Source organism: Giraffa tippelskirchi, chromosome 1 (assembly GCF_054371585.1).
Source record: "Giraffa tippelskirchi isolate mGirTip1 chromosome 1, T2T-mGirTip1v1.2.pri, whole genome shotgun sequence".
NCBI classification, from domain to species: Eukaryota; Metazoa; Chordata; class Mammalia; order Artiodactyla; family Giraffidae; genus Giraffa; species Giraffa tippelskirchi.
In genome coordinates, this window is record NC_137275.1 from 382,435 (window position 1) to 493,386 (window position 110,952).

General features: G+C 60.1%; 3 protein-coding genes and 1 long non-coding RNA gene across 27 annotated transcripts; 2 read left to right on the forward strand and 2 right to left on the reverse strand.

The window, feature by feature from the left end:
- Nucleotides 1-18,851: 18,851 nt before the first annotated feature.
- GAK (cyclin G associated kinase) lies at nt 18,852-71,834 on the reverse strand. Of its 12 annotated transcripts, none has more exons than XM_081577286.1 (29): nt 71,594-71,834; nt 57,200-57,261; nt 56,317-56,456; nt 55,848-55,956; nt 55,506-55,661; nt 53,225-53,367; nt 50,847-50,972; nt 49,879-49,968; nt 48,582-48,717; nt 48,254-48,366; nt 46,586-46,655; nt 45,024-45,147; nt 38,226-38,275; nt 37,602-37,750; nt 37,147-37,269; nt 36,222-36,355; nt 33,173-33,367; nt 32,730-32,847; nt 32,327-32,406; nt 27,900-28,093; nt 27,323-27,466; nt 26,843-27,235; nt 26,467-26,640; nt 25,797-25,907; nt 24,641-24,757; nt 20,928-21,152; nt 20,333-20,481; nt 19,521-19,697; nt 18,852-19,348 (listed from the first exon to the last, which is right to left on the reverse strand). In XM_081577286.1, the coding sequence occupies exons 5-29, from the start codon at nt 55,648-55,650 to the stop codon at nt 19,247-19,249; spliced, it is 3,582 nt and encodes a 1,193-aa protein (XP_081433412.1). In that variant the 5' UTR covers nt 55,651-55,661; nt 55,848-55,956; nt 56,317-56,456; nt 57,200-57,261; nt 71,594-71,834; the 3' UTR covers nt 18,852-19,246. The 12 variants fall into 12 exon arrangements, with proteins under 12 accessions (XP_081433412.1, XP_081433430.1, XP_081433455.1 ...); XM_081577304.1 differs by having other exon boundaries at nt 56,317-56,530; XM_081577329.1 differs by lacking the exon at nt 55,848-55,956 and having other exon boundaries at nt 71,616-71,834.
- Nucleotides 71,835-71,962: 128 nt separating this feature from the next.
- On the forward strand, nt 71,963-93,651 carry TMEM175 (transmembrane protein 175). 11 transcript variants are annotated; one of them, XM_081577411.1, is made up of 12 exons: nt 71,963-72,307; nt 73,528-73,569; nt 85,158-85,318; nt 85,448-85,486; nt 86,937-87,034; nt 88,044-88,095; nt 88,229-88,264; nt 88,762-88,845; nt 89,106-89,270; nt 90,617-90,695; nt 90,835-90,970; nt 91,963-93,651. In XM_081577411.1, exons 2-12 carry the CDS (start codon nt 73,563-73,565, stop codon nt 92,633-92,635), a joined length of 1,530 nt encoding a protein of 509 aa, XP_081433537.1. In that variant the 5' UTR covers nt 71,963-72,307; nt 73,528-73,562; the 3' UTR covers nt 92,636-93,651. The 11 variants fall into 11 exon arrangements, with proteins under 11 accessions (XP_081433537.1, XP_081433548.1, XP_081433591.1 ...); XM_081577422.1 differs by having other exon boundaries at nt 86,940-87,034; XM_081577465.1 differs by lacking the exon at nt 89,106-89,270.
- Nucleotides 79,623-84,642, forward strand: LOC145541327 (uncharacterized). Its single transcript, XR_014078934.1, has 2 exons — nt 79,623-80,238; nt 81,391-84,642. It is a non-coding gene; the product is annotated as an uncharacterized LOC145541327 (long non-coding RNA).
- DGKQ (diacylglycerol kinase theta) lies at nt 92,956-106,026 on the reverse strand. Of its 3 annotated transcripts, none has more exons than XM_081577394.1 (23): nt 105,631-106,026; nt 103,828-103,907; nt 103,175-103,274; nt 102,737-102,822; nt 102,540-102,665; nt 102,176-102,329; nt 102,029-102,100; nt 101,831-101,931; nt 101,528-101,706; nt 101,349-101,439; nt 101,201-101,255; nt 101,021-101,082; nt 100,636-100,786; nt 100,200-100,238; nt 99,540-99,655; nt 98,046-98,197; nt 97,768-97,916; nt 97,507-97,685; nt 97,209-97,309; nt 96,961-97,107; nt 96,723-96,834; nt 94,458-94,610; nt 92,956-94,237 (listed from the first exon to the last, which is right to left on the reverse strand). In XM_081577394.1, exons 1-23 carry the CDS (start codon nt 105,902-105,904, stop codon nt 94,136-94,138), a joined length of 2,781 nt encoding a protein of 926 aa, XP_081433520.1. In that variant the 5' UTR covers nt 105,905-106,026; the 3' UTR covers nt 92,956-94,135. The 3 variants fall into 3 exon arrangements, with proteins under 3 accessions (XP_081433520.1, XP_081433509.1, XP_081433498.1); XM_081577383.1 differs by having other exon boundaries at nt 101,528-101,748; XM_081577372.1 differs by having other exon boundaries at nt 101,528-101,748; nt 102,029-102,329; nt 105,631-106,019.
- Between the last annotated feature and the right edge of the window lie 4,926 nt (nt 106,027-110,952).

Here is a 110,952-nt window from a genome sequence, read left to right on the forward strand (position 1 = left end):
GACCTAACACATTCCGGACGCAGAACACGCCACGCTGAGCAGAAGGGCAGGACGGGGTCACTTGGGGCAAAAGAGCCGCGCCCTCCCGGTTTAGCCCAAAGAGCACCGACAGCGGGCACATTAACCCGACGACGCCCGCATCTCCTCTGACACATAAATGAGCTCCGGGGTGTTCACCGCTGCTGGGCCCTGGGGGACATCAGCTTCTGCAAATTATACCCTTGAGGACCCCGAGTCCCCGATCTGGGCAGACGCAGCTGGGCTCCTGGCCGCCACACGACCCCGCATCAGTGTCCTCTTCTCTCGGGGAAGGAACGTTGGCTCCCTTAAATCTGGAGGTGTCTTGATGGATCTCGGGAGGGCCCAATGCCTGTCAAGGCCTCCCAGACCTTCTCCTGGTAAGAACAAGTTTGCCAACAGCTCGCACCTCCCTCGACTGCTGGGCCCCGAGAGCATGGTCCCCAGCCGGTCCCACCTGCCCCCCGCAACCCCAGGCCCCTGGCCTCAGGGCAACACCAGCAGAATCAAGGGCCAGGGGCCACGTTTTCTGGGTCTGAAGAGCCTCTGGTGCTCCGTCAGCACACGGAGCGTCCCGGCCCTACGAGCAGAAGCTCCCAGCTCGCCGGGTCCCACACGGGCTGCAGGGAGATGGGATGGGGCCTGAGCCGGGGCCTCCAGGGTCCACTCCAGGGGCTGGGAGTGACTGGGAAGACTCTGCCACCTCAGGGGGAGCCCGGAGGCCCCGTCCCTTCCTCCGTGGCCCGTGGCTGCCCACTTCCCATCAGAGGAATGCCCAGAACCCAGAACCAGCGTGGAGCCGCGGTTCGGGGCCACGGGCCCTGCTGGGACCCAGCAGGGCCAGAGGGCAGATGTGCCAGCCCAGGAGCCCTGCCACATGCCACCTCCTGCCAGCCTGTGGGCAACCTCCGCGCTCCCCCTGCAGCCCAGCAGCCATCCCCTCGCCACCCGCCTGCCCAGGGCAGCCCCGTCCCCACTCGACACGACAGCTCCTCATGGACACCCCCGTGGCTCCCTCCCCTGCAGTAGGGGCTCCGAGGCCCGCACCCAGCTCCCAGATGACCCGTGGTTCCCAGAGAAGTGGGCTCGGAGTCCACCAGACAGGCTGGTGGAGGAACGCCATCAGCAAGGCTGTGGCACCACGGCTCAGAACCAGAGGCCACGCCAGGCACAGGGGGGCATCCACAGAGTCATGGGATGGGCACAGGGCAGGCATCCACAGAGACCCACGCCAGGCACAGGGGAGCATCCACAGGGGCCATGCCGGGCACAGGGTGGGCATCCACAGAGCTATGGGATGGGCACAGGGCGGGCATCCACAGAGGCCCACGCCGGGCACAGGGGGGCAACCACAGAGGCCCACGCCGGGCACAGGGGGGCATCCACAGAGGCCCACGCCGGGCACAGGGGGGCAACCACAGAGGCCCATGCCGGGCACAGGGTGAGCATCCACAGAGGTCCACGCCGGGCACAGGGGGGCATCCACAGAGTCACGGGACAGGCACAGGGTGGGCATCCACTGAGGCCCACACTGGGCACAGGGCAGGCATCCACAGAGGCCCATGCCGGGCACAGGGGGGCAACCACAGAGGCCCACGCCGGGCACAGGGTGAGCATCCACAGAGGTCCACGCCGGGCACAGGGGGGCATCCACAGAGGCCTATACCAAGCACAGGGGAGGCATCCACAGAGGCCCACTCTGGGCACGGGGGGGCATCCACAGAGTCATGGGAGGGCCTGGGCTCACTTGAGGTTTCAGGCCCAGCTGAGCATGAACTGGCCCTCCCTGAGCAGGCCCTGCCCTACCTCGCGGAGGTGCCCAGGTGGGGCGAGACCAGACAACTGAGGGAGTGAGAGGCATGTGCACCCTAGACACATCAGTTCTCCCCCAAACGCTCAGCAGGGGGCTGGAGGGTGGGTCATTCATTGGGCCCAGACAGGTGGAGTCAGACAGATGGGGATAGAACAGGTGGGGACAGACAGGTGGGGGCAGACAGGTGAGGCCAGACAGGTGGGGGCAGGACAGGTGAGGCCAGACAGGTGGGGACAGGACAGGTGGGGTCAGACAGGTGGGGGCAGACAGGTGGGGGCAGGACAGGTGGGGGCAGACAGGTGGGGGCAGGACAGGTGAGGCCAGACAGGTGGGGACAGGACAGGTGGGGTCAGACAGGTGGGGGCAGACAGGTGGGGGCAGGACAGGTGGGGGCAGACAGGTGGGGACAGACAGGTGGGGGCAGGACAGCTGGGGGCAGACAGCTGGGGGCAGGACAGGTGGGGGCAGACAGGTGGGGTCAGACAGGTAGGGTCAGACAGGTGGGGGCAGACAGGTGAGGTCAGACAGGTGAGGACAGGACAGGTGGGGTCAGACAGGTGGGGACAGGACAGGTGGGGGCAGGACAGGTGGGGGCAGACAGGTGGGGGCAGGACAGGTGGGGACAGACAGGTGGGGGCAGGACAGGTGGGGGCAGACAGGTGGGGTCAGACAGGTAGGGTCAGACAGGTGGGGGCAGGACAGGTGGGGGCAGGACAGGTAGGGTCAGACAGGTGGGGTCAGACAGGTGGGGGCAGACAGGTGGGGGCAGGACAGGTGGGGTCAGACAGGTAGGGTCAGACAGGTGGGGGCAGACAGGTGAGGTCAGACAGGTGGGGGCAGACAGCTGGGGGCAGGACAGGTGGGGGCAGACAGGTGGGGGCAGGACAGGTGGGGGCAGACAGGTGGGGGCAGACAGGTGAGGTCAGACAGGTGAGGACAGGACAGGTGGGGTCAGACAGGTGGGGACAGGACAGGTGGGGGCAGGACAGGTGGGGGCAGACAGGTGGGGGCAGGACAGGTGGGGACAGACAGGTGGGGGCAGGACAGGTGGGGGCAGACAGGTGGGGTCAGACAGGTAGGGTCAGACAGGTGGGGGCAGGACAGGTGGGGGCAGACAGGTAGGGTCAGACAGGTGGGGTCAGACAGGTGGGGGCAGACAGGTGGGGGCAGGACAGGTGGGGTCAGACAGGTAGGGTCAGACAGGTGGGGGCAGACAGGTGAGGTCAGACAGGTGGGGGCAGACAGGTGGGGGCAGGACAGGTGGGGGCAGACAGGTGGGGGCAGGACAGGTGGGGGCAGACAGGTGGGGGCAGGACAGGTGGAGGCAGACAGGTGGGGTCAGACAGGTAGGGTCAGACAGGTGGGGGCAGACAGGTGGGGGCAGGACAGGTGGGGGCAGACAGGTAGGGGCAGACAGGTGGGGGCAGGACAGGTGGGGGCAGACAGGTGGTGGCAGACAGGTGGGGGCAGACAGGTGGGGGCAGGACAGGTGGGGGCAGACAGGTGGGGACAGGACAGGTGGAAGGCATGCACCTGTCTGTGGCCCAGCAGATCCCGGGCTGGTTTTTCCCAAGTACCTCAGAGTGGACAAGGCTGGGCAGACGTAGCCGTGTGTCCGGGGTGCTGGGGTGCCCCATCCGTCTGCCTGTCTGTCCGACGCGGGATTCCTGAGTCCTGCCACCGCTGGCCCTGCCAGGCAGTTACCGGGAAACCTCTGCCCAACAAAGACCTTGACTGAGACACGGCCGGGCAGACGGCCTGGCTTAATTAGGCCGCACGGAGTCTTGTCCGCAGCGCTGAGAGCAAGGCCTGCCTAGGGCTCCCTCCAGGCTGTGAGTCCTTCCCTGAGGGCGCGTGTGTGCGCACCTTGGGCCCCGACTCAGTTTCCTGATCTGTTTCTCACTGTCCCTGGACCTGCGTGCCCCTCTACCTCTCTGTCTGTCTGTCCATCCACGCCTGTCTCTCTGTCTCTATCAGTGTCTGTCTGTCTCTCACAGTCTCTCTCTGTCTGTCTCTGTCTGTCCCTCTGTCTGCCTGGCCTGCACTTGCGCTTCCTGCCCTGGTACCTCGGGTCTCCCAGGCTCCGTCTCAGCCCCCCTGTCTTCCGCTCTGAGCCTCTGATCCCCTGGCTCCTGCCCTGCCTGCCCTCCAGCAGCCTGCCCGCGGGGCCTCTCTCCCGCCTCAGTCTGCCCCCCGCCCTGCTTCCCCATGTCTCCGCGGCGGGCCGGGGCACTTCCCTGTCTTTCTGGTCTGTCTCTGACCGTGTCTGCTCGGGGCCAGCCTGCCTCAGCCTCCGGGGCTCTGGTCTGTATCTCTGGAATCAGCCCCTGGTCTCCGTCTGTCTGTCTCTCACCCACACTCACCCTGAGGGAACAAAACCCCGCCTGCCGGGGGAGAGAAGACAAGGTCTTGCCCGGAGCAGCCCTGGGCTGGGGGCGGGGTAATGCCAGGCTGGGGGCGCCCCCAGCTCCCTGGCCCCTCGGCGGCGGCGGCAGGAGGAACTTTGGGCAGCCATGGAACAAAGGCAATGCAGGCTGGCAATTACCCAGCTAATTTCAGCCATGTAGACAGCCAATCAAATATTTCGGTTTTCTTCCAAGCCCACCTCAGGGCCTGAATTAGCCGCCTAATTAATTATCTGAAGCAGCCAGGGACTGGCTGGGTGGAGCCGCCTGTGCCCAGATCACGTCCCGTGACGTAATCATTATAATTAGACTCAACCCGCAGCCCACCCCTGACCACAGAGCATCAGAAATGCGGGCCCGGCCACACCAGACATCTTCCCACATAATTTGAGTCGGGGGGAGATGCAGCCCACCGTGGGGCCCCGGTCCCGGGTACAGGGGCCCTAGGGCCTCCATCCTGCCCCTAGCTCTTAGCACCAAGCCCCGCAGCACCCTGCCTCTGGTGAAAAGCAGCCTGTCACCCCTGCCGAGAGGTGGGCTTGCCCTGCAGCACGTGACCCACACTCGGCTTCGAAAGGCATCCGGTCAGTGTGTGGCCCACGGAGGCTACGTGTGGCCCAAGGTGGGGCTGACCCACGGGAAGACACCTCGGATGGCAGAGTCGGGCGGCTCCTGTCACCGGGGCTCCCACTGCTGGCACTCACCAGGGGAGCCGGGTGCATAGGGCCCGGGGCTGGGCTAACCAAACCGCTCTGTCAGGATGCATCTGTGCCAGTGTGGACTGAAGTCCGTTGCCCTGCCCACCTCCTGGGCCAGGGTCTCAGCTCACTGCGCTGTGCCACCTTCCTCTCATGGCTGTGCTGACAACCTTGAGCCAAGGCACAGGATTCCTTTCAAAAACAGTCGGCAGGGTTGGGGGGGTTCCCTCCCCCAACACACACACGAGAATGCACTGCGTCTGTGGCTATTTGGGGCCTTTTCCCTGACCCCCTGTGCCCAGCCAGCCCTGACCCCCGTGCCCAGCCGGCCCTAACCCCCTGTGCGTGCTCCTGGCCCTTTCCAGGTAACACCGCGATGCCCTTGCCGGATGCCTCAGGTCCAGCTCTGTCCCTAACCCTTACTCTGGCTGCCATGGTCAGCCTGCGGCCTCCTGCACCCCTGCTCACCGGAGGCAGAGTGCCCATGGGTCCCCCAGATCTGACCAGTGAGACTTCCCTGGTGCCCCTTGGGTGGGCTCCACCCAACCACAGCACGTGACATGCACCCTTCCCCACCCCAAAGCCGACCACGGTGACTCGGGGGTGCTGCCTTTAGTCTGGAGGAGCCTGCAGCTGTGCTGCAGGGCTGTGCGGTGGTCTGAGGGCAACCCTGTATGACAACGGCTGCGGGGGGTGCACGGGGTCCCCTCGCCCTACCTCCCAGGGCCTGTTTCATCACGAACTCCATGGCGATGGCTCCGTGTCCTCAGCGGCTCCTCAGAGGGTCGAAGCTCGCATGTGAGTGTGGCCAGGAGTCCTCTGCCTGGGGGAGGATGTGGTCACAGGTCACCCGACGGGGCTGGGGAGGACATGTTCCTCACTCCTGATCAGCTTCCCCAAGATGCAGGTCTGGGGTCTGAGACAGCATCATTCATAGTCCCTGCACACCTGGAGGGACCGGCCCCTGGGAGGGTCTGGGAGGGTCCCTGCAAAGGGGTCTCCTCGAGCTCCTGCGGTTGGCGAAGGTGGCTTTTGGCTGCTACTGCAGGAGGGGGAGGGTGCAGCTCGAAGGAGGCGGCCTGCGTGAAGTGAGGGCAGCCCCAGGGGCGTTTGGAGGTGACTGGCTCAGTGACTACTTGCTGGAGCCCTGGGCCACAGGGGCGGGGATCTATCTAAGGATGGGAAAGGTTAGTGTGTGTGGCACCTGGGGGGAGCGCCTTGGGTCCGATGGAACTTGGGAGACCAGATTCCACCAGGGGAGAGGCCGGCAGTCACTGCCACCTGCCCAGACTCGGGGAGGGGGGGAGGGTGCGGGGCATCCAGCCTTCAAGGAACGAATGAAATGGGGGCGACCACGGCACCCCCGCGTGTGCACAGGTGGGCCTCTCCAGGTAGGTGCAGGTCAGCTGCAGGTCTAGTGGGGAGGGGCTTCTTGTAAAATCAGTAACTGCAGTGCCCCCCCCCTCCTGTGAAGTCTCTCCTGGCAGGGAAACCCAGGTCCCTGGAGATCCACTGTTTTATGACTTTAAATTGTTTTCTTCCCAGATGAAGGAGACCTGTGTTTGCGCGGGTTGGGGAAGAAATGTGGGGGGAGCTGGGGGGGGAATGCCCCCGCCTGCCCCCAAGGCACTGGCGCGCAGGGGCACCTTTGCCGCAAAGCAGATCCTCTTGCAAACTTCTCCCCTGGCTCCCGGGGGAGGGGTTCTCAAGGCCACAGCGCGGCCAAGGCGCTGCTGGAGCTCCCCCAAGGCTCCCACCGCCGCCCGCGAGACTCGGGGCTCCCGCGGCCGCCGCGCCCCTCGGCGTTGCGGGCGGGCGAGTTGCCCGGCTCTGCCAAGCGGCCCTCAGGCGGGAGCGCGCCAGGAGAAAGAAAGAAAGGGACAGAGGACGAAGCAGGGGAAGGGGGGACGCGAGAGGCAGGAGACTCGGAGAAGCAGCAAGAAAGAGGGAGGGCGCGGGCCGTGACCTCGGGGACGCTTCAGCACCGCTTCGGCGGACAGCGCCCGGCGGACCGGGGAGGGGGCATCGTGAGCGAGGAGAGGACATCGGGGGCGAGTGCGCGCCCAGCGGGGCCGGGGAGGGGGCATCGGGGGCGAGAGCGCGCTCAGCCCAGGTCGGGGAGGGGGCATTGGGGGCCGAGTGCGCGCCCAGCGGGGCCAGCGAGGGGGCATCGGGGGCGAGAGCGCGCTCAGCCCAGGTCGGGGAGGGGGCATCGGGGGCGAGTGCGCGCCCAGCCCGGGCCGGGCAGGGGCCCGGTTACCTTCCTGGGGCCGCGGCCGGGGCGCGGGCGGGCGGGCGGGCGGTCAGCAGCAGAGCGCGCTCGGGCCGGCCGGGTCCGCGTGGTGCCCAGGAACTGCGGCGACAGCTGAAGGGCACGGCGAGGAGGGCGCGTCACACGGAGGCGCTCCCCGCCCCCCGCCCGCGTCCTAGCGTGACGAGGAGGGCGGGGCCGCGGCGGCCAGGCGGGCGCCGGGGGGTGGAGGGTCGGGGGGAGGAGCGGAGCCGCGCCCCCCACACACTGCCCCTGGGCCGACCGGGGTCGCGGGCGTCCCAGGGAGCGAGCTCTCAGCCGCGCGCACCACCTCGGCCCTCCCCTGGCAGAGCCCCAGACACTGCCCCCAGCAGCCTCCGTCCGATCCCGTCTGCGTGGGCCCGGGTGGGGGCCGCCCCCCACCCAGCGCGAGCCAGGGACCCGAGCTCTCATCCGCTTCCGCCCGTGCGGAGCACTTGGCGCGCCGGCGGGTCCGTTTGCAGCCCGGTGGGCAAGGCCCTTTCTCGTCTGGGCTCATGGCTGGAGGGGTCGGGGGGCGGGCGCGGGTTGGGGGTCGCGGCCCCGCCCGGCTTCCCACTCTCCACGGGGGCGCAGGAAGCGGTTCTCAGCGCGGCGGGTGACCGCGGTCCCCACCGGGCCGAGTGCCTGAGCGCTGTTCCGGTTTCGACCCCCGCCGGTGGGCGGGAGAAGGGAGGCCCCAGACCCCAGAAAACCCATCCAACCGATGGTGGAGGGCAGCCCGCAGACCGACTCGGACCCATTTGTCTGCGTAACAGGGTCGCAAAGAAAGAGCCATGCCGTTTCACTTTGGCGGGACAGAGGCGGAGCGACCCCCACGCCTGGCAGGGACGAGCGAAGGTCACTGCGGAACGGCCACTCGGCTCCCGCCCGCGCCCCCGCTCCGGGCCTCCGGGATCGCCTCTGCAGCGGAAGCCAGGCTGCGGGGAGAGAGGGGTTGCTGCAAGGTCGGCGCCTGGCCACGGGGCCTGGGCCTGCGGCCGCCGGCTCCAGGGTCAGGTGGCAGCCCGCGGCTCTGCAGCGGCCCGGTCTCCGCTGGTTGGTGGCAGACACCCCTGATGGCTGCTGCATTAACTTTCACTCCCCCCTCCTCAGCTGAGTCATCAGGCCTCGCTGGGCCTGGGGTGATCCTGGAGACCCCCACCCAGCAAAGCCCTCCTCCCGCTGCCCCCCAGGACAGACGGCCTAAACTCGGGAGGACCTGCCTGTTTCCCTCCATCTGCTTGGTGCCTGGGCTCCCAGTGTCCACACGTTGCTGACCACCTCCAGGCCTGAGTGTGGGCATCAGTGGCCGGACAGGGGCCCCCAGCAGGCAGGGGTGAGGATGGGGACAGGGTGGAGAAGGCCAGCACTGCTTTCTGGGAGTGGGCAGGGACACCCCCACTCTGCAGCTACTTTGCTCAGCGAGGACCCTGGTGGCCCTGGGGGAGGCCCACACCCCAGGACGCACAAAGCTGCAGCCTCCTTGGATGCCGGGGCTGTAGGAGCCGGCCCAGAACTGTCCACTCTTCCTGCTGGTATCTCCTGTCACCCGGATCTGGGCAAGGTGGGTGCAGTGGGGCTGCTCGGAAGCGCGAGCCTGGGGACACACAGAGCTCGCACTGGACCTGCCGGAGCCCCTTGTGCTGACCCATACCGGCTGACCCCCAGGAATGTGGGGTGTCCATTTCACCTCTCGCCCCACCCTTCACGCCTTCGGCAGGTCTGGGACAGGTGCTCTGGGGAGGGAGTGGTCACCGGTTTCCAGGTCTTGCGGGTCCAGGCTTAGCCCTCAGGGTCAGTGCAGCCTGGCCCCTGGTGTCCTCAGGCCCTGCGTGTGAACGCTGGAGGGAGATGTGTGCGTCCAGCACGGAGAAGCCCCTTCCCCTGCTGGAGCCTCTGCCCTCCAGCCCCGCCAGCGTGGGCCTGGGGATGACCCACAACTGAGTCCACAGCAGCACCGTGACTGCCGACCCCAGAGCTAATAAGCCACAGAGACACCGGGTGACCTTGGGGCAGCCAGGCTGGGTGTGGGCCTGCTGAGCACCAGGAGAGAAGGGTTAGGGACCCGCGCCCAGCCCACAGACCCAGGACCCCACCAACCCTGTGACCCAGGCCTGGCCCATGTCGGGGACCGAGGACACAGGTCATCTGCCGACCTCACCGTCTGACCCTCCGTCCCTGTCTCTCTCTCCTCCCTCGCCCTTTGGGGTCACCATTCAGAGGTCACACGTGAGGTCCTGACCTATCTGTTGTTACCCCTCTTAGACCCACCACACACTCACAGCTGCCTACTCGGTTCTCACATCTGTCCAGGCCCTGGGCTGGGTGAGGAGGCCTCAGACTCTATACCCTATGGGCAATAGACAAGGTTGGTGACAGTCCCAGCTCAAGGCGCCCGGTGCCCGAGGAGGTCTGGAGGGTGGGGGTCAGCTCCAGGCAGGCAGGGGGCAATGCCCCGTGACCGGGAGGTGACGCAGCTCATGGCCTCTGCCTGGCCTTGGGGCCACACCCCAGCTGGGCACTCGTGGCCCCATGAGAGGACCTGGGCGCCGGTGGCCAGTCCCCAAGCCTACAGCCGGCCCACGAGTCGAGAGCGGAGTGGAAACGTCCACGACAGTGAGAAGGGCTGAGCCGGGGCGCCAGTGCGCGTCAGTGGCTGACGACCAGGAGCAAGTCAGAGCGGGGAGGTGGGCGAAGGGTAGGCCAGGCTGGGCGCGGGGAGCTGGGGGGGGAGGGTTCCCCCCATGGTGTCAGCTTTGGGGCCTGCCAGCAGGACGGGGCAACGCCCTGAGCTCAGGCCTACGAGGGCTCCTGAAACCCCGAAGGCTTGGCACCCCTGACCCACAGTAGGGCTACGCTGAAGGCCAAGACCAGAAGGTGCTGGTTTGAGACGCCCCCTGTAGCCCCCGCGGGGTCACTCCAGATGGCAGAGAGAAAGGTGGCCCCCTGGCTCCAGTGCCCCCAGCCCACCTCCTGGAAGCCCTTTCCTGGTGCCCTTCACGCCCCTGGGGAGGCCTGGCCCCTGCTGGTCCCCTCTGTTCCGGGAGGGGCCAGGATCACTTGAAGTCCTTCTTTGGTCCTGGCAAGAGGTCTGGCCAGGGGGCTGCAGACCCCGCGGGAAGGACACACTGGCTCACCAGAAACTTCAAATGCAAACTGAATAATTCAACACGATGAATAATTCAGTCTCTGGCACCAGCACCAGCCGCGTGGCCATTTTCCGGCTGGATTTCGTCGTTACTTTGAAAGGTAACAGCACGTGAAAAGCAGAAGCCAACCGGACAGGACCCCCGCTGGTGCTGCCTGGAGCTGGGCCAGAGTGCCTCCTCGCTCGGCACTGCGGAGACCCCAAGCGCGCCCGCCCCAGGGTCCCATCTGGCCACTTGGGCTCCAGGGGAGAGCTGGAGGTGCTGGCCGGCCTGGGGCGCCCTACTCGCTCCTTAGGCCCCACCTCCACTTGGGGCGCTGGTACAGGCGGTGCCCAGTTCTGTTGGTGCTGAGATGCACGCTTCCCCACCCCTGCAGAGTCTGCTCCCCACGCTCCAGGGACGGGCGGGCCTTCGGTCACCCCCAGGAACCCCGAGGGCCACCTCCTTGAGGGGCTGGCCCAGGATCCAGACTCAGAGCACAGCTCCTGCGCCCACACTCTGCGCCTGCGCCGCCCCGGACCCCGCGGGCGCTCTCCCTACTCTGCACCCGGCGGGACGCACTGTCCTGCCGACGCCCCCCGCTCGCGCTCACCTCCCGCCCCCAGCCCGCGGCCACCTCCTGCCGGCTGACCACTCCGGGCCTCCTGCCCACCCATGCCCACTGTGGGGGGGCCAGCCCTCTCCTCTTCCTGGTCTCTTGTCAGGGCCCTCAGCACAGGGGTCTGTCTGTGCGGGGCTGTGGGGACCCGGAGCCCGCCTGGAGGGTGGGGAGTGTTAGAAAGAGGGGCCATGACTTCCCGAGATGCCCAGAGCGGGGCCTGGGGGGTGTGCTGGACAGCCACGCGGGCGTGAGGGCCTTGCCACCCACCTTCTCCTCCGGCTGCTGCCTGGAGCGCCTGCCGCCCCCCCCCACGCTCCCAGGTAGAAATAGGGTTCACACAGCCTGAAAATGGAATCCCGCTTCTCTCCAGCTCTGCTGCAGGTGGCAACCAAGGGGGTGCAGGCTGCACGGCAGCACCAGGCGGCCCTGAGTGAGCGCAGGGGCCTCGGTCAGGAGCGGGGGCGCGGGGGTGATGGGGAGGCTGTGCGTCCCCAGGCCTCTGCCCAGCAGGAGCCCCCATCGCCCCCGCGCTGGGGTCAGCTCACCCGAGCCTCCCATCGGGGTCTCTGCGGCCAGAAGGAAGTGACGTCTGGCTGAGGGGCCCACACCCCCCGCTCTGGGCCCCACTCTGTCCAGTGGTCACCCCTCACTGCGTGACCCTCACAGGGTGAGTTCCCCAAGATGCACCAGGAGTCCCTGCTCTGTGAGTGACCCCCACCCATCACTCTGCCGTCCCCAACCCCAGAGGCCTGCTCCGCCTTCCACGGGCCGCTGGGACCAGGCCGGGGAGCCTCCACGGGACACGCCATCAGAGCGTCCGAGGGCCCGAGCTGCCTGTGCCCTGTGCAGGTCAGGCCTGGACTCCCGAGTCGGCCGACAGCAGAGCGGGCCCACCGCAGTGGGCTTCAGGCTCAAGAAATCCTTCCCAGAAGGCAGGCTAATGAGAGGCCACCACGCGGCGCGTCCTCCCGCACCCTGCCCCTCCTGTCCCCCACACTCAGAGCTGAGCAAGGCTCAGCCTGTGGGTCCCGCTGGCTGCCTGCCAGGAGGCCCAGGAGGCGCTGTCTGGGCCCCGGGGGACCCTGTCTGCTCCTTTGGTCCTGGGTCGGGGCCCCTCCTCCTGTGCTCATGTCCAGGGGACCATCCAGCGGAACAGGGCAGAGCCCAGTGGCTGCGCGGCGGCGGCCTGGGGCACTGACACCAAGGGCGTCAGTCAGAGGCACCCTGCACCCCGGAGGGAAGGGGGGCCCGGGGGCCAGGCCAGCCCCTGGACCATGTCCCCCTCCTGCAGGAACCTCAGCGGGGCCGATGGGAGGACGTAGGACGGCGAGCCCTCATCCATCCAGAGTTCAAGCCACCTACTGTCCCGTCACTGCATGCTCCACTGCCGCCCCAGGAGCGGTCCTGGAGGGGGCGGCCGAGGAGGGCAGGCGAGGCCGCGTGATGGGGCAAGCGCCACGCAGTCAGAGCAGTGCAGCCAGAGGGACCCGGGCCGCCAGCTTCCGGCCGAGTGACCCTGCGGCCCCAGATGCGTCGAGGGGAGGTGGGCCTTCCAGGCAGCACACGGCAGGCAGGCGGAGGGTCTGGGGGGTGGGGCGGGGGCTCCATCCCGCCTCCGGGGTTGGGGGGGACGCCCAGCAGGTGTGATCTCCGGGCCTGCTCTGCAGAGCAGATGGGGGGGCCTGGCCCAGCCGGGGGAGACCTCCATCCACCTCACAAGGCGGGAGCCCTCGAGGCCCTGGGACACCCCCTCCCCAGACTCCATCCCTGGTTGTTCAGTCGCTCAGTCCTGCCTGACTCTTTGCGACCCCGTGGACTGCAGCACGCCGGGCCTCACCGTCCTTCACTATCTCCCACAGTTTCCTCAATTCAGGCCCATTGAGTCGGTGATGCCCTCCAACCATCTCATCCTCTGTCGTCCCCTCTCCTCCTGCCCTCAGTCTTTCCCAGCATCAGGGTCTTTTCCAATGAGTCAGCTCTTCGCATCAGGTGGCCAAAGTATCAGGACTTCAGCATCAGTCCTTCCGATGAATATTCAGGGTTGATTTCCTTTAGGATTGATTGGTTTGATCCCCTTGCAGTCCAAGGGACTCGCAAGAGTTTTCTCAAACACCACAGTTCAAAGGCATCAATTCTTCAGCGGAGGTAGTTTCAGGATTCATGTGGGAATTACAGCATCACATGCAGAAAAGGAAAAAATGACAGGAACAGAAGGCATCCCAAACCACAGAGAGGAGACTCCCCGTCCACCACCTTGAGAAGCCCAGGAAGTGACTGAATCAAGTTGACCCCTCCTTCCTGGCCTGGGGGCTAGGCCCTGCCCAACCCAGGGGGGCTGTGGACCAGTCCCAGCCCAGGGCCAGGTGAGCACAGTGAGGGGCAGCACCCCACCAGTGCCCCGCCCTGTGTCCAGGCTCTGCCCCCCACACCCATGTACCCCCCCTTCTGACTCCCGGAGAGCCCCAGCCCAAGTCCCCCCACATCTACCTGCATCCCCACACTCACCCAAAATCAGCATGCCTGCTGGGCTCAACACTGCCTAAGGGGCCCCTCCTGCCCCCTGCCCGCCCTCTTCCTGACATCCCCCAGGGGTGGCCCAGGACTGCGGACTGGAGGCCTGTAAGCTGTGCCCTGGCCTCAGGCTGCTCCTCCCCAGCCTGGCTGGCCTGGGCCTCCCCCCCACCCCCTGTTAGCCCTGACCGTCCATGGAATTCTCCAGGCCAGAATACCTGTGGGGAGCCTTCCCTTCTCCAGGGGATCTTCCCAACCCAGGGATCGAACCCGGGTCTCCCGCATTGCAGGCAGATTTTTTACCACCTGAGCCACGAGGGAAGCCCAAATGCCCCAGGAGCAGTCCCTAAAGGACAAGGTTCTGACCCCAAAGTGGCCCCCAAGTGGGTCTGGGGTCCTGGGGGTCCTGGGCCTGAAACACTGCTCTCAGGGAGGAGGGTGTATGCCAGGGGCCTGAGGGGGAGGGTGTGTGCCAGGGGCCTGAGGGGGAGGGTGTCTGCCAGCGGCCTGAGGGGGAGGGTGTGTGCCAGCGGCCTGAGGGGGAGGGTGTGTGCCAGCGGCCTGAGGGGGAGGGTGTGTGCCAGGGGCTGAGGGGGAGGGTGTGTGCCAGGGGCTGAGGGGGAGGGTGTATGCCAGTGGCCTGAGGGCAGGTGAGTGAAGGTGGGGTGGAGTGGGGGTGGGGTGCGGTGGGGTGGGGTAGGGGTGGAGGTGTGTGGGGTGCGTGTGTGTGGTGTGTGTGTGGTGTGCATGTCTGTGATGTGTGTGTGTGTGTGGTGTGTGTGTGTTGGTGTGTGTATGTGTAGTGTGTGTGATGTGTGGTGTGTGTGGTGTGCCTGTGGTGTGTGTGATGTGTGGTGTGTGTGATGTGTGTGTGTGTGTGGTGTGGTGTGTATGTGTGGTGTGTATGTGTGGTGTGCGTGTCTGTGGTGTGTGGTGTGTGTGTGTGGTATGTGTGTGGTGTGTGTGTGTGTGGTGTGTGTGGTGTGTGTGTGTGGTGTGCATGTCTGATGTGTGTGTGTGCTGTGTGTATGTGTGGTGTGTGTGGTGTGCCTGTGGTGTGTGATGTGTGGTGTGTGTGGTGTGTATGTGTGGTGTGTGTGTGTGTGGTGTGTGGTGTGTGTGTGTGGTATGTGTGTGGTGTGTGTGGTGTGTGTGGGGTGTGTGTGTGTGGTGTGCATGTCTGTGATGTGTGTGTGTGTGGTGTGTGTGTGTGTGGTGTGTGTATGTGTAGTGTGTGTGATGTATGGTGTGTGTGGTGTGCCTGTGGTGTGTGTGATGTGTGGTGTGTGTGGTGTGTGGTGTGCGTGTCTGTGGTGTGTGGTGTGTGTGTGTGGTATGTGTGGTGTGTGGTGTGTGTGGTATGTGTGTGGTGTGTGTGTGTGTGTGGTGTGTGTGTGTGGTGTGTGGTGTGTGTGGTGTGTGTGTGGGGAGTGTGTGTGGTGTGTGTCTGTGGTGTGTCTGTGTGGTGTGTGTGTGGTGTGCATGTCTGTGGTGTGTGTGGTGTGTGTGTGTGGTATGTGTGTGGTGTGTGGTGTGTGTGGTGTGCGTGTCTGTGGTGTGTGGTGTGTGTGTGTGGTATGTGTGTGGTGTGTGTGTGTGTGGTGTGTGGTGTGTGTGTGTGGTGTGTGGTGTGTGTGTGGTGTGTGTGTGGTGTGTGTGTGGTGTGTGTGTGTGGTGTGTGTATGTGGTGTGTGTGGTGTGTGTGTGGTGTGTGTGTGTGTGTGTGTGGGGTGTGTGTGGGGTGTGTGTGGGGTGTGTGTGTGTGGTGTGCATGTCTGTGATGTGTGTGTGTGTGGTGTATGTGTAGTGTGTGTGATGTGTGGTGTGTGTGGTGTGCCTGTGGTGTGTGTGATGTGTGGTGTGTGTGATGTGTGGTGTGTGTGATGTGTGGTGTGTGGTGTGCGTGTCTGTGGTGTGTGTGTGTGTGTGCTGTGTGTGGTGTGTGTGTGTGGTGTGTGTGGTGTGTGTGTGTGGGGTGTGTGTGTGATGTGTGTCTGCGGTGTGTCTGTGTGGTGTGTGTGTGGTGTGCATGTCTGTGGTGTGTGTGGTGTGTGTATGTGTGGTGTGTGTATGTGTGGTGTGTGTGTGTGGTGTATGTGTGGTGTGCGTGTCTGTGGTGTGTGGTGTGTGTGGTGTGTGTGTGGTGTGTGTGTGTGGTATGTGGTGTGTGTGGTGTGTGTGTGTGGTGTATGTGTGTGTGGTGTGTGTGGTGTGTGTGTGTGGTGTATGTGTGTGGTGTGTGTGGTGTGTGTGATGTGTGGTGTGTGTATGTGGTGTGCGTGTCTGTGGTGTGTGGTGTGTGTGTGGTGTGCGTGTCTGTGGTGTGTGTGTGTGGTGTGCGTGTCTGTGGTGTGTGGTGTGTGTGTGGTGTGTGTGGTGTATGTGTGGTGTGTGTGTGTGTGGTGTGTGTGTGGTGTGCATGTCTGTGGTGTGTGTGGTGTGTGTGTGTGGTATGTGGTGTGTGTGTGTGGTGTGTGTGATGTGTGGTGTGTGTATGTGGTGTGCGTGTCTGTGGTGTGTGGTGTGTGTGTGGTGTGTGTGGTGTATGTGTGGTGTGTGTGGTGTGTGTGTGTGTGGTGTGTGTGTGGTGTGCATGTCTGTGGTGTGTGTGGTGTGTGTGTGTGTATGTGGTGTGCGTGTCTGTGGTGTGTGGTGTGTGTATGTGGTGTGCGTGTCTGTGGTGTGTGGTGTGTGTATGTGGTGTGCGTGTCTGTGGTGTGTGGTGTGTGTGTGGTGTGTGTATGTGGTGTGCGTGTCTGTGGTGTGTGGTGTGTGTGTGGTGTGTGTGGTATGTGGTGTGCGTGTCTGTGGTGTGTGGTGTGTGTGGTGTGCGTGTCTGTGGTGTGTGTGTGTGGTGTGCATGTCTGTGGTGTGTGTGTGTGGTGTGCGTGTCTGTGGTGTGTGGTGTGTGTGTGGTGTGTGTGGTGTGTGTGGTGTGTGTGTGTGTGGTGTGTGTGTGGTGTGCATGTCTGTGGTGTGTGTGGTGTGTGTGTGTGGTATGTGGTGTGTGTGTGTGGTGTGTGTGATGTGTGGTGTGTGTATGTGGTGTGCGTGTCTGTGGTGTGTGGTGTGTGTGTGGTGTGTATGGTGTATGTGTGGTGTGTGTGGTGTGTGTGTGTGTGGTGTGTGTGTGGTGTGCATGTCTGTGGTGTGTGTGGTGTGTGTGTGTGGTATGTGGTGTGTGTGGTGTGTGTGGTGTGTGTGTGTGGTGTATGTGTGGTGTGTGTGATGTGTGGTGTGTGTATGTGGTGTGCGTGTCTGTGGTGTGTGGTGTGTGTGTGTGGTGTGCGTGTCTGTGGTGTGTGTGGTGTGTGTGTGTGTTGCTGCGCCCTCTGGGCAGCGAGGCCCCCGTCCCACGGCCGGGCACTGGGCAGGGCCTGTCCCGGCCCCGCAGCCCCAGCGGCGTCGTCACCCAGGCGCAGGGCAGGTGCGGCCGGGATTCCCGCCTCCAAACTCCACCTGGGCGGGGGTGCTTCTCCCAGGCCCGTTCACAGAGCTTGGGGCAGAGTCACCCCACGCGTGCTGGCACAGGGTGACTCCCGAGGGTCTGTGTGGGACCCATGCCCGCCAGGCGGCCTGGGGCTCGGCATGCGGGCAGTGGGCTCAGCCCCAGCTGGGAGGGAAGGGAACGGCCGCGAGCAGGGGCCCACTTCTCTCCGGGGACCCGCAGGGCCCGAGGGGGTCTAACCCTGGGTCCCCCCGAGGCAGAGCCTGGACTCGGGCCAGGGGCAGCAGTTCAGGTCTGAGGCCTCAGGAGGGACCAGGGCAGGCAAGGAAGCCCGCGGAGGCTGGCAGCTGAGCTGGCCGGACCCAGTCTTCCTGGGCTGCTCCACGGGTGCTGGTGAACGTTCACAAGCAAACGAGTCCTTTCCACAAACGGGCGTCTGCCAGGAATCCGACAAGGTCGGGATTCCCGCCTGTCTTCTGTGCTGGAGCCAAGCACGTGGGCCTCCCGCGGCCCCCGCGGGTCCCCAGCCCACACACACGGGGGCGGGCGGTCAGCCGGAGGCGAGGAGAGCCACGCAGCAGGGAGGTGACAAGGGCCCGCCATCGGGGGCTTCCCGCAGAGGATTCACAAGCCCACCTCTTCCAGACTCAGGGCTCAACACCTGCGGGCACTCGGGGAGCAGAGGCCACTGGGGACAGGCCGGGAGGAACGGGCCGCATGGGACGAGGGCCGTTCCCTCGTGACACCCGTCATCCGCATGGTCGGGCGCATGCTGGGTGGGGCCTCTACAGGGTCAGGGTGGCCAGATGAGGGGTCCTGGGGCCACAGAGGCACAGGAGGCCCGTCTCCAGACCCGACCTCTGCAGAGGCGCACCTCCCCCACCCTCTGGGAGCGGGGCTTTGGCTGGCGGTGCAGGCTTAGGGGCAGGGCCGCTCCTTGAGCCTCCGGGGGGCCCACTGCAGGGGACATGCCTGTCCCTGGAGGATGGAGACACTGGGGCTGTCTCCCACCCAGACGCTAACTCAGAGCCGGGGGTGTGCGGGGCGCCCACCAGACCCAGGGGAAGGCGGGTCCTGCAGGGGCTGAGCTGGCGCCCGGAATGCGCGCGTGCACCCTCGGGCCTATTTGGGTCGTTCGCTGTTCTTTAGGAGAGGCCTCAGCCTGTGGAGAGCCAGGTTTACGCCTCCCGCCCACCTGCGGCTGCAGCACCAACCAGGTGGTCAGGCGCCCACCTCAGCGAGGACGGAGGAGCGGCCGGACCCTCGGCCTCCTCTCCTGCCCTCTGCTCAGACCCACGGCCCAGGATGGGTGGGGCGGGGCCCCAGGGGCAGAGGCTGGAGGGTCCTGGGGCCTCAGGAGGGAAAGCAAGAGCCCCTCCTCCTCTGGGCCTCCGGGAGCCACGGGCCCCGCCCTCTGCTGGACCGAGAAGGTCCCGGAGGCTTTGGGTCCGAGTCAGCTGCCCAGACTCCCAGGTGCCCACGAGCGCAGTGCAGGGTGGGTCCTGACGGGGGCGGCGCCCTCCTCAATCTCCCTGGCACCAGAGCCGACTTGGTAACTCATATGTCGGGTGCAGTGCCCGCAGAGTGCGCAGAGCCAGCCCGCAGCGCTCCAGGCGGCAGCTCTGCCAGGGCGCGGCCACGGGTGCCGGGCGGCCAGGAGGGGACGAGCCCTGGGGTGCGGACACTCACAGGAGGCTGGCGCCGTCACCTCCAACCAAAGCCGCATGTCACGCAGCTGCTGACGGCCCCAGGCCCACACCGCCCGGCCTTCCTGCCGCAACTGACCACCCAGCCCGGGGCCCGTGGGGGCCTGGCTTGGCGCTGACGAGGAGCCTGGTGCCGCGGGGCAGGGTCCCTGCACTGCACCTCTGTGGTCAGAACCCTGGTCTGCCAGACAGCAGACAGGCCAGGAGGTGGAGGCAGCTGGAGACAAGGGTCATCAGAAAATAGTTTAATTCTGTACAGTGGTCACCAGGCTGATTCCAGGGGAAGACTCAGACGCTCACAGACAGACTCCGGGGGACAGCAGCGCAGCGCCATCCACCTCGGGGACACGCCACCGGACAGAATGAATCACAGGCCGTGACACGCGTGGGAGGAGCACGGAGCATCACGTTTCCTTTGGGGCCAAGAGAGAAAAGGAGGGAACTCGGAGGCTTTGGAATGCTTTCTCTTCTCCTGCCGGGAGCGGCGTCGGCTCCGACCCTGAGCACACGGGCATGACGCGACGACCAGGTGCAGCTGCGCCAGCCCCGCCAGAGCCCCGGCCACCCCCGAGGTCCGCCCACAGCTGTGGGCTCCAGAGCCACACGCGCAGCCGCGACCGTGGGTTCAGAAGAGCGGCCGGGAGCCCTGGCTCTCGAACTCAGCCCAGGCATCGTTGAGCTCCATGAAGATCATCCGGGCGTACTGCTCGTAGGGCTGCCCCCGGGCCTGTGGCGGGGACGGGGCAGTGAGGCCAGCCTTTCCCTGCACCCGCCCACCCCAACCCAGCACCCACCAGACCCCTGCGCCCACGCCCACCTTGTCTGGGGGACCCCAGCCCGGCACCCATGCCCACCTAATCCAGGGGGACCCCCACCCCGGCGCCCACACCCGCACCCACCTTGTCGGGGTGGACCACCAGCACGGCGCGGCGGTAGTGCTTCTTCACTTGAGCGGGCGTCACCAGGTCGGCCATGCCCACCGGCGTCCAGCGGCTCTCGCCGTCCCACAGTGCCGTGTGCAGCGTGGACAGCAGGGCGCGGATGTTTCTCTCCTTGCCCTCTGTCCACTCCAGTAGCTGCAGGAGAGGAGGTGTTGCTGAGGGTGCGCTGGGCCCCAGCCTCCACCAGCCCCATAGCTGGGGTGAGCATGGAGCCGGGCTCTGACCCCGAGACGCGTGGCCCCGTTTCTGCACTGATCTCCCCCACGCGCCTGGCATGGCCAACACGTCCCCAGGTCTGGACGGACAAGACGTGGACGAGACTGATGTGTGGAACCCAGGGACCCCGTCCTCAGCGGGACATTCACAGACGACCTGTCGTTACCGCCTCCGCCTGTCCCCCGTGCTGGGGCCCCAACGCCCGGCGGGAACGAGAGGCTGGACTCTAGGGGGCCCCTCAGAGGACCCAGCGTCCACGCGGCCCACGGGGACCCCTCGGCCCCCTCCCCAGCCTGTCCTCCCGAGGCCGCCCGAGGACGGGGCGTAAGCACACAGATGTCCGTCACCCTGGGGTCTCTGGGGGTCACGCCCTGACCAGGGTCACACTTGGCTGGTCTCCAGAGGAGCGAGAAGCTTAACGAGCACGAAGCCTCTCGTCCCAGCTTTCAGAAGAGCGGTGAAGGCAGACGGAAGCCCCCACCCTGCAAGCAAGCTGCACAAAGGTCCTCACGTGTGAGCCAGCAGCCGACTGGCTGTGCCCCCTCCCCCAGTACCTTCAGCTTGAGCGGATCCGAGTCCCGGGCCTGGTCCTGCCTCCTCATCTCGGCGATGGTCCGCGGCCCCTTCCTATCGGCCCGCGAGGAGAAGCCCTGGTTGGACAACAGGTCTTCAAAATCGTTCTCGGACACCCTCGGCTTTGGACCTGCAGGCGAGCAGAGGCTTCAGGGGTGCCCAGACGGTCTGCCCGCCGCCTCCGTGCTGTGCAGCGGGCTCAAGGACCCCTCAGACGGAGGGATGGGCAATGTCCAACGGAGCTGCCCGAGCTGCAGGCTCGCCAGTGCGGGCAGAGTTGTGGCAGGTGTTGGGACCACCCCTCCCCGAGGCAAGCGCTGCACTCAGATCTGGGCCGGCCACTGCTGTCTGGCCAGCGAGGCAGAGAAGGCTCCTGGACAGCGTGGCCTGGCCACCTGGAAGTGCCTGCCAGGGCCAGAGGGTCACCAAGACACACGTCTGAAACCATCAATTTCCGTCCCAAGGGGTTCCCGCCGGTGGGAGTCTCTTTAAACGCCCTTCCCCAGGACTGAACTGAGCCGGACAAAACAAGACGTGGCTTCACTGTACGCCCTTCATGGGGAGGGGGGGACTCACCGAAGCTGGGGGCGCGGACACCCCGCTCCTCCCGGCTGCCGATCACACTGAAGCTGGAGGTGTAGTTAGGCCTTGGCTGTACACTGGCTTTGGGGGGTGGCTTGGCCTGGGGGGGCCACGGGGTGCCCTGGGCTGGGGGCCGACCCGTCTGCCAGGAGCCGCTGGCCTTGGGGAGGGGGGCTGCTTTGGGACCGAGGCCCCCAGGAGCAGGTGCGGCAGGCGAGCCTGGGGAGACAGTTTCCGTGGGAGCGTCAGCGATGGCCCAGACGGGCTGCCCTGCAGGTGCCCAGCCCTCGGGGACTGTGTCCCAGGTCGGCAGCCGCGACGGGCAGTGTCAAGCTGGCACCTGGTGGGCTCCCCTCCCTGCGCGCTCACACGCAGGACCCAGTCCAGGAAGCACAAAACCAGTGCCCAGAGCCCCCAGCCCCCGACCGGCACCCGTGGGCATATCGTGTGTCACGTTTATGGTCCTTGGCCACTTCACGTGTGTACAAGTTCACACAAGCAGTGGGGCCAAGATGTCCCTGTTTTCCGACCTGTGACCATCATCTCAAGAACATTCTAGAAGTGGAATCACAGGACAGGAGGCCTTTGCAATGGGCTCTTCTAACTCAGGACATGCCCAGCTGCCCCTTGTTGCCAGAGCCTGGTGGGTAAACGCACCACGGAAGGACTCCGGCACGTTCTATCTGTGGCGACTGCCAGTGGCGGCAGTGTGCGCTGGTGCGGGGACCCCCAAGAAGCCCGCACGTGCCTCTGGGGTGAACAGCAGGGGGTGGGGGCGTGTCCACAAGAAGCCATGCCCGCCAGCTCTGTGCCTGGCGCTGCCCCGGGACACAGGGTGTGGCTGCCATTCTCTCCACTGCTCACTCATCTCCAAGTCGGACGGGTCTGGCTTTGTTTTCGCTGTTGCTGCTCCGACACGTGCGGGAATTGTCACACGTGTGGTTCAGAGCTGTTTTCCCCACTCTAGCCTCTCATCCTGCTGAAAGCCTTCAGCGCAGCAAAAACTTCTGATTAAGTCCAATTTACCCATTTTTCTCTGATGGATCACGGTCCGGGTGACACAGCTTTCTGTTTTCTTCTACAGGCTTTAGACATCTACGGCCGCTTCTGAGCAGTGGTCACTTACTTGCCGTTTAAGGTGTGAAGTTCAGGGCGAGGCCACTTTCCTTACCCAGCGTCTCTATGGTTTTGCACCGCTGTCTTCCAGCTCCTCCATCCTGCCCCGGGACCTGTATGTCTGTCCTGCCCACACCACGCAGGGCTAATTCCAGCAGCTACAGAGTCCGTCAGGGCCTGGTGGGCTGAACCCCCAACTCTCCAATAAATTCTACAGTGAGTCCATCTGAATTCCAGTGGGGACTGAGCTGACCCCTTGACCATTGCTGGAGAGCCTTCCCCTCGCTGGTCTCTGGGCTGCGAGCTAGTCTCCCTGCTCACTGAGGCTTTCCCTGACCTCTTTCCTCATCTGTTTTGTAGCTTCTCAAGTCCTGTGCATGCTTGCTAAGAGCTGCGCGTTTCCCTCTTCCTCCTCTAGTGGCAACTGTAGACAGTGCTGCTCAAAACTGTGTTCCTTGTGGGCGCTGCCAGCGAACAGCAACACCCCTGGTGTCTGTCACTCCCACATCCTGGGACCCTCTTCCACGCACCCTGGGACCTGAAATGCTTTCGCACACAGACAGCACGTCGTCTGCACATGGCCACACTGCCTGTCCCTTCTGCCCTTTCACGCCTGCGTGCAACACCGGGTCAACCCAAGAGCATGCGGTCTTCCGAAACCCAGAGTGAGGCAGGCAGCAGGACTCTGAAGACGCGCCAGCTCATGTCTACAGACTGCGAGCCGCTGGCCTGTCGGGACTGCTCCCCACAGTGGACTGGACTCCGGGGACACCTTTTCTGCACCGTCAGTATGATCTCACGGTTCCCCTCCAGAGCCACGTAACGTGGATCTTGCTCGTGGGTTTGAGGATGTTGAGCTGGCCGTGCCTTCTGGGACAAGCCCTGCCTGGCTGTGGCGAGCTCTCACGCTGGTCTCTGTCTGTCTGTGAGTGATGCTGCTCTGGGGTCTCTGGTTTTCTTCTGCATTGTCTCCATCTGGTTTTGGTATCAGAGCGACACCAGCCTCATAAAATCAACTGCAAAATATTCTCTCTTCTTCCTACTTCCTAGAAAGACCGTGCAGAACTGGTATGCGTTCTTTAAGCATCTGGTAAAATTCTCCAGGGAATCCAGCTGGGTCTAGAGATCTCCTTCATGGGCGGTTTCTGAGCTCACTTTCGTTACGGTTACAGACCCTCTCTACAACCTGCCTCCCCGGCGTGGCCCCCTCACAGCAGGCCCAGGTGTGGGGCTGAGGCCATGAGTCTGTTTTCCTTTGGCGCCTCCAGGCTCTGTGGACAATTTGTGCTAACCTCTCTTTTTAATCCATCTTAGGAGAGATTTGTCAGCTTTACTGATCTTTTCAGAGAACTAACATTTTGATCAACCCATTTTCTCTAGTTTTCTTTTCTTTTTCACTGATTTGGGCTTTTCATCATTTCCTTCCTTCTATTTGCTTTGAGCTTACTTTGCTTTTCTTTACAAACATCTTTAGTTGAGAACTCACAATACCAGCGAGTCATCTCCTCTTTTCCAAACTGCACACTCGACGCTGTGTCTCCCTCCCGGCGTTGCTTTAGCTGCATCCTGCACGTTCAGCTATGTCGTGCTTTCCTTTTCTTTCAGTGTGACGGTTTGATTTCCCTTGAGACTTCCTACATAACCTGTGTTACTCAGACGTGCATCCTTCCATTTTGAAGAGCTTGATTTCTCCGTTATCTCACTGTCATCAATTCCTCGTGCGACTTGGTTAGTCAGGGAATGATATGGTTGGTCTGTGTGGTTTCAGCTCTGTTTAACTTGCTGAGGATCGATCGTGGCCTTTCTTGGTGGCTGCTTGGGTGCCGGAGGACATGTGTCCTGCTGCTGGGCAGCGTCCTGTGAAAGTCCCACAGCTTCACTGGCCTTCCGTCTGACGGCTCCATCTGTGTTGATACAGGGATGCTGAGGTCTCCAGCTAGAATGTGGGTTTGTTTCTCCTTTCAGCTCCATGAGCTTCACGCAGAACTCTTGTTTTCTGAGGGGGTGTGATGGACGTCTGGGGTCACAGTGCTGGGCTGAAGGGGGGGCTCTACCCTGGGAACAGGCACCCCGGATCCTGAGAAGTCCTTTCCACCACAGGCAGCGCCCGAGAGCCTCTGGGTGGCCCTGCCTCAAAGAGCCCAGGACACACCCACAGTTCCCGGAAAGCATCTGGGGATGTCATTTTCACCTACAAGTCCACACGCCTCCCAACTGCCAAGGGATGCAACATGCTCACGGCCTCCAAAGAATCAACGTCCTTGAGGTCTTCTCAGAAAGGACAGGGTCCGGTGGTGAATTCTGCACCCCGGCCCCACCCCGTGGAGCGGGGCAGGCAGGTTCCACCATCCTGGGCTGAGGTAGCCCCCAGGTGGCCCCCACACCCCATGGAGCTGGCACAAGGGGCCAGTCCCCTGCCTGCTTTGGCAACTCCCAGCACTGTCTTGGCAACAAGCTCCTGAGAGGAGGCAGAGGGGCCTCTCCTGGTGTTGCTGGGCCCTGGTGGACCAGGTGAGGCTGCACCTCAGGGGGGTGCAGACCCCCCGGAGAGGCCTGGTGCTCCCACATGCCTCAGGCGGCCGTCAGGTTACCTTGGAGGCTGGAACTGAGGTCACCGAGGTCTGCAAATGGGTCCTGGCTCTGAGACTTGGTCTGGCTGGCTGGAAGGCCAGGGGGGGCCGGCTGGTCTCCAGGAGAGAAGAAGGGCCCTGGAGAAGGGCAGGGGCGTCAGAACCAGCGCACTGGAGTGGACACGGCCTCTGCCCCACCTCACGTGCCTGAAGGCCTCACTCGGTGTAGTCACCACATGTGGGACACGGCCACACACGCAGCGGCAGCTGCCCCCGTGGCTCCGTGTGGGTGCTCACCTGACAGCTCGTGCGGACCATCTGGGCCCGTCCCACCGCCCCTCGGACCCCATCTAGAGGGTGAACGCACTTCCCAGCGCTCTCCGTAACCCCAAGTGCTATCCTGCCCCAGCTCCTGGGCCACTGAGGAGTCACCGTGAGGTCGTTACAAGCGATGGCAGCTCAGAAAGAGCTCTCATTAACCAATTGGAAAAGGGCGCATCTCTGACGCAGAGAAATAAAAAACGTGGAGCAGTTCTCAAAAGAAACATAAGTAATCAGACCCATACAAAACAACACACCACCTCACTCATAATGAAGAAAAGCCACCTGAGACCTGACGGCCTGCCAGGCTGCCAGAGTTCCAGCTGTAAAGGGCTTCCCAGGTGGTGTAGTGATAAAGAACACGCCGGCCAGGGCAGGAGCCCAGAGACCCGGGTTGACCCCTGGGTTGGGACGATCCCTCGGAGGGTACAGCAACCCACTGCAGTATTCTTGCCTGGTGAACCCCATGGACAGAGAAGCCTTGGAAGCTGCAGTCTATGGGGTCACAGACATGACTGAAGCGACTTAGCGTGTGCACACACATCTGCAAAGTCTTGGCCCGCAGATGAACAGAACTGAGAGGGCATGTGTCACGGGCCTCACACACACTGCTGCCTCCAGAGCAACTCAATATGGGGGTCTCCTAGAGGACACACGTGACAAGTGAGAGACCAGACGCCCTCCTGGCCCCAGGAGAGCAGACCAGAACAGCCTGCAGCCTCCTCAGGGCCCTGCAGGAGGCGCTAAGGAACAGTCCGGGTGAAAACTTCAGAACCAGCCACAGGTATGGCAGGGAGGGGCTGGGGCCTGCTCCTGACCCCCTCCTCCTGGGGGAGGGTACAGCTTCTCCACTAACCGTCTGCAGCCAGCGCGGGGGCCGGCGCCTCGGCCCAGGCGTCCCAGGCTCCCAGCAGGTCGGGGTGGCTGGCAGAGGCCATCATCTTGCTGGGCTCGGCGGGCAGGTCCCCTGGGAGGACAGCGGTGCTGAGAGTCCCCGGCGGGGCGGACACACAGCTTCACAGGGGCTCTCGGGGCCCCGGGGACAGGCTGGCCGCGGGGTGACCCCATCCCCTGCTCAGGCGGGCAGGAGGGAACTGGTGCCCCCGACAGCTGCCTGTGTAGGAGGCGGGGACCAGGTGGCTGGGCAGGGGGCCCCCAGGCTCTCTTGGGCACCAAGGCCCCCGCAGGGCTGTGCTCACACGCCTCTGGGCCGCCCTCCGACCCGTTCCCTCGGGGTGAGGACACGGCGTGCGAGCGTGCGGGTCAGCAAGTGGAGACGCTGAGGGCGGTGCTGAGACCAGCATCTGGTTCCTCACCTGAGAGCTTCTCCAGGGGCCTCCTCCCGCTGCAGCTGGCCACACACAGACGCCCCCAAACCTGCCTTCCGCCCCCCTGAACCCAGCAGGGTGCACGGCGTGGACACTAGCCACAGCCCCGGTCCTAGGGAGGGAGGACCTGCAGCCGTGCCCGGGGGCCGCGCCACCCACCCTGCCCGCCCCGAGCCCCAGGTGCAAGGCCGCCCTCACCAAGACGCAGGAAGTCGGTGCCGCGAGCCGGCGGTGGAGCACTGTGGGTGGAGGGGAAGGGCGCGGGCTGGGCGGCTGGGGAGTCCGAGTTGAGGAAGTCGCTGAAGAGGTCAGGCTGCGAACTGGGGACGGCGTCCACGTCGGGCGGCAGCAGGAGTGGGCCGAATGGGTCAGCTGCAGCGAGACGCCGAGCAGGTGGACGTGAGCGCGGGCACCACCACGCACACTCAGCCCACGGCGCCCACTCCAGACGACCCTCCCAGGGCACCTGGGCCCCGAGCGGGGGGGGGGGGGGGGGGACAGTGCTGACCAGTGCCTGCCCCACGACGGCGCGAGATGCCCCAAACGGCAGAGCACTCCCAGCAGCAGCACCTACCGGCCGGGGCGGCGGCCTGGGTGCGAGGGGCAGGGGCCGGGCTGCTGAAGAGCAGGGCTGCGTCCCCGTCGAGCAGGGCCCCCACAGCGCCCTCCGGAGTGGGGCCCGGGGCCCCGAGCAGGCAGCTGAGCAGGTCTGCGTTGCTGGGGGGGCCGCTGTGGGCCTGGGGGGTGGGTGTGGGCCCCGCCTCCGCGTGCAGCCCCAGGAGGTCCACGCCATCCTCCTGCGGTGCGGCAGGGCCTGGCGCGTCCTCGTCGCCTGTGTCCCCGCTCTCAGCAGAGGGCGTCGGGGCTTCCTCGTCTGACAGCTCGCTCACACGGCCGTCCTCGGCCGCGGCAGAGGGGCCCCCCTCGGCCAGGTGACTCTCCGGGCCCGTCGCTGAGTCCCGGTCCTCTGCAAAGAAGATGGCAGGACGGCTGCGGCTCAGCACAAGGGGGCAGCGAGGGGAGCCCCGTGGGGCAGCCAGGCGCGCCGACCCACCCCGCCAGTCCAGCGTGTGCAGGAAGTGGTCGGCGTCCACGCTGCTGTGCGGCGAGTCCGACTCTGGGGGCTCGGCGTCCGCGGGCCCGGCCTCAGCGTCGAACTGTGCGGTGGACCCAGGCTGCCTGGGGAGCTCTGGCTTTCCTGCAGGACGAGGGGGAGTCAGGCCCCGCACTCAGGGCTCCGGGACCAGGCCCAGGGCTGGAACGAGCTTTCACGTCCAGAACCCACAGGACAACCGACACGGGCCCATCGGTGAATGGATACCACTGCTGCCCGATGCTGGGTCACGTGTGTGTGCACATGCATACGCACGCACACACAGGTGTGCACAGAGAAGCGCACACGCTTTTCAGGAATACTCAGCTATACCTCACGTGAAAAATGGAGAAAAAGCCAGCCAAGAACACAGGCAGCTTGTGCTGTGGCCAAGGGAGCGCCAGGGTCAGCACCAGCGTGCTTCCAGCGCTTGCTCAGAAGCACTTGGGAAGGAGGCGCCACGACCCTGCGGTAGTGGGGTCACCAGGATGACCTCTGCGAAGGGCCCTGAAGATGTGCCCGCAACGCAGGATCTCACCAAACTTGGACAGGACGTCCTGCTGCTCCTCCCGGCTGGAGAAGAGGATCTTGGGGTTCAGCCCTCGCGTGCCCGCACCCTCCCAGGGCGGGGCCTCACGGCCGGGCCTGTCTCTGGGCTCCACCTCCACCTCCAGGCTCACTTGGAACAGGTCGGGGTACTTCTCCTGGATGTCGCAAGCATCCAGGTCATACCTGCAGTCGGAGGCCAGAGGCGGGTTAGGAAGGACCACGGGCAGTTCGGGGGTCACCCCAACATCCACCAGGATGCGAACGTGGGGCAGGGCGTGTTCTCCATGGGCACCCCGCCCGCGCCTCAAGCTCTGGACGTGCAAGCCGCCACTGAGCAAAAGGTCAGAGGGGCCTGCGGGGTCTGAGAGCAGCAAGACCCTCCCACACTCTCAGAGCAAGAGCCCCAGCTCCTGTCACCCCTCAGGTCCTGGGGGTTCAAATCAGATCAGGCCCTCACATCATAAAATGGAGGTTCAAATAAAAACAATGCCATCCGTCCTGGCAAAACCCCTAACTGTGAACAGACACCCTCAAACCAAGACCTCTGGGAGCTTCTGCAGAGACAACGACCCAGCCCCGCGAGGCGGGGGGAGCCTGGCCGCGGCGGCCGCCTCGCTGGACAGCCCAGGGTCTGCAGCCCTCTGCCTGCAGGGGACTCGGGTCTGCTTCGCTCCCCCGAGATCACGTGAGGACCGCACTGATACACCCAGGTCCTCAGCTGGGCGGCAGGGGCCCACGGCTCTGGTTCTTCGCTGACCTCGGCGTTCCTCACTGCTCGTGCGTGAGAGACAGTACGACGACAGGAGGAGGAACTGAAGGGAAGGACGGGTCCCCGAGGGCCTGCAGTGTCGCGACTCAACAACACGGGGTGAGCAGGCACGCGCGACCCCACCGTGATGGCCATGTCAGTCCTTCCCATGCCTCACGGTCACGGCCCTCTCTGCGTGCTGGGGGAACCAGGGGCCTCTGCAGGGTGAGGCCAGGCCCACGTAGGTGCAGGCGGAGCGGGGCGCTCAGGCTCCCGGCCCAGAGGCCGCCTCGGGCCTCCTTCCGGTCCTGGCAGGGCACCCAGAAGATGACACAGGTGACAGTCAGCCGTCGGGAGGAGAAGGCGCGGGGACCACAGCGGGGAAGCCCGACAGCGACCGCGGCGAAGGGCCTGGGGAGGGGCCCCCCCACGAGGAGGCCTCTACCAGCTCAGCTCCAGGGCGGCAAGGCCTCAGGGCCCACTCCCAGCAGCAGGCTGGCAGCCACCCACCCCACCTCCCCGCCTGCTCCAGCCCAGAGGCGGCCCCCAGGCCAGGGTCTGCGAAGCCAGTGAGGACACAATGAGGTCTGTGACCAGGGGTGCAGCCCCCAGCGCCCCCAAGGGCCGGGGTCTCAGAGGGCCCAAGCCCCACCCACTGGGCAGGGAACAAACGCGCTGGCTTTCGCCCCGGACTGCCCCTGCCCACTCACATCTGCTCCCCGCCCCCATCACAGGAGGCCCCCGAGGAATCTGAGTCCTTCTGAAAAATGTCCTCTTTCAACAGCCCGCCAGGCACCCACTTGACTTTCTCCTCATTAACCCTGACCCGCAGTGAAGCACAGCTCCCCTGTCCACGCAGAGTAAACCCAGTTTCTCTCCAGACACAAGCAGGACCACACCCCCAGGGGTGGCCACGTCTCGGGCCGTGGAGACCCCACGGGAGGCCCAAGCAGATACAAGGGGTCACAGATGTGACACCACATCTCCCTCACCATGCGACCCCCCACAGCACTGGGGCCTCTTCCCAATCTGGAGCCACTAAGCCTGAGGCTCTGGAGGCAGGGTGACGGTGCCTCAGTGCACATACGAAAGTTCCTGAGATGGCTATCGCAGCGGTCCTCACCACGAGAAGACTCTAACCCTGCGGAGATCTCAGCGGTTCTCACCACGAGAAGACTCTAACCCTGCGGAGATCTCAGCGGTCCTCACCACGAGAAGACTCTAACCCTGCGGAGATCTCAGCGGTCCTCACCACGAGAAGACTCTAACCCTGCGGAGATCTCAGCGGTCCTCACCACGAGAAGACTCTAACCCTGCGGAGATCTCAGCGGTTCTCATCATGAGAAGACTCTACTCTGCGGAGATCTTGGTGGTTCTCATCACGAGGAGTTCTCATCTCGAGAAGACTCTAACTCTGCATGGCTCCCAGCACGTTGCTCATTGCCTTCACAGCCCTAAACTGCTTCCTGGGCAACAAGGGACGCAGCAGCCTGCCCAGGAGCTCACAGGCCGTGTGGACGCCATCCCTCTGAAGCGCCAGGAGCCTCCTGCCCACCTTTAATGAGGGCTTTCTCTTTTCAACTCACACTTCCTTACGTGTCCTGGACATGGCCCCGCAGGTTCACATATGACACAGGTGCTGCAACCATTTCATTGCCTGAAAACATCTCTGACTGGCTCTGACTTTTGAAGGACGATTCCCCCAGACACGGAATTCCAAGTTGGTGATGCCCTCCTCCCGTTAAGTGCTCCAACTCAGCTCCACCGCCCGGGTGCACAGCAGCTGCCAGTCTCCTTACTTTGAAGGCCATCCAGGGAGCACTGGAAAGGTCATCATCAGTTTTCAGCGATTTAACCACATCCCTTCCTTCTAAGAGCTGCTTGCTGTTTCGAGTTTGCTTTTTATTTGGCTGCACCGGACCTTCAGTTGCAGCACAGGGCCTTTAGTTCCCTGACCAGGGATCAAACACAGGCCCCCTGCATTAGGAACTTTGAGTCTTAACCACTGGACCACTAGAGAAGTCCCTGTTTCCAGTTTTTGATTCTATGGTTTGATGTCTTTCAGATCAGTTTCAGAAAATTTCTGGCCAGTGGTCTTTCCAGCACTGTCTCACCTGCATCGTCGTCTCCCTGGGCTCCAACCAAGGCCGCCTGACCTTTCCCCAGCGCTCGACATCCCCACCCCCACCACGTTCCCGTGTCTACTCTGCTACCACGCGTGCGGCGGAACTCTCGGTTCCGGCTGTGACGTTCCGCGGCCCCCGAGTCACAGCCGCCTCCCGTTTACCCGCTCTATGCCTGCAGTGACCCCCGTCTCTATGCCTGCAGTGACCCCCGTCTCTATGCCTGCAGTGACCCCCGTCTCCCCGCGCACGTGAGCCAGGCAGTAAACGCCTGCAGTGACCCCCGTCTCTCTCCCCTGCAGTGACCCCCGTCTCTCTCCCCTGCAGTGACCCCCGTCTCTCTCCCCTGCAGTGACCCCCGTCTCTCTCCCCTGCAGTGACCCCCGTCTCTCTCCCCTGCAGTGACCCCCGTCTCTATGCCTGCAGTGACCCCCGTCTCTATGCCTGCAGTGACCCCCGTCTCTATGCCTGCAGTGACCCCCGTCTCTCCCCTGCAGTGACCCCCGTGTCTATGCATGCAGTGACCCCCGTGTCTATGCCTGCAGTGAGCCCCGTCTCTATGCCTGCAGTGAGCCCCGTCTCTATGCCTGCAGTGAGCCCCGTCTCTATGCCTGCAGTGAGCCCCGTCTCTATGCCTGCAGTGAGCCCCGTCTCTATGCCTGCAGTGACCCCCGTCTCTATGCCTGCAGTGACCCCCGTCTCTATGCCTGCAGTGACCCCCGTCTCTCCCCTGCAGTGACCCCCGTCTCTCCCCTGCAGTGAGCCCCGTCTCTATGCCTGCAGTGACCCCCGTCTCTATGCCTGCAGTGACCCCCGTCTCTATGCCTGCAGTGACCCCCGCTCTATGCCTGCAGTGACCCCCGTCTCTCCCCTGCAGTGAGCCCCGTCTCTCCCCTGCAGTGACCCCCGTCTCTCCCCTGCAGTGAGCCCCGTCTCTCCCCTGCAGTGAGCCCCGTCTCTCCCCTGCAGTGACCCCCGTCTCTCCCCGCACGTGAGCCCCGTCTCTCCCCTGCAGTGACCCCCGTCTCCCGCACGTGAGCCCCGTCTCTCCCCTGCAGTGACCCCCGTCTCTCCCCTGCAGTGAGCCCCGTCGCCCCGCGCACGTGAGCCAGGCGGTAAACGCCGCCCCCAGCTTAGACACAGGTCTTCTACTCCGTCGTCTTCGTCGTCTGGCTTCTGAAGAGACATGTCTGAGGGAGCAAGGCCTACGGGAGCCCTGAGCCACCCCCCTTGAAGGAGAAAAAGCCTGTGACATCCCTCATCTTTGTCTCATTGTCACATAAAACAGAACGCGAGGAGTCACCGTGAAAACACACCAACAGACGGGAACGTGCCTCGAGGCTCTTGAAAGAGCAACACGCGGAAACAAGAGGACCTCCGGCCCACGCTGCTGATGCTGGGGGCCCCCGAGCCATCACCACGAGCAGCCCCCACGTGGCACTTCCTGCAGGAGCCCTCCTGGGCCCCTGCCAGTCTGCACACCACCCACACCGGGGCTGTGTGCCCCCACCCCTCTCATCTCCCCACGGTGTGGCACCAACATACTTGGCAAACCTCACAGTAGCTGCGTTCCGAGGCACGAACCCTGTGTGAAACTGGATCTGAAACATCTTCATGGATGCCATCTGCGGGAGGAAGCACAGGAGGGGCCATCCTCAGGCTGGGTGGGGGCCCCACCAGGCTTCTCACGGGCCCCAGGGTCTGAGAGCCCCAGGCAGGGCTCCAGGTGGCGGGGACACAGAGACGTCCAGGTGGCACCCCTGTTGACAAGCAGCTCCTTGGGCCCACAGGGGAGCCCCAGGCCACTGCCCAGCAGGCCCTTGGGCCTGCACAGAGGGGAGGTTCAGGCTGCCAACCAGCTCTGCCACACAGGCGGGACTGGGGACCTCACTGAACACGAAGGGTCAAGCTCGCCTGTGAGCCCAGGGGCTGCTGGCACCCCCCTTACCTTGGCCTGTAGCCTTCCTCCCAGGGTGGACCTCGCATGATAGATGATAATGAGCACGTCCCCCTGGACCGTTACGCCCAAGGGAATGACCGCTTTGCCATCCTCAATTTTAAAGTCTCTGGAGAACAGAACCGAGACAAGCAGTTCCCCCACATAAGAGAGAGGTGCACATGCTGGCGAAGACCAAAGCACCCGTTTCCTCCTGCCTCGTGATTTTTCTACCAAATTATGTCGGGGGTTGGGCAGGAGGATGCTCCAGGAAATGATGTCCAAGGAGCCACTCAGCACACGGACCTGGAGGAACCCCAAGGGCCTCACCAGCCCTGCCTCCAGCCCCACCACCCCCAGGCCCACCGCCCGGCCGTGAGCCCAGAGCACAGACGCCTCCCACAGCTCCCAGAGCACGAGGCTGCGTACACAGAAAGGCCTGCGCCCGAGCCCACCTCATCTTGTCGTATTCCTGGGACGTGGTGGTCACACGCTCGTCCCCCACGTAGACCTCGCAGAAGGGCCTGCAGCCGCTCCTCTGCTTGCTGAAGAGGGGCACAGGCGTCATGACCACGGCCTTCACGAGGATGGGCTTGCTGTGGGGCGTGACGGGCTCCTCGGCCACCATGTCACACATGTACTCGATGTACCTGGAGGGCAAGAGGCAAGCGGGGTCACGTGTGCACCACACTCGGCCCACAGGGACCATCCACGTGCAGCCCACACACTACGTCACGTGCATGTTCCCCGTCTCTGGAGCCTGTCAGGATATCAACCTTTCTTCAATCACATGTAAGCATTTCACACGAAATTCCCCTCAAAGCGATGTTCTAGTGTCATCTCGTGAATCTGATGTGATTTTCGCTCAGTTCAAAATGTCCACACTTCCCTCAAGACTTCCTCTGTCACGGCTACTCAGAAGTAGGTTTTTTCCCTTGGAAACATCTAGGGTTTCCAAAGCAGTCTTGCTGTCCTGGTTTCTGGATTAACCCCTCAATGGCCTGGGAACCAGTCTCACATGATTTCTATTGTTCTCAACCTGCTGCAGTTTAAGGGCCCAGATTGGCCCTTTCCAAGGGCTCCGAGTGCACGTTTCTGTCGTGGGACATGATGCGGCTCTCAACTGACCTGCCAACTTGCTCGACTGGCCACTGAGACCGTCCGTGTCCTGCTCTGTGGTCTGCCATCTACTCCTGCGGCTCCTTTTGTTGTTTCAACGGCTCCATGGCTCCGCCCCCTCTGAGGCCCCACCCCCTGAGGCCCCACCCTCTCTGTGGTCCGGCCCCCCTCTGTGGCACTGTCCCTCCCTGAGGCTCCGCACCCTCTGCGTGGCACGGCCCCCTCTGAGGCACCAACCCGTGTGGCTCCGCCCCACGTGGCACCACCATCTCTCTGTGGCACCGCCATCTCTGGCCCTGGTCTAACCTGTCTCCCGGGAACAAGCAGGGGCTACGACTGAATTTGAGCCCACAACTGTCACACTCCATGTTACCAGAGCACTCTCACCACTCGTGACAGCTGTGGCGGGGCCGCTGTGTGCCAGGAGACCTGGGCACCTTTCACCAACAGCAAGAAGCCAGGACCCGTGACCTATGTCCACAGCCTGAGTGAGCTTGAAAGCAGACTCAAGACCCAAGGAGTGGACTGCCTCAGAGTTGAGGCTGAGAAGAGCAGGCAGCCTGGGCAGTGAGAGCGGGCAGGTGACATGATCGGGGGTCCCAGCCTCTGAGCCTCTGGGCACGGCCTGCACACACCCCTGCCCACCTCTGTGAGGGCCACGGTGCAGGCCCACAGGCGCCACGAAGCGGCTTCCCAACAACCACCCACCCCCTGGCCCTCAGCTTCTCGTCAGGACCTCCTGGGTCACCTGAGCATGTCCCAGGCCACCCCGCGTGCCCTCAGCGTCACTCTCGGCACCCACACTGGCGCGTGGAGAGCTCCCGTGGTGGCTCTCAGCAGCCCAGGCGCACCTTCTGCTTTGTCCTGAACCCTGCTGTGTCCTCTGGGCGTCTGAGGCTCGAGCTCTTCCGTTAACTTGGGGGAATCCTCAGGACCCCCTCCGTACTCCATCTCTCGCGGGGCCCCGAGGGTACATCTGTTGGATCGTCTGACACGGCCCATTTATGCTCCTCCAGGTCATAGAGCCTCCTGACAGGTTCCCTCCCTGCTCAAGCACGGCCTCCAGCCCCCACTTCATCAGAGTCTTGAACACACGGACCAGTAACCCCACACTTCTCGTCACGGTTCTGAGTCTCGTGTGAAGGCCGCCTCATCTGACTGTCCCCGGGGTGACGTCACGCCCCCTGAGCAGCAGCCTCCCTCGCCAACCTGTCCTTGGGGCGCAGACCCCCGCCTGCGTCTCCTGCGGGCCCCGTCCCTCCTGGGGTTGGCAGCCAGCTGAAGGCTCCAAGACGGCTTCTCCGACAGGTGTGGAGAAGCCGTGCGCTCAAAGCTGGCGCTGCTCTTTCGTTGCTGGGGGCGGAAGGGGGCGGACGCTCTCCACACTCGCATGTCTCCAGGGTAGCAGCCTGGGGTCTCCTAGGGGCCCCGAGGCCAGGCACACACACACCAGCAGCAACATTCTGCTGGCTCTGACCACAGCCCTGAGCAGGGCCCTCACTGCAGGCACAGCTCCGGAGCCCTGGGTATGCCCGCATTACAGGAGGCTGACATGCCGAGAGAGTCAGAAGCCTGCCTGGCAGCCCAGCCCTTGTTCTCTTACCCCTTCTGCACAGTGGATGGGACCCCCACCCCCCCGCCCCTGCAGCCACACAGAAGACACGAGTGTGTGGCCAGCCCTCTCAGGGTGGTGAGGGACAAGGTGCTGCCCCAGGCAGTGAGCTAACAGGGTGGGTCGACGACCAGGAGAGGGGAAAGCACCCCACCCCACCGTCAAGGCTGCGCAGCCATCCCGAGTGAGACCGATACCCACAGCGGCGCCTCACCAGCCTGGATGCTCCCCAGTCTCCCCCGAGGGTCAGGGTCCCAGCTCTCCCTGCTCCAAGGCTCTCCCCACAGAGGAGGGAAGTCTCCCCAGGGACTCCAGGGGCCTAATGACTCCTTGGGCAGAGCACCAGGCTCCCTCTTGCTGAGAGGTTGATGGAAGCGAGGCAAGCTGGCCTGGGTGCAGGCAGTGGCCCCAGAAAGGCGGCGGGTGGGCAAGGGCCAGCTGCAGCCCCAAGAAACCATCTCGTGTAAGTGGTCAGCAAAGATAGCCTGGAAACCCATGTGTCTCACAGACCCTGAGGCAGGGTCACAGCGCAGAGGGGGTGCTGCCCTCGTGTGCAGCCAGAGAGCCCCCAGACGCCACTCCACCTGCGAAACGGAGCCACCAGGCCACGTGCCCCCTGCCCACCGAGCAAGAGGCCCTCGCGCTGGGAAAGCAGGTACCAGGAATGGACAGAGGCGAGCCCCGGCGAAGCAGGAAGTGAAGCCACCCGATTGCACCCGCAGACCTGTGCGCCCCCCCGATGCCGCACCCACACCCCACGGCCGACACCGTACCTCTTGTGGGACGGCCAGATGCCCGGTGGGCAGCGCTTCATGCTGAACATGTACACGGCGGCCTCCGCGGTGCTGAAGAGCCGGCAGAAGCACAAGAAGGAGCACACGGCCACAGCCGACGCCGCCCTCCCGTCCTAGGACAGAGCACGGGGCGTGTGCGGGCGCTGCTCACTCCCCCGGGACGGTCACGGCCTCTGCCTGGGGCCAGGGCTCCTCAGGGGGCTAAGGAAACCCCATCTGAGGCAGGGACGCAGGGCTCCACAGCAGAAGGCCTGAGGCGGCAGACCGCACACTGCTCACCCTCACGGTGCCCACCCAAGCTCAGCGCCCGGCCACCCACAGGCACCGTGAACCCCCATCGTCACTCTTGCCGAACATCACCAACACCAGGATGGCAGTCCTGACCTCCAAGGGCAGGTTCCAGCAGGTGTCCCGCTGGACAAGATGTCCACAAACCCTCAGCCCCAGAAGGAGGTCAGACACAGGGTCCCAGGAGATAGACTGGCCTCCACAAACGGGTGCTGCACAAGGGGACCCACCGTCTTCCACCAAAGAGGCAGGAAGACCCCCGTGAGGACAGTCTTCTGCCAGAAGCCCTGCTGCCAGGGGACCCAGGTGTGGACACAGAAGGTGCCGGGCCTGTGCCCTCCTTCCTCCCCGACAGCGGCTGCTCCCTCCCAGGTCTGCTGCCCTGGGACGACAGGACCCACCCTGGGGCACCAGGCCTGGGCCACGGCCGCAGACCCGAGCAGAGCCACGGCCAGGAGCGGTGGGCGGCTGGCGCTCGGTGTCGCCCGATGGGGCAGCTCAGTGAGGAGCCCCGGGAGGGCCCGCCCAGACACCACCTCGTCTCACCCCCAGCACCACCACCAGGAGCCTGGAGGTCCCCCGCGTCCCGCTTGCCCGGGGAGGCCAGCCCGCTCACCACGCAGTGCACCACGCAGACGTTGCCAGGGTCGCGGCGCAGCCAGGCGTGCATGTTCCTACAGAGGCTGTACAGGCTGCGGAGGCTTGGGGCCCGCCGGGCCACCCAGCCACAGTCGGAGACCTGCAGGGAGGGCGGCTCGCCAGCGGGCTGCAGACACAGGCCTCCCCACACCACCCGATACCCCCCGCCCCAGCGTACAGCGGGACTCAGGAGCCGGGCTCCAGGGGGCGGGACCAAAGCTGTAGAGACTGCTGCATCCGCGCTCAGCCAGTTTCCACACTGTAAAAGGCGTCTACATGCTGAGCGATATGCAGAGGAAACTGTGCGGTCTTGTGTTCCCTCTGGAGGTACCGCGGGCTCACCGACCCTCAGAGATCCTTGAGAAACTGCCCCCCGCCTCCCAGGCAGCATCCAGGGTGGACCCTAAGCATTGGCGCGAGCCGGCTGCTCACCCGGTTGTGGAACTTGGAGGGCCGGTAGGTCCGCGGGGACAGGTTGTAGACTGCGTAGCGGCCTGGGTGCTTCGAGTCCAGGAACAGCCGCACATCCTCAATGTTGTTCTTGATGGCCGACTCCACGCCCTCCGCCGGGAACGACATGACTAAAAGACAGGAGCCTCTGCAGCTCTCCAGCCATGGGCCGGATGGTCAGCCGTGTGAGGCCCCGCTGCTCGCGGCTGCCGGCCCATCAGCACGGTGGTCCTGAGAAGGGGGATCAGAGGCCCCTAGACCCCACCCTGCCGCTCGCCAGATCCCCAGGGACCCCTGGACAGTGCCCCCGAGACCCTCCTGAGACTCAGCCTCTCTACACAGCCTGAAGCACCACAGGGTCTCCAAGCGTCTGGACTTAGTATGTGTGGCCTCGCACACACTTAATATGTGTTCCCTCAGAACCTCAGCCTTCCAGAACGCTGCAGACCGGGGCGGGGGTTGACCGGGGTCCTGGGTTGACACAGGACTGCCAGCCGCAGGGCCTGGAGGCACAGTGGACGCAGGGGCGGACGCCCGAGGCCAGCGCCCGGCACCAGACAGGAGAGAGCCAGAAGACAGCCTCGCAGCTAGAGCTGGCAAACGTACCTGCGATTCTGGACGTGATGTAAGAAATATCCAGATCTCCCTTAGCATAGCTGGAATTAAGAACAAAGGGAACTTGGTTATCACAGAAAATTTCTACGACTAATTCACCAGAGCCGGAACTGAAGCGAGCCCTTGAGAGGTTGCGGGGTTCAGGTGCAGCCTGTCTGCGTGCACGCATGTGCCCGGGCAACTGCACACACGCGGATGTGTGCACGTGTGGAGCGACATCTACCTATGAGGCAAAGGAGAAATTATAAACTGCGAGGGGGAGGCAGGGCCACTACTAAAGGGGGGCGCCGAGAGAGGGTTTGGGAGAGAGATGACGACAGAAATGAAGACAGAGCTTCTGACTCGGTACATCACGTGTGGCTAAACGATTACAAGGTACTGAGTGGCAAGAAACGGTCTAAAGAGACGGAACAAGCATCAGAGCAAGACATGGCAGGGATGCTGGAGTTATCAGACTGGGGCTTTAAACAGCTGGGGTGGGGGGTTCTCTGCCGGCTCAGTGGTGAAGAATGTGCCTGCCAATGCAGGGGACAAGGGTTCAGTCCCTGATCTGGGAAGACCCCACACGCCACAGAGCCACTAAGACCGCGCATCACCACTGCTGAGCCGCTGCTCCGGAAACCGGGGGCCGTGACTGCTGAGCCCACTGACCTAGAGCCCGTGTTCGGAACAGCAGAAGCCCCCGTGAGGAGCAGCCTGCGCACCGCAGCGGGAGGGCAGCCCTCCCCGCCGCAACACAGCAAAGCCCAGGCAGTAAGGAAAACCCAGCAGCTGTAAAACACAAACCACTGGGGCGGATGTGCTGAGGGCGCTAACGGATAAAGCAGGCAGTGTGCAGGTCAGACAGCGAGTGAGCGCAGAGGTGGAAATTCTAAGGGAGAGCCAGAAGGAAACGTGAGGTCGAGGCCCTGAGCAGAAAAGAAGCTGCCTTTGACACTGAGTAGACTGGACGTGGCTGAAGAGGAACCTCTGAGCTAGAGCTATCTCAACAGAATCCCTGAAAGCCCCAAAGCCAAGAGCACAGGCTGAGGACAGCATAGAACATCCAAGGTGTGTGGGCTGAGGTGGTGACATAACGGGAACCCCAAAAGGAGGAGAGAGGGGAGAACAGAAGACACGCCGTACGTTCTAACTGAGAATCTCCCTAGATCAGCGTCAGACACCAAACCACAGACCCGGGAGGCCCAGAGAACACCCAGCAAGACAGACGCCAGAAAAACTACCCGAAGGCATGTCAGTTTCAACTTCCAGAAAAATCAAAGACAAAATCCTGAAAGAAGCTCGGGGCAGGGGACACTTCACCTATGAGGGAGCGGTGTTAAGAATTACACCTGGCTTCACCCCAGAAACCACGCAGCAAGGAATGAAGCCAGGTATTTACAGTGTTGGGAGAAAAACCAGCAGCCAGGACTCTGTACCCGAGACATCGTCTCCTCAAGAACTGAGGAGAGGACATGAACAGTGACGCGGGGACAGGAGGGTGGCAGTAGGGTTTCTGTGGAGTCAGGAACCACATGGTCACCTTGGAAGAAACAGCATGCTATCTGAAAGTGGACCTGGGTCAGCTGGTAACTGCACATGCCAGGGCAACCACTGAAATCAGCCAAGAAAGGACGGATAACTGGTAAGGTGAGAAAGAAGAGAAAATGGGATCATAGAAAAAGCTCAATTAAAACCACAAAAAATAGAAAAAAAATGGAAGACAAAAAAAACCCCCAACAAACTACGAACAAAAAGCAACAAAGACTAGAAAACAGACAGTTGTTGTTCAGTTGCTTAGTCGTGTCCGACTCTTTGCAACCCCACGGACTATAGCACTCCAGGCTTCCCCGTCCTTCATTATCTTGCAGAGCTTGGTCAAACTCATGTCCATTGAGTTGGTGATGCCATCCAACCATCTCATCCTCTGTCATCCCCTTCTTCTCTTGCCTTCACTCTTTCCCAGCATCAGGGTCTTTTCCAATGAGTCAGTTCTTCACATCAGGTGGCCAAAGGATTGGAGTTTCAGCTTCAGCATCAGTCCTTCCAATGAATATTCAGGGTTGATTTCCTTTCGGATGGACTGGTTGGATGTCTTTGCAGTCCAAGGGACTCTCAGAGTCTTCTGCAACACCACACTTCAAAAGCATCAATTCTTTGGCACTCAGCCTTCTTTATGGTCCAGCTCTCACATCCATACATTACTACTGGAAAAATCACAGCTTTGACTAGATGGACCTCTGTGGGCAAAGTACCGTCTCTGCTTTTTAATACACTGTTTGAAGCCAGCTTTTTCACTCTCCTCTTTCACCCTCACCAAGAGGCTCTTCAGTTCCTCTTCACTTTCTGCCATTAGGGTGGTGTCATCTGCATATCTGAGGTTACTGATATTTCTTCTGGCAATCTTGATTCCAGCTTGTGCTTCATCCCTACTAATCCAACCCCAGGCACTGTGGAGACACAGCGGGCTGAGCTCCAGCCCAGCGCAGTGAGCCGGGACCCAGCAAAGTGAGCCATGCGGACATCCTGGTTCCCGACGCGTCTTAGTTGCGTTCGTACTACTCGGGTCTGTTAACATGCAGCGCATTATGCCCAAAAGACAGTGCCATCCCTTCAATTAAAAATACTTCATTGCTGAAAAACGCTAACCGTCGTCCAAGCCCTTCAGCAGGTCTCACAGTAATGTCGAAGGCCACACACTGATCACAGATACAACACACACGATAACGACAAAACATCTGAAGCATTTCAAGAACTATCAAATGGGACGTGGAGACACCCAGCGAGCAGATGCCACTGGGAGAAGGAGCCCCCGGACTAGCGGGCGTGGGGCTGGCACCAGCCTGCCTGGGTGAGACGCGCAGGGAAGTCAGGCTCTCCTGTGCCAAGAAGCCCTTTACACACCAGCGATCCACTACAGCAGCACACACTGTCAGAGGAAGTCACACACACACCCTAACGATGCTGCCTACCTAGGAGCACGCAGCCGAGCCTCCTCTTGTGTTTACTCGTACTGTGTTTGGCTGTTTAGTCACTAAGTCGTGCCCAGCTCTCTGCAACCCCATGGACGATATAGCCCGCCAGGCTCCCCTGCCCGTGGGATTCTCCAGGCAAGAATACCGCAGTGGGTTGCCATGCCCTCCTCCAAGGGATCTTCCCAACCCAGGGACCGAACCTGCGTCTCTCTAGTCTCTGCACTGGCAGGCGGGTTCTTTACCACTAGTGCCCCCTGGGAAGCCATTAACCTTCATGCGCTAAGTTTCTCAGTCATGACTGACTCTGTGACCCCTGGACTGTAGCTCACCAGGCTCCTCCGTCTGTGGGATTTTCCAGGCAAGAATACTGGAGTGGGTTGCCATTTCCCATCTCCGGGGATCTTCCCAACCCAGGGATCAAACCCGGGTCTCCCGCAATTGCAGGTGGGTTCTTAACCAACCGAGTCTCCAGGGAAGCCCATTATAATCCTATGGATAATAGTCATGAGTCACACAGTTGAACGTCTTTACTCCCAATCAACTCCCACATTCTCTTGTTAAACAAATGTGCTCTTTGAAAGAACAGAGAACTTTTAAGTCAGTTAAATTTATTAATCACTTCTCCAAGGCTTGTATGCTTTTCATCACATTTAAGGTCTCTTTCTTACTCTGGTGTTATACAAACGTCCTCCGTATTTTATCAGCTTTTCCTAAGGAACAGCTTTTCATGATCAGATCTGTTAGCAGATCAAATCTACTGTACCTTACTATTAGACAAGATCCAACGTTTTTCTTTTTTGACACATACCCATGATCTCAGCAACATACACTCGTTAATCTGTTATTTCCTTTAGGCTCACAGCTCATGTTTTATACCACCCCTCCCTAAGTACGTGTCATGGGTGAGTCTAAACACATCTAACAACAGATGCTTGAAAAAAATTGGCACAAAATAAGGTTTGTCTCTGTTTTTATTTTTAAAAACATTGCTGGCAATTCTGGGTAGTGTGAATTTTGGGATCAAAATCTGTGGCAACAACGTCAGGATTTTCCTTTTTAAAGCAAAGACTTTGGAGATGAACTGCGGAGCGACATGACCTCTAAAACGTGAACTCCCCCAAACTCGAAGGCGGCCGACTTACCCACTTCAGTCTACTGCTCCGGTCTTCCTCACTGGCGGGGAACTCCCTTTGCAGGTCCGGCCTGGGCACGGCAGTCAGTCTCACTGCCGCACACCCCCGACCCCTGCCTGTACCGTGTGGCCACCAGCAGAGGCAGCCCCTGAAGACCAGCCGTCCCGAAATGGACCGCGAGGTGGGTAACACACCACACCCTCAAGGACCGCTCAGCGTCGTGACAGGTTTACTCCCGATCACACGTGAAGCAGACACGAGCCAGGACAGCTGACGCCCTTGGGTGGGAGAGGGGGTGGCTGCCTCCTGTGCAGGGGGTGAGCAGGAGTCCAGCAAAGTCCCCAGAGGAAGGTCCAGGTGCGTCAGAAACCCAAACGTGCAACCACAGAGCCATCAAAAGCTACATCTCCAATATACTGAAACACTGACAATGTGTCTGCTTTTTCCCCCTGGCTGCGCCGTGCGGCTTGTGGGGTCTGGTTCCCTGAGCAGGGACAGAACCTAGGCCCATGGCAGTGAAAGCATGGAGTCCCGGCCACGGGATGGCCAGGGCAGGCCTGCTCTACCGACAACCCGGGCAGGAAGGGCCTCCACAGCAGAAGACACAGGGCGCAGAGGGACTGTGGACAAACCTGTGCCGAGTGACGCCGGCAGCAGGCGTGGAGAGAGGGCCGGCTACGTTCACTACGTTCACAGTCTATAGCATACGATACAAAAGTCAGCAGGACAGAGAAACACCCATCGCGAAAAAGAGCAAAGGCTGAAGCAGCAGTTCATGCAGACACGTGGCCAGAGGTCTGCATCCCAGGTCCAGAGGCCGCGAGGCTCCAGGGAGGGTGCTTAGTGCTAGGGCAGCTGGCACAGCCTGGCCACTCGCCCCGCTGCCCCTGTGAGGGGCCAGGGCACCAGCACGGGGGGTGGGCAGGTCAGACACACCAAGCTGGGAACTCAGGGTGCCTGGTGGAGGCGGCCGTGAGGACCTGGCGTGTGGGCTCTGGGACGTGTGGACGTGTGGGGCCTGCGCCTAAAACCCCTGAGAAACTGACAAGAGAGCACAGCCGGGCGGGATCAGGGTCAGGACTGCAGGCCCGAAGCCCAGGGCGGGGCCGCACACCCCGAGAAGAGGCCCGCCTGCAGCCCAAGAGCGGAGGGGCCCTGACTGGACTCTGCGCCAGGCCTGGAGGCAGCTCCTGGCGAGCTCAAGCACTGTGGCCACTGTGCTCGTCTGACCCACAGGGCGAAGGCCGTTGCCTGGGGACCATCCGCTCACCTGGGGGTCGAGGCCCAGAGGCCCAGGGTACACGCCCCGCACGCTTGCGACCGGTGGCCGCAGGGATGCCCCCTTCCCCGGCCGGCACCCTGAGCTGGGTCCCCACATCCAGGTCTTGCCCTGTGTGGGGAGCGGCCTCCCTGCTTTCAGAGAGGACCTGAGGTCCCGTCCACCCGGTCCTGGCCCTTCTGTGGGGAGTGCAGTAACAGGCCACAATCCAGGGCCATCACTGTTTCAGGTCTCAGCATGGAGCCCCCAGACAAGTGCACTCACGCCAGTACCTTCAACCAGCTTCACAAGCACCAGGGCATCCTGGGCAGGAGGCGGTTACCCGCCTGGCCCTGGTGCTCAGAGGGGCTGCCAGCAAGGCTGGCCCTACGGGCGTGCACCTCAGCCTCGTGGGAATTTGGTTCCTCTCTCCTCGGCAAGGCCGAGTGGCTTCTCTCAAGTCTGCTGGCTGCTGTCGGTCTGCTGTTCCCACCGGGTCCACTCAAGACCCCACGACAAACCCCACTGGGAGGAACACCAGAGGACGTGCGGCCGTGGGCACCTCGTCAGCGAAGTGCAGGGAGGGCTGCAGGCTGGAGGGCGGCCGCCGCTCGTGAGGTCAGCACAGGCGGCCGATGGGGGCGCCACGCAGTGACCCCCGCCCGCCCACCCACACCCCACCCAGGCCTCTGGTCTGCACAGAGCCCCGGCCCGCAGCGACCGTGCCGTCTCTGGGGAGCCAGGCACCAGACAGAGAGACATGCCTCTGACCTTCCTGCTGGTGATGAGGTGAAGCCCGGGCACCACAAAGGGCCACACCACGCAGGAGTGAGCAGGCACCCTGCCCGGCCCAACCCCCGTGCTGGGTGGACACTGAGCTCCTCTCATCCCATACGGCACGTCAGAGACAAAGCACTGGGGTGCCACAGGGTCCACCAACAGAACACTCACACATGCACGCACACGCCAACTCACACGTGCATGCACACACAGGTGAGCCCCTGCCTGTGTCCCCAGCAGCTGTGGACATACAACAATAACCACGGCACAGACAAGACAGGCCTAAGGCCTGCGTGGCTGTGTGGGGGCTGCACCACCCAGCGGCTCACAGTACAGACCCACAGGCCGCCCCTGCCCCAACGAGGCAGGTACACGTCAGACGGAGCCCGACTCGCCGGCGGCTCCCTGGCCAAAGCCAAGACCTCTTGGAGGACGGCAGGAGCCGGCCGCGTGCATGGCTGCCGTCTCTGCGGACAGGGCCCCCCTCAGGAGAGAGGCGGCCCGAGCCCGCGTATAGGGTCTCGTGCACACGCCCTCCAGCCTGAGGTCACGTGGGGGGCCAGGCTGACGCTGAGCACGCACGCTCCCCCGCCGTAAGTGCGGGGTCTGCACGTCTGGACGCACCCCCCGCAGCGAACCCTCGCGCCTGTGTGGCCTCACTCACCTGGCGACGGACTGGATGACCTTGGAGGACGTGTCCCTGAGGTTGGTGAAGAGCCGCTCGGTGCCGCCGCGCAGCAGGTCCAGGAAGCCGCCGTAGGGCTGCTCGTACTCGGCGACCGCCAGGCCTGTAAGCACAGACAGGCCTGTCCAGCACCCCGGCGCCCACAGCGGCCCGTGTCCCCCACCTGCGACCCACGCCCCGGCACAGCGGTGACTGGTGACCAAGTCCGGTGTCCCCACCTCGTCCAGCACCAGAGGAATATTCAGCCGGGTCCCCTGGGCCCTCCTGCGAGGGCAGAACCTGGGTGCGTCTGCAGGCCAGAGCCTCTGGGTGCGAGGTGGGTCCCATGTCCCAGACATTCACCCAACTCACTCCCAGCGCCAGCTGGGCACCAGCAGGGACCCCGCCTCTGACAAACACTTGCTGGAGCCCAGCGGGGGCGATCAGGCTGATACGCAAGGTACGAACATGCCCAGAGACAGAGGCTGCAGAGGCATGGGGAGGGGAGGGGGCAGGAGCAGGGCTGCGTGCAGCGCAGGAAGGGCCACGGCAGCCCCCGCCCTACTGCTCTGCAGGGCAACAGGCCCCCAGCGGGCACCCTGATGAGGCCGGAGCAGCGGCCCACGAAGGCCCCGAGACCAAGGTCCACAGCTGTACTGCGGTTGTGAAGGCAGAAGTCGGTATGAGAACAGAAAGGAGGATTCACACATGCCGGTGCAAGCGAGGCCTGTGGCCTCTGGATCCGGTGGCAACGCGTGTGTGACACCTATGCCAGCCCTTTCCCAGGCACCCCATATGCATGTGGGGTGTCTGTCTAGGCACCTTGAGGTGGCCCCCCATACTGTGCCCCAGGGAGGCAGCTAAGCCAGAGCCACACTGGTGGACAAGGAGCCAGGACACAGGCCGGCCAGCTGAGGGCATCACCCCCGGAAGGGATGAGCTGCAGGATGACCCCGACAGTGAGGTGGGGACAGCCCTGGAGACACAGGGCAGAGGTGTATCTGGAAACTTCCGGGCCGGCCACACTCAGGGCTGGCTGCACCCACCCCCAGAACGCCAGCTTGGGGTACCCAGAACCCCCAGGCTCACTGGCTGATCAAGAGAAACCCTCTCAGCAAACACGCCCGAGCCGTGAGCCAAGTCCACCGGCCCCCCACCCCCTGCCAGACCCACCTCCCCGCCACCAAGCCCTCCTCATGGTGAGCGGACGCGGCCCCGGTGGCCCCCACGCAGCCGCCCTGCTCGCTCACGCACCTCCTCCGGGGCCACCCCCGGGGTCACTGCGGGCGGGCCTGAAAGCACAGCTGCATCTGACTGGGCAGGGGCCATGCACACCGGAGTCCCCCAGGGGCCTGAGGCGGAGGCAGCCCCACAGGCAGGCCCTTCGGAGCCCCTCGGGCGAGACGCGGGCTCAGAGGACCTAGGCTGCCCCCCCCGGGGGGGGGGACAGCAGGCACCCGGCTTCTGGCCCCCTCGCTGGTCCTAAGCCTCTGGCCAAGGGACGGCCCTGCTGAGTCTCGGGGCGGCTCAGGAACCGTGAACTGGGGCCCGGGGATACTCACCTCCCCCACAGCCGCTGCCTGTGGAGCCGGGAGGGGCCGCGTGCCCGTAGCCTCCATTCTGTTCCAGGAGCTGGAAAGGTGCAAACTCAGGTCAGGCCAGGCGCTGGGGACATGTCACCCGCCCAGGCCACCCTCCTCCCCTTGACTCATTACAGAACCACAAACGACCCTCAGGGTCTCAATGAGTCCTGGACCCGAGGACTGATCCGTGGGGTCACCCAGGCACACGGCTCCGTTCACATCACTAGCAGCAGCCGTGACCCACCCCACCCACCAAGGCCACAGGCCCTGCCGTCAACAGGACCCAGCAGGGGGACCCGTGGAGGCTCAGGCGGGATGACCGGCACGAAGCGCAGCCGCAAAGCACAGCGCATGTCCCGTGGGCTGAGCCCGAGGCCGCACCAGCTGCCGTTGCAACACCTCAACCGCCCTGGAGACCTGAAGCAGCCCTGCGACGGGCCCAGACTGAGCCCACTCGAGGGCCGGCCTCGCGCTCACCCTGCCGGAGCAACTGCAACTCTGCGTCCGCTCTCTATAAGCTACGCAAAGGTTGAAGCTTCTTGTGGAATCTCAAGGGGCATTCTCGCTTTCAAGTTAACACGTCACGTTAGACTCAAGAAACGCCGTATTATGGCCTCTATGGTACGTGATGCACCAGAAGTGGTCAGTGATCAATGGAATGCTCCACGGAGTCTCAAAAATTTAACACCCACAAGGCGGGAGGCACACGTGTCTTAGCTCAACTGTGTCATTTATTCAGAAACTTCATTTTGTTGTTTCATCAGCTTCCCGAAAACACGGGGCATCTCCTGGAGGGACTGCAGGCTCCACGCCACCTCAGAAGCTGCAGGGAACGTGCTCTGAGGCCGCAGGCCCAGGCCCCGGGGAACGCGCGCTGAGGCCGCGGGCCCAGGCCCCGGGGAACGCGCGCTGAGGCCGCGGGCCCAGGCCCCGGGGAACGCGCGCTGAGGCTGCGGGCCCAGGCCGCGGGGAATGTGCGCTGAGGCTGTGGGCCAGGCCACGGCACACAGAGCGCCTCTGGCTCGGGCTCCTTCCCCACGTGCTCCTGCCTATCGATCCAGCCCAGCCTCCCCCTCAGTGCTTTCCTGGTCTCAGAGTCCATCGGGGCCGACGTGCCCACGCTGCCCCGAGGACTGGCTGACTTCTCTCCCCACAAGGCCCCGGGCAGAAGAACCATGCAGGCGGGTTGATGTCTGGCCCTCAGGCCCCAGGTTCTGGAAGCGCTAAGAGCAGCACGTGCTCATGAGCCCCAGCGGAAGCGGCCTGCGTCCTTCCTCGGGTGCGTCCGCCCTCCCTGTGGAGCCGTCCTCCGGGGCACACGCAGGCTGGCTGCCCCTGGATCATGGCCCCAACACCCCCCGAGACTTGGCCCACCCGGGGACCCAGGCTCTCTGGAAAGACCACGAGGCAGCCCAGGCCGACCTCAGCGGCCCTCTCCTCCTTGCCGCTGGCCTCTATGAACCTCACCTGCTCGGAACCTCTGAGCCCTGCCCCGGGCTCTGTCTCCCAGCTCCAGAAACCCCACAGGGTAGCACACTGCCCCTCAGGCGACCCCGGTGGCTCCTCCCTCCGCAAGAGCCAACTGGAGCCAGACCACCTGGCTCTAAAGCAACACAGTGTCATCACGAGCAGCACGTGGAGGCCCACCTCGGTGATGGGTGACTTGGGGTTCACGTTGCGGGCGGCCGCGATCTCCTGGAGCTGGTTCACCAGCTCGGTGACTGATAGCCGCTCCTCCGGGTTGACCTTGAGCATGGCACCTACGGCAGAGGCAGAGCTCATCCTGAGGGCGGCCGGGCTGGGGTCCCGGGCAGGCAGCACCCCTGCTCTGCAGGGCGGTGGGCCCTGGAGGCCCGTGTCTTGCTTACACTACTGATTTTAAAAGCAAGCGGGGAAGGACGACGTGAGGCAAGATCAGCAGGAGCTGCCCCTTGGGCCGCGTGCTCAGGTGGGGGTGTGCTGTGGTGGGACTTACGGATGAGGCCGTGGAACACGGAATAGCGCGTGTCGTCGGCGGGGATCACGTACTTCCCGTTGACGATGCGAAGCTTCGCCCCATCCTCAAACGGGTGCTGCCCGAAGCAGAGCAGGTACAGGATGCAGCCCAGGGCCTGCGGAGACAGGGAGGCCTGCCGGCTCTGACCCGCCCTGCCTTGCCCACTGGCCACGGTCCACACTCGCGGGGCACAGAAACCAGCCAGGTCAGAGGGGCCAACAAAGCCCAGCCCTCTGTTCTCTGATGAGAAGATGCTTTCGAGACACCAAGCTCCCACCCCAGGGTGGGATCTACCACCAAGCGGCCGTGCTGAGGGCAGGCAGCGTGACCTCCTCCGGGCTCGTGCTGAGCGCCAGGGTCGAGTCTGGGGGCTGCCGGCCCCACACCCAAACGCCGGCCCCACACCCAAACGCCAGTGTCCCCTCCCTGCCTCCACCACGGCACCTGCCACAGGAGGACAGAAAACCGAGACTGTCCGGCACGTTGAGGGGAGTGAGGCCCGTGTGGGGCCCAGACCAGGCCAAGCCCTGCCTTCCACCTCGCGCATGCAGTCCTCGGGCTGGGATGGGCTGAGGGTGTCCACTCGGAGGCGACCAGCTCACGCATGTCAACCAGTCTCCACGCACCAACACAGGGATCCCCCCACAGCGGGACCGTCGGTCGTGGGCCTGCTGGGCCTGGACGTGAGCCCTGAGGCGGGGGGTTCAGGGCCCCCGAGTCCTGCTCTCAGGGCACCTCGGATGGGCAGGAGCGGTGTCCCCAAGCCCCAAGCCCTAACGCTGAGCCAAGGGTCACCAGACACCCGCTCAGTCAGGCCCGTGCTCAGCGTACACAGGGACCGCCCTCCATCGACGGGAGGTGTCCTAGAGGACGTGGCCTAACCGCACTCTGAGACCCTGTGAGGCCTCGGGCCCCATCACAGCTCTGGCATCCCCAGCTCAGAGCACAGCTGCAAAGCCACCTGGAAGGCCCAGCACTGGCCCCACAAACTGCGGCTCTGTGAACCCGCGCCTACAGAGGGGCTCTGACCAGGCGTGCAGGGACGACCCGTCTCGGGCCAGGGCTGGGCCACACCGGCATCTGCCCCTCAGCACCCTGCCATCAGCGCCTGTCCACAAACAGTGTCACAAGGGCCGCAGAAGAGGAGAAAAGAACCACCGGAGGAAAGAAAGAGCCAAGGAAGAGGAAGGGAAGCCGAGGGCCGGGCAGCCGCAGCCTCACCCAGGGCCCCAGGGGGCCAGTCAGGCTGCCCAGGCACACGGACCAGCCGCCTTACCCAGATGTCCTGCTTCTCGCCGATTGGGAAGTTTGAGTACAAGTCTACGATTTCCGGCGTCCTGTACATGGGCGTCGTGTTCCTGGTGATCTGAAGAGAGGAGAATGTGTCGGAGGAAAAGGCACAGGCCCGTCAAAGCTGCTGTGGCAACCCTGGGCCGCGGAGCCTGGCGCCTGTCAGGAGGCCTGGCCGGGGCAGTCACACGAGGCTCTGCACAGGGGGTCCTGGAGCGTGCTGAGCATACGGAGCCGGCACCACATACACGAAGAATCGGCAACCACGACTCCAGCACCCAGGAGGCCTCGTGAACCACTCACGGTGAAGGTAGGTGCGTGGCGGGCAGGGGTCGCGAGGCTTTGGGACCCGCTCCAGGTGCTGTGACCCAGAGCCCCAGGGCTCTCTGCCCACCCACCGTCACAGGACGTGTCTGCAGCCCTGAGACGCAGATGGTCCCCAGGGAGAGTGCAGAGCAGCTGCGGGGAACGGGTGCCAGGCCCGTGGCGGGCCTGGCTGCCACCTCGTGCTGCACTCCACCGGTGCGGGCTCCGGGGGCCATGTCTGCAAGCACATGCTCCCAGCAGAAGAGTGCAGTGTGAGTGTGCAGATGGCTGCCCACCCCCCCGGGGGGGGTCTATGCCCACTCAACGCCACCTGCTGTTCACAGCGGCTTGAACTCGCCCCCCAGTCTCCCCTGGGGCTCCTGTGGTCAACTGCCAAATGACCCTGAAGGCAGGTTTTTACGTGATGCTTTAAATCGCCACGTTTGGGATGTTTAAAGAGCCCTGCAGACAGACGGAGGCGATGGTTGCACTGCGACGTGGATGTACTTAGGGTCACTGGACCACTCACTCAAAAACAGTTATGGTGGGAAATTTTACATTGCATACTTTGACATCAAGAAAAAAGCAAGGGAAGAGCTAGCCAGCGCAGGCACGGTCGGCGGAGGTGTCCCAGGCCGCCACACTCACCTCCTCCTCCACCAGGGCCCGGCGCTGGGCGCTCCAGCTGTAATCTGGGTAGTGCGAGATGGTCGTGGCACTGCCAAAGTCGCACAGCTTAATGGTCCCCTGGTTACTAAGCAGTAAGTTTTCAACCTGCAAAGTTCCGGGAGACAGTCTGTGAGGCCCGGGTGCAGGCTTCACTGTGGACAGCAGGGAGCTGGGCCGGCAGGGGCCCAAAGGGCAGGCTGGCCGGGGGGTCTTCTGGGCAAAGGGGACACTCCTTTCTGACCAAAATGGGTGTGCGTACCTTAAAATGGGACATTCAGATAAACAAACAGAAGTTAAAATCCACCACAAATCAAAGATAGCTTAACCTAATAACAAAGAATATACACAATGAGAACCTTTAGAAAGCTTAGAAGATGAAAAAAAATTAACACACTGTTTAAAAGTCACCAAGCACATTAATAACTGAGGAAGAAACCTAACAAAACATTCAGAGACGACCTCTTATCCAGAAACTCAATCAATCAGACTTTAACACACAGGGACCTGGACTCTCCTCCTAACAGGAGGGCACAGACCTGCCCAGAGCTCGGGAGCCAGGCCCACCGCCAGCTCACTTGCCAAGGGGGGCTCGACACCTCCACTGGCTGGAAAGAGTCAGAAGACCAGGATTCCATGACCCAGGTCGGGAGCATCTTTACCAACCCATCAGCCAGGACGTCTCCAGCCTGTCAGCCCCTCTCTCGGAGGAGGGGTCATGGCAACTCCAACCAGAAGCGGACAATCTGAGCCAAACATTTACAGGCCGGCCTCGCCTCACTGCACGTCTCACTCAGGCAGGTTTCTGCCGGCCCCACGGCCACGAGTCTGTAGGCGCCTTTTCCCAACAGCATCTGCTCACTCTGCGTCTCCGTGTCCCCTTCGATAATTCCTGAAACGCTTCAGATGTTTCATCATTAGTGTATGTGTTGTTGAATCTGTAATCAGTGGCCTTCGATGTTACTATGAGACCCACTGAAGGGCGAGGAAGACGGTGAGCGTTTTTCAGCAATAAACTATTTTTAATTGAAGGGATGGACACTGTCTTTTAGGCACAACGCGCTGCATGTTAACAGACCCCAGCAGAAAGGCTAGCGGAAGGCACACACACCACCAGGGCCCGCCAAGCGCAGGCACAGGGACCGAGGTGGGGTGTCCCACGCAGAGACGGCCTCCAGCGCCCAGGGACGAGGGTGTCCTGGGACAGGGGCCACCTCGGCATGGAGCGGGGCCATGGAGGGCCACGCCCAGCGCCCAGGCCCTGCTCATCGAGGCCTCCCGAGACGGAAGAGGCTGAAATCATGACGCCGAGCAAACGGGCGGCGGGGCGACAGGAAACCCACGCTGAAGGGGACGCACAGCTGTGGCAGCCAGGGACGCGCACCCGGGCCTGACCCTCGTGTCCGGGGTTCCCCAGTCCTTCCTGCCTCTCCACAGAGTGCCTCTCAAAGACCCCCATGGACAGACCACAGGGAGCTCGGGAGGGGGTCCCCGCACGGCGCCAGCAGCCATGGACCCAGCACACGGGCGCTGAGCAGTCCGCCCCAGGCCGAGCTCTCTGTCATCCTTCAAGCTTTTCACTTTCCTGAGCCAAAGAGGAGCCCGCCACCTCCCGAGGTTCAGGATGCCCCAAGAAGAAACGGGAAAGCTGGCCACAGGCTGGACGTGCAGGAAGCAAAGAGAGGTTCCTGGGCAGGAAGGGGCATATCTGGGGTCTGCTTTTAGCAAGTCAGATCGGGGAGGGTAGAGGGGGCCTGCCGCCACCCTGAGCCGCGGCCACCGTCGGGGCCCTGGCTTTGCAGATGCCGGATTATTGTTAAAAGGAGGCCACAGACCACAGAAGACATCTGTAGCACGTTCAACTTAAAAAAGACTATTGTAAGAACGTACAAAAACCAACAGACAACAGAAAAAAGGCAAAAGACACCCAGCTAACTGGAGAGTAAGGACTCCTGATGACTATAAACACAGCAAAAACACATCATTCAACAAGAAAACAGAAAATCATGACCACGAAGCCCCCTGCCCCACCAGTGGCGGCACCAGGAGGAAGGGCAGCCTCCCGTGTGTACCACAGGAAGGCGGCAGCCCCGGGGGGAGGCGCGCCTGCCCAGCACCTGGCAGCAGGCGGGCAGGGCTCCTGCCCAGAGCAGCGCAGGGGACGTCACCTCCTCTTGGCTCCACACAGGGGTCCATGCCCACGACCGTTCACACCCTTGCCCGCAGGGGAGACCCCCCCCAGGTGGGGACAGGAGGGGAGCCCGCCTGAGCGCAGGCGGGCTGCTGGGCAGTGGGGCGCCATCGGGGTGCGCCGGCCCGCCGCGCAGTGAGCAGGGCAGGCAGAGCGGGAGGCGGCCCACCTTGAGGTCCCTGTGGATGATGGGCGGCTTCTGTCTGTGCATGTGCTGCACCGCCCTGCACGTCTGGTAGAAAATCTTCAGGACGGTGTCGCACGAGAGCGGACCTTTAGATTCAGCTTTTCTTAAAAATTCCACCAGCTGCCCTAAAAGAGAATCAAATTCACATCACCAGGGAACTGCTGAAGCGAGTGCCCGGGCCTACTGCCCTCCTGCGCCTGCCGTGGTGCCCTGCCCTCTGGCCAGCACTGGAGGCGGCAGCAGCCTCCAGGGGCCCCACGTGGGGTGTGTGATCCAGTCAGGATTACAGAGCCCTGGAGGGGAAGCCTGCCCCCCAGCAGCAGAGGCCTCCAACCACAGAGCCCTCGTGACGTAGCAGCTACAAGTACCACGTCCCCAACCGTGCACGTCCCGGCAAAGACCTCTGGAGAAAGGACCGCTGAGTTTCCTCAGGTGACAGCGGTCTTCTGCTGTTCACCTGAGATCTCAGTGGATACGTCCTCCACGCAGCACAGAAAGGATGGCCAGGCTCTGGGCCCCCACCCCAGGCCTCTACCCAAGGGGTCCCTGCCTCAAGGCACCCCTTCCCGTCTCTGTGGTGCCGGGACCTGAGTCCCGCTGGAACTGGCTGGCGCCCGGAGCCGCTGGCCCTCTCCACAGTGGCGCCCTCGCAACCGCGTGCTGTCTTTGCTGGGCCAGCTTCCCAGAACCCATGAATCACCGGCCTTGGTACCCCGACCCTGCTCTTGCCCGAGATGTCCCAAAGCCTCTTCCGAGAGCCCCGCCTGCACACCCCCATCCAGGGCCCCGGGCTGCCTCCGCTCCCAGAGGTGAGCTCCGCACATTATGGGACCCTTGGTCCCACTCGACGTGGAACCAAAGGGCAGTACCATACAGCCGCAAGGCCCCATGACCAGCACTCTCCCCACCCCCCTGCGACCCCACCCCCGCCCCCAGGAAGCCTTCCGGGGGCACGTGGGAACATGCAGGGTGTGGGCGCAGCAGGCTTGCAGGCAGGAGCCTGCTTCATAAGCTCACACGTGATGCTGTCTTCAGTGAGCAGGCACCTCTTTCCTGCAGGTGAAAGACAGCAATGCCAACCACCAGCTAAGTGAAGAGCCAAGTGCCCGACCTGAGCTGAGCACCCATACCCCACTGTGAGTGCCCAGGAGAGGCGCCCGCTAGCACGGCCAGTCCTGGAGAGGATCCCAAACACCGGCCTCCACGGGAGTCCAGGTGCCCACGCTGCTGGGACAAAAAGCACCATGCACCCCGGGTCCTGTCTTCTCCACCTGGGGTGGGGTCCCAGTCCCCTCCACTCAAGGTGGGGATCCTGTACTCCTGGCTCCTGCTGTGGTCCCCAAGACCCCTCCCTCCCGGCACCAATGCAACCCATCTCTGCTCTTTTTGCAGCATGACTCCCGCACTCACAGCCTCCGCCTTCTTCTTGGGACACTCCTCTGCAGGCCGTGACCCCTCGGGGTGCTTTTCTCCCTCCCTTCTGGGGAGCCACCTGCCTTAGCCTCCCCTGCTCTCCCCTGGCCTCATGGCAGCCCCACGCGTTGCCGGTGATGGATGGACAAGCAGGACGTCTGGGGGCTCCTGCCCTAGCTCTAGGCCCTCTGGCCAGTCCTCCATGCCTGCCGGGCCTCAGAAGTCCTGCCCAGCTCTAAGAGCAGTCTTGCCCACAAGGGGCCATCACAGGGCAGAGGTTCAGTGGGGGGATGAGAGGAGCCCGACCCTCCAGGCAGGGACCCTGCTTCTGCTGCCAACAGAAGCCTCACCTCACCTGGGGAGCCGGGCACCACTGCCCGCCCACTCGCCTGCTCTGCCCCAAGAAGTCGTGAGAAAGCACCGGCTCCCCGCTGCTGTCAGTGGACACAAGTCTTCCTCTCAGAACATAGCAAGTGCGACCGCCTTGAGCTGGTGAGGTCGCAGGCCCACGGCCCCGGCCCCGCCCACCTCCCCGGCCCCACCGGGCCACTTCCGGCCACTTCCCGACCACGGCTGCTTCCTGCTGCCTGATGGCCCCGACCGCGCAGCCGCCCCTTGGCAGCCCCAGCTCTGCTCTCAGCCTGGCACGGGGGTGAAGGGGTGGATGCAGCCACTCAAAGAGCTCCTGCCAGGCACAGAGCCACTCTCCTTGACGACCACCGCACCTCCAGAGAGGAGACCCCAGGAGCCGCCCCGCCCACCGGGTGGCCCAGGGCCACGGGCCCCTCACCTGTGCAGAGCGCCCCTCACACCTGCAGAGCTCCCCTCACCCCTGCAGAGCGCCCCTCACCCCTGCAGAGCTCCGTGAGCAGCAGGAACTCCGCCTGCCCGGTGTCCGACTCCTCCTTTCCTATGGACGCTGCAGAGCAAAACTGGACAATATTTGGGTGGCCTGAGAGTTTTTTCTGCAGGTGTCTCGTTAAAGGAGAATGCATAAGTCTGCGTGCTTAAAAACAAATATATACATAATATTTAGACACTGAAGTCAGAACGCTGACTCCAACCAAGGACAATCTGAGTACATGACCACAAACACAGCACGGGGAGCAGGTGGAAGGCGGCCAGGAGGACAGGAAGACACAAGACACAAGGGAAGGGAAGGTGCTGAAGACCCCCCCCACCGGCCACACACCTGGCCAGGGGCTGGGTGTGGCGCAGGTGAGGCTGAATGAGGCCACAGGAAGCCCAGCGCAGTGAGGACCCTCAGGCCCGGGGGGCTGGCAGGCTCACAGTAGACAGAGCTTCAAGATGGAAGAGAACAGATTCCGACAGCAAAGGGCGAGACCCCAGTTTCAGGGGAACACGCATGGGAGTGGAGAGCCAAGCCGAACAAGCCCGCAGATCCAGGCTCCATGCACGGAAGCCCAGGGCCCCTGCCCTCTGGGAAGGGTGAGGGCACCAGGGGGCTGCTCACAGAACAATACGGAGCCCACGGGAGCCAGGTCTGGTGAGGAGCTGAGGGCAGAACTACTGGCTGGGCGCCAGGGGCCACATCAGGTCACTGGGCAAGCGGCAGGGCAGAGACAGGGAGCTGACCACCCCCAGCTTGAGACCTCTTGGCAGGAATGACGCTGTTGCTCCCAAGGCTACAAATCTCTTACCATCACTCTGAGAGTAAAGAACAAGGAAGAAAACTCCTTCCTACTAGACACGTGCTACGGGCAAGTCCAACGCAGCAAACACGGAGGGCGTCCCTGGGCCGGCGCTGGCCTCCCCGCGGGACCACACGCGCGCTCAGTTCCTGGAAAAGGATACCATGAAACACACTTCCTGGATGATGGCTCTGTTCTTCTCCTCTTCATTGGACAGGAGCCTCTGTGTCGGGAAACAACGCGTGAGGGAAGATTAGGGGCCTCATCCGTCCGCCCTCACCGAGCACACGGTGCGTCTAAGGGTTGCCCGGCCTGACTGTGTGTTCACATCTGACCCACAGAGAACCTGACAGGTTAAAGGGCCTCAGAAATGGTCCTCTGTGATCCAAGGATGTAAGAAGCACTAAAAACAGGAGGCTTCTCACCCAACAGGCTGGAGGAAAATGAGAGATGTGGGTCTACTTTCGGACCACAGAGTCCAAGCGCACGACCCAGCCCAGCCGTACCCCGAGACCATCACTGCCCCTGAGGCCAAGCAGGCCCCGAGCATCTCAGGACAGACCACAGATTGCGCCCAGGACTGCACCCGAGGACCTGGCTCACACACACGCTGTGCACGCGTCACTTTACTCGACTGGCTGTCAAACGCCTGCTATGCGTGGAACCCTTTGGCAGCTCTGACTCCCCTCCCCTGGCCGCCCCAAAGCTGAAACCCACAGCTTTCAAGTCCTCTAAGACTGCAGAAGAAACAAGGGTAACAAATAGACATAGACTATAAAAAAGAAACATAAACTAAAGGGGTGGGGATACATCTCTGGAAACAGTGTCACTTAAGAGATTTATTTCCTTCAAAACACAGGAAAACCCACAAAACCTTTGTCCCCTTTATTACCTTCAATGCATACTCTCTGCCACTTCCCAGATCTTGAGCTTCATACACAAATGCAAACCCTCCTGAAAATTAGAAAAATACATGTCAGTTTTTTTTAGCATTTAGCTTTAAAAACACCTTGACTGAGAAAGGTAGAAACTGGACGGTGGCCAGAAGTCTGTGTTCCACCGTGACGGTGGCCCTGGTTTATGTGACCGCCTTCTACACAACCTGTTCACAGGCAGAGACCAGGGCAGGAAAATCAACACAATCAACGCCAGTTCTCTGGAAACAAGTAAGTGACTCATATCACACACAAACGTGGATGACAGAATTCCTGACAGATCATTAATTCTACGTAAAACAAAATGTTAGCAAATCAAACCCAACAACTATAAAAAAGGATAATACACCACAACTAAGTAAAGTTGGTTTAACCAATATAATTCGATTATTTTCAGTTTGACTTCTTAGTCTTTTCTAGCTTCCTACAGTGGAAAATTTCACCATGAAATTTAAAACTCTCAGCAAACAGGGACAGAAGGACAGTTGCTCAGCCTGATGAAGGCATCTCTAGAAGTCCCTCCGCGAACACCACACTCAGGGTGGGGCCTGACGCTTCCCTCTAAGACCAGCGCAGAGCAGGCAGCAGGCCTGTTCTCACCACTGCCATTCAGTATCATGCTGGAAGCATGGCCAGTGCAATCAGGCAAGAAAAGAAATAAAAGGCATCCAGACTGAAAGGAGACAACAAGCAACACGATTGTCTATGTAGACAAGCTGATACCTACTCTTTCAAGCTACTCTCGGTAATAAATGAGTTCAGGAAGGTTGTGGGATGCAAGAGCAACATACAAAAAAATCAACCATTTGGACAAACCCTATGTTAGGCAAACACTATGATCCATAAATGAAAAGTATGATAGATGGACTTCATCAAAGATGGTTTTCACTGGGTTTTGCAAACACTGTTGCGAGCTTGAAAAGACAAGCCCCTGACTGGGCTTCGCAAATTACACGTCTAGCAAAGGACCTCTACCCAGAAAATATACAGAAAATCCAAAGTTCAGTTCAACAACATTTTAAGGGGCAAAATATACGAAAAGACACTCAACCGAGATAAACAGCTAGCAAGTAACCACATGAAAAAATGTCCTCACCCACCAGGGATATGCATCTTTAAACCAAGGACACTACTGTACTACTATTAGAACATCTGAAAATTTTAAAACCGACCTACCAAACATTGATTGAGGTGTGGAGCAACCACGCGCTTATACACTGCCCACAGGAACACAGAATGGTGTCAGCATTTTGGAAGACAGTTTGGAGAGTTCTTCAAAAGCTAAACATACACCAACTCTACCGCTCTGCCATCACATAACAAGTGTTTACCCAGGAGGAATGCACGTGTCCTCACAAAGACTCGTACATGCATGTTCACGGCAGCCCCAGCGAGAACAACCCGTGTCCGTCAACGGCGAGTGGATGGGGCGGCCATCCTCGCGGGACTGGAGGCACCGCGGCGGACGTGCAGCAGCGGGACGACTGCGAGCCGCCCCGCGAGGAGCGGCGGTCAGGAGAGCGTGCGCGACCCCGTGCACAGGGGGCCCGAGACAGCAGAGCAATCACAGGAACACAGAGCAGGTGGGCAGGGGCCTGGGGGCAAGGAGGAAAACGGTGGAGGTGATGGGTTTGTTCACCACCCTGATCACAGTGACAGCTGTGCAGATACACACACACACACACATAGAACATACTTAGAGTGTTTTGACATATATGCAGAGTTACTCGGTCACTTTTATCTCAACATAGCTGTTAAAAAAATAAATAATAAGTCCATATAAAAAATAGATGAAAGGAAATAAATGAAAATTCAGAAAACAGAAACAGAAAAACAGATGGCTTCACTGGCGAATTCTATCGAACATTTAAGTGAAGAAAGTACAACTTTGCACAAATCTGTGCCAAGAGGAGACAATAGTTCCCAGAGTCCTTTTTGAGTCAGAGAAAACAATAAGCATACAATTACAGATCAAAATCACTCACTAACACAGAAATCAGAAACCATCAGAAAACACTAGGAGTGATTCTGACACAGCAAGGACAGCGCGCTATGGCCGCCCAGGAATGCAAGGCTCACAGTCACTGTGGCACACGCTGTAAACGGGGGGGCAGGTCACCTCGACAGACACCGAGAAACTTTCTGCCCACATGCAAAGTCCAGTCATGATCCTTCAAAACAGTATAACTTGAAAAAATGTTCAGCAAACAGGAATTGAAGGAGAAACTTCTTCAATCTAAGAAATGGCAACCACGAAAAACTAACAGCCAACACAAGACTTAAAGGCCCTCTCAGATCAAGAACAAAGCAAGGATTTCTGCTGTTCTCAGAGCCGTAATACAACATCTTATCAGAGCCAGAAAGCTAGAAAAAGAAAGAATGGAAGAACTGAGACCACTTTTACTTGCAGATGATAAGACTATGAAGCAAACACTCCTACGGACTCCACCAAAAACGTCCAGGAGAGAAGGGCAATCTCAGCAGGGCTACCGGATCCTTGGGACCATCCCCAGGTCTCCGCTGCAGCCAGACCGATACCACCATGCCTCCTCAAAGACACCAAGCCCACGACTGCCCGGGGCCACCCCACTGGCCACAGCCCTGCAGGGGCTGGCCGACTCCCCCTCACCTCACTCCCTTGACTCACCCCCCACCACGTCCCCGACCCCGTTTCTTCTCCCCAGCGTTCTCTGATACCTGACTCTATTTGGATACTTGTTTACTGTCTCTCCCACTAGGCCATGAGCTCAAAGCAGAAATGTCACCCGAGTTGTCTGCATTTCTGTCGCAGGCACCCAGGACAGTGTCTGACACGGTGGGTAACCAGAATTATGTGTTGAGCAAACCAGCAGATCACTACGACAAACCCTCCAGATACACAAACTCTTCAAAACACAGTCACTTATATTTAAAGCACCCCCCACAGCAGGATCACACACTGTCTGCACACAGCACACGCCGAGGAAGCACAAACAAGAGCAGGAGGTCCGTGCGCCTGTTCACAGTGGTGGCCGCCTCTAGAGAGGCAGAAACGCGTCGGGGGCAGGGGTTCAACGGGGCCTTCACAACATCCGTGCGGCTTCACTGTCTAGAAAGGGTCCGCGACCAAAGACGACTCTTTTAAAGTTGGTGGTGGTTTAGTCATTAGGTCATGTCCGACTCTTTCAACCCCATGGGCTGTAGCCCGCCAGGCTCCTCTGTCCATGGGATTCTCCAGGCAAGAACAATGGAGTGCATTGCCATTTCCTTCTCCAGGGGATCTTTTCCACCCAGGAATCGAACCCGGGTCTCCCGCACTGCAGGCAGATTCTTTATCAACTGAGCTACGAAGGAATCCATTTTTAAAGTTAGTATTTATTAATTCTGGCTAGCAGGGACAAAGATGTCCTGTTGTTACTCTTTCTACTTTTCTGAATTAAAAAAATTTTTCCTAACTCAAAACAAATTTCAAAATTTTCAAATTTCAAATTACTGTATAGCTACAGTAATTAAGACCGTGTGGTACTGGTGGAGGGACAGATTGTAGATCAATGGAACAAAAGAGAAAAGCCCTAGAAATAGAACTACACAAATTAGCCCAAGTGATCTCCGACAAAGGTGCAAAAGCAATTTCAGGAGGAAGGTTGGTATTTTCAATTGGACAGCTCCAAGCAAAAGAAAGAACTTCAGTCTAAACCTTACACAATAACTCAGAGCATACAAATGTCAAACCACGAGACAGCACAGGAGAGAATCCTGGAGATGCAGAGCCCAGCAAAGTTTTCAGACCAGACAGCAAAAGCAGGATTCAGGAACGAAAAGCAATAGAACAGACTTCATCAAAGTTAGAGCCTTGGATCCACAACAGACCCTGTTCAGAGGCTGGAAGACAAGTAGCCTGAGAGAAAACACTTGGCAACCACACTAGACAGAGGACTCCTATCCACAACACACAACAGGCTCTCAAAATTCAGCGACGCAAGGCAATCGGAAAAGAGGCAGAGGACAAAAAGAGACGGCTCGCCTGTGCGGACGGGCGGGTGGAAATAAGCAAAGCACGAGCTTTCAGGGAAACGCAGACTGAGGCCCCGATGAGACGTCACCATACACCTGCCAGAATGACCACCAAACACAATGCAGAACGCTGGCAGGGACGCAGAGAAACTGATCCCTTTTTGCAACAGACTCCACTGTGTCCCCAGAGAAGCCACAAGTTGAAGCCCTAACCCCAACGTGGCTCTATCTGGAGACAGGGTGTGCAGGGAGGTGACTAAAGTTCAATGAGGTCAGAAGGTGGGGTCCCGATGCAACAGGACCAGGATCCTCAGAGTAAGGGGAAGCGAGAACAGCCAAGGGGAGAGGCCTCCCTAGGCACCTGCCAGCGCCCTGAGCTCAGGCTCCAGCCCCAGAAGCAGGACAGCGAAGCTGCATTTACACACCCAGCCACAAGCAGATGCCTCCTCCGCCGATGGGCGAGCGTAAACAACACGGAGCTCTAGAAACAGGTTGGCAGCTTTCTAAAAGCAAAACACCACTGCCACGTGACCCAGAACCTGCGCATTTATTCCAGAAAAATGAAAACACAGCCATACAATAACCTGTACGTGAATGTTTACAGCAGCTTTATTTCGAATAATCAAAAAACCTGGAAATAACCCAAATGTCCTTCAGTGGGTGAAAAGTTGAGCAAACTACGGTGTATCCACACCATGGACGGCTCTGCAGAGACAAGAAAGTTAGGACACAGGAACCTGGACGGTGCCCAGAGAAGGTGCCCAGAGAATCATGCGGGGTGAAAGAAGCCAATTCTGAGAGGCTGCACGTGATCCCATTTACATAGAATTCTTCAGAGGACAAAGGACAGAGGGGGGCAGGCCGATGCTCTCCAGGGGCCAAAGGGAGCCCCAAGGGGACGGACACTTCGAATCCTGGCTGTGACCACAACTCCGGTTTTTCCAGACACTGCCACTAGGCAGTGTGCCAAACCTGTCTGCATCTTTTCTTTCAACTCCACGTAAGTCTACAATGACCTCAAAAGGAAACATTAAAAAAAAAAAAAAGAAACACTAGCATATAAAACACACAAAGGGATACCATGCTGGGTGCTGCTAAGACAGTTGTGACTGGGTATGTTCTGGACGAAGCACAAGCTGGAATTATGATTGCTGGGAGAAATATCAATAACCTCAGATATGCAGATGACACCACCCTTATGGCAGAACATGAAGAAGAACTAAAGAGCCTCTTGATGAAGGTGAAAGAGGAGGGTGAAAAAGCTGGCTTAAAGCTCAACATTCAGAAAACTAAGATCATGGCATCCGGTCCCATCATCTCATGGCAAATAAATGGAAAAACAATGGAAACAGCAAAAGACTTTATTTTGGGGGGCTCCAAAATCAATGCAGATGGTGACTGCAACCATGAAATTAAAAGACGCTTCCTCCTTGGAAGAAAAGCTATGACCAACCTAGTTCAGTTCAGTTCAGTTCAGTCGCTCAGTCGTGTCCGACTCTCTGCAACCCCATGAACTGCAGCACGCCAGGCCTCTCTGTCCATCACCAACTCCCGGAGTCTACCCAAACCCATGTTCATCGAGTCGGTGATGCCATCCAACCATCTCATCCTCTGTCGTCCCCTTCTCCTCCCGCCCCCAATCCTACCCAGCATTAGGGTCTTTTCCAATGAGTCAACCCTTCGCATGAGGTGGCCAAAGTATTGGAGTTTCAGCTTCAACATCAGACCTTCCAATGAACAACCAGGATTGATCTCTTTTAGGATGGATTGATTGGATCTCCTTGCAGTCCAAGGGACTCTCAAGAGTCTTCTCCAACACCACAGTTCAAAAGCATCAATTCTGCGGCGCTCAGCTTTCTTCACCGTCCAACTCTCACATCCATACGTGACCATTGGAAAAACCATAGCCTTGACTAGACGGACTTTTGTTGGCAAAGTAATGTCTCTGCTTTTAAACATGCTATCTAGGTTGGCCATAACCTTCCTTCCAAGGAGTAAGCATCTTTTAATTTCATGGCTGCAGTCACCATCAGCAGTGATTCTGGAGCCCAAAAAAATAAAGTCTGACACTGTTTCCACTGTTTCCCCATCTATTTCCCATGGAGTGATGGGACCAGATGCCATGATTTTAGTTTTCTGAACGTTGAGCTTTAAGCCAACTTTTTCACTCTCCTCCTTCACCTTCATCAAGAGGCTCTCTAGTTCTTCTTCACTTTCTACCATAAGGGTGGTGTCATCTCCATATCTGAGGTTATTGATATTTCTCCTGGCAATCTTGATTCCAGCTTGTGTTTCTTCCAGCCCAGCGTTTCTCATGATGTACTCTGCATATAAGTTAAATAAGCAGGGTGACAATATACAGCCTTGACGTACTCCTTTTCCTATTTGGAACCAGTCTGTTGTTCCATGTCCAGTTCTAACTGTTGCTTCCTGACCTGCATACAGGTTTCTCAAGAGACAGGTCAGATGGTCTGGTATTCCCATCTCTTTCAGAATTTCCCAGAGTTTGTTGTGGTCCACACAGTCAAAGGCTTTGGCATAGTCAATAAAGCAGAAATAGATGTTTTTCTGGAACTCTCTTGCTTTTTCGATGATCCAGCGGATATTGGCAATTTGATCTCTGGTTCCTCTGCCTTTTCTAAAACCAGCTTGAACATCTGGAAGTTCACGGTTCATGTATTGCTGAAGCCTGGCTTGGAGAATTTTGAGCATTACTGTACTAGCATGTGAGATGAGTGCAATTGTGTGGTAGTTTGAGCATTCTTTGGCATTGCCTTTCTTTGGGATTGGAACGAAAACTGACCTTTTCCAGTCCTGTGGCCACTGCTGAGTTTTCCAAATTTTCTGGCATATCGAGTGCAGCACTTTCACAGCATCACCTTTGAGGATTTGAAATAGCTCAACTGGAATTCCATCACCTCCACTAGCTTTGTTCATAGTGATGCTTCCCAAGGCCCACTTGACTTCACATTCCAGGATGTCTGGCTCTAGGTGAGTGAAGCGAGGAGGCTGCGACGGCTTGGCACAGAAGCGTGGCCGAGAGGGGCTAGGCTGGGCCGGGGGCCAGGGCGGCGGCCGAGAGGGGCTAGGCTGGGCCAGGGGCCGGGGCCGGGGGCGGCGGCCGACAGGGGCTAGGCCGGGCAGGGGGCCGGGGGCCGGGGGCCGGGAGCCGGGGGTGGCAACCGAGAGGGGCTAGGCCGGGCCGGGGGCCGGGGGCGGCGGCCGACAGGGGCTAGGCCGGGCAGGGGGCCGGGGGGCAGCGGCTGACAGGGCCTAGGCTGGGCCGGGGGCCGGGAGCTGGGGGCGGCGGCCGAGAGGGCCTAGGCCGGGCCAGGGGCCGGGGGCAGCGGCCGACAGGGCCTAGGCCGGGCGGGGTCGGGAGCTGGGGGCGGCGGCCGACGGGGGCTAGGCCGGGCCGGGGGCTGGGGCCGGCGGAGGTGGCAGCGGCAAGAGGAATTACCCAAGGCCCAAGGCAAGAGAAACCCAAGTAAGACGGTAAGTGTTGCGAGAGGGCATCAGAGGGCAGATACACTAAAACTAAAACTACAGAAAACTAGCTAATCTGATCACACGGACCACAGCCTTGTCTATCTCAATGAAACTAAGCCATGCCATGTGGGGCCACCCAAGATGGAGGGGTCATGGTGGAGAGGTCTGACAGATTGTGGTCCACTGGAGAAGGGCATGGCAAACCACTTCAGTATTCTTGCCTTGAGAACCCCATGAACAGTATGAAAAGGCAAAAGGATAGGACACTGAAAGATGAACTCCCCAGGTCAGTAGGTGCCCAATATGCTAATGGAGATCAGTGGAGAAATAACTCCAGAAAGAATGATGGGATGGAGCCAAAGCAAAAACAGTACCCAACTGTGGATGTGACTGGTGATAGACGCAAAGTCCGATGCTGTAAAGAGCAATATTGCATAGGAACCTGGAATGTTAGGTCCATGAATCAAGGCAAACTGGAAGTGGTCAAACAGGAGATGGCAAGAGTGAACGCTGACATTCTAGGAATCAGCGAACTAAGATGGACTGGAATGGGTGAATTTAACTCAGATGACCATTATATCTACTACTGTGGGCAAGAATCCCTTAGAAGAAATGGAGTAGCCATCATGGTCAACAGAAGAGTCCGAAATGCAGTACTTGGATGCAATCTCAAAAACGACAGAATGATCTCTGTTCGTTTCCAAGGCAAACCATTCAATATCACGGTAATCCAAGTCTATGCCCTGACCAGTAACACCGAAGAAGCTGAAGTTGAACGGTTCTATGAAGACCTACAAGACCTTCTAGAACTAACACCCCAAAAAGATGTCCTTTTCATTATAGGGGACTGGAATGCAAAAGTAGGAAGTCAAGAAACACCTGGTGTAACAGGCAAGTTTGGCCTTGGAGTACAGAATGAAGCAGGGCAAAGGCTAATAGAGTTTTGCCACGAGAACGCACTGGTAATAGCAAACACCCTATTCCAACAACACAAGAGAAGACTCTACACGTGGACATCACCAGATGGTCAACACCGAAATCAGATTGATTATATTCTTTGCAGCCAAAGATGGAGAAGCTCTATACAGTCAGCAAAAACAAGACCGGGAGCAGACTGTGGCTCAGATCATGAACTGCTTATTGCCAAATTCAGACTTAAATTGAAGAAAGTACGGAAAACCACTAGACCATTCAGGTATGACCTAGATCAAATCCATTATGAGTATACCATGGAAGTGACAAATAGATTTAAGGGACTAGACCTGATAGACAGAGTGCCTGATGAACTATGGCCAGAGGTTCGTGACATTGTACAGGAGACAGGGATCAAGAAAATCCCCATGGAAAAGAAATGCAAAAAAGCAAAATGGCTGTCTGAGGAGACCTTACAGATAGCTGGGAAGAGAAGAGAAGCAAAAAGCAAAGGAGAAAAGGAAAGATATTCTCATCTGAATGCAGAGTTCCAAAGAATAGCAAGGAGAGATAAGAAAGCCTTCCTCAGCGATCAGTGCAAACAAATAGAGGAAAACAACAGATTGGGAAAGACCAACCTAGACAGCTTATTAAAAAGCAGAGACATTACTTTGCTGACAAAGGTCCATCTAGTCAAAGCTATGGTTTTTCCAGTAGTCATGTATGGATGTGAGAGTTGGACTATAAAGAAAGGTGAGCGCCGAAGAATTGATGCTTTTGAACTGTGGTGTTGGAGAAGACTCTTGAGAGTCCCTTGGACTGCAAGGAGTTCCAACCAGTCAATCCTGAAGGAAATCAGTCCTGAATATTCACTGGAAGGACTGATGCTGAAGCTGAAGCTCCGGTACTCTGGCCACCTGATGTAAAGAACTGCCTCACTGGGAAAGACTCTGATGCTGGGAAAGATTGAAGGCAGAGGAGAAGGGGACGACCGAGGATGAGATGGTTGGATGGCATCACTGACTCAGTGGACGTGCGTTTGAGTAAACTCCGGGAGTTGGTGATGGACAGGGAGGCCTGGCGTGCTGCAGTCCATGGGGTCACAGAGAGTCGGACACGAATGAGAGACTGAACCGATGTTCTGGAATAGGAAATGGCTTACCTTCTCTTCCCCACACATGTGTGTCTCTGTGTATGTGTGTTATATAAAAACCGGACTTGGATCTAAAACAGATACTCCCAAGTCTATCCATGAGCAGTCATGAAACTCTCATTACACCATAGTTAGAAAAAAAAAGTCCCACAACTCCTGCCCCCCCAAAAAAATTGAAAAAAGATTTTAACAAACATTTCACACACAAAAAAGATACACAAGTGGCTAATGGGTGAAAAAGTGTTTGACATAGTACCATGGAGAAGATGCAGATCCAGCCACTGCACGCCCTCGAAAACGGGCATAACCAGGACAGTCTCACCCTGGGGAGGCCGTGGGGCAGGGGGTGGCAAAGCCCCGGTGGAGACGGTTTGGCTGTTTCATGTAAAGTCAACCCTCCATCCGACTAGAAGCCCACGATCCACTCCTGGGGATTTTACCCACAAGAAAGGGAAATGCATGCACGTGCACACACACGGTCAAAAACGTCCTTGGGCGCTTTCCTGGTAACAGTCCCAGACGGGAAAACACGCCAAGGCCCAGAGCAGGAGAGGGCTGGCAAACTGCAGCGGGAGAGGGAACCGAGCTTCAGAACCACGAAGCCGCCGAGAGCGCCCCCAGCCGTCACGGCCCACACCGAGAGGACCGCAGCCACCAGCACCAGCTGGTCTGCGGTGGCCGCTGGCCTCCTCCATCTACTGGAGCCTCAGGCTCCCCTGCCGCTGGGTATCCCGCCGTCTACGCCAACCGTCTTGCTGTATCTCACTGTTTGCTGAGCCCAGGATAGGTGAGGCGCGAGCAGGGAAGCTGGAAGAAAACTCAAGGGGCCGAGGAACAGAGACATGTTCACTCTCTCCGGGCTGGCCCCAGTGCAGACGCAAGGGCTTTTCAGGTGGCGGTTATAGGGGTTTGCAGACCAAAGGCGGCCCGTGGCCAAACGGGGACCATCGTGATGCGTGTGCACGCTGCCGTAAGCGATCCCGGCTGCTGTCTAACCACGCGTTTACAAAACGGGGGGCGAGAGGCTGACCCCATCATCCTGGCTAAGTTGCTCCTTCCCTAACCTGCTAAAACGAGGAGGGTGGGGGCGGCTGAGTCCGGCAGGGCCTCCGAGGCGGCAGGTGACCATCCCCCCACAGTGCAGGGTCACAGACAGGCCAGGTGAGGGGGGCCCGCTGGCGGGACAGCAAGCCCCAGGCCGGGTGGCACCGCAGAGTGGGAAGCAGGTCAGCGACCTTGACACGCTTTCTCTCAGCACTGCTGCTGAGAAGCACACTTCCACGGAGCAGAATTCCAGGAGCCCCCCTACACATACGCTCACCACCCTCCTGCAGGGACAGGCACGCTCACGCAGACGGCGGGGACCCTGGCCGGGACCAGGCCCAGACAGCAGGAAGAGGCGAGTGCCTCCGTGCGGAGTCCCGCCCAGGGTGACCTCCCCCGGCCCGCTCCAGGCACCCGCAGACATGCTGGAGAAGGACCGCAGGCCTCGCAGTGCATCGGCCTCTGCACTGGGCTCCCAGCTGGCCCCCAGCGATCCCGCGCCAGCAGCTGCTTTTACCAGGATTCCCTCTGGACACCACTCCCTGCAGGACACACCTCAGACGGACCCACACCTTCCCTCGCACCAAAGCCTCCCGTGGGCTCCCGCCTGACTCCACCATCACCTCTGGTGGCCTGGCAAGCTCCCAACAGCCCTGAGCTCAGCACCCGCACTATGACCACCCCCACGTAGCCAGGATGCCACAAAAGCTGCTGTGGGGGTTACTACTGTTTTATGCTGGGCACCATCGCCACGATTAAAGGCTGATCTTAAAACCGCCAACATGCCAGGGGTAGGGCCAGTGGAGAGGTACACGAGACGGGGGCCACCGCATCCTGACGGCCACAAGCGGCCGCCCGAGCCCGAGGACCTGCGGTGGAGACCTGGCTGTGCGTGTCTGCGGTGTCCAGACAGGGAACAGCCACTTGGAACCCTCCCCGGCAGAGAAGAGTCCCCACACTCAGGCCTCCAGGTCCAGGGTCAAGGGCAAAGACACAGGGATGACGAGACCCCAACGTCCAAGAGAGAAGACAGCCAGAACTACAAGACCAGCGAGCCGTGGGGCTCAGGGCTCAGCCACGCTGTGTGGAAAGGGGGGTCCAGAGGGGCCTCCACAGCCCAACGGCCCCCGACAAGCCCCTCGAAGGCACCACAAGGCGGGGCCCTGCAGAGCAGGGCCCAGCCCTCTCCCCCAGCGTGCCCACCTCAGTCCACCTCGCACCCCACCCCCGCGCCCTCCTGCAGTCAGGACAGCCCCGCAGGGGGAGCAGGAACCGCCGCGAGCTGTGGAGCAGCAGCAGAGTCTCAGGAGCGGACCCAGCCCGGGAGCCGGCGTGCATGTGCCCTCACACCTCCTCGGGCAGCATCACCCACAGGGAACACGAACTCTTAAGCAGCGACCACATTAAGTTCATCCAAGACCACGCCCAGCACACACGTGCCCAAGCAAACACGTGCTGGCTGACAGGAGCTCATGGGACATCTGACCATACAGACTACACGACGGCTGCACAGCCTTGCTTGTTTCCTGAAAGCGCCCGTGTCCACCCCACAGAAGCGAGTCCACACAGCGGACCAGCCCCGCAGAGCTGACAGCCCTCGAGATCTAGCTCCTCAGCAGCAGCGGTCCATCGCTCTCGGCCTTTCTGGTGGAAGGAGGCGTGAGCACACAGCACCCAAAGCAAGAGAACACACAGGATGCTCCCCCAAGTCACTCAGCCGGCGCCTCTGACGTCGTGGGGTTCCCAGCAGTCTACTTTCGTGTCAGTCGCTCAGCCGTGTCCGACCCTTTGCGACCTCGTGGACTATCATAGCCCCCCAGGCTCCTCTGTCCACGGAATTCCCCAAGCAAGAGTACTGCAGTGGACTGCCATTCCCTTCTCCAGGGCATCTTCCTGACCCAGGGATCAAACCTGGGTCTCCTGCACTGCGGGCAGATTCTTTACCGTCTGAGCCACCAGGGAGGCCCGTTTGTTCTTAAAAAGTGAAAATTTAGAACAAACTCTGAAAAGCTATCTAGCGCCACAGTTCTACCCAACAACCCATTTCAGGCTATAAATTGCAAAAAGCTATGAAAACCAATGCTTTCTTCCTAAATCATTTGAGCAAAACCTGATGAGAAACCCGGCTGGGGCAACCCTGACGTGAACTGATACGAGGCTATTTGGAGACCTCATCACCCCACAGTGGGAACACTTACTTCATCACAGGTGTATTAAATATTAGGACATTTGATGATGCAACTGTTTCCCAACTCTCAGGGCTGGATCCCAGGACCTACGGGCTACACTCTACCTTTGTAAAACCTGAAAAACTGCAATTGTCCACGTAGGCACCCAAGAGTTTTGAATTGAACCTTCCTCATATTTATAGAAGACAGCCTGAAGCCCACAGCCTGCGTCCTAAGGTTGCTATTTTATGTGAAGGACTTCATACAGGTTTCCTCCTGTCCCAGTTCAGAAACAGCTTCACGAGCTTCAGAAGCCCTGGGCTACCACTTCAGTTTAAGTGCAGGAAATCCACGGCTCCTGACCTGCTGGGAGAACGAAGGGAACAGGTGCTGCACAGCCAGGGCGCCCGCTTTCCCTGTTCTTCATCTGGGGGTCAAGCCAGCGGCAGGAGCTTCCTCTCTCCCAGCCCCACCCCCCAGCCCCCGCCCCTCCTCCGCCGGCCCTGCAGCTGAGCCCACTGTCCGTCCGCCAGGGGACCCCTGCACTTTGTTGGCCTCTGGTCATCAGAGCCCGAGTCTTACCTGAACTCCCACAAGGTGGGAACCATGGACTGCGCCCTGTGAATTGCTTCAAGAAGCAAAACGCCTGCCTGGTATTTTCTGAATAAATGAACTGTTTGGGGGGGTGGGGGACACTTCTCATTACTAGATACACTGGCCTCTACGTCGGAAAGAAAAGCCTGAGGTTTTTTCACCCAGTCACACCCAAAATCTGTTTCTGACAGTGCAGAAAAAGTGTGTGGTGGTGCTCCGGCCTTAGCACCACCACCAGAACAGTCAGCACTCCCCAGCTCCAACTGAGCACAGGTGGCAGCAAGGGTGTGAAATCAGGGGGGTACGTCCGGCTTCAGCACCGGCCCGAAAGCCACACGTTCATCTGATAAGTGCCACGGCTAGGGGAATCTGCCGGGCCAGGCAAAGGAGCAAAATCTGGCCGAGGAAGCAGGACTGCGCCAACATGGGTGATAAACTCTGCGTGAAGTAAAGAGGACATTCAGGAAGCCAGAGAGGGCACGCGGAAGTACCAAAGGCGGCCCTGCCCGGCCTGCCAAGCAAGGTCCGCAGCGGACACACCTGTTGGCTCGTCCTGCGGAAACTCGCCTGGGGTCTCAGACGGAGGTCGGGGAGAGGGACGCTCAGGGGTCAAGAGGCAGCGCGGCTAGCGAACACCGCACAGTCTGTCCCCGCACCCGAGAAGGCCAGGGCTACGGCCACCCACGCCCGAGCTCCCGCCAGCCAGGGGGCCGGCCCGGCGTCCGCTGACCCACCGTGGCCCTCGGAGCGAGAGAGGGGCCACGGCTTCGCCTGCCTCCGCCGCACCGCCCGCCTGCAGACTCCAGCCTCCAGCCGCATGGGGTCCCTCCCGCCGGGCTAGCCTCCGCCCGCGCCGAGGGTCGGCCCACACCCGCCGGCAGGACTGCCACGGCCCGGCCTGACCCCGAGCCTCCGACACGGAAGTGCCCGGCCCGCTGCCGGCCTCCTCCCCCGCAGTCGCCGCCCGACCGGCCGCGGCCGCCCTCCGCCGGCCTCACCTTCGGCCAGGACCCGACGCACCCGCAGCCGCAGTTCGCCCATCTCCACCGTCTGCCCCACGAAGTCCGTCTGGTCGCGGCCGGCCGCGCCCCCCAAGGAGCCCGGGCCCGCCAAGAAGTCGAGAGCGGACTGCAGCAGCGACATGGCGGCGGCCCGCGGCGGGCGCCGGCCCGAGGGCTCGGGGTCCGCGCGCGTCCGGGTCCGCACGGCAACCGCTGCTCGCGAGCCGCACCAGCTTCCGCCCGACGCCGCGACGCAGGCGCGGGGGGCGCGACCCGCCCGGAAGAGCGCCGGCGCCGCACTTCCGCCGCGCCGGGGCCGCGCGTGCGCGGCGCCGCGGCCTCGAGGGACTTCCGGGTCGCGCGCCTGCGGGCCTCGGGCGGACTTCCGGGTCGCGCGCCTGCTGGTTGCGGCGGCCGCCCCTTGGAGGTCTCGCCCCCGGCCTGGCGCCCAACCGTCCCCGCGTGGCCGTTTCCGCGGAAGCTGGCACTCGGGAGCTCCCGGGGCCTGGCTGCGCGGCGGGAGCAGCGGGCTGTGTGCGCGGAGCGCCAGGGCGCTGGCAATGTCCGTCTTTTTGAGTTGGTTCCCACTAAAGAACTGAAAAGCTCAATTTTAGAAACCAAGATTGGTAGCTTCTGTAGAAAAAAGTCAGATCTGGCGGCATTGGACGCAGACTCCCGGGTGTCACCCACCACCTAGAGCTGCCCCCGCAGGTAAGACAGCACCGCTCGCCTGGACCCTGGGCCGCTTCCTGGTCCCGGCGCGGGGCCTTGGAGCTGGATCCCCAGACAGCATCGTTACCCGCCCGCAGCTTCACAGAGATCTGTCTCCAGACAGGCTAGCGTGTGTTATCCTTGTAATAAAGCAGGTTAGTTCGTAGAGGGCTTTACTGCTTGCCACATCCTTTGATAAGTGCTCCCCTTAGTGACCCTGGAGCATCTCGGAGAAGTCCCACCCCTCCCCCCGCTTTTGGGGTGACAAAACATGACCGCAGGGGCATTACACGGCCAGGTGTCCGGGGTCTGGGTATAGGTGGTGATGCATCTTGAAGTCCAGTGTCATTATATGGCCAGGTGGCCGGGGTCTGGATACAGTTAGTGATACAGCTTGAAGTCCACACAAGTCACACGGCTTCTCCAGCCAGTGTTCGTCTCCTAAATGGAATACAAGGGTTGGGGGCTCAGGAAGGAGTCAGGCTGTGTTTGGGTGTCCCTAGCATACAGGTGGCTGGAGAAGGAAATGACAACCCACTCCAGTGTTCTTGCCTGGAGAATCCCAGAGACAGAGGAGCCTGGTGGGCTGTCGTCTATGGGGTCGCAGAGTCCAACACGACTGAAGCGATTTAGCAGGGGCAGCAGCAGAAGATCGGTGGCAGTTGAAGAGATCCCTGAGGGGACACAGTAGTTAGAAAGAGGATGCAGTCCTCAGAGGGGAGGAACAGCCAAGGAAGCAGGAATAAAACTAAGAGCATTGTGTCCCAGGGCCGCAGGAAGATGGGGGTGGGGGGGAGGGTAATTAGAAGTGACACATAGGGTGTAAAAGTAGGGAAAAGAGTGAAAGTTGTATGTTGGACTTAGCAACAATGAGATCTTTGGTGACTGCCAAGAATAACATTGTTTCATTAGAAAGCTCCCTTTAACCTAAGGGTAGGAGTAGAGAAAGGAAGAGGAGGGTAAGTGGAGGTAACTCAGTGCCTTGGTGTGGAGAGTGAAGCTGGAGTGATGGTGGGGACTGGGGCAGCCTCCAGCTGGCGAGCAGGGCCAGGAGAGACCGGGCGGGTGCACAGTGGTCCCCTGGAAGGTGGGAGCATAGGGAAGCATTTGCTTTGGAGGCGGGAAAATCACTTCTCCCTGTAAAAGGAAAGGGAGGAAGGTGTAGTAACTTTATATGTTTGTTGGAATTAAACTGAAAGAATTCTCTAATGACTTCACAGCGAATAAGGAGAAGAAAACATCTACTGAATTTGAGATGGGAGGTAAGACAGCTAAGATGGAAGCAGTGCGAAAAAGATCTAAAGTAGCTTTTGTGGGAAACCTAGTGAAGAACACAGGAGAGCGTGATGGTGCCCAGGGTGTGTCTGAGCTCAGAGGATGTGGGCTGTGCTGGTGGGACCTACCTCCAGGTGCAGAGTTCTAGATAGTGTGACTCCCTTGGGGACGAGAGTTTATCAGACTTTGTATTTCATGTTGATGGAGCACTTTTTATACTGATGCTGCTTGAGGAGCTGCAGTAGCACCATCTTAATGCAGTTCCGTGTCTCTGGACCACACTCCCTCCTAGACTTGTAGCCCTGTGTTCTGAGGTGGCTCACCTCACCTATGCACGTCTAAGACCGTGTGCATAGTCTTTGTCACCAAACCTGTCTCTGTGGTAGATTTCATAACAAAGACTACAGTCAGAAGTTAAAAAGATTTAATAATGATGAATGGGTAAATTCATCAAAAGATGTAACAATCCTAAACGGTTCTGTCTCTGATAATAAAACTTCAAAGTACATGAAGCAAGAACTAATAGTTCTGCAAGGAGAGATGGAACAAACCCACAGTTGTAGTTGGAAATTTCAATACTACTTTCTCAGATAATGACAGAACAAATACCCAGAAAATGACCACAGATGTGGCAGAGTTGAGTGACACCATCAGTCAATTGGACTTAATGGGCATTTGTAGAATACACATTGTCAAATATATAAGCAACATTTAGCAAGATGTATCATGTTCTGGGCAAATATGTTCCCTGACCACTATGGAATTAAGCTAGAAATCAATAGCATATATCTGGAAAATCATCCAAACATTTAAAAACCTATGGACTCACTTTTAAATTACCCATAGATTAAAGGAGAAATCAAAAGGGAAATTAAAATTTTACACTGAATGAAAAAAATGAAAATGCAGCATTTCAAACGTTGTCTCAAATCATTCACCTTAATAAATAGAAAAATAAGAGCGGATGAGACTCGAGCGGATGAGACTCTTCAGTACAAACGGGCAATGATGAATGTCAGGAATGGAGGGGCTCACGGGGGCGGGGGCGGGGGCGGGGGCTCTGAGACATAAATAAGATGAGCGACTTCTGGCCAGGCTGAGCAAGGGGAAAACGATTCACAATATCATGAATGAAGGTGGGGATGTCATTGCTAAAAGGGTAATCAAAGAACATGAACAACTTTCTGCCAATAAATTCAATCACTCGCACTAGGGAACAAATTCCTCGGAAGACCGTGCTGAAACTCACTCCATCCAGAAGAAACAGGAAACCAATGTAGCCCTATAACTAGTAAAGCATTGAATTTGTACTTAAAAACTTTTCCTCAAAGAAAACTCCATGCCTAGATGGCTTTCCTGGGAATTCCACCAAACTAAAGAAATATTACCAATTCTATAAAGGTTCTTTAAACTGAAGGAAATGTTTGCCAGCTCATTCTATAAGGATAGCATTATTCTAATGCCAAAATTTGACACAGACATTGCAACAAAAGAAAATTGCAGACCAATATTCTCATAACAGAAACAAAAATTCTTATAAAACATGTTTCGGCAAACTGAATCCAATGTTATATAAAAAGGGTAATACAACGTGACCAAATGAAGTTCCTCTTAGGGACGCAAAGTTGGCTTAGGGTTCAAAACTGGATCAGTGCAACTTACAGTATTACAGTGGAAAAGGAGACCAAACGGGTCATCTCAAGATTTAGGGGCTTCTTTCCAGCTATAATGGTAAGGAATCTCTCTGCAATGCGGGAGACCCTGGTTTGATCCCCTGGCAAGCTACAGTCCATGGGGTTGCAAAGAGTTGGACACAACTAAGCAACCAACACACAAGACATAGGAAAGCATTTGCTGGGGACCCCCTGCTGACCCAGTGGTTGAGACTCACGCTGTCACTGCAGGGGTGCGGGTTCAATCCCACGTGCTATGTGGCCAAAAAATTTTTTTAAAAACAAAAAGCATTTGACAAAATTCAGCATCCATTCCTGATTAAAAAAAAAAAAATACTGTCAGCAAGCTAGGAATAAAATGAAGCTTTCTCAGCATGATAAGGACATCTGTGAAATACCTATAGCTGACATAATGGAACGATGAAAGACTGAATTTTTTTCCCTCCAAGATCGGGAACAAGTATTCTATATTATACCAGAAATTCTAGCCAATGTAATGAGGCAAGAAATTAAAAGCTTCCAGGTTGGAAAGGAATAAGTAAGATTGTTTATTTGAAGATAACATGATAGTCCGTGTCAGACTTTCCCCACCTTGGCTACGAACACTGTGGGCCAGATAACTCCTTATCAGGGCTGGGGAGTGATGTCTCCAGTGCACATGGGGCCTTTGCCAGCACCTCTATCTCGGCCCCCAGATACCAGTAACATACCGCTTGTCACAACCAAAAATGTCTCCAGGCATTGCAAGTGTCCCTTAAGAGGAAAATTGCCCTCAGTTGAGAATTGCTACTCTAGGTGAAAAAAAATCCATGGAAACTGCAAAAAAAGCTACTAGAACTAATGGTTTTAGCGAGCTATAGAATACAAGGTTAGTAAACAAACAAACAAAAAAATTCTATTTCCAAATAGCTAGCAACAAATACTGGAAATTGAAATTAGAAAAAAACACTATAATAGTGTCAACAGATACTAAATTTTGAAGATAATCTGTAATAGATATGCAAGATTTATAACTGAAAACTAGGCAGCTTTGCTCAGAGAACCCTTAATAAGTGGAAAGATACACAGTATTCATTCATTTAGAAAATTCAGTATTGTTAGGACATCTAATCAATCTATACATTCAATGTCATTCCAGTTAAAATCCTATCATACGTTTTTAATTGACACATGATTTTAAAATTCATTTGGAATGGCAGGGGAGCTAGAATAGCCAAAGCAAGTTTGAACAGGACAAATTTTTATGACTTACACTATGTAACTTCAGTTCTTACTATAAAAGTACAGTAATCTAAATAGGTGGTGTTGGTATAAAAATACATAAGTAGATAAGTGGACCCACAAGTATAAATATGGTCAGTTGATTTTGAACAAAGGTAATTAATTGGAGAAACGATAGTCTTTTCAACAAATGATGCTGGAAAAATTGGATATCCATATGTTTAAAAAAAGACTGTTAATCCATACCTTGCATCATATATGGAAAAAAAAAATGTAAAACTTCTAGAAAGCCACTTGTGAGAGTTTCTAATATGACACCAAAGAACAATCCATAAAAAAGTAGATGAACAACAAAAACAAAGAATATCAGAGTAGATAAACAGAACTTCACCAAACTTGGGAACTTCAAAATATATGTTGTAGATGTGCTTCAGCAGGTGAATGGATGAATTGGTACATGGATAAAATAGAGTATTATGCAGGGATAAAAAGAAATGACATCGTACAGGAGACAGGGAGCAAGACCATCCCCAAGAAAAAGAAATGCAAAAAAGCAAAATGGCTGTCTGAGGAGGCCTTACAAATAGCTGTGAAAAGAAAAGAAGCAAAAAGCAAAGGAGGAAAGGAAAGATATATCCATTTCAATGCAGAGCTCCAAACAATAGTAGGGAGAGAGAAGAAAGCCTTCCTCAGTGATCAGTGCAAAGAAATATAGGAAAATAATAGAATGGGAGAGACTAAAGATCTTTTCAAGAAAATTAGAGATACCAAGGGAACATTTCATCCAAAGATGGGCTCAATAAAGGACAGAAATGGTATGATAATAGAATGGGAAAGACTAGAAATGTTTTCAAGAAAATTAGAGATACCAAGGGAACATTTCATCCAAAGATGAGCTCAATAAAGGACAGAAACAGTATGGACCTAACAGAAGCAGAAGATATTAAGACGAGGTGGCAAGAATACACAGAAGAACTGTACAAAAAGATCTTCACAACCCAGATAATCACAATGGTGTGATCACTCACCTAGAGCCAGACATGCTGGAATGTGAAGTCCACTGGGCCTTAGGAAGCATCGCTACAAACAAAGCTAGTGGAGGTGATGGAATTCCAGTTGAGCAGTTTCAAATCCTAAAAGATGATGCTGTGAAAGCACTGCACTCAATATGCCAGCAAATTTGGAAAACTCAGCAGTGGCCACGGGACTGGAAAAGGTCAGTTTTCATTCCAATCCCAAAGAAAGGCAATGCCAAAGAATGCTCAGAGTACCACACAATTGCACTCATCTCACATGCTAGCAAAGTAATGCTCAAAATTCTTGAAGCCAGGCTTCAGCAATATGTGAACTGTGAACTTCCAGATGTTCAAGCTGGTTTTAGAAAAGACAGAGGAACCAGAGATCAAATTGCCAACATCCACTGGATCATCAAAAAAGCAAGAGAGTTCCAGAGAAACATCTATTTCTGCTTTATTGACTATGCCAAACCCTTTGACTGTGTAGATCACAATAAACTGTGGAAAATTCTGAATACCAGACCACCTGACCTACGTCTTGAGACATCTGTGTGCAGGTCAGGAAGCAACAGTTAGAACTGGACATGGAACAACAGACTGGTTCCAAATAGGAAAAAGAGTACGTCAAGGCTGTATATTGTCGCCCTGCTTATTTATCTTATATGCAGAGTACATCATGAGAAACGCTGGGCTGGATGAAGCACAGGCTGGAATCAAGATTGCCGGGAGAAATATCAATAACCTCAGATATGCAGATGACACCACCCTTAGGGCAGAAAGTGAAGAAGAACTAAAGAGCCTCTTGATGAAAGTGAAAGAGGAGAGTGAAAAAGTTGGCTTAAAGCTCAACATTCAGAAAACTAAGATCATGGCATCTGGTCCGATCACTTCATGGCAAATAGATGGGGAAAAAGTGGAAACAGTGGCTGACTTTATTTTTTGGGACTCCAAAATCACTGGAGACGGTGATTGCAGCCATGAAATTAAAAGACGCTTACTCCTTGGAAGGAAAGTTGTGACCAACCTAGACAGCATATTGAAAAGCAGAGACATTACTTTGCCAACAAAGGTCCGCCTAGTCAAGGCTATGGTTTTTCCAGTAGTCAAGCATGGATGTGAGAGTTGGACTGTAAAGAAAGCTGAGCGCCAAAGAATTGATGCTTTTGAACTATGGTGTTGGAGAAGACTCTTGAGAGCCCCTTGGACTGCAAGGAGATCCAACCAGTCCATCCTAAAGGAAATCAGTCCTGGGTGTTCATTGGAAGGATTGATGTTGAAGCTGAAACTCCAATACTTTGGCCACCTGATGCGAAGAGCTGACTGATTTGAAAAGACCCCGATGCTGGGCAGGAGGATAAGGGGACAACAGAGGATGAGATGGTTGGATGACATCACCAAGTCAATGGACATGAGTTTGCATGAGTTGGTGATGGACAGGGATGCCGGAGTCCCGCTCCAGCTGGTCCAGGAGTCCCCAAGGGATGAACAGCGTCAGCGAAAGGAAAAGAGACAGAGAGTTTTTTTGTTGGCCTAAAGACCACACTCTTTATTGCTTTAGTCTCTATTTATATAGCATATGATCTTCTACGTAATGATTCTTACAATATTTTTCCATTTAGATCAACATCCCCTGATTCTAAGATGTGTTAAAAGTTTTTTCCTAGTCTATTGTCACATTTTGGTTACATGTTTACCCCGAAACCTATTTTTATTTTACTAAAACATAATCTATAAATCATATTATTCCATCTGTTTATTTTGTACAGCCTGCTACTACAGTGAGTACAGCGTCTTGCTTCAATGACTAAAAACTATAGTGATGGCTAAGGGCAAAGTTTTTCATAGTACAGCCATTGTCAGTGGTGGCTTGTTTACCATCTACCCACATACCACAAGACTATTTCTGGCAAGGGGAAATCTTTTGCAGTTACCTAGAAACTATTTACAATACAATTTATATATATCTTTTCTGTTTGTGCTTAGATTTTGAGGGGAAAAGGCAATTGGCTTAGTTTCTGTAACTTTCCCTGATACATGACCCAAGTTTTCCAGTCATCAATAACAATCTCCTCATGAGGCCAGGTCACAATAGGCTTAGGGCTTGTTTCCCAAATGATCATGGCCTTATTCCCTGGCTGAGTGTTAGGGACCCACCAGTCAGGGGCCTCAGTAGGTTTAATCATTTTTGGAATGTTTCTCTGGGGCAAGGGATCATTTTTCTTTTTATTGAACTCTCAAGATCTCATCATGGAAGCCCCTACAACTCCAGCCATCAAAGAATGACACAGAGTTAGCCACAACAAAAGCATGGAAACAGGAAGGAGGGAAGGTCCCGATCCTGGAGAGAAACCCTTTGCAGTCTCTTCTTGATTGGTGCCGTGACTTTGTCACCCGGCAGTAGATCCAGAACGGCTCCCAACACAGGGAGGCCTGGCGTGCTGCAGTCCATGGGGTCGCAAAGAGTTGGACACAACTGAGTGAACTGAACTGAAAAAGAAATGAGCCAGAAGCCACTAAAAAGACAAAGAGAACCTCAGAAGCACATCACCAGGTGAAAGGAGCTACTCTGAAAACGCCACGTGCTGCTGGATTCCAGCTCCATGACATTCTGGAAAAGGCAAGACTGGAAACAAGTGAAAACATCAGTGGTTGCCAGGGGTTTGGTGTGTGGAGGGATGAATCGAGGCAGCACAGGGGTCTTAGGACTGTGAAGCCACTCCGCGTGATACTGTGACAGTGAGCACAGGTGTGTACTTGTCAACACCCTTAAAGCTACAATACAGCGATGTGTCCATGTTGGCTCATCACCTGGTTCGCGCTAATGTAAGACATTAATGATGGGGCGAGTGGGGGAGGAGCTGGTGAGTGAGCGTTCTCTGCGCTCTCCCCTCAGTTAGTCTGCAGACTCACCAGGGCTTCGAAACGCAGTCTGTTGACGTGAATGTATACGTGCCTCCGTGCTCAGCCGTGTCTGACTCTGTGACCCTCTGGGCTACAGCCCAGCAGGCGCCTCTGTCCACTGGTTTCCCAGGCAGGGATAGTGGAGTGGGCTGCCATTTCCTTCTCCAGAGGATCTTCCTGACCCTGGGATCGAACCTGAATCTCTTGTGTCTCCTGCACTGGCAGGCAGATTCTTTACCACTGAGACACTTGGGAAGCTGCAAATACACATGTACACGTGTATACACACATACACACAGAGAGGGAGAGAATGAAAAGACAGCCCACACTGGGAGAGAATGTCTGACAATGCGCTTGTATATGGAATATAATGTATATACATGGAGAAAAGTGCCTAAGCCCTGCACAATCTCCACAGTAATCTCCACACTCCCGAAGGGGCTGGAGTGCTCTTTGTGACTTGGTCCTGGCAGGTGTACCTCTCAGTCTGAGGAAGTGGAAATCCCAGCAGTGGAATTACTGGATCCCTTATTAATTCTCATGGCATCTGGTCCCATCGCTTCATGGCAGATAGATGGGGAAAAAGTAGAAGCAGTGACAGATTTTGTTTTCTTGGGCTCCAAAATCACTGCAGACGGTGACTGCAGCCATGAAATTAAACGATGTTCGCTCCTTGGAAGAAAAGCTATGACAAAACTAGACAGCATATTACAAAGCAGACAACTCACTCCAATATTCTTATCTGAGAAATCCCATGGACAGAGGAGGCTGGCATGATACCTAAATATACATTGTAAGCATTAAAAAAAAAAAGCAGAGACATCACTTGACCAACAAAGGTCCATATTGTCAAAGCTAGAAATGACAACCCACCCCAGTATTTTTGCCTGGAAAATCCCATGGACAGAGGAGCCTGGTAGGCTACAGTCCATGGGGTCACAAAGAGTCAGACATGACTGAGCAACTTCACTTTCACTTTCTTTCATGGTTTTTCCAGTAGTCATCTATGGATGTGAGAGTTGGACCATAAAGAAAGCTGGACACTGAAAAATTGATGCTTTTGAACTGGGGTGCTGGAGAAGACTCTTGAGAGTCCCTTGGACTGCCAAGGAGATCAAACCAGTCCGTCCTAAAGGAGATCAGTCCTGAATATTCATTGGAAGAACTGATGCTGAAGCTGAAGCTCCAATACTTTGGCCACCTGATACAAAGAATCAATTACTGGAAAAGATCCTGACATTGGGAAAGATTGAGGGCAAGAGGAGAAGGGGGTGACAGAGGAGGAGATGGTTGGATGGCATCACTGACTCAGTGGACGTGAGTTTGAACAAACTCAGGGAATTAGTGATGGACGGGAGACTGGCGTGCTGCGGTCCATGAGGCTGCAGAGTCAGACACGACTTGGTGACTGAACAACAGCAATGTTAATTCTCTGTTTAAAATTTTGAGGAACCTCTGTACTATATTCCACAGCAGCTATACTGTTTATATTCCGGCCAACAGTGTGCTAAGCTTCTGTGTTCTCCATGTTCTCACTAAAAGTTGCTGCTGTCCTTCATTTATTTGTGTGATAGCCCTCCTGGAGGGTGAATGGCTCGTGGTTTTGATTTGCTTTTCCCAGTACAACCAAATGATGTTGAACATCTTTTGATGTGTTTATTGGCTATGGAATATCTTCTTTGGAGAAATGTCTTTTCACATCCTTGGCCCACTTTTTGAATTGGGCTGTCTTTTTCCTGCTAAGTTTCAAGAGTTCTATTTATATTTTGGATGCTAGACTCTTACCAGATATATAATATGCAAATATGTTCTCCCATTCTTTGGGTTGTCTTTTTCTTAATAGTGTCCTTTAAACACAAAAGTCACAATTTTGATGAACTCCAATTTATTTTTGTTGTTGCTTGTGCTTTTGGTGTTAAATTTAAGAATTCTTTGCAGAATGTGAGGCCATGCAGATTTTCTCCGATGTCTTAGCTCTTACATTTAGGCATTCGATCCAATTTTTACTAATTTTTGTATGTGGCAGAGGTAATACCCAAATTCATTCCTTTGTGTGTGGATATCCAGTTGTCTCATCTATATTTGTTGAAAATATTATTCTTTCCCCGTTGAATGGTCTTGACACACTTATTGCAAGTCAGTGGAGTGTGAACATGATGGTTCGCCTCCGAAGTCTCAGTTCTCGTGCGTTGATCTGTATGTCTGTCTTTAAGCTGGCGCTGCACTAACTTGATCACCATAGCTTTGCATTGAGTTCTGAAATTGAGAAGTGCCAGTCCTCAGGTGTCTTCTTCTCAAGATTGGTTTGGCTGCTCATTAAATAGCCAAAGGTTCCTTACATTTCCATACGAATTTTTGGGTCAGCTTGTAAATTTCTACGTAGAAGGCAGATGGAATTTTGAGAGGGATTGCGTTGAATCTGTAGGTAAATTTGGGAAGTATTGCCATCTTAACAATGTTAAGTTCTCTAATCCATGAACAGAGGATGTCTTTCCATTTATTGGGGTCGTCTTTAATCTCAACCATGTTTTATACTCATTTTAAAAAATTTATTCCTAAGTTTTTTGACACTATTATAAATATCATTGCTTTCTTAAATGTATTGTAGGGTTGGTTTTGCCAGTGGATAGAAATGCAGTTGTTTTATACATTGATCTTGTTTCCTGCAACCATGCCGAACTCATTTATTCTAATGGCTTCCTTGTGTGGGTTCCTTAGGGTTTTATTTTTACAGAATTACACTGTCTGCAGAGAGAGATGGTTTTGCCTCTTTTTGTGTGCCTTCTAGCTTGTTCTCCTTGCACAGTTGCCATGGCTGGAAGTCCCAGCACAACATCGGGAGCAGACGCCTTTGTCTTGCCACTGGTCTGAGACGGGAACATTTCTCAGGGTTTTCACCACTCAGTGTGATGTTTGCCCTTTATCAAATTGATGAAATTTCCTTCCATTCCTGTTTTGTTGAATAGTTTTTATCATGAAGAAGTGTTAGATTTTGTCAAATGCTTTTTTTGCATTTATTAAGATGATGGTTTTTGTCTTTTTTCTATTGATATGGTCTGTTACAGTAATTGATTTTTTAATTTTAAACCAGCCTTACATGCCTAGAATGAATCCTACGTGGCATGATTTGTTAACATTTTGTTGAGAATTTCTGTTTCTATATTTGATCTTTACTGATTTTTTGAATAAAATTTAATTGAAAAAAACTTAAACATACAAAAAGTATAGAGAACTATGTGATGGACGTCTGATTCCCAGAGTTAACCCTAAAGACTACAGCGCCTTCTGTCGTGTTTGTCAGACGCCCTTCCCTCCCACCTTCCCTGCTCCCGTCTCCCTCCCTTCTGTGAAGGAAAAGGATTGGGTTTAGTGCCGGCCCCTCCCGCTGATCACAGGTGAAAACTCTGGACAAAATATCAGAAGAAAACGTGCACAGAAGGCAGCAGGTTGAAAGGGGGTCAGAACCCGCAGAGCGACACAGGCCTGGGTCTCCGATTGCGCCCAGGCCTCCTCCTCTGGCGTTGACCCCAGGCCAGCTCCAGCTGTGGGTCAGGCAGCGAGGGCCGAGGGCCGCTGTAGCCCATTTTTCTGCCTGTAGCAACTATGAACGGGGCCCCGAAAAGCAGGAGACCGTGAGGGAGAGGCAAAGAGCGAGAACCATCCAAATGGTCTGGTAAAGAGCAAAGCTGGAGGACTCGAGCAGACATCAGGACTCACGTGAGGCTGGCATGAAGGCGGTGCGACGCGGCAAAGGACAGGCACCTCATCCTCAGGACAGGATGGGTGCTCCCAGAGACACCCTACGAATGTGTCTGTTAGTTTTTGACCAAGGTGCCTGTGAAGGCAGTTCAGTGGAGAAGGGACAGTCTTTTAAACAAGAAGTGTTGGAATAATCAGACATCCATCTGCAGGAAAGGGAAACTTGACATGCAAACATACTTTGCATGTTATATAAAAACTCAGAATTGATCATAGGCCAAAAGTCAAACCTCGAACTTTAAAGCTTCTAGAGGAAAACAGAAAATCTTTGTGATCTTGGGTTCAGCAAAGCATTGTTAGATATGACACCAAAAAAATAATGCATAAAAGAAAAAGTGGCAAGTTCAAGTTCATCAAAATTTAAAACTTATATTCTTCTAGGGACTTCCCTGATGGATAGCAATCCTCCTTGCAGTGCAAGGGAGGCAGGTTCAATCCCTGGTTTTGGATGATGCAATGAAGACTCGAGGTAGTCAAATAAATAAATAAATATTTTAAAAAGGAAACTTACATCCTCCTGAAGATTGGTAAGAGGAGGAAAGGCAAGTCACAGACTTGAAGAAAACGCCTGCAAATTACACATCTAACAAAGGACTTCTAACCACAATGTGGAAGGAACTGTCAAAATTCAACATGGATACAAATACCCCCCAAAAAAGTGAACTGAAGATTCTCGCAGGCACTTTGCCACAAAAGGCATACAGGTAAAAAGTAGGCATGTGAGAACACTCAGCCGGTCAATATAAAGTGCAGGTTGAACCGCAGTAAAATAGCATGTCTGTCAGCACAGCTAAGATTGAAAAGTCGTCAAGTTTATAAAGAGCCTCCAAACCGAGAGGGGAGCAGCTGCAGCTTGCTCACTGCTGGTGGGCGTGCAAACCTGCAGCTACCCTGGTAAACGGTTCAGCAGTTTCCTGTGAAGTGGACTTAGCGGAGGACCCAGCAGACCCCTCTGAGCACCCGCCTCAGGAACACCGCGCTGGCTCAGACCCGTGCTTCTTTCAGGCCCCACCATGTCTGGGCCCCAGACCCCGGAGCCGACCCTTGATGGGCAGGGAGACGCCTCCGCAGGCTTGCCAGACGAGGAAGAGGCCGACGGGATCCAGCACTCGCATCGCATGCTCAGCTTCAGCGACGCGCTGCTGTCCATCATCGCCACCGTGATGGTCTGCGGGGGGCCCGGGCCGCTGAGGGGTGGGAGGGGGGACCCAGGCCGGCCCGAGTGCCGACGCGGGCACCCAGGGAGCAGTCGGTGCCCAGGGAGTGTCCCTGGACCTGCATTGTGTCTGTTCTAGATCCTGCCTGTGACCCATACAGAGATCTCCCCGGAGCAGGTACTTGGGGACAGTCTGCAGCGTTGGCGTGCAGGCGGGGGCCTGGGAGGCTCAGTCCACGGGCTCAAGGCCGGGCTCTGCTTGGGCCACCTGGCTGGGGGCCTGGGGCCAGGCTGTCGCCATGTCACCCCCAGAGCCCGCCCGCCCCATCCTGGCTTGTGAAGGAAGGCGGTGCCCTCGGGCTGAGCCTTGAGGGGAGCTGAGAAGGGCAGAGGCACCTGGTGGCGGGCATGGACGCTCCCCGGTTCTGTGCCGTGGCCCCTGGCGCGGCCCACCGAGCAGGTCCTGGGGAGCAGACGGGCCAGCCTGGGCCCGCGTGGGAGCAGGGAGGAGAGTGGGAAAGGAGGGGAGGCCAAGTTTCCATTTCTAGTCAGCTTGGAGCGTCTCCACCGGGTAAGAGACAGCGACATGTCCAGCCCTTCCGAGGCGGGCCGTGACCCGGCAGGTGAGCTGGGCGTGTGCGTGCCCAATGCTGCCCTCAGCCCCTCGTGGCCAGCGGTGTCGCCTCCGGCGCTGGTCTGGCTCCAGCCTGGACGCTGCTGGGAATCTTCTGGGAGGTGATGTCGTTGCTTCTCAGGGGGTTTGAACGAGACCGAGATGCAGGTAGAGCCCAGTGACCTTTGGCAGAGGGCCCTGTATGGCTTTCTCTGCTCCAGGGAGCCGCCTCCCCACGGGGGCCTGCGGGCTGTGCTCAGGAAAGCCACGTGCCGCGGGGCCTGGGCACTCCTGCTGCTCCGGAACCTTCTGGGGACTTCAGTGCCATCGCTTTCAGAACAGGGAGGCAGGTGTTTGCGGGAGATGCTGAAGGTGATGGGGACCCGTGGGTCTGGAGCGCCTCACCTCTGACCACTGTGGAGAAGTCCCCAGTCTGCATGCCGACCAGCCCAGAAGGGCTCTGAACCAGACTGTGGCTGGGACACTCCTTCAGGGCAGGTGCTGCGGGCTGGGGCGAGCGCCCTGTGGCTGGCAGCCGGCGCCAAGGAGAAGGCTCGTTGAGACCACAGGACCTGGGGATGTGGAAAGCGGGGCTGCTCATGTGGGCTCAGAGGGCCAGCAGACAGGGCGAGGCGTTGGTGTCGCCATCTGGAGTTTCCGATGATGGTGACGCCTGAGCCCTCTCCTGTGCCACCTGGCGTGCGGTCACACAGCCCTCTCGCCAGGCCTCACAGGGCCTCAGGACCACTCACCTGGCAATGCTGTGACTCTCTATGGCTGCCAGGCCCCTGGCCACCCTGCCGAGGTCCTGGGAGAGGCCTGAGGCCTTTCTGCCTCCAGAGCAGGCATTTCAGGGGGCTGCCGGGTCAGGAGGACCAGGAGCCGCCAGAGGGGCCCTAGGGCCAGCCCGAGACCAGGCTAAGCCTGGGTGGGGGCGGGTCGTCCAGGGGTGTGTCCTGGGGGGGGGGCGCCATCCCAGGCGAATGGGGTCGGATGGGAGGCACTTCTGTTGCAGGAGTTTGACAAGAGTATCCAGAGGCTCCTCGCCACCAGGATTGCCGTCTACCTGATGACCTTCCTCATTGTGACGGTGGCCTGGGCGGCCCACACGAGGTACAGCAGGGAGGCAGCCGTTGGGTGTGCACCCAGCAGGCGTGGCCTCGCCTGGTCCAGGGTCAGGCTGGCCGCGGGTATCCTCGGGTGGACGGCCGCCCCTCCCTGTTCCCCATGGAGGCCTCGCCCAGACCACTGCTTTCATGGGCACGTTGCCGCGGCAGCACACCCCAGGACAGGACGATGACGGGTGCCAGGCACAGCGCTGCCGCCTGCCTGGGCCGCCGTGACCCCGGGCAGGGCAAGGGCAGGGCCGCGCTGGCCGCCCCAGTCCCCGGACACGGGCTCCGGGCCCGAGCCTGAGGGAAAGCGTCCTCAGGACCCCAGGGGAGCAGGGTCCCGGAGCTGTGGTGACAAGCCCCCACGGGCGGGAGGGCCAGGAGGCCCCCGAGGGGGAAACGCTCCCTGCCGGGGTGCTGGGTGCACAGGGAGGCGACGACCTGCGAGGCGACGGCCTCCGGGTTGAAAGTGTCTCTTAACGTCCCGCACACGTGTTTTCAGTCAAGTGGTCATTTCTAGTGAGGACAAGTGACCCCCTTTCAAGGATTCGAGGGCTCTTTCCTGCCTCCTTGTTCACAGAAAGCAAGGAGGCCTGGGGGCTGCCCGGCCCAGTCCTACCAGGAACCGTGCAGGCCGCGGGCATGGCCGGTGCCCATCAGCCCAGCAGCGGTCTGTCTAGGGGTTCAGCAGCGCCCCCCCCTCCGCCTCAGGGGCCGCAGGCTGGGCTTCCGACTGTGAGAAGCACCCAGCCCCTCGGGTGCCCTTGGCCCTGGCCAGGCGGAGACCTCCCTCTGGGGGGAGCAGGCCGTGTCCTCGGGGCTCCAAGTGGGGAGACTGTGTGGAGGCCGGGATGGGCCACAGCCTGGGCGCTCTGCCTGCTTCCTCCCCCGTCAGTCTGCTGCCCACGTCTCCCCATCTCAGTGTGAAGCCGTCGTGAGTCTCTGTATCTCATACTGTCAGAGCCACGTTTATTCACAGTGACTTTTGCTCTTTTCCTTGAATTGTTCAGGTTATTCCAAGTTGTTGGGAAAATAGATGACACGCTTGCCCTGCTCAACCTGGTGAGTCTCTCCTTCGGTTCCTGGGCTGGAGCTCCGTCTGCCAGGAGCCAGGGCCGGTCCTCAGCCCGGGGTGTGCAGGGATGGGCCTCCCCGCTGCGCTCAGCCACCCCCTTCCCTCCTCCCTCCCTCCCAGGCCTGCATGATGACCATCACCTTCCTGCCGTTCACAGTGAGTCACAGGGGTTTCCAGCCCCACTTCCACCCCGGGCTCCAGCTGCCCTCCACTGACCCCAGAACACTCCCTCCTCAAAGCTCTCAGACCCGTGGGCAGGCAGCCTGGACCACGTGGTTGCAGAGGTTTCCGTCACGGGGTGGGGGTGGGGGGGGTGGGAGGAGACGCCTGCCCAGCCCCCAGAGCCCCCAGCCTCCTGGCTGACCTGGGGTTGTCCCCGCAGGTCACCCACCCTCTTCTCACCCAGCAGCCCCTGAATTCGAAGGGAGGGCCATGCTCTGAGTGCAGTGGATCACGGAGGGTTGGGGTCTGGGGAGCCTCTACGAACCCGATAACCTTTCGGCTTTAAAGGCTTCATGCTTCGGCCCAAGGGCTCCTGTGGCAGAGACGCCCCCTCCCCTGATGGCTCCGCAGGGGCCTAGGCATGGCCCAGCGGACTCGCGGGGGCCCTGGGGCCCCGCAGAACCTGATTTTGTGGGTCTTTCTGGCTGCAGTTTTCCTTGATGGTGACCTTCCCCGAGGTGCCTCTGGGCATCTTCCTGTTCTGCATGTGTGTGATCGCCATCGGGGCTGTGCAGGTACGACACCACGCCCTCCTGTCTCTCCGGGCAGCAGCTGTGGTGTGAGCTCAGGCCGCCTGCTGAGGGGCCGGTGCAGACTGTGCCTGCCAGGGCGCGCCCGCCCCGGGCACCCGCTTGGGTGGACGGAGAATGAGATGGGGCCCGGCACCCTCAGGCTGGGCTGAGACTCCACGCCCGCCCGAGCAGCACCCCACACCCCCAGACCGCCCGTGGCGCCCACCGAGGCCCCCCCGTAGCCTGCAGCCCGTCTCCCGCAGGCGCTGATCGTGCTCTATGCCTTCCACTTCCCCCACCTCCTGAGTCCCCAGATCGAGCGCTCCGCCCACCGGGGCCTCTATCGGCAGCACGTCCTGGGCATCATCGTGCGGGGCCCCGCGCTCTGCCTGGCCGCCGCGGGCTTCTCCCTCTTCTTCTACCCCGCGGTGAGTCCAGGGCCTGCCCAGAGCCGCCCCCGGCACCCACTCCGCGCAAACGCGTGTGGGGCCGTGACCCACTGAGAGAGGAACTAGGGAAAGACCTTCCCGAGCCAGGAAGGACGGAAGTGGAGGAAAGGGAGGTGCGGGCACGGTGGACCGGGCAGGGCGGCGACCACAGAGCGCAGGGAGACGGCTGCGGGGAGACCGCGGCCGCAGGCGGGGCTGCGCCGGCCTCGGTCCTGGCTGAGCTGCAGCCGGCGACGCTTCGCTAAGCCCACCAGCGGCCGACGCGGGGCGGCGCCTGCCTGTATGCGGGCTCTGGTGAAGCGTCCTAACAGGTGTGAAAGAGGGAATTTTAAATGGCTAGTAAATGCTTCACGAGAATTCCAAATTTAAAATAAACAGACTGGCAAGGGCTGCAGAGCCACACCCTGGAGGATGGAGCTGGGGGCTGGGGTCCAGGGTCCGGGGTCCCCCAGCTCAGGCCACGGGTGGGGGCGGGGGAGATGGATGTGTCCCGTCACTGTGTGGGGGCTGCTCCTGGTGGTCAGGGGCCTTGGGGACCTTCGGGACCAGGTGAGGTGACCCTGACCGTGGCCTTTAGTGGGCGCTCCCCGTGGACAGGGCACGCCAGCAGGGGTGTAGCACAGAGAGACAGAAGGGCAGGACTGGGGTTTCCAGCATCTGGGCTCTGGGTGGGTCAGCCCCCCGACTCTGGCCAGGGGCTCAGGCAGTGGAGGTCGTTGCGTAGACAGAGGGCCCGGCCGGGCTGTGGAGTGAGCGGCCGGGCGAGGAGCAGGCAGAGCGGAGGCCCCTGGGCAGGCGCTGTGGGTGCCATGAGACGCCCGGGCAGGGAGATGACTGGACCCTCGAGCGATGCACCAGTGGGGGGAGGGTCTTCGTGGGGCTGGGGCCCAGGTAGCCCCTCCCTCCCGCAGGGGTGTCTGGCCCCTCTAACCCCTCGCCTGCCTGCCTGGGCCCCTGCCTGTTACCGCCGGGGAGAGCCCCCCACCCAGCCCCCCAGGAGCCCTCGGCCGTCCTCCCAGGAGTGCTCACAGCCCGCCCCCGGTCTGGGATGCTGTCTCGGGCCCACCTTCTGGTTCCCACCACGGTCGCTTCCCTGGCCCACCGTCCCCACCTCCCTCTGGGCCATCTCCCCCAGGACTGACGCTCAGGCCTGGGGCCTGCTCCTCCCATGGGCTCATGCGCCTCGGCCCTGGGCAGCCCCCGACCCACACCCAGCTCAGGTCCCGCTCCGGCTGCTATTTCACACGCACACACATGCCCTGATCCTGCCACAGTCTCGCTCTCCCTGGGCCTCAGCACTCCTCTGAAGTTCTCTCTCTGCACAGTCATACCTGCTGATGGCGACGGTCATCTTCCTGCCCTACGTGAGCAAGGCCGCCGGCTGGTGCAGAGCCCAGCTTGTGGGTAGGTGCCCGGTGGGGGTGTCCTGGGGGGCTTTGGGGCTGCCGCCAGGGCCCGCGGAACATCGGCCAGGCGTCCCTGCAGGGCTCCCCGCTGGCCCAAAGCACTGAGGGCTCAGCTGCCCCTCCCCGGCCCACCACAGGCCCCCGACAGCCCCCAGCTCACAGCGTGGAGGTCTTCACCTTCGACCTGCACGAGCCGCTCAGCAAGGAGCGGGTGGAGGCCTTCAGTGACGGGGTCTACGCCATCGTGGCCACTCTGCTCATCCTGGACATCTGGTGAGGGCTGTGGGCCGCCCTCCCAAGGGGCTCCCACCCGAGGGCCCCGGGCAGGGCCTGCTCCCCCAGAGCTGCGGACGGCGGGCAGGCTGCAGCTCCCTGTCCCCTGGCTCTGCCGCTTGGCCAGGCGGCCTCTGCATCTGTCAGAGTTCCAGCCTCAGTTGTTGCATCTTCATTTCTAAGTGTTTTATCTACTCCTTTTTCAAATCTTCCATCCTTTTTAAAGCCTTTTTTGTTCCTTGGCCATATTTCAGTACATTCATATTTTGTTAACATTTAAACACTCTGATTTTATGTTCTGTATCTGATCATGTCCTGATGCTCCTAAGCTTCTATTAGTAGCTTTTTCTTACTGTAACTTGTGAATTTTTAAAAATTAGGAGAAAATGTTCACGGGCACAGATCGCTGAGGCCTAGACCGAGGTTTTGCCCTGAGCCAGAGCCCTGCCCGCCTTGTCCCTGCTGGGTGGCAGCGAGGGGCAGCTGTGGCTGGGAGCCCCATGGGTCAAGGTTCCTTCCCCCACCCAGAGGCACAGCCCGATGACCCAGGCAGGGGTCCCCGGGAGCCCCCGGGCTCTGTCTCCTGCCCCCACCCGCAGCAGCGTGCGTGCGGCCGCCGGGTCTGTCCAAGCTGCAGCTGTCGTCCACGACCTCCTCCGTGTGCCCGAGGCTGTCCTCACAGTCAGGTTCGGCCTGGGGGCTGCCCCCCAGTGGAAGGGCCACTGCTGGAGGGCGCAGACCTCACAGCACCACCTGTGGACGCCAGAGGGGCTGTGGGCTTGGGGTCTGGCGGGCAGGGCTGTGGCCAGCCTAGACAACAAAGGCGGCAGCTGAACTTGAACTTCAGGTGAGCGGCACTGCGGGTGCCAACTCAGATCCGCAAAGGTCCACACGTGCTGTTTGTTCATCTCAAGTTCGAGTGTGCGGGGGTGGCCGCGCTGACCGGATGCCAGAGGTGGGGCCTCCGCAGATTGGTGTGTCTCTCCCCTCAGCGAGGACAACGTCCCGGATGCCAAGGTCGTGAAGGAGAAGTTCCAGGGCAGCCTGGTGGCCGCGCTGGGCGAGTCTGGGCCGCACTTCCTGGCCTACTTCGGCTCCTTCGCCACCGTGGGCCTGCTGTGGTTCGCCCACCACTCGCTCTTCCTGCACATCCGCCGGGCCACGCAGCCCATGGGGCTGCTCAACACGCTCTCGCTGGCCTTCGTGGGCGGCCTTCCTCTGGCCTACCAGCAGACGTCGGCCTTCGCGCAGCAGCCCCGCGACGAGCTGGAGAGCGTGCGCGTCAGCTGTGCCATCATCTTCCTGGCCAGCATCTTCCAGTTCGCCATCTGGACCACGGCGCTGCTGCGGGAGGGGGAGACGCTGCAGCCCTCGGCACGCTTCGGGGGCCGCGAGCACACATTCATGTTCGCCAAGCTTGCCCTGTACCCCTGCGCCAGCCTGCTGGCCTTCGCCTGCACCTGTGTGCTGAGCGGCTTCAGCACGGCCATCTTTCACGCCATGCAGATCGCCGTGCCCTTCGCCTTCCTGCTGCTGCGGCTCCTGGTGCGCCTGGCGCTGGCCAGCCTGCGGGGCCTGCGGGGCCTGTTGGGGCCCGCGCTCACCAGGCTGGTGCCCGGGGCCGTGGACGAGGCCCAGTCCCCGCTGCTGCCTGACCCCTGCTAGCACTGTGCCGCCCCGCTCCGTCCCGCCTCAGGGGCCTCGTGAAGATTCGTGTCCTGACTCAGACCCTCGGATCGCTTCCCCTCTGCAGAGAAGACTCTCGCGGCAGCTTCACTCCGTTGCTTGTGCCTGTTGTCAGCTCAAGCAGAGATGAGCCCCAGAGGGCTGCCAGGAGGTGGGGGCCCTGAGGCCGTGGGCCCAGCCCCTCCCTGGACTCAGTCCACACCCCCAGTGCAGAGACCTCAGCAGGCTGCCAGGCCACCCACCCACCCACCCCCCGCGACTTGCCCCGGGTACAGCGACGCAAGAGAGGACAGCAGCAGGGCTGGACACCCAGACTCTATTTGTCCAAGATATAAATTACGGTCACCTTCAGGGGGTAATTACACACAAGGAAGGGGCGCAGAGCTCACACAGACTCTCAGGCTCGCTGACACGCAGAGGACTCGTCCACCCGAACCACAGTGACAGACAGTTCCCATCAACCGGTGCGGCTGCAACGCAAAAGCTGATTCCACCCCCGGGAACGCAGGCCTGCCTGAGGGACGCACACCGGGCACCGGAGGCCCGAGGCAAGGATGGGCCACCACCCGCAGCCCTTGTGGCACACGTGTCTGGGTAGCTTTGGCACAAGCTTGGAGGGTATAGGGCTGGGCGGAGCCGTGTCTGAGGTTGAGGCCAGTGTCAGGGCAAGGCCGCCACCCAGAGTGAGGGCCTGGCAGCCAGACAGCACCAAGGCAGAGGGACGGAACAGTCAGGAAAGGGGCTCGCGGATGCTCCTTCATGGCCTCGGGGCTCCTAGGCAGCTGGGCCAGGCTCCTCCGGGGTGAGACAGGGCTCTGGGCCAGCTGGACTCCGGGGCTCTTGAGTGACCCGCCTGGCAGCCCATCTGCGTCCCCCGTCTCCACATGGAGAAGCACGGAGACCCGTCTGCTCAGTGGACACGGAACCCGCGTGCTGACTGCTGACACGCAGGGGGTGAAGCGCTTTCCCCAGCCGATTAAACCACTCCCACCGCATGCTCGCCTCACTTCCTCAGGGGTCCTGGCCGGGCCAGCTCCTGCTGCCTCCCGGGCACCACACACCTCCTAGGGGCCAGGCCCACCCAGCTTCCTCGGGGCCTGCCTCTCCCAGCCCAGTCACTCCAGGGTCCCCGCAGGGCTCCAGACTGGGCCAGCCAGACACCACCCAGCCCGGGAAGCTAGTGGCTGGGGTGTCCTGTGACTGTTCTGGGTATCCCCAAGGCCCAGAGAGCCAGCTGCCCTGTAGGGGTGTCTCAGGGCACTGCTGAGGTCTGGTGCTGCCTAGCTTAGAGGCCCAGAGGTGGCAGAGGGGCCCCAGGAGGAGTGCGTGTCCTCCAAGACAGCAACCTGGTCCCCAGGAAGCCCCGCGCCCACCACCCACCCAGCAGTCTCCGCGTGGCACAGGGAAGAGACAGGAAGGCCAAAGGCCACAGCTGCAGGCGCATCTGTCTGCTGCTAAGCGTTCCTCCAGGACGCGCCTCTACTTGGGGTCCCCCTCAGGGGCCAGCGCCCCGTCTGCTCGTGCATCCTTGGGGGTCCCCGCCTTCCTGGGCTTCTGCTTGGCCTTCCTGAGCATGTGGACCTGTCCCGGAACACGCAGGGGCTGTTACAGCCCAGGCCACCTGGCCACAGGTCCCAGAGCTGCCGCCACCACCTCAGCCCACTTCACGGAAGGAGATGGAGTAGCGGCCAAGGGCTGGCCGCCTCATCCAGCCCCGTGACCTCTCAGGGTCAGAGAAGAACCAGCCACGGCTGGACTGCCCACCAGTGGCAAGCCCTCTTCCGACCCCACCCTGACACACCTTAGGACCCGCGGCCGAGATGATCAGGTGCCCGGGAGGCTGGACCCAGGGTTCACCGTCCACCTGCACAGGCGTGGCCTTGAGGAGGGTGACGCGGAAGTAGGACCCCTGGGCGATGCGGATGCCTGAGCGCAGCCCGCTCTGGACCTGGCCCTGGTGGGAGGAGGCCAGGCTCGGTGGGCCGCACCGAGGGTCTGGTCTCCAGCCCGCCCATTCCCCGTGTGCTCACCCCGGGCCCCGGTCTCCCCACCCCCACACTCCCCGTGTGCACACCCCGGGCCCCGGTCTCCCCACCCCCACGCTCCCCGTGTGCACACCCCGGGCCCCGGTCTTCAGCCCACCCATTCCCCGTGTGCTCACCCCAGGCCCCGGTCTCCAGCCCGCCCATTCCCCGTGTGCACACCCCGGGCCCCGGTCTCCCCAACCCCACGCTCCCCATGTGCACACCCCGGGCCCCGGTCTCCAGCCCGCCCATTCCCCGTGTGCTCACCCCGGGCCCCGGTCTCCCCACCCCCACGCTCCCCATGTGCACACCCCGGGCCCCGGTGTCCAGCCCGCCCATTCCCCGTGTGCTCACCCCGGGCCCCGGTCTCCCCACCCCCACGCACCCCGTGTGCACACCCCGGGCCCCGGTCTCCAGCCCCCACGCTCCCCGTGTGCACACCCCGGGCCCCGGTCTCCCCACCCCCACGCTCCCCGTGTGCACACCCCGGGCCCCGGTCTCCAGCCCGCCCATTCCCCGTGTGCTCACCCCGGGCCCCGGTCTCCAGCCCCCACACTCCCCGTGTGCTCACCCCGGGCCCCGGTCTCCCCACCCCCACGCTCCCCGTGTGCACACCCCGGGCCCCGGTCTCCAGCCCCCACGCTCCCCGTGTGCAGACCCCGGGCCCCGGTCTCCCCACCCCCACGCTCCCCGTGTGCTCACCCCGGGCCCCGGTCTCCCCACCCCCACGCACCCCGTGTGCACACCCCGGGCCCCGGTCTCCAGCCTGCCCATTCCCCGTGTGCACACCCCAGGCCCCAGTCTCCCCACCCCCACGCTCCCCGTGTGCTCACCCCGGGCCCCGGTCTCCCCACCCCCACGCACCCCATGTGCACACCCCGGGCCCCAGTCTCCAGCCCCCACGCTCCCCGTGTGCACACCCCAGGCCCCGGTCTCCCCACCCCCACGTTCCCCCTGTGCACACCCTGGGCCCCGGTCTCCCCACCCCCACGCTCCCCGTGTGCACACCCCGGGCCCCGGTCTCCAGCCCCCACGCTCCCCGTGTGCACACCCCGGGCCCCGGTCTCCCCACCCCCACGCTCCCCGTGTGCTCACCCCGGGCCCCGGTCTCCCCACCCCCACGCACCCCGTGTGCACACCCCGGGCCCCAGTCTCCAGCCCGCCCATTCCCCGTGTGCACACCCCGGGCCCCGGTCTCCCCACCCCCACGCTCCCCGTGTGCACACCCCGGGCCCCGGTCTCCACCCCCACGCTCCCCGTGTGCACACCCCGGGCCCCGGTCTCCAGCCCCCACGCTCCCCGTGTGCTCACCCCGGGCCCCGGTCTCCCCACCCCCACGCTCCCCGTGTGCACACCCCGGGCCCCGGTCTCCAGCCCCCACACTCCCCGTGTGCTCACCCCGGGCCCCGGTCTCCCCACCCCCACGCTCCCCGTGTGCACACCCCGGGCCCCGGTCTCCAGCCCCCACGCTCCCCGTGTGCACACCCCGGGCCCCGGTCTCCCCACCCCCACGCTCCCCGTGTGCACACCCCGGGCCCCGGTCTCCCCAACCCCACGCTCCCCGTGTGCACACCCCGGGCCCCGGTCTCCAGCCCCCACGCTCCCCGTGTGCTCACCCCGGGCCCCGGTCTCCCCACCCCCACGCTCCCCGTGTGCTCACCCCGGGCCCCGGTCTCCCCACCCCCACGCACCCCGTGTGCACACCCCGGGCCCCGGTCTCCAGCCCCCACGCTCCCCGTGTGCACACCCCGGGCCCCGGTCTCCCCACCCCCACGTTCCCCCTGTGCACACCCCGGGCCCCGGTCTCCCCACCCCCACGCTCCCCGTGTGCTCACCCCGGGGCCCAGTCTCCAGCCCCCACGCTCCCCGTGTGCTCACCCCGGGCCCCAGTCTCCAGCCCCCACGCTCCCCGTGTGCACACCCCGGGCCCCGGTCTCCCCACCCCCACGTTCCCCGTGTGCACACCCCGGGCCCCGGTCTCCCCACCCCCACGCTCCCCGTGTGCTCACCCCGGGCCCCGGTCTCCCAGCCCCCATGCTCACCATGTGCACAACGCCCGTCACACCCACCACCTCCAGCAGCCCGTCGTCCATGCGCGGCTTCTCGAACCTCGAGTCGCTGTCGGAGCCCCACAGGTCAGCCCCTGAGCCCCAGCTACACAAGAGGGAAGAACACACAGATCAGAAGGAGGCTGGGCAGCAGGACTGGGCCGGAGCCCCGTGCGTGGGCTCACGCAAGTCAGAAGGAGGCTGGGCAGGAGGGCGGGGGCCGCGTGGGCACCTGGGGATGTTGATGAAGATGAGCCCCTCAATGCTGGGCAGCTCCACCTCCTGCTGCTCCACCTGCAGCCGGAGGGCCCTGTGCAGGCCGCGGGAGTGGCTGATCTTCTGCAGCCCGACCCGCACGTACACGCCCTTGTTGTGGAACCTGGTGGGGGACTCAGCGTCAGGAGGAGCCCCAGCCCCCGGTCACCGCTGGTGAGCCCCCAGGAAGTTCTGGGCAGCCCCGCCCCACCCTTGCGCCCTGACCTGCTGGTGAACTTGCCAGGCTCCTCCTCCCGCGCCTGGTGGAAGTCCAGGCTCAGCTCTGCGTCGATGCCGATCCCACAGTAGTTACTCATCTGCACGATCTGAGGACAGGACGTGTCTCCCTTGGCCCCTGTCGACCCCTAGGGGCTCCCCGCCTCCCGCGAGGCCAGCACCCGTGTCCCTGCTCTCAGCTGCCCATCCGCCTGGGGACAGCACTCGCAGCGACGCCAGGGCGTGGCCTGGATGAGGACAAACTGCCACCCACCGGGCAACACACCTTTGCCCAGGCACGCGGTACCTTGGGGGGCTCTGCGTCTGCCTCGCTGTTCTCCCCGCCAGCAGCCTCGTGAGCGTCCAGCAGGATGGTCCAGCGGTCCACAAGCACGGCGTCCGCCTCGTCCACTGACAGCAGCACGGAGAACGGGTCCTCTCCGCTGTAGCCCGCCCCCCAACGGAGGACCCGGCCCAGGTCGTTCCCTGGGAACCGGCAAGACAGGCTGACTCCACACCCCGCCCCCGCCGCGCCGGCCCCCACCCCACAACCGGCCGGCGATCCCACCTGTGCCCAGGGGCAGGATGGCTACAGCAGGCTCCGGGCAGGCCAGGCAGCGCCGCATGTCCTCCAAGGCGGCGAGCACCCAGCCCACGGAGCCGTCGCCGCCGCACACGAGCACCCGGAAGCAGGGCATCTGGGAGAACACGTGGAACCTGGCGGCAGGAGGCGGGGCGTGTCCGGGCGCGGGCACGGGCACGGGCGAGAGGGGCGCGGCCGACCCGGGGTGAGGGGAGGGCGCACTCGAGGGCCCCGTCCCGCCCCGCCCCTCCAGGCGTGCTCACCCGGGCAGCGGCCCCCCGTTGGTCAGCTCGAAGACCTGGTGGGGGTTGAGCAGCTTCCGGAAACTGCAGAGCAGGTCGCGGCCCTTGAGCCCTCCACTCCTGGGGTTCACAAACACGAGCAGGGGGCGGCAGTCTGGGGCCAGCTTCGTGTGCTGACGGATGCGGGCTGCGTCAGGGGGCGCGGGACGGCCCCGGGGGAAGCCGGGCCCCCCCCACCGCTCCGCCGGGCAGCGGCCGCCCCCGACGCGCGGTCCGCCCCCGACGCTGGTCTGGGGCCGGCCTTCCCTGGGAGGGAGGCCACGCGGCCACCCCACCTCACCACTGGCCTCTTGGGCCACCTCCCGCGGTAAAGAGGGCACCCGCAGACCGCTGGCCAACAGGCAGGGAAGGTGCCTGGGGCCCTGAACCGCTGGCCACGGCACCCCCGCCATGACGTGTCTTCAGGCCCCACCCACCGCCCAGCGCACGGTGCCCAGGGTCCAGGCCGGAAGCCCACCGGGACTGCCCGGCAGTTGGGAAGGGCACCCGGGCGCACAGGGCGGCCCCATGCCTCACTCCAGTGACGGGTGAAGGCCCTCCCCACACACAACGGCAGAGAGGGAGCAGGGGTCCCCCCTGGTGGGGGGGGGGCTGGGTCTCCGCACGGTGGGGGTGGGGGCCTGGGGTCTTACACGGTGGGGGGGGCAGGGGTCCCCCCTTGTGGAGGTGGGGGCCTGGGGTCCCCGCCATGGGGGCTGCTGGCAGACGATAGACAGATGGGCACAGACTCCATGGGCAGTGGCAGCACACGGGCTGGGCCGCAGCTCGAGGCCAAGGGTGCGTGTGAGCCCCTGGGCAGGGCGGCCTGCGGTCAGCACTCACCTGCTTGCCGGGGCAGGCAGCTGGCAGGAGAGAGGGCCAGCAGGACCCACCAGTCTCTGGCCACAGGGCGGGCGGAGGACCCGGGCCTGCCAACGCCGCGCCCTTGTCTGGATGGTTGGCCAGGGCAGCAGAGACCGCAAGGTGTGGCCCCCCCAGCCACAGCCTGAGCTCTTTCTGCTGTAATTCTGCTTGACCTGAGCTAGGTCAGGGGCCACAGACACCCTTGGTGATGGGAGGCGCCCTTGGCAGCCAGCAGTGCTGAGAACCAGAGGTGCGACCAGGGCACGGAGCACAGGGCAGGGTCCGGGGCCCTGCGGGGACTTCGGGACAGCCTGGGGAGTCGGGGAGCATCACCTACTGAGGAGGCCCACGGTGCAAGCAGGGGTCCAGGGGCCTCCTGGGCAGGGAGAGTGGGGCCAGCGCCCACGACCCCACCAGGGCTGCCCGCGCAATCACACACGTGGCAGGCTGAGGACGTGTGCCCTGCAGAGCAGGCCAGCGGGGTCAGACCTCGGCCCCTCCCGAGGAGTGAGCTGGCCTTGCAGCAGACGCTTGGACTTTGCTCCAACAGCCCAAGATAAAGACAGACCAGTGTGGGTGCCACACCCCCAGGCCCTCCCCGGCGCCACTCACCAGCACCTCTGGGAGAACCAGGGCGGTCAGCGGCCGGCCGCGCACAGCCGTGTCCCTGACCAACAGGTACAGCCGCTCGGCCTCCGCGAAGCAGGCCACGTCTAGCACCACGGCACCTGGGGCAGAGGGGCAGTGAGCTCGGGTGCCTGGCTGAAGGTCCTGACTCCCAGTGTCTTGGGCCAGGGCCCCAGCTGCGGGGGAATGACCCCGGTTCTGCGTGTGCGTGACTCCTTCCCCTGGGGGAGGCCTTCAAGGACAGCAAGGCTCAGAGACGGGAGATGCTGGGCGGATGGAGCGAGGCTACCGGAGGTGGGGTGGGGCAGGCACGCCCGAGGGCCCAGGGGAGCCAGAGGATGCTGGGAGCCGCTGTCGGCCCCCAGAGGGGACACGGGCCCCACGACACTGTCCTCCTGCCGGGGAGATCTAAAGTTTCCCAGGATAAACGCTGGAACCCGCGAGCAGGACAGGCTGTGGCGAGAACATTCTCTGAACCTCAGTCACATTTTAGCAAAAGCACCACAGCTTCGAGCCAGGAAACAAACACCAAGGGTTCCCCTACCCCCCGGGCTCCTAGTGAGGTGAAGCCAGGGGGCGGGGCTGCCCCACCTGCTCCGGGGGTGACCTTTGACCAAACCTGATCACAGTCTGCGGGTGGCTCACCTTGGGCAGAGTAGACATGGCTCACAGACACCAGGGCAGCTGCAAAGATGGGGGGCTGTGATTGGACGCCGAAGACCTGCCCCCAGGCCCGTGGGCCTGTGGCCACTCAGCCTCCCAGACCAGAAAGCTCACACCCCCCAAAAGGGAAGCTCACTCTCCCAGAAGTCCCCCCTACTTCAGGCACGGGGCACCCCCCAGGGCCCAGATCAGGAGGCTCAGAAACTCTCCAGAGGAAGTAACAGGCCCTGGGCCTCAGACGTGCGGACAGAGATCCTCTTGTCGGGAACCGGTTTGGCACATGACTGGGGGGGTGGGGAGCAGGAGGGCCCTGCCTTGGCACCGCAGCCCCCAGGACCCCCTCAGGACTCCTGGCCTGCCCCCCTCCCCTGGCCAGGTGCCCCGCCAGCCCAGGGAGTGACAGCCCAGGCAGGTGCACCTTTGCTGGCGACAGCCTCATCCAGCAAACTGCGGTACTCCTGGGGGGACAGGCCCGGCGGCAGGCCGCCCACAAAGAGAGAGACACGCGGGGCCACCACTCTGCTTTCAGCCACGTAGAACCGCGTCTGGCTCATCTGCCGCAGGGATGTCTGCAGGGAGGGGACACCCCCACCCGCTCCATCCATAGGGGGCCAAAGGGAAGACGTCCCAGGCCAAGCACCCCCAAAACAGGAAAGGACAGGAGAGGAGGGACTGCGGGCCAGGACGGTCAGCTGCTGGCCAGTGTGGACTTGGTGTTCTAAGGGCAGACTCCCTGTCTACAAGGGACAGGCCGTGCCCAAAGGCCAGCAGCTCCCCGGGGGCCAGTGGCCACACCCACTGACCTGCCGGATCTCATGAAGTCGGTCAAGCAAGGGTTCCTCGTCGGCCAGCACCGTGCGCTGGACTGCAGGGTTGACAGACACCACTGTTAGCCCCAGACACCATGGCCACCTCCACAACCAGGTGTCCTGGAGCCCCTGGGCAGACGTGGTCAGGGTATGGGCTACAGGCTGCCCCCTCACCTTGTCTGCTGCCCATGAGCACCTCCACCAGCTGGAAGCCCTCAAGCCCCTCGGCCTGTGGGGGTACAGTTCAGGGTATCAGGCCTGGACGGGACCCCGCCATCCCAAGACTTTGGCAGGGCAGGCACGGGGCGGGGCGGGAACACACCTGGCGTCCAAGCAGCGGGAGGACCTCCAGCACCACGCTGCGGGCAGTGCTCTGCGGGGTCACACGGATGGACACGTAGGCCACGCCCACCCTGCGGGGACACGCTCAGGAGCTGGGGAGGCACAGCCCGCGCGCTCCGCCCTCCCCCCGCCCCCAGCCCTGTTGGGACCTGGTCTCACTTGAGCCAGGCCGGGTAGATCTTCAGGATCTCCTGGGTGCGGGGCAGAGCGCGGAGGACCCAGGCCTCGGGAGCCGCTCTGCCACCCTCCTCCTCGGCAGGCCCGGCGCTCCGGACCTTTCCAGAGGCCGCGGTGTCGCCAAGCTGCGCAGGCGCGGGGAGAGCCTGCAGCTGGAAGCCCTGAGGGTCCTCGGGGATGTAGTAAGCCCGCAGAGCCGCCTCCTGGGAGAGGGGGGCAAAGGTGCGGCCTGCCGGGACCAGGCCCGTGGCTCCCCGCGGTCCCCCCGGCCGGGCCCCCTCTTACCAGCACCTCCTGGCTCCGGGCCAGGCGCGGGACGGTGACCGCACGAAAGTGGTTTCGCTGCATCGCGTCGCTGCCGTCAAAGATCTTCAGAGTCTGCTTGCCTGGGCCGCAGGGGAGTGCGTGCAAGTCCGTGGAGTGAGGGCCGGACGGGGGAGCGGGGCCCGGGGTGGGGGAGCGGGCACAGCGACGGGCACTTACCGGACTCAGGCGCCCCCACCTCTCGGCCCGGGCCGACGGGGACGCTGCCGTCGGTGCGGTCCTCCCCGTCCCCTGCGGGAGCGTCACAGCCGGCCTCAGTCAAGGCCCGGCCCCGCGCCGGCCGCCCCTCCCCGCCGCCCTGCTCACCCGGCTCCGGCGCCGCGCTCTCGGGGATCCGAAAGCAGTGCATCTTGCTGAAGTTTCGGGACAGGAGGCGCACGCACGCGGGGGGCAAGATCAGGGTGCGCAGGCGCCCGAAAGTGCACTCGGGGGCGAGCGCCGCGGAGCAGACCGAGTGGGCCTGCAGGGGAGCGGACGCGGCTCGAGCGCGGGGCTCTGGCGCAGGCCAGGCGGACCCACACCGAGCGCCCCCAACCAGAGACCTGAGTCTCCCCGTACCCCCAAGGGCCGGAAGGCAGCGCGATCCAGACGAGCTGTGCCCAAGACCCAGGACCCCGTCCGGCGGCACCGCCGAGGCCCCGCCCCGTCGGGGCCCCGCCCACGCGCCCACCTGGACGCCGCACCACTCGCAGCGCACGCCGGCCGGCACGTCCGAGGAGCCGCACGTCTTCCGGCAGAGCTCGCAGCGCGCGCCCGACGGCAAGGTCCCCTCCCGCCAGTGGTGGAGGTGCGCGTCCTGCGGAGAGCGCCGTCAGCGGTTCGTCCGGCCGCCCGCTCCCCGGCCTCCCCCAGGCCCCGCGCACTCACGGGGTCGCGGTGCCCGTCCTGGTGGCACTGGCGGCAGTCGCTGCAGGCGAAGGGCACACAGTCGGGGTGAACGTGCAGCTCACACACTGGAGGGCGGGCAGGGTTAGGGGGCCTCTGGTCGCTGCCCACCGACCCTGCCTGCCCCCTGCTCGGGCCTGGGTCTGCCCCTCCCCGGACCTCACTTTCCTGAATGTTTGGGGGCCCGTGGTGAGACAGGAGCACCCCCGACCCACTCCCCCGACCCCGGCAGTATGGGAACCAGCTTCTCTGCGTCTCTCCCGCCCAGCCCACCACTGCACGCAGGAAGCGGCCCTGCGATGCCCCGCACCCACCTCCCTGCCCCCCCCCAGAGCTACGGCCCGACTGCAGGGGGGCGGGGCCGCCCGGGCCGCGGAGACCAGGCCCCTGGGGCGGGGCCCCGCGGGATCGTGGCGGTACCTTCGCAGCGGAGGCCCGGCGCCTCCAGGCCCTTCCGGCACACGGAGCAGAACCTGCGCTTGTAGAGCCCCCGGGGGCCGAAGCAGTGGGCCACCGGGACCTGGGAGGGGCAGAGCTTGGCCTCAGCCTGGGGCCTAAGGTCTGGCGCCTGGGTCCCCAGGCCCCCCTTCCTCTCTGCCCAGGGAGCTGCCATCACCAGCCCTGGCCTCCTGCCTCTGTGCCCCTCCATGCTCCCAGGGGATCCTGCTGGGGACCACCCGGCATGCCGACTCCTCTGTTCCTTGTGCGGGACTGACTCGGGGCAGCCACAGGGCGTGACCTCAGACAGCCCCTTCTGCAGCTCAGGCCCAGCTGGCCTGGCCCAGGCCTGACCCAGCTGCACAGGTGCTGGCCACCCCCCAGACCTGTTCCTCTTGCTGATACATTTGGGGCCAGCCGGATCGAGTACAGCTGGCGGGAAGCCCAGCCACAGGCTGCTGGGTACCAAAGACCCTGGAGAAGACAGGGTCAGAACCCTGGGGAAGGGAGGCCCCCTGCTGCCCTGGGAGGGGCTCGCAGACAGAGATGCAGCCCAAGGGGGCGCTCCCAGCCCGGCCCCCCCACAGGAGCCGGGCCCCCAGACCCTCTGCGCCCTCCCCGAGCTCCATACGCACGCGGACCAGGCTGGGAGCCACGCTCGTGCAGGGGGTCTTCACGTGCTTCAGGCACTTCTCGTGGGACATGAAGTTGCAGACTGTAGGAGTGAGAGCCCCATGAGTTGGCCCCAGTCCTGCCCAGGAATCAACAGACCCCAGGGCTTGGCATGGCATGCGGGAAGGAGGCCACGGCGAGTGGGACCACCAAGGGCTGTGCTAGGGTGCCAGCACCCCGCGCCAGGGCAGACAGCTTATCAGTGGGCCCACCCTCCCAGACCTTCCTGAGCCTAACCCTGGCCGTCAGGGTAGGGAGAGAGCATGGAGACAGCCTGGTCCTCAGCCCACCCCCGCGAGCTGAGGGAGGAGCAGCTTGGTGGTTCTGGCCATCCGGGATGACCATGTGCTCTGGTGTCCTGAGCAAGCCCTGTCCACTCCCCCCCCCGCCCCTGCCCACACACACAGGCCCAGCTCCTTCCAGTCTCCACTGGTGGCGGGTAGGCAAGCGGGCACTTGGCCAGCTCCTGCATCTCTGCCTGCTCCTAGACCAGCTTCTCCAGGGACACCCTTCCCTTGCTCCCCACTACTGCATACACCCCTAATTACCCCTCCCACACACGAGGTGCCTGCCCGGACCAGAGCCAGTCTGACAGACCAGGATGCCCTGCTCCTGACGGCAGCTGGCCCTGCCCAGAGAGGTAGATGGTCCCGAGGCTCCAAAGGCATGAGCTGTACTCACAAGGCCCACGGGGGCAACAAGGGGGCACCCTCCATCCTGGGGAGGGCACCCTCCATCCTGCAGAGGCATGCAGCAGGGTGAGGCGCCCACCTGGCACAGCCTCAGAAGGCGGCAGCTCTGGACAGGTGGCGCTCAGCTTCCTCCTCTGGCCCGCAGAGAGAGCCCCTGCTCCCCACACATCCTGGGTGCCCCCTGGCAGGGGAAGGCGGTCTTCCTCCCACACCCTTGCCAGGCCTCTCTGCGTGCCGAAGTCACCAGCTCACCCTCCAGAGCTGGGGAGAGTGTCTTCACATCACCCCCATTGCCCTTGCCTGAGCTCCTTTGCCTCTCAGACCTAGCACCCACCGGCTGGAGGTCTGACCTGTGAGGGGGACCGGCCACTTCCCTGGCAGCTCCTCCACACAGACCCAGCCCAACATCCTCAGCACACCAGGCCCCAGGCTCCTCAGTCCACAGAGCCACGAGCCTGTCTCCCTGGGCAGGGCAAAGGCTCCCCGCCCTGTCCCGTCCCCCGCGGAGACGCGTGTGTCAGCGGCCCAGGAGCCGGAGGACAGAGGGCCTCCCCGCCCGACCAGGCCCGCTTGGCGGCTGGGCTGGGGCCCTGTCGGGGCACGTCACACTCGGGGTGGCAGGCCTGGCCAGCTCCCTGGAAGTCTGAGCCTGGGCAGCCCTGTGGGCACCAGCACACACCCAGGAGAGAACAGACCAGCACCAGCCCCGGGGAGCTAGTGGCCCAGGCCAGCCCTGCCTGGCCACGCTGCTGGCCCTTGCACCTGCCCTGGGTTGGCTGGCCTCGTCCCCAGTCACTGCACCGGCCCTGCGCGGCTGCCGCGCTCTTCCCTCACCGGGTTCCAAACCAGGTGAGGACGCCCAGGGAGCGGTTCTTTCCCTCACCGTCCTGGGGAGGGGCCGCGGCCGCTTGACGCCCCCAGACCCCGCGAGGACCTGGTCCTCACCGCCTCCGCCGGGAGGTCTGGGCCTGGCACGCTCCTTCACCTAGGGCACAGGGCTCTGTAGCGGGGAGGCCCCTTCTGGAAGTGCAGAGAGCAGGGGCTGGGGTCCGAGGTGGGGTCGCGGGCGCTCACCGTCACACAGGATGCCGGCCAGCCCCCAGATGAAATCGGAGCAGAGGTGGCAGAAGGTGGGCTTGGTAAGCGTCACCTTCCTGAAGCTGTGACTCGGCGCGGCGGGCCCTGGGGGCCTGGCGCTCGACCGCTCCGGCCCCGACCCCGGCCCGGACCCCGGTCCCGACCGCGAGCGGCTTCCGGCGCCCAGCTCGGGACTGGAGGTCGGGCTGTCCGGGCGCGGGGAGCCGCCGCCAAGCCAGCCTCGGGCCCCGGGCTCGGCCGCCGCCGCCATCCCCGGCCAGGGCGGCCCGAGCCCCGGGGGCGGACGACTGCAGGTTGCGTGCTGTGGGCAAGCGGGGCTGCTGTCCCCGCGGTCCCCGCGGTCCGCGCCGGGCTTCCGACTGTGCCCGCGCTCACTGCGCAGGCGCGCGCCCGTGGGGCGGGGCCGGCCCTGGGAAGGGGCTGGGCGGGGTGGGGCCTGCGGCGTGGGCGGGGCCTGAGCGGGTCCGGCCCTGGGAAGGGGCCGGGTGGGGGTGGGGCCTGGGGTGGGCGGGGCCTTGGAGGTCGGGCGGGGGTGGGGCCTGGTGAGCGGGCGGGGCCTGAGCAGGTCCGGCTCTGGGGAGGGGCCGGACGGGGTGGGGCCTGCTTAGTGGGCGGGGCCTGTGAAGGGGCCGGGTGGGTGGGGCTGCGGATGGGCGGGGCCGACTTGCGGAGCCGGGGAGCCGGTGCACGTCCTGGGTCCAGCGGGCAGGTGGATGGGTCGGTGGTCCGACGAGGCAAGCACACGACCTCCACACATCGATGCAAGGTGTCTGCACCTGAGGCGCTCAAGCGCGCGCCTGTGCAGACGGACGCCTCCCACCCGGCCCTGGGATCCTGCCCGTCTTTCTGTGCGACCCGGCAAGCGTGCGGCACTGCCCCAAGTCCCCAGAGAAGGGCCTGGAGGCCAGGCCTCGCCCTCGGGGACCCCGTGTGGAATCAGAGGGGCGGGAAAGGTGATGGTGCCTCGGGGTGGGGGGTGTTCCCAGGGTGAGGTCCTGGGCCCCGGTCTGGGCGTGCATGGCGGAGGAGGCACAGTGGAGATGGCCGTGGGTCTGGGCAGGCCGGCCTCCCGCGTGCTCCCACCAGCTGTGCGTGGGAGGCTCTGTCTGCAGGGTCTTCGGAGGCGCAGACGCCGGCCCCTGTCCTTGTCCCACAGGTCTCCCAGGCAGCGCTGGCCAGGGCCTTCAACCCACTCGGACTCTGCTGCCCCGCCCGTTTGCGTGTGCTCCTTGCAGGAGGAGCCCCCTCCTCATCTTCCCCTTGGGAAGCCCAAGGGTCTTGCCTCCTTCCCTCTGTGCGACCCAACAGGTGACCCTACCCCAGGCCTCCTGGAGACCAGCCCCCCCACTGCACTCCCAGTTAGGGCAGTGAATCCCAGCCCTCACCCTGCCCCCAGGGTTGTCTCTGAGATGTGTGGGGGTGGTGTCCACAGAGGCCACCAGCGCTCCAGAGTTCCTGCCCCTGTGGGCCTGACCGGGGATTGTCATCCAAGTTGCCAAGATGGGCGTCTTGGGCCAAGGGGCTTCCGTGGGACCCGCCTGGCTGCCCTCCCTTGAGCCAGACCCCCGCTCGGCAGGGTGAGCAAGGGTTGCAGGGCCCCAGAGGAGGAAAACGGGGCACGGAAGCAGCCAGAGGAGGAATGTCCCGGGAGAGGGCGTAGTAGGGAGGAAATGCCTGGAAGAGTGCTGGGCCAGCTGGGAGGGGCTACAGGGGCAGGAGAGGGGAGAGGGGCGGGGACGGGCCCAAAGAGGAGCAAACCCCTGGGTTGCTGGGGGACTCCTATCCTGTTAGAGCACTGGGCGCTAGGCTGGCATCCCTGCCCCCCGGGGCTGAGTTCTGGGGCAGACAGATAACAACAAACTGAAAAATAGGCCGGGAAATGCCACTTAGTGGTGCCTGGCCGTGGATGAAAGGAACCAGGACTGAGCTACCTGGACAAACATCCAAGCAGGGCAAACGGGGGTAAAGCCCTGGGTGGTGACGTTGCAAAGGTAAGGACACCCCTCCCCAGGGCTCCCTGGCGGGCCCTGCGTCCTGAGCATGTAGCTCACGCCGGCCTCCCCCTCCTCCCCACAACCTGAAGCCTCGCCTGCCGCCTCCTCCTGTTCTCAGCAACCCCCAACCTGTGAGAAGCAGAGGTTTCTACTGAAACCCACTCCCCAAAATCCAAACCAACTGACTCCCAAGGACACAGGATTTCAGGATGTAGCTTTCTCTATTTGTGAGAAAGTGGAGAAAGCAGGGAAAACCTCTGGAAAAGAAAAATTCACATCCAACTATTTCCGCAGATTTTAACTGCTTTCTGATCCAGCATATTAAATAAAATGGCCAACAAACTTCTGTCACACCATCCCACGACCTTCTTAGAATACCTTCCAAAATAATTAGCAGCTTCTATTTGAAGCTTGCCCTGGAGAAGGGAATGGCAACCCACTCCAGTATTCGTGCCTGGAGAATCCCATGAACAGAAGAGCCTGGGGGGCTACAGTCCATGGGGCTGCAAAGAGTCGGACACACCTGAGCAACAAATAATTTACTACTTAGGCAAAACTTAAATCTAAACCTCTGCTTGGTACATTTAAAATTCTGGACAGGCAGCTTCAGCAACAGACACTTATTTATCCTGGTTCTGGAGGCTGGAACTTGGAGATCACAGAGCTAGCAAGGTGGGTTCTCATGAGGGCCTGTTTGCTGGCCTGCGGACACCATCTTCTGGCTGAGTTGGGATGCAGAGGGGACACTAATCCTGCTGTGGTTCAGTTCAGTTCAGTTAAGTCACTCAGTCATGTCTGACTCTTTGTGACCCCATGGACTGCAGCAAGCCAGGCTTCCCTGTCCATCACCAGCTCCTGGAGCTTGGTCAAACTCATGTCCATCGAGTCAGTGATACCATCCAACCATCTCATCCTCTGTCATCCCCTTCTCCTCCTGCCCTCAATCTTTCCCAGCATCAGGGTCTTTTCCAATGAGTCAGTTCTTCACATCAGGTGGCCAAAGGATTGGAGTTTCAGCTTTAGCATCAGTCCTTCCAATGAATATTCAGGACTGATTTCCTTTAGGATGGACTGGTTGGATATCCTTGCAGTCCAAGGGACTCTCAAGAGCCTTCTTCAACACCACAGTTCAAAAGCATCAACTCTTCGGCACTCAGCTTTCTTTATGGTCTAACTCTCACATCCATACATGACTACTGGAAAAACCATAGCTTTGACTAGATGGACCTTTGTCAGCAAAATAATGTCTCTGCTTTTCAATATGCTGTCTAGATTGGTCATAGTTTTTCTTCCAAGGAGCAAGCATCTTTTAATTTCATGGCTGCAGTCACCATCTGCAGTGATTTTGGAGCCCCAAAAAAAGTCTGCCACTGTTTCCACTGTTTCCCCATCTATTTGCCAAGAAGTGATGGGACTGGATGCCATGATCTTAGTTTTCTGAATGTTGAGTTTTAAGCCAACATTTTCACTCTTCTCTTTCACTTTCATCAAGAGACTCTTTTGTTCTTCTTCACTTTCTGCCATAAGGTTAGTGTCATCTGCATACCTGAGGTTATTGATATTTCTCCCAACAATCTTGATTCCAGTTTGTGCTTCATCCAGCCCGGTATTTCGCATGATGTACTCTGCATATAAATTAAATACGCAGGGTGACAGTGTACAGCCTTGACATACTCCTTTCCTGATTTGGAACCAGTCTGTTGTTCCATGTCCAGTTCTAACTGTTGCTTCTTGACCTACATACAGATTTCTCAGGAGGCAGGTCTGCTATTCTCTTCTCTTTAAGAATTTTCCAGTTTGTTGTGATCCACACAGTCAAAGGCTTTGGCGTAGTCAATAAAGCAGATGTTTTTCTGGAACTCTCTTGCTTTTTTGATGATCCAAGGGATGTTGGCAATTTGATCTCTGGTTCCTCTGCCTTTTCTAAATCCAGCTTGAACATCTGGAAGTTCACAGTTCATGTACTGTTGAAACCTGGCTTGGAGAATTTTGAGCATTACTTTACTAGCATGTGAGATGAGTGCAATTGTGCGGTAGTTTGAGCATTCTTTGGCATTGCCTTTCTTTGGGATTGGAATGAAAACTGACCTTTTCCAGTCCCGTGGCCACTGCTGAGTTTTCCAAATCTGCTGGCATATTGAGTGCAGTGCTTTCACAGCATCATCTTTTAGGATTTGAAATAGCTCAACTGGAATTCCATCACCTCCACTAGCTTTGTTTGTAGTGATGCTTCCTAAGGCCCAGTGGACTTCGCATTCCAGGATGTCTGGCTCTAGGTGAGTGATCACACCATCATGGTTATCTGGGTTGTGAAGATCTTTTTGTACAGTTCTTCTGTGTATTCTTGCCACCTCTGCTTGATATCTTCTGCTTCTCTTAGGTCCACACCATTTCTGTCCTTTATTGAGCCCATCTTTGCATGAAATGTTCCCTTGGTATCTCTTATTTTCTTCAAAAGATCTCTAGTCTTTCCCATTCTATCGTTTTCCTCTATCTCTGTGCACTGATCCCTGAGGAAGGCTTTCTCATCTCTCCTTGCTATTCTCTGGAACTCTGCATTCAGATGGGGATATCTTTCCTTTTCTCCTTTGCCTTTCCCATCTTTTCTTTTCTCAGCTGTTTGTAAGGCCTCCTCAGACAACCTGTGGTGGGCCCCCACCCTAATGACTTCCAACCCTGACTATCCCCAAGCACCCAGCCCCAGATACCATTCCATGGAGGCTAGAGTTTAATCAGTGGGAAAATCAGTGTTGTTTAAGCCACCCAGCTTGTGGCGCTTTGTGCGGGAACCTAGGCGAGCGACGGAATACACAGACCTGCCAGGTCTCCCAACAATGCTTTTTATAATTTTACTTATCTTTTTGTTTTTGATGGCACTGGATCTTCACTGCTCTGTACAGGCTTTCTCTAGTTGCAGCACACAAGCTCCTCTTGCGGTGGCTTCTCTCACTGCGGAGTGGTGGCTCCAGGTGCGTGGGCTGAGTAGTTGCGGTGCTGGCTTAGTCGCCCCAGGACATGTGGGTCCCAGACCAGGGATGGACCCATTGTCCCCTGCATTGGCAGGTAGATTCCTATCCACTGCTCTGCCAGGAAGTCCTCTCCCAACGTCGTCTTGAGTCCCACTGCGGGTCTTCCTGTTGCTGCTCATGCTTGGGGGTGTGTGGGGGTCTGGTCTGCCGTCCATGTGCTACCCCTCAGTCCCATGCCAGCGAGCTTGAGTGTTGGCCCCAGACTTTGGCTGTTATGGAAAATACTTCTGGGAACATTCTCACCCACGTGTTTGGATACAGACATACACATGCCC

What these genes read in the sequence shown, in the direction of transcription:
- GAK (XM_081577254.1), bottom strand. Translation starts at nt 71,738, where the DNA reads ATGTCGCTGCTGCAGTCCGCTCTCGACTTCTTGGCGGGCCCGGGCTCC. An exon ending in CCAGGCCGCCGCCCCGGCCG is followed by an intron (nt 26,641 to 26,842) that starts GTAGGTGCTGCT and finishes GTCTCGCTGCAG; the next exon opens with CTGACCCATTCGGCCCACTC. An exon ending in TGGTGGTCCACCCCGACAAG is followed by an intron (nt 19,349 to 19,520) that starts GTGGGTGCGGGT and finishes TCCCCGCCACAG; the next exon opens with GCCCGGGGGCAGCCCTACGA.
- TMEM175 (XM_081577411.1), top strand. An exon ending in CAGAGATCTCCCCGGAGCAG is followed by an intron (nt 85,487 to 86,936) that starts GTACTTGGGGAC and finishes CTTCTGTTGCAG; the next exon opens with GAGTTTGACAAGAGTATCCA. An exon ending in GTGCAGAGCCCAGCTTGTGG is followed by an intron (nt 90,696 to 90,834) that starts GTAGGTGCCCGG and finishes GGCCCACCACAG; the next exon opens with GCCCCCGACAGCCCCCAGCT.
- DGKQ (XM_081577372.1), bottom strand. Translation starts at nt 105,904, where the DNA reads ATGGCGGCGGCGGCCGAGCCCGGGGCCCGAGGCTGGCTTGGCGGCGGC. An exon ending in GGCCGGCATCCTGTGTGACG is followed by an intron (nt 103,908 to 105,630) that starts GTGAGCGCCCGC and finishes TCACTCCTACAG; the next exon opens with TCTGCAACTTCATGTCCCAC. An exon ending in AGGACGGGCACCGCGACCCC is followed by an intron (nt 102,666 to 102,736) that starts GTGAGTGCGCGG and finishes CGCTCTCCGCAG; the next exon opens with GACGCGCACCTCCACCACTG.